Raw genomic sequence first — 144,179 nt, 5'->3', positions numbered from 1 at the left:
GGTATTGTAGCATGTGGTCATTGGAAAATGTTATATTCTCATTGAAACAATTTGAAAACTTAATGTAACAATTGTATTGATGCTTATGAAGGCATGTATGCCTTAGCATGGTCCTATGTAATTAATTTCATATTGGGAAATCTCTAATAAGTTGACCTAATTAATTATTCATAAAGGGTATAAAAGAAAGATGTTTTCTTTTTTTGGGTTGTATGTGTGGAATGCACAGAAAGTATATGTAGCAAGCCTTGATGCTAGATTATCATAGCAGAGATGATGTTGGATGATCAAGTGGACTTCAAGGAACTATTTTGACAAGTTGTAGATCAGTTAGTTCATTATTATTGGATATGTTATCTTGAAACAATTGTCTTTCACTTTTATTGTACATTTAGACAGTGGGTCTAGCCTGTAACGGGGTTAGAACCTTCTAGCAAGGGGTCAAGGTCTCCTAACAAAGATTTGTCCACTAACAGAGATAGTTGTACTAAATGAATTATATTTGACTCCTAACAGGGTCATATCATTTCACAAGAAACTTATATATTAGTACACTATCTTATGGGTATCACCCCCACCGGAGTTTTCCCTCTGATTGAGTGTTTTCCTAGTCAACAAAAGCATTGCGTTATGCTTTATGGTTGCTTATTGTTCTGTATCATTGTTCTAATTATTGATGATCAATTTTCTAAGTTTAGATTTAATTATATTTGTTCACAACTGATTCACACAATTTGAAGCAAAATTCACTAGGGTAAAAAAACCCTATTTTAGCACGACATTTGGACTAAATTATTTCATAGTACTTTTTCACTATTATTTTTCGGAGTGAATTTTGGGTTTTTTTTTTGGCTAATTTTTAAGAAATATTCTTTTAGCATTTATTCAATAAGAATGATTTCCCTTTTTTTTTGGTAATAGTCTCTTGCCTTATCAATTTTTTTCATAATATAAATTATTTTACATTTTATCCTCATTCAAATGTAGACACCAAAGGAAAAAAGAACTGAGAATAAAACCCCTAATATAAGTAAGGGCGTAGCATCATAAAAATCATAAAATATGTTTGTCCATTAAAATGTCACCTTTTCTTTAATATTTAGTCACTATAGTTCCTTCATTAAAATAAATAGAATCAAATTTTGATAAAGTTAAATTAAATATATTAAATATTTAATTTAACTTTATTGAAATAAATGAGGGGTGAAAATTTATTCAAGTAAAAAAAATACACCAAAAAATCAGATAAAGGGCATCAAACTGCCCTATCAAGATCGACCAAATGATCTAATTGATGGGATAAGCCCATAGGAAGTTGGGACTTATCAACAACATTCCAATTATGCATATGTTTAGGAGCCCACTTCGCCAAACAATCGGCAACACTATTCCATTCCCTACGAATATGAATTAAAGTAAGAGACTCCAAAGAAGTACACAAATTATGAATTTGGTCAGCAATCAAAGCTAACTTCCAATTGACAACCTCATAACGTTATTGATTAAAAAGACATATCACCACTTGTGAATTGGATTCACAAATAAGCCATCTCCAGCCAAGGTCACAAGCACTCTTCACAACATACAAAATAGCAATGGCCTCCATCAGGTTGTTAGTGTGATGACCTTTATAAATTAAAAAGGGCATATGCACTGAGTTGTGGTGCCAAAAAGATGACAAGTTTTTTTTTTTTTTTCTAATTTTCAATAGTGCGTATGGGCTATTCTAATGTCCAAAAAGTTATATGATGGGTTGCAAACCCGCGGCCCATCATTTTCATTTTGTTTTTTGGCTCTCCAACAGCGCGTATGTGGGTTTGACAGTAAAAATTCACCACCATTTGCCAAAATGCGTCCTCACCGACGAAATCCAAGACAACAAGCACACTCACGACGACGAGGTAAGTGATATAAAATTAACTTTGCATTGTTTAATATGTTTTCCATATTGTTTTATTGGTTTTTGATATTCTTTTGTAGGGTTTTTACAAATTTCATTTAGATTTGTTTATTTAGTTGGATTTCAATTGATTTTTTATCAGGAAATGTCCATAATCAACCAGAAAATCCACAAAACTCTCAAGAACCTCAAGAATCAAAACCCTCCTCAAGAAAAACAACAAATTCCAAAACCTGAACCAATTGCAAGACCTCCGCCAGGCACACAAGAAAATATAAGAAATGAAATGCAGAGAAGCAAAACTGAATTAGAAAGACTCATTGCTCGGTTGAAAGAATTCGGACAAACCAATCCAATGAGGGCTCAATTGGCATCATCCCTCGAATCCATTAACACTCAGATAGCCTCAGTTAGTGATCAGTTAGATATTTGGCAGGCTAAGAGGGATGAACAAAAAAGATTTTATGCAAATAAATTGTCATATGAAGATGTTAAAAAAAATATATATCAAAAGGTAGTATATGTGCATTATTTAGAAAACCCAGTGAGCCAAATACTGTTAGAGAGGGTACTAAACGATTCTCCATCCATTGGTGCATACACGATGCTATTAGAAATAATTTTTGGGATAGATGGTGAATGGTTTTTGATGCCCCTCCTTGCAACAATCACGAGGTCCCCATGTATTTTTTGAAGAAATTATATTGTGAGTTTGTCCTTGAGGAGATCCCTAATTATTTTGATATGTTAGACTCCCAGGGTAGAGGTGGGGGGTCATCATTTGAGAGGCCAGGAGCACGTCGTGACCCTAATGTAGTTAGGGCACCTGTGGTCCATCCACAGCACGAGCATGTGATTATTCCTTTAGTTGTGAGGGAACATGTAGAGGCCAGCACTCTAGGGACCATTAATGCCTTGACACAGACCCTCATCCATTCCATGAGCCCATTAGTTAAGGAGGAGCCTTCTATGCGCCGTGGTCACATGTGCACTTCATGCGGATCTCTATGCACATTTGGCACTCATGCCGAAGATGGTGCGGATGATGGGCTTGTCACCGATGAGTTCCTGAAAGAGACATTTGGCATTGACACACAGGTAAATTACTAATTTGATCACATTTCATATGTATAGTGAATGATTAATTAATTAGCATTTATTAACATTGTTTAAAATTTAGGGTCAAAGTGTTGCTGGGCCTAGCAACGATCCTCCAGGCTCATTTTTTGTCCCTTCGACGAGTCCTGAGGTATGTATCAATTTAATCATTTTAATTAATACATATATTTATTACGTAATCATATTAAGGATTGACAAAAAAATTATGCATGTGCATCAGTTCTCCACAGGACCCTCAACCTTTACCACAGACACAGAGCAGAGACATCATATGAGCTTCACATAGGTATAGTTGTTTCATGTTAATTTAATTCATTTGATTATATTTATTCCATGTTTCATGTTAGATCTAATGTGTATTGTATGACATGCAGCTCATGATGTCGGACACACCTCCTCATCTGTGACAATCTGTTGATAGTGGAGTGGCCGCAGCTGTGGCTAGCTCACAGCCACTGACGGAGGTATGAAAGAATTTTCTTCATTTTAGTTGTTGTTTATAATAGTTAATCTCAAAATTTCTAATGTTATTTATAAGTGATTATATTTATTGAATTGTTGTAGGGTCTTGTCACACCTAATCATCCACGAGCATTTGAGGTGGACTTGCAGAGTGACTGTTTGTTGGCGGTAAGAAAATAATTGATTTTGTGTGTACATATATTTGATTTCAACGTATAATAAATATTGATTCATATCTACTTTCTTTGTATCAGTTGGACCTAGAGAAGAGCCTCAACAAGAGGTCAAGTGAGCGTGTCAAGAGAGCCCCGTCATCTCCACTGTCTCCCTCCACACGATGGCAGAGGATGTCGAGAGACTTGTTTCCTTGCCCTCGTGGAAAGGAAAAGATGTAGTTGAGATATTCGATACATATATATAGAGAGAGAGAGACTTGTTTCCTTCCCCATGTATATATATAGGCATCAGAGAGACATATTCGACATACATTTGATGTACATATGACATTCTATATTTGATGTATGACATTATTGGTTAATATATGATATGTTTGTTCATATATGACATTATTGGTTATCATAATATATTATGTGTTTGTTAATGTATATGACATTATTGGTTATCATTTTATATTATATGTTTGTTCATGTATGACGTTAAATTAGATATGTTCGTGTGTGACATTAAATTAGATATGTGCATGTATGAAATTAAATTCAATTGCTAGAGAGTTGCCATTAGTCTACCAACTAGGAGATGTTATTTTTTGCTTTATTAGTATTTCTTAAAAATTGCAAACAAGCTGTTTCTGGTGAATAGTTGTAAACAATTGTGATCATCGACTTCATGTACTCATGGCTTTGGCTGTGAACACTCGTAACTTTGGCTATAAGCATCCATGGCTTTGGCTATGTGCACTAGTGGCTTTGGCTGTGAGCATTTATGGCTTTGGTTGTAGGCACAATATAGCCTTGGTTGTAGGTTGTCTTTCTTGCTGCATGTCAAAGTTACCTTCAAGAATATCATTAGTCTAAGATTATTACAATTAAAATACTATGACATAATACCTTGGAAATAATAGTCTTTAATCCATTACTTTATTTGTTAAAACATCATGTAGTATCTACTATAGTGCTTCTACTCAAATATGTTTTCAAAAATACTTAGTATGGCAAAGAAATGTCTATGGAAAGCTTGTCAAATAGGATATTGAAGAACTAAATGTGGACAGTCATTAGTACCCATCAATAAGAACGCGGACATCTTTCTCAAGCAAGCCATATGACATTAGCTTAATTTATAAATTTCCTTTGCAAATAACTAGAAGATGCTATGAATCTTAATATAGAGTTAATCACGAACTCATTATTCCATCCAAGAAGCATATATCACCCTAAGCCAATTAACTGACAGGATAAAAATTAATTCAATTTCAACAAAATTTTGAGTATAACAAGCATCTTAGGGATTCTTACAAGAATTAACACGATGTTCATAAGAGCATTACAAGTTCTCATAATGCTATTTCACATATTGTAATCATATTCAATTTTGAATGGCCATTTGTGTTACAAGCATAAATTTTCTTTAAGGTCTTTTAATTCTAGACATGAATTTTATTCTCAAGCTTTTCTATGACAACCCACTCAATGCATATATTGTTGTTCCACATTATGCTGATTTGGCTTTCATTGGTTGATTTGGGTCTAGACATGATGTTATTCACTACCTTTTTTATATATTATTTTTTTGTAGTGAGGTTCTAGCCTGAATGAATGTATTAATCATCGAAGTTGTGAACCTTGGTCGAGATCCTTACAAATATATTTTCAAATCGGACCTCAAATAGTTTTCTCAGTCACCCCCTGTACACAGATACTGAAATTGTAGTTAATTACAAAATTAATACTGAATTAACACAAGTTTAATTGAGAAGTATTATGTACCTCAATAGGCTAGATTATTATTGACCGGGAAGCTTTATCTTAGAGCAGTTGGTTTCCTAAATCTTTAGCGCAATGACACTCTTATGAAATGTGGAATTAGGTATGCTAGCTAAGGAACGTTCTTTAAAAGGCAGAGGAAACTCAAGACTCACATGTTTCCAATTAATATAAATGTTTAAATCACTTCTCTAATTTTTTCTATTTATGATCTTCTTAAAACTTAACTTTCTAAATGCATTGATGGGGAAATAAAGATCTTCTAGGAACTAAAGGCTAATCATGTTTAATACTTACAATTCTTTGTTTTTATCTAATAATTTAAAAAAGATTGTACAAGTGTTTTCAAAGAGCAACACTTGTCACTAACATCATAAGAAGGAATATCCAAGGAGAATTACCACTGATCCCCCACCACCAAATTCAAGAGAAAACAAAAATTCACTACTAAAGAGATAGTAACAATGATCATCCCTAGTCTCTTCCTTATCACAAAATGATTACCATCAAAATTTGCATTTCCAATTGTGTCATGTGTGTTGAAGCGATAGTAACATTTTCACTCTCTTACCTAATGTCTCCCATTTCTGAAACTCCTGGGAAAGGGCAAGGCCATCTTCTCAGTACTTCAAAATACAACGAGTTTAATTTTTTCCCATATTTATAATCGTTGACTTAAAGTATAGTCAAAGTATTGACAGCCCATAGGAACTCAACCTTTGAACATCCCATCTGTAAATGACCTCATAAAGAAAGTTCAATAAACCCGCATGAAATAGTGAAACAAAAGTTGCATACTTGTGAAGATGATCAGATTGCAAGTGATCAATATGTCTCAAATCTATATTCAGTTCTTTTACTATGCATATAAATGGTTTGTTATATAAAAGACTTATATCCACGAGATAAATAATCATTTTCTTACTATGCTATCCTTATCCTTGGCTGATCTCTGGTAGACCATTTCTTAACCATCCTCCTTCGATCTATAGGTCACTTTATTAATCTGGGTCATCTTGTCTCTACTCGAATTAATAAGAATTGGCAATCTCAGGGATTGCCAAAAGAGGAATGGGTCCAAGTGGAAGATAGGATTTAGAAGTGAGTTTAATTAAAACATAATAAATAGTGTATTAAAAAAAGGAGAATGGTATGTTCTTCGCAATCTACTCCCTTATACATTCTATCAATGTTTCACATTGAACCTGATAGAGAACATCACAACACATAACTAGCAACATAGAACATACCTCCTAGCCACCTCAAGAACATAAAATTTCAAAAACTAAGAGCACAACAAAAAAAAAAAAATACGAACAAAACCCACATTTGATGGAATCACAGAAAATCTGGTGGCTAGATAGTTACAAGCTGATTCAAACTAATCCTTCATCACCATTAAGATTGAAAATAACATACCCAATTGAAAACCAATTTACATATACAAAGTGACTAACATTACTCACAAAGAGGGAGTAGAAGCTACACACTACCTTGCGTCCAAGGTGCACTAAAGAACCTAACCAAACTCTTGGAGATCATATAATCCTAAGTTTACATAATCTGGTAGTAACACATTTCATTAACTTATGAAACATTTACCAAGTTCCATGACTTTCTTTCCAAAAATGACATGCTAGATACGCTTTCCAACAATATAATTAAGATACGCATCACCCAAGATGGCATTGTAGAATGAAAATGGAGTGGGATCTCCAAAAAGTGAGAGAGGTTATTGTAGGTCTCTGTAATACAGTCCTGTAGGAACTAGAATCTCATCCATATCTCGCACGAGCTCCGAGATATGCCCCGTCAAAGATTGCAGCCCTGTGGCATTTAGTGACCCTTAGGGACATTCCGGTTGAGCGTGCCTGAGAAGGTTCGAGCACTGAAGGGGACAAGATGAGGTTGGAGATAGGGTTTACCTGGCCACTCGGAGCTAATGGAGCAGACAGTTTGATCCCACAACGAAAGATGAGAGAGATTTGGCAGTTGGCAACTTTGTACTGGCCAATAGTGCAAGTTTCAGCATCACTCGAGATGGCGTTGTAGAATGAAAAAGAAATGTGATCTCCAAAAAGCGAGAGAGGTTATTGTAGGTCTCTGCAACAGGGTCTTGTAGGAACTAGATTCTCATCCATATCTCGTACGAGCTCCGAGATATGCCCCGTCAAAGATTGCAGCCCTGTGGCACTTAGTGACCCTTAGGGACATTCCGGTTGAGCATGCCTGAGAATGTTCAAGCACTGAAGGGGACAAGACAAGGTTGGGGATAGGTTTTACCCGGCCACCCAGAGCTAATGGAGTAGACAGTTTGATCCCACGATGAAAGATGAGAGAGATTTGGCAGTTGGCAACTTTGTACTGGCCAACACTGCAAGTTTCAGCATCACCCGAGATGGCATTGTAGAATGAAAATGGAATGTGATCTCCAAAAAGCAAGAAAGGTTATTGTAGGTCTCTGCAACAAGGTCCTATAGGAACTAGAATCTCATCCATATCTTGCACGAGCTCCGAGATATGCCCCGTCAAAGATTGCAGCCCTATGGCATTTAGTGACCCTTAGGGACATTCTGATTCAGCGTGCCTGAGAACGTTTGAGCATTGAAGGGGACAAGACAAGGTTGGGGATAGGGTTTACCTGGCCACTCAGAGCTAACGGAGCAGACATTTTGATCCCATGATGAAAGATGAGAGAGATTTGGCAGTTGGCAACTTTGTACTAGCCAACACTGCAAGTTTCAACATCACCCGAGATGGCATTGTAGAATGAAAACGGAATGCGATCTCCAAAAAGTGAGAGAGGTTATTGTAGGTCTCTGCAACACGGTCTTGTAGGAACTAGAATCTCATCCATATCTCGCACGAGCTCTGAGATATGCCCCGTCAAAGATTGCAGCCTTGTGGGATTTAGTGACCCTTAGGGACATTCCAGTTCAGCGTGCCTGAGAACGTTTGAGCACTGAAGGGGACAAGATGAGGTTGGGGATAGGGTTTACCCAACCATCCGGAGCTAATGGAGTAGACAGTTTGATCCCACGATGAAAGATGAGAGAGATTTGGCAGTTGGCAACTTTGTACTGGCCAACACTGTAAGTTTCAACATCACCCGAGATGTCGTTGTAGAATGAAAATGAAATGTGATCTCCAAAAAGTGAGAGAGGTTATTGTAGGTCTCTGTAACACAATCCTGTAGAAATTGGAATCTCATCCATATCTCGCACGAGCTCCGAGATATGCCCCGTCAAAGATTGTAGCCCTGTGGCATTTAGTGACCCTTAGGGACATTCCAGTTCAGCGTGCCTAAGAACGTTCGAGCATTGAAGAGGACAAGAAGAGGTTGGGGATAGGGTTTACCCGGCCACCCGGAGCTAATGGAGTAGACAGTTTGATCCCACAACGAAAGATGAGAGAGATTTAGCAATTGGCAACTTTATACTGGCCAACATTGCAAGTTTCAGCATCACCCGAGATGGTGTTGTAGAATGAAAACGGAATGCGATCTCCAAAAAGCAAGAGAGGTTATTGTAGATCTCTGTAACACGATCTTGTAGGAACTAGAATCTCATCCATATCTCGCATGAGCTCCGAGATATGCCCCGTCAAAGATTGCAACCCTATGGCATTTAGTGACCCTTAGGGACATTCTGGTTCAGCATGCCTAAGAACGTTCGAGCACTGAAGGGGACAAGACGAGGTTGGAGATAGGGTTTACTCGGCCACCCGGAGCTAATGGAGCAGATAGTTTGATCCCATGACGAAAGATGAGAGAGATTTGGCAGTTGGCAACTTTGTACTGGCCAACACTGCAAGTTTAAGCATCACCCTAGATGGCGTTGTAGAATGAAAATGAAATGCGATCTCCAAAAAGCGAGAGAGGTTATTGTAGGTCTCTGTAACACGGTCTTGTAGGAACTAGAATCTCATCCATATCTTGCATAGAGCTCCGAGATATGCCCTGTCAAAGATTGCAGCCCTGTGGCATTTAGTGACCCTTAGGGACATTTCGGTTTAGCGTGCCTTGTTAGTCGACTGGATGGTTCCGGCGATGTTTCGATAGCCAACGGTCTGGCAGTGTTTCTGTAGTCGACGGTCCGGCGGTATTGTGTATTCTGTAGCCGATGGTCCGGCGATGTTCCTGTAGCCGACGGTCTGGCGGTGTTTTTGTAGCCGACGGTCTAGCGGTAAATAGTTTGTAACGGATAGAATAATATTGGCCGACGGACTCCTTCAGGAAGGTTCGGCAGTAGTATTTATATCCCGTCCGGGATCATTGTAAATCATCATTGACTTACTATTGCGAATATTATGCTACTATTCTGCTGTTATTTTCTGTATACGTTCATTGACTTTACCTGTACGGTAACCATTTGGCGTCATTGCCTTATGAATCTGGAAGGTGGGAGGAATAAAGATTAATGCCAAATCAGCTTAACAAGGATCGAAATAAGGCGAAGGGAAAAGATGGAATCCGTATTGCGCAAGAGAATTTAATTTTAGCACAGCAAGCCGAACGTCGACGAAGATTTTAGAGGATCGCTGACGAAAATTGAAGTGCGGAAGAATTGTTGGAGGAGACTCGTCAGCGGGTGGAATTGGTGGAAGAAGCACGGGAGGAGTTCTTGAATTTGTGTTCCCCGAGGGAAGAAAATTCAGACGGGAGAGCATCAACTCGCACGGCTCGCAGTGCCGACGAAGCAGCACAAGCATGGAGTAACCTCTTCGTCCAGGATAGACTTCCGCGGGAAACAATTTCGGAGGATCCTTCGTCTTCACCAAGGTTTGCAGCTGTCGACACCTCCGGTGTGGGAGACCAGTCTGTCGCTATGGGAGTTCAGACTGACGGTTTGGGAGTGCCGACTGTCGGTGTGGGCGTGCCGATTGCTGCTGTGGGAGTGCCAACTACCGGTGTGGGAGTGCCGACCTCCAGAATTATGGTGGGACCCAAAGAAAAATTACCAAAATTTGAAGGCGATGGTACAACCGACCCCCTCCGACATTGTAAGACATATGAGACGATTTGGCGGGCAAATGGAATCACAGATGCCGACGAATGGGCCAGGAAATTTCCGGCAACCCTACGGGGTGTCGCGATTGATTGGTTTTCGGATATGGATCCACAGAAGCTGGATACATGGGATAACATTAAAAAGGAGTTTTTGGTGGAATTTAAACTCTTGCGGGATGATAATGAAATTGTGGCAGAAATTTTCAATACCAAGCAAGGGAAGCACGAAACTGTCCGCGTCTATGCCAGGAGATTAAAAGACTTAGTAAACAAAATGGAAAGCAAGCCAGCGGACGGATTGCAGAAAAGATGGTTTGTGGACAGCCTACGCTCGAAGTTGCGGAGGAAAATGAAAATTGTGCCACCGTCATCATATGTGGACGCGTATAACAAAGCACTGGACCTTGAGAGTGCACAGAAGACAAAGAAGAAGAAAACCAGCTCCTCTGACTCTGATGATGATGAATCCACTCGGGATGATAGCAGCGATGACGAAGGTAGTAACAAAAAGGTTCGTGCCTTACAGAAGGATATGGTTCGAATGATGAAGGAGTTTAAAAATATGCAGAAGGAGCCAAAAAGTAGTGAACTGTGGTGCACAGAATGTAAGACCGACGGTCATACTAAGGGATCATGTCTGACGAACCAATTCTGTGACATCTGTCAGATCATGGGCCATTTGACAAAGGACTGTCCCTTTAACATGAAAACAAGAGGATCTTCACAGGTGCTTCTCACACAGGAGGCTTCCCCGTCAGGAGGTAATGGAAACACCAACACAGGCGCTACATCTGGAGGATACAGAAATAATCGCCGTGGACAGAATAACAACAACAATCACAACACCAATACGAGCAGAAGCTGAATTCAGTATGATGCAAACGGACGACCAATTATTTAGTGCCGAGCATGTAACTTATGGGGGCATTTTGCATGAGAATGTCCAACAGCAAATACACCTCACCTATTGTGCCGATGGTGCGGACCCGGCGACCACGATGACTCAAAATGCCCAAAATCCGGAGTGAACTTAATCACGGTTGGAACCAATGAAGAAGAAGTTATGGCCATTACGCGGCAACAAGCAAAAGCATATCCGGAACCCACCGAAGAAAAAAAGAAGTTTGCGGCAACACGGGCAGAGGTTGGTAAAGTATCTCAAGCAGTAACACCTCCGACCACAGCCGCCACCTCAGCAAGGAATTTCGCTGAACAAAACATAATACGCCAAATTTTGCAAACAGAGGTGCAAGTAAAGGTAAGTGATTTGCTTCTTACCATGCCCCAACTTCGATCTGCTTTTGCAAATATGATAGGGGAAGCAAGCCTTGAGAAGGAGAAGCCACCAGGAGAACCAAGTCGACGGAAAGAAAAGGACCTGATTACGGGAGGAGAAGACCAGATGTTGTTGGCACTAACATCAGGACGGCACCCTGCAGTTGTCGAAATGGGGATACTTGGACATGTTCTCACGGACACCATAGTGGACGGAGGGTCCGGCGTGAATGTATTGCCAGAGGAAACTTGGAGGAAACTTGGATAGCCAACATTATGGCCTCCAAGTTTTCAGCTCCTAACCGCTGATCAACATGGTATTAAACCTCTGGGTATTCTCATGGCGCAGCCGGTAACCATTGGCACTCAGCCATTTCTAATGGATTTCGTAGTAATTCCATTGAAAAAGAAAGGTTATGATGCCATCCTAGGCCGTAGTTGGCTTATAGAAGCAAGAGCCCGACACGACTGGAAGAAGAACACTATATCCCTTGAAAGTAAAGGTCGTTGATTCGTCATCGATTTGCATACCCAAATGGTAGGGGAAGAGGCCTTGTCATCCGATTCGGAGGGTGAGGAGGATGGAGGGAGACGACGGATGGAACCCGATCAAGAAGGCGTTCTCCAATTGGACGGGGGAATAACGGATGATGACTTGGATTCTGTCAACGGTTTATACCACTGGCAACTGGAGGACTATGAGTTATTTCCGAGTTGTAATGTTCTATCAATTGAGAACGAATATCCGAAGGAGTTTACTGAAGTTAACGAGGGGGAATCACCAGTGCATATTACCCTCGCTCATGCATTCGGTGAAGGAGAGCCGATCAAGTATAATGAAGCTACGCTACAAACGATGAATCTAGGGGATGGGCCAGAACCAAAGAACATCCTAGTGGGAGATAATTGGGATCCAGTACTCAAAGCCGCGGCATTTAAGATATTTCTGGACTACAAGGATGTGTTTGCATGGACATACAAGGACCTCAAAGGAGTACCGCCGGAATTATGTGTGCACCACATTCCGCTGATGGATGGAGCTGTCCCTGTACGGAAGTGACCCTACAGGATGAATAAGAACTATGCCACACGCGTTACGGAGGAAATCAACCGGATGCTGGACGCTGGCATTATCTTCAAAGTACAGACCAGCGAATGGGTGTCACCAATCGTCATTTCCTTAAAAAAAGATACTATTCAGATTCGGATATGCGTTGATTTCAGATGCCTGAATGCAGTAACAATCAAAGATCCTTTTCCAATTCCATTCATAGATAGCATTCTGGAGGAGGTCGCGGGACATGAAATATACTCGTTCATGGACGGGTTTTTCGGATATAATCAGATTTCTATAGCAGAGGAAGATAAGTTGAAGACGATGTTTGTTGTTGAAGATGGCGTCTATGCGTACAATCGGATTCCTTTTGGGTTGTGTAATGCACCGGCCACATTCCAATGGATTGTGCTGCATATCTTCGATAAGATATCTGTGGGAAATTTCAAGGCCTTCTTGGATGATTGGTCAATATTCAGCGCAGAAGACAGACACCTGGGAGCACTTGGTGAATGTATGGAGAGATGTCGCAGAGCCCGGCTAGCATTGAACCCCAAGAAGTGCCGATTCATGGTTCCACATGGAAGACTGCTCGGACACATTGTCTGTAAGGAAGATAAGATAAGATAAGATAAAAATTTAACGTCCACGAGGCCAAAAATAGCCTATGGGACAGCAAGACAACTCAAGCAGACTTAAGTAGCGCTATTCGCCTCTTGTGTAGACTAATGATGAGCCCCCCCAATTGCTCAATGTACTCTTCGTTGAACAGGTTATGCCAAGAACTGTCACATATAGCATCCGCAAACTTATCTCTGCTATCCTTGTAGGCCTCACATTCTAGAATAAAGTGCTATTCAGTTTCCACTTTCCCAGAATTGCAAAATCTGCAAATTCTCTCTTCCCAAGCCTCCTTTGGCCTCTTCCAACGCCCGGTCTCACAACGAAGTTGGTGAGAGTTGGTTCTCAGCTGAGCAATAAGAATTTTAGCTCTCCAAGAAATGTTGGCTCCTATGTACACTTTTTCGAGTTGATCACAAGTGGGGTTGAACTCATTTATATAATATAGTTTCTTCCTCCCAATCTCGCTTCCCCAATTTCTCTTGTAGAATTTCTCCATAACAAAGACCTTTATTTCTTTATTACTTGTGGGGCACATATTGAAATGAATAATCCATTTACTCATCCACTTGATGTTTTGTTGCATCCATGTCCTTTTTCTCTTACATAGTGTGTCACTAAAGACAACTTTCGGCCATCTATCCTCTTCCATTTTTTCGATTCTTTTTAGATAGCTTAAAAGGCGAACCATAGCAAGTGCCTCAATAGGCGCAGCCCCCATTTCACTTAGCATGATGTCATATGGAACAGTGCTTTTAATTTTAAACTTGCTTGTAATCAAGCGCTTTTGGATTCCTTCGATTTGTTTCCATTGTGCTATAGTAGTGCTGCTGGCCCATAATTCACACCCATAAAGAACAACTGGCAGCACAAGAACACCAAACAAGGTTTGAATAGTTTTCCAATCCCACAACTCCGCTTCACGGCACCTATTCTGAAGAGCGTAGAAAGCCTTCCATCCACCTAATGTCCTTTTATACCTGCAGCTAGACCAGCTTAGTTTTTTGTTGAAATCGATGCCAAGGTATTTATATTCCGCAACTTCTTCGAGAACACTTCCATTGTAATAAAATTCATGTTGATGCTATTTTTTATTATTAGAGAAAATCATAACCTTGGTTTTTCTGATATTGACTTGCATCCCCACCATTCTACCAAAGCGCTCAAGAGAAGATAGATGGTCTTGCAAACCACAAGCAGATTTGGCAATTAAAATGAGGTCGTCCGCATATAGGAGTAGCTTTATAACAAATTCCCCTAGCTGAATGCCTTCACGCTCTTGCGTGTTTAACCACTCTTCCAGTTTGTCAATATATAAACCAAATAAAGTAGGGGATAAAGGGCAGCCCTGTTTGACCCCGATATCGCTCCTAAAACATTCTGAAATGCCATCTGAAGTTCTGATTTTGACTTTCACCTCTTCGTACATTCTATGAGCAGCAGCTCTGAGATGCCTAGGAATCCCCAATTCTTCCATCCTCAACCAAAGCTTGTCTCTCGGAACGGTATCAAAAGCCTTTTTGAAGTCAACAAAGCAACAAAAAACCTCTTCTTTTTTCTCCCACTCTTTTTCAATAATGTGTCTCAGAGTGACACAGTGATCCACTGTCGAGTGCTTTGGCCTAAAACCAGCTTGCCCTTTAGCACGTTTATGATTTTCTTCTGCCCATTTGCTGATCCTAGTTTCTATCATACTGCCAAAAAGTTTAGCAAAGAGGGGATTGATCATTATAGTCCTGTAGTTGGAGGGATTGTTAACATCACCACTCTTAAAAAGTGGTATTGCAAGGCTGATTGTCCAATCTTTCGGAAACCCTTCCTGGCAGATTTTGTTGAAGATTCCAGTGATGTGCGGTGCAAGAGTTTTCATACCCCACTTCAAATATTCAGCTTGAAGCGCAACAAGGTCTTTTGCTTTGCCTCCACCCAACTTCTTAATCCCTGTCTCTATCTCTTGCACAGTAAAAATATTTGTGGTATCATTGACCAAAGGTGGCTGTCCCACTCCACCCTCTTGTTCATAAAGTTTCTTAGCATAATCAAACCATTGGGTGGCAGTAATATTATTTTCAGTTTGCTTCCTCCTTGGTTGGAGTTCTTTCCAAAAACGTTTGGGGTTATTTTTGCCCAAGAAAATTAGCTCCTCTCTCCTTGTGGACATAAAATCGATTTTTTTCTTCTTTAGGATCTGTTTGTAGGTCTTAATGTCAAGGTTAGTTTTATTTGACTCCCTTAGATTTCTCCTAGCCCTCTTGCATTCCTTATCAAACCATGCATTGGCTGGAAAACAATTAGTTTCAGATTTTCTATTTTTTGCTCTCTTGCATTTTGAAAGAGCCTTGTGAATCAGATTTGATAAATCATGACTATTAACACCATGCTTATACATAGGGTGTCCCATACAAAGTTCCTCAAGAGCAGCCCTGAAAGTGTTACTATTTTCTGAAGTTAACAAAATTCTGCCCTGAGAAGGTGGGTGTTGAGGGCCTTGGATTTTTGCCCCAATCCGTCTATCCTTTGCCCAATACAAATTTACGTACAGTGGTCTATGATCTGATTTGAGATCCCAAATGTGCTCTCCAATTTCAACTTCTTCAATATTGTTATACAAATGCTGCGAACAAATTACATAGTCTACCACACTTGCCCCATTGTATGTGTTGCAAGTGAAATTGCCCGACTTAGCCCATCTAGCCAAACCATTACAGATTATTAGATCAAATGTGCCACACAAAGTGATCAATTCTTTTCCAAAATGATTGCAGCCTTTAGCATCTTCGGATATTCTATCCCATGGATGATTTCTCTCTTTTGTGAGCCAAATAGGGTTACCATTTACTTCAGAGTTGAAAATACTTGCTTGCCAATTTGCTGTCCTAGCATTGAAATCTCCAACGAGAAGGACATCCCCACGTTGTGAAAAAATAGCAACATCTTTCTTTAACGTAGCATAAGGGTCATTGTGATCTAAACCACACTTTTTATTAATTTTAGATACTTGTGGAGCAAAGTAACAAGCTGCAATCCTGAGAAGAGTGTTATTTTCCACGATTTTGAGCCATATAAATTGTTTATTAGAATCAGTCTTTTCCAGCTGAATGACACGACCTTCTTTTTCTTTTACTAGAACCATTATACCTCCATAACCTTTACCATTTCCCGCTGCCTCATTCCACACTGCCATCTTCCAGTAGCCTTCAAACAATGGGGTCTTACATCCCTCATGCTCATGTGTCTCTATGAGACAAATAATGTCTTTGCCTTCCGCAATAGGCCCTAACCCAGGCCCACGTCTCCACGGATAACCTCTGCAATTCCAACAAACTAAACTTAAGGACGCCTGGGTTAAGCTTGATTGCTATTTATTTTGATGCGAAAGACTCAAAGTTGAGTTATTATCACTAGCTGTGATTATGGATCTTGTTGTATCGCTGCCTGTTAAGGTGTTTGTTGTTGCACCTTTGTTGCCTTCTTGCTGCCCTTCATTGTAGCGGTGGCCAAAATGAGCAATAACTGCTTTTCCCTTGAACATCCAAGCTCTTTTGCCTTCATTTCTAGCTGTTCTGATTTTTTCCATTTCCATCCTTCTTTCTACTTGCTGTCTCATAGTTAAATCCTCCTCTAAAACGAAGCGAGAACCCCACAAAAGCTATTTTTTGTTAAGTAGATTTTGTTTGTCGCTAATGCTGAGCATGACTACCTTGATTGGCCTATTTCTCTCAGCGTGTGGTTTGCCAACCCTCCAAGCTTGGCAGATTTGTCCTTGCCACAACAGCACATCTTGTAGGAAATCCCTCGTTAGGTCAAGGGTATGTTCGCCTTCCCCATAGTCTTTTATCCCCTTGATAATTATATTGGATGCCCTAAGCTGCCTTTCCTTGACCTCTTTGTCTTGCGTGTTCACACGAATCTTTGCCTCTTCTCTTGCCATATCAGGGTGTTTGCTATTTTTGTCCCAAGTTTTGGTGACTTCTGCAAAACTCCTTCTCTTCTCTTCACCATCTGCCTTTCTTGGAAAACTAGTGTGAAGAATCATTTTCTCCTTATTATGAGATGACTCGGTATTTGCTGTGACCTTGTTTGTTTCTAATGTCACATTCAGGTTTTTCCATTCATCCTTCATATTCTGCCATTCAAGCTTCCCGGCTAAAAGTGTTTCTTGCAACGTTGAGATTTGAGCTTTTAAAGTGTTGTTATCATCTGCAAGAGTTTTATTTGTTGCAATTAGCACCTGTATATTGCGGTAACTTTCTTGCTCCTTAGCCTCTAGGAGCTCCAACCTCCTCTTGGCCCTCAAAAGTTCTTGCACATAAAGATCTGGGCACCAAGCGAGAGGTGTGGAGGTAGGGCTGTAACTGACAGACTCATCGAAGTTATTACTACCATACAGATGACTGTCACCACTTAAGTGTGGAGGAGGGCACATTTTGACTTGTTTATGCAATCTCTGCCCGTGTTTTTGCTTGTCCTGTGACCCTTTCATACGAGCAAGTCTACGTTTTAAAATGCCCTTGAACTGTTTAACATTGACCCAGATATATTTTCCTGTCTTTCCAAGTGATGCCATTTTGACTTGCCCTAAATGGTTAGTTTCAAAGTGTACCATAATTTTTTGACCGTTTTTTACCAATGAGATGGTTTGTTTTTCCATGGTTTGCATATCCACCGTTTGTTTTCTCATTTGTGTATCCTCAATTTGTTTTTCCATTGATCAAAAGAAAGAAGGGCGAAACAAAAGCTAACAAGAGCAAATATGTAAAACAAAACCAAAAAGTGCACCTTGAAACCCCTGGCTTAAGGCCTGCCACTATCTTGCTGTGGGCTGGGCCCAGTCTTCGTTTTACCCTTGGAAACGGGCCTACCTAGGATCTGAACCCTGTCTGGTATTGTGTCTGCTGCCCTGGCCCACTATTTCAGAAATGCGAAGAGGGACTACCGTAACAGAAATTCATTGGTGTCACTACAAATTCACACATTCTGCTCAGCCCACTTCAATTTGTCTGCCTCTGACACATTTGTCTATCTGCGCCTGTGTTGTCTGTCTGTCTGTGAACCCTTTTACTCTGCAAGCTTTTCACTTTGGATCCCTATACTTCTACTGTATCCTAGTTATTTCATTTTCCACCCGCGCGATCAAAGCCTTTCCTACCGTTTCACTAGGTAGGATGAAGGCCAGGCATATCGTTTCTCCTTCTGTACTCAAATCGTGAGCCCGTGAGCCCGCACCTGCCCTTCTACTCAAACATGGATTAAAGACGGATCCCGACAAAGTGAGATTCTTTCTAGAAATGCAGCCATCCACTAATGTCACGGAGGTAAAATCTTTTCTCGGACACATTGGGTATTACCAGAGATTTATTAAAAACTTTGCCAAGGTATCCCAGCCGTTAGATAAGCTCACATGCAAGAAAGAGGCATTTAGATGGGAGAAAGAGCAGGATGAGGCATTTGAAGGGCTAAAGGTACGACTGGCTACGGCACCCATCCTGGCATATCCGGATTGGAATAAAGAATTTCATATTCATGTGGATGCCTCTAATTATGCGATCGGCGCAACCCTGGCACAGACTGGTAATCACGGATTGGATCATCCAATATACTTTGCCAGCCGATTGTTATCAAAGGCCGAGCAAAACTACAGCACAACTGAAAGAGAAGCTTTGGGAATGGTTTATGCCGTACAAAAATTCTGCCATTATTTGCTTGCTACACCGTTTGTGTTTTATGTTGATCACCAGGCCCTGTTGTACCTGATTAACAAACCCATCATCCAAGGGAGGATCAGCTGATGGTTGCTACTGTTGCAAGAATTTACTTTCAAAATCAGTGTTCGGCCAGGAAAGAAACACGTCAGTGCCGACCACCTGTCACGGATCAAAACGGGGGAATCAGCGGATGGTGTGAATGACGACTTTCCTGACGCACAGCTGTTTCAGATTGGGATACTGCCGGAATGGTACAAGAATATTGGTGAATACCTATCAACAGGACAATTTCCCACGGGGATGTCACTAAACGATAGACGCAAATTGATAATCAGGAGTCGTACATTCCAATTAATCAATGGGTTGCTCTACAAAATGGGGCCGGATCACATTCTTCGACGATGTGTGCTGGAAGAAGAGATACCGCAGGTGTTAAAAGAAGCCCATGAAGGCCCCGCAGGAGGCCACATGGGGCCTGACACCACTGCACGAAAGATATTGCTTGCAGGACTTTGGTGGCCAATGGTGTACAATGATGCACGGGAATGGGTCGTCGGATGTGACACTTGCCAACGGACTGGGAAACCGCTGAAGAAAGATTTCATGCCACTTCAACCTTCTCATGCGCAGGAACTTTTTGAACGATGGGGACTAGATTTCGTTGGACCATTGAGGGTGAGCACGATTCGACGGTGTCGCTACATCATTGTTGCAACGGAGTACCTGACCAAGTGGGTGGAGGCCCGTGCGTTATCGGATAACTCGGCCGTCAGTACCGCAAAGTTTATTTATGAACAAATCATCACAAGGTATGGAATTCCATTACAATTAAGTGATAGGGGAGGTCATTTCGTCAATCATGTTATTCGACTGCTCACTACTCAGTTCAAGATTTATCATTCGCTGTCAAGTCCGTACTATCCAAGAGCAAACGGGCAGGCAGAAGCCACCAATAAAATTCTAGTATCCATCATCTACAAATCCTGCACAGTGGAAGGAGCGGATTGGGAAGAGAACTTACCTGCTGCTCTCTGGGCGTACCGCACGGCATACAAAGTGACGACCGGGTACACACCATTCCAGTTAATGTTTGGACAAGAAGCAGTGGTCCCCGCAGAATTCATGATTCCAAGTCTTCGAATAGCGTTGGAAAACAAACTGGATGATGACGAAAGTCTACAAGAGCGATTGACTAATTTGAATAAACTGGAGGAGAAACGGTTGTTGGCACAATGGGCAATAGAAGTAGCACAGAATAGACGCAAACTTTGGCATGACAAGCATCTGAGACATAACAAATTCTAGACAGGACAATTAGTACTGAAGTATGATGGCCGTAACAAAATCAAGCCGGGAAAATTCAAAGTGCGATGGATTGGACCATATCAAATCCGAGAAATTGGCAACACGGGGACAATGAAATTAGCAACCTTGGACGGACAAGAGATAACTCAGCCAGTTAACGGATCTAAGTTGAAACCATATCGTGTAAGGAAGTACTTCCCGGCGGTGAATCCTTCCGTGTCATCAGTACAGCATTCCCTGGCGATGACGTCACTCAGAGGTACTGTTGTTGAGTAATGTATTCTTTTATAATAAAATTTTAAAAAAAAAAAAAAAAAATTGAAAAAAATATATATATATATATTTGAAAAAAAAATTTAAAAAAATAAAAAAAAAATAATAATAAAAATAAAAAAAAATTTTAAAAAAAAATTTGAAAAAAAAAAAAAAAAAAATTTTTTGCGGCCTGACAGCCCCGCGGACTTAAAACCCCGCAGATCCGCAGACGGAAAACTTCCACGGCAGTAGCAAGGTAAAGTTAAAACAGCTTTCGCACAGATTTGGTTTGGTGCTTATTTAGCTAAGCCTGACAAATTCGGTGGAGATTAATTCAGTTTATGATAACATCAGTTGCGATTTATCTTCTCTCAGACAGTTTGGGTGGGCATGTTGAAGAATTTGGTGAAGAATTTGACCAGCATAAGGCCATGGTTGGGAAATTTGGTCGACATTAATTGGGATAACATCCAATTTTGTCAGTCCATGAGATTGAGTTGCGGTTTACAACTTAGCATAGGAGATCCGGGAAGACGGTGATGGTTTGCAGGAATTATAGCATTACCAGTAAGTAATAACTTCAAAATTTCTGTGACAGATATTGAGGCCTCAGCCAACGGAAAAATTTCAACGCCACGGATAGACAAGAAGATCGCCGCGGGAGAAAACTTCCACCTTCGCCGTCAGACAGAGTAATTCCGCAGGAAATTTAAGAAGCTGGCAATAGGAAGAATAAATCATTTTTTTTGGCATGGAGTCAGCGGGCAAGCGGAAGCCGTGGAAGAGTCAGTTGGCCAATATGGAGAAGACTTCAAGAGTTTTGGCATCAGGAATTCGAGTTGCAGGCCCCTTCGGTTCCAGCAGCAAGAAACAAAAGACCAAGGAAGAACTCACTTATCTCACCATCCAGTTTGAGAGTCTTAGCGGAAGCGAATGCCAGAAGTGGTGGCAGGAAACTCCAAAGGCAGACCAAATTAAACAGATTTTGATGCGGGCACAAGTACATTGGGCTATTCAGCTTTCCATCTTTTCCATTCGGATGTTTGAATCAGTATTGCGCACCATGATAGAAACATACAGTGTCCAGAGCAGAACAAGTACATTCTTGTATAAAAGGCAGCGGATGACGGTGTCCTTTAAACCAAGAGATTTCACCAGGGTCTTCGGCATTCCTGGCCTCGGCGGGAAGAAAGTGGAAATAAAGAATCATAAACTGTCGCAGGAACGGAAGGAGCATTGGATAGCCCTAGTATGCAGGGACCTTACACCTATGGAGAAGGAGGCAGTAGTTCAGGGGACAAAGTGCAGAGGGCTTCGCAGGGACTTTATTCGAGAGGGCCATTGGCGTTGTATCATGGACGTCATCAAGAGCAGGTTGACTGGTGCCACTCGAGCTTCAGATATCGCACTGCCACAGATTGTGTTTATGAATGGTATCATGCAGGGAGTGGTCTATGATTGGGCCTTAGTGCTTGCCGACAAAATGGAAGAATTCATGGCACTTCAGCATCGAACATTTTTTATGCCGCACCATGCCATCGGGTTGTTTTTAGAGGCAGCAGCTAATCAGATCCCTATGGATGGCTTTGAGGCTCCTCCACGAGGCAAGCTGGCAGACGGGGAGCCTCCCATATTCTTCTGGCAACACCTGGATACAGGAGGGTCAGCTGCTGGACACAGGAAAGTACTCCGCGAATTAGCCCTTTCCGGAGAAACAGATAGCGGGAGGGAGGGCACTTCAATAAGTGACTGGGCTGAATCTGGGGAAGAAGAGGCGAGCACATCGGCTGAAGTTGACGGAGAGACAGTAGGAGGTGGGCCTACATTCTTTACCCCGCCTCAGTTGTCAACCTCAGCACACTTGACTACCTCTGCTACGGTCATTCCGGCCTTTGGTCAGCGCCATGCCCCAGTTCTTATGACTCCTCCAGCGGAGGCAGATGTCCCACGGACAGTGGCTGAGGTGGTTCCGCACACAGTACCGGATACCGTCCCACAGATAGTTGCCGAGCCACTGCCGACGGCTGTAGCAGAAGTAGTTTCAGCTGCACCAACGAATGTCACGGTCGCAGAGCCATCACTACCACAGTCTGAGCCGCAGGTTCGGTTGGAGGTCATTGATTGTGACGCAGTGGTCACCATTTCATCATCCTTTTTAGCAGAGGCCGAGTCAGCCCAGCCAGTACAGAAGATGAATATTGAGCCTGCGCGGGTCAAACAACCGGAGGTGATGGATAGAGCTAGTGAGTTTCTGAGGCAGCAGTTCCGACTCACTCCGACGAAGCGGGGTCCCTCCATTCAGTCTCTTGGGCGTTTCGAAACATGGCCGGCAGAACCCCAGCCTCAGCCTCCGGAGGAGGGAATGCCACATGCCGTGGTTGCGCCAACAACACAGACGGCAGCACCGGATGTGGGCATAGCTCCCACTGGCGAGGGGGGACACAGTGATGCTGAATGGTCATTAGAGGCTTTCGCCAAGGAGGACTATGGGTCAGATGAAGACAGGTGTCGGGTTACCTCAGGACTATAAAGTCTGCATTAAAGAAGGGCCACGATGTGGCAATTCAGGCCCTGACTCGGCAGAGGGAATGGCACTTGATCAGAGCATATATCCGTGGGATTTGTCCTCGGCGATTCGAGACTTGCTTTATAGATAGGGGCTGGCCGGCAACAGAGACAGAGGAGATGCTGACAGATTGGGCCATGGAGCCGGAATTGGGACCCATTGACACTCCTATGATGAAACTAGCACATGAGATTGTGGGACTGTACAAAGATGTTTACTACGGTCGTCAGCGTGCGGAGGCGAACAGAGTCGCAGCAGAGCAGTCATTGGCAGCTGAAACTGAGGCTAGACAGAAACTAGCCACCGACTTGACCGCCCAGCAGGCAGCATGGGCCACAGAGCGGACAGCACTACTAGTAGATTTGGCAGTCGCGGTGCAGGAGAAGGACTTGGCTAAGCAAAGTATGGACGCAGCGGTTCGAGATAAGGATGCGGCTGAGTATGAGATGCAGTTAGCTAGGACGCAGGCCATGGACGCGGCACTTCTTCTAAAAGAGGTCGTCGAAGTGAACTCTTAGATCCAGACAGATCTCAGTATCAGGACAGAACAGGTGTATGAGTTACGTCGCCAGCAACCCACTTCTGGGACGCCCCCTTTTCTCTAGTCCTGTTTGTAGTATGTAAGTTGTCTCCTAATTTTGTCAGTCGTCAGGAGACGACTTTTCTTTTTGGGGGGATGGTGTTAGCCGACTGGATGGTTCCGGCGATGTTTCGGTAGCCGACGGTCCGACGGTGTTTCTGTAGCCGACGGTCCGGCGGTATTGTGTATTCTGTAGCCAACAGTCCGGCGATGTTCCTGTAGCCGACGGTCCGGCGGTGTTTTTGTAGCCGACGGTCTGGCGGTAAATAGTTTGTAACGGATAGAATAATTGTGGCCGATGGACTCCTTCGGGAAGGTTCGGCAGTAGTATTTATATCCCGTCCGGGATCATTGTAAATCATCATTGACTTACTATTGCGAATATTATGCTACTATTCTGCTGTTATTTTCTGTATGCGTTCATTGACTTTACCTATACGGTAAACATGCCTGAGAACGTTCGAGCACTAAAGGAGACAAGACAAGGTTTGGGATAGGGTTTACCCGACCACCCGGAGCTAATGGAGCAGACAGTTTGATCCCACGACAAAAGATGAGAGAGATTTGGTAGTTGGCAACTTTGTACTGGCCAACACTGCAAGTTTCAGCATCACCCGAGATGGCATTGTAGAATGAAAACGGAATGCGATCTCCAAAAAGCGAGAGAGGTTATTGTAGGTCTCTGTAACATGGTCCTGTAGGAACTGGAATCTCATCCATATCTCTGATGTCAATAGCTAAAAATGATAATACATGAGACTCAAATGCAGTTATGAAGAATACACATTTTCTTTTGTCTCCATATCAAATAAAATATTTTGGTACCTCTGTGAATGTAGTATGACATCCTTCATTTTATAGTGTTGATCCCAAAGCTACAACACTTATTATTTATTACACATGTATGTAAATCTGTTAAGCATCAAATTCAACACCTTTGTCTGCAAAATAATGTACTATATGTTAGAGTAATAAATTCATTTCCTTAGTAATTAAATTATATTGATATAATTACTAAGTTACTTATTATATTGATATAGTTTACTTATAATTCCTTTTGATTTACAACTAATTGAAATGATTTTCCCAATTTTCCATCTAGTCACTAGAAAATTGGATTTGTTATCTCTTTCTCTTAAAGAACCGGATCTACTAGTTCCTTTGGTCTAGAAGCCTTCCATTGAGATTGGGGTTTTGAAAGGTTCAAGGGTTGAAGAACTTTTTATAGAATATCTTGAAGAAGGAGAGGTCATGTATAATGGTTTTGAGGAAGGCTAGAGTTCCATCCAGATGGTGTTGCAAAATGGCCAAGCAGAGGAGAAGGTAGAAGAATAAATGCATAGAAGGAGGGTCATGGGGGCAAAATGGCCAAGCTTTTTATACCATTATACAAATTACAAATTATAAGACTATGCCTTTCATGATAGTCGCATTTTCATATTGGCAAATGAAGAGTGACTTTTGGAACAAACATAATAAATACTTCCAAATACAAATGAAGCCAATGTATTGTATTATAAGCTCGAATGGTAAAGACCAAGCCCAAACATTTATTAAGGTGTAGCATTTATAATTGTCAAGTTCATGTGAAGAAGTCATCGTTCATATTCTCATTGTTGTGTAATTTGATGATAAGAAGAATACAATGATATAGAGGTTGATAGTGACTTAAAACTTTACAAAATGCAACCAATGAGAATTTTACATTGAGGGGGGAGTAATAATCAATGTTTCATTCTCATTGTTTGACAAACTCTTATATAAAAAGGGAGTAGACAGATGATATGGTTTAGTCTTCTTCTGAAAATTTTAGTCATATTGGTTCAGAAGGATTCATGATACAACTACTATACTTAGCATGACCAATTGATGCTAAAAACCTTAGTATTGATGCTACAAACCTTAGTATTGACATAATTTAACCTCTACAATTCCAGGCATAAGATGATTAGCATACAATGGTACTTGAACAAAGAACACTAATAAATATTGAGGATGTGAATTGATAATACCATTTCGCAAATGATTTTGGCATCTCACCCTTTATCACTTGTGCGTCAACTTTATTAGCCCTCTTCTTTGGTGACCTACAAATGAAGAATTAGCACAGTAACAAATCTAAGATAAGATTAAAAAAATGGGTCATATTAAAGAATCTAATATAAATTCAAATAATGTATCTATATTCTAAATAAATCAAAACTAAATCTCATCACTTACACATCATAACAATACGGTCCACCTTAGTCATGTGATAGTCTTGGGGAAGAGGTTGTAACATTGTATTTGGATCCAATTGATCACTTTTTCTCTCTCTCCCAATTCAATCTAATGAGCCAACTGGATCTGCTCGACATTTTAATGTCTCAAGTATTGCCTCATGGTCTGACTCGCGAACTTTTCAAAGAATCTTATTATGTAGTTTTCCACCATATTTTATCAAGTGGACATTTGATGCTACAACAAGGTTTGAATAATGAAGAATCTTCCTCTCTATTTGCCAATCCTCGAATAACCACAAGTTAAGATTCTTCATACGATATCGTCTAAGCCATGTGCCTGTTACAACCACCGCACCGACATGGTACTCTAAACCTTCACCATCTATAACCGAGTGATCCAATTCTTGTTTGGCTTCAACACAACGACACAAATAATAATCTGTCCCTTCTTCATTGTCTTCAGGTGCAATAACAGCAAAAACATGGCCTGCAGTGACAAATGTACAAAATGCGGTCATTAATTCAAAAAATACTTGGGTAAAAGTTATAAAGTTACATATTGAAATTACAAAGATATATAAATATATATATATATATTACCAGGTTGCACTAAATCTGACAAGTGGTCAAAGTCAATAGATGAATCCATCTCTACTATTTCCAGTGCTTGTGGGGGACAATAGATGTCAATTGGGTCCAAAACCCGTATATCCCATTTGTCCACCCATTCAGTTGACTCACAGTCATCCCAATTTTCCTTTGCACATGATGGACAATAGCATGCCATTTTTCGTGTGTGCATACTCCATGAACCTGCATCAGAGCTTCTAAAAGAGTGTAACTCACTAGATCCTATTAGTGTGCAACAATCTTGATATGGTGCAATGTTAGTATTATCTATCAACCAAAAAATCTACGAACTGTAGACTCACCTTCCTTACATGGACCCATTGTAGCGTTACACCATTGGACAATGGATTTTGCATCTATCAATATTGCTCCATTTTTGTACTTTAGTTCTTCACGAGCCAAGGCTCTTTTAATGCATGCGCCTGCACCATCGTGCTCTCCTTTACCATGACTAGCCTCTGTGAAATTTCACATATATTGAATTCTACACAACTTGTGCATCCTAGAACATCCGTGCATTCTTGAATTGAGATGCACAATTGTCTGACCAAATAATGTGTTGACGATATGATATGCCCCTGTTAGCCAAATCTCCATAAAATAGTTGAAAACAACCATGTACAAACTCCGTAAAATGTGATCAATCATCGCTAATGTAAAAATGGTACTCCCTCAAAATCTTCCTGTCATCCTCTATACTTGTAGGTGAATGCATGAATGTTATGTGAACAAATATAGAAACCTGTTGAGATGTATAATACTTTGCTTGCACCTCATTTTTTGGTTGTAGTGTGTAGTTCTCTGCAAAATCTACAACTGAAACAATGGTATCCAATGGAAACGTATCCTTGCACAACTTGAATTGCAAATCCAACCATCGAGCTCTATGGGTATGCCTTGCATACTCGTACATAATCTTTTCACTAAAAATCTGCATGAATTCATACACTGGAATCTTTTCAATAACTAGATCACATCTTTTACCATGTTTCTCATCTTTTAGAGCATATGTCACTGTCTTGAATTTTCCGTAATCTACTATTTCATTTTCAATTGCATGTGTACTATCCATATGTTGACAAGTTGATAAAAGTTGCAAAGAACCACAAAATAAGCACGTACCATCCAAGCATGATGTCTTGTGAAATTTTTGGTCGTCCCCTATTTCACATAAAATGTTGGATATGAATTCCCTTGAAGATCTTGGTGGCTCTTTTATGTCACAATCCTGCAAAACAAACTGAGAATGCAAAACTACACATATGTGCCTAAAAACATCAAAATGGTTAGAAAATTCAATATGTATCCTACAACAACAAGTTGTGCATGTGTGATTTATTTTCACATAAAAAGGTTTACCCATCTCAAAAAATCTTTGACTTATTCGAATTTGAGGATACATACCAATAAATTTTGCAAAAAATTGTGTTTGAGTTGAGTCCAAAAAATGTTTCACATGTGGCTCGTGATTTCGGCTACCAATCCTCCTTCTTACAACATCTCTTTGATTAGAAGAAACACGTGTGTTATTTTTCCAAAAATCTTCGATCAATGATTTCAAGGCTTCACTAATTTCTTTATCCTTTCGCAATAGTCTACCGCTAAATGTCCATAACTCATTTTTCGTTGGATCTTCTAATCTCTCACGCCTTAGCATGGCTCTCCTTAAGGTACCTCTACCAATTTTTAATGTTTTGCTTTTCTTTCTCATGAGTCGAGCTTTCTTCATTTGGCTACTTACTATTGTCGATGTGAGTACTCGTCTTGTGATATTACTATCTTTGGTGCGTGATTTAGAACCCACTTTGTCATAAGCACTCATTAGATTCTTTACAATATTTCTTTCATTTGAATCATCCATTGTTCTTAGCCCAAGAATTTTCATGATAGGCCTAAATTTCAAATTCCTCATCATTTCAACAAATAATTGGCATTGACCTGTAATATTTAATTCTTCAAAAAATAATCTCCACATATGATTAACTTTTCTTTGACAAGTACGCTTGCTAATCTTGTCAGGCATTGATTTCAAAATGTTAGTATCAATATCAATCAAATATTTTGATTTTCTAAAATGAATTCTAGAAGTTGTTCTAATCTCTTCAATTCTCTCAACATTTTGAACATCAATATAAGGTTGAGTGTATTGTGTACCTTGAACTGAAAATGATGTGCCTTGGCAATAAGATGTAAAAGATGGAATATCACCTACTTGATGTGTTGATGTTGTGCTTTCAACATGACATGATGGAGTGTGTATATTGTCGAATCTATAAATCAGTGTCTCTTCAACATGAGAGGATGATATGACTTCAACATTGAAAGATGGTGTAGTGGATGATATGACTCCAACATTTGAAGATGGTGTAGCAGACGATATGACTCCAACATTGGAGGATGGTGTAGCTTCACAATTCAATTGTCTTCTTGAGCATAAGAATCTCATTCGTTCTCTTTGTCTTTCTAATTCTTCCTCCTTGTTTCTTTGTACTGGTGGTTCTTGATCCTCTTCGAAAGTTAATTCTTCATCATTGCTTTGCAATTTTTTTTGTTCACGTAGGCATTTCATTTTATCTCTTTTAATTGTCAAATCTCTCTCCCTATCTGCATTTGTTTGAATCTTTGGTTTCTTCCTTGGCATGATGATGATTTCTACATATCAAATTATTCAAACATCCAAATTACTTAAAATGTGTAAATTACAAATTATTCAATTACATATAAAAATTATAATTATTTGAATGAATACACAATATATATCAAACAACTTGTCAAATTTCTAACCATTTCGAAATAACATTTCATTCAAACATACAATTTTTAATGAATTCACTATATATTACATAACATATCAAATTATAATCAAATTTGTATCTATATATCGATAAAAAATATTTAAAATAGATTGCACTAACCTTTTCTATTAAAAGAATATTCAAAAATTCTTCAAATCATGTATCCAATGATTGAATTTGGTGTTTTCTAGCTTCCAAAAGTGTTGAAATAGTGTTTGCTAGATGTTGAAACCCGTGTTTTCTGTCGAAATAACAGAGAGCATAACAGACCAAAAGTTAAAAATGGATGAAATGGGCCCCAAGGTTGGTTTTTGACCATTTTTTGGTGATTTGAGAGTGCGTACGCACTATCTCAAAACACATCACTCCCCATCCTCCCTACTCTCTATCCTCCCTACTCTCTCCCCCATCCCATCCCTCTCTCTTCCTACTCTCTCCCATCCTTTACTCTCTCTCACCCTCCCTCTCCCACCACCTACTCTCTCTACCTCTCTCACCCCCTCTCCTCTCCCATCCCCGACTCTTTAGATCTCTCACACACACTCTTATCCCCCCTATCTCTCTCCCTCTCCCTCTCCTACCACCTAATTTCTCTCCCCCATCCCCTACTCTCTCTCTTCTCTCCCATCCCCTACTTTGTCTCTCTTACACACATTCCCATTCCCCCTCTCTCTCCCTCTCCTGCCGCCTACTTTCTCTCCCCCATCGTCGTACTCTCTCGACCACCCCCTACTCTCTCTCACCCTCACACTACTACTACCTACTATCTCTCTCAAGTTCTCTCTCTCTCCCTCTCTACTCTCTCTCCCCCATCTTGTACAAGCTCTCTCTGCCTCTCCCACTCTCTCTCCCATCACCTACTTTCTCTCCCCCATCCCCTGCTCTCTCTCTCTCGTCTCCCATCCCCTACTCTCTCACATTCTCACACTCTCCCCCATCCCCTACTCTCTCTCTCTTCTCTCCCATCCCCTACTCTCTCACACTCTCACTCTCTCCCATCCCCTACTCTATCTCTCTTACTCATACACCCCCATCCCCCCCTCTCTCTTTCCCTCTCCCACAGCCTACTTTCTCTCCCCCATTATCGTACTCTCTCTCTCTGCCACCCCCTACTCTCACACTCTGTCCCCTCCCCTGCTCTGTCTCTCTTACACACACACTTTCATCCCCCCCTCTCTCTTTTCCTCTCCCACTGCCTACTTTCTCTCCCTCGTCATCGTACTCTCTCTCTGCCACCCCCTACTTTCTCAAAACACATTACTCCCCATCCTCCCTATGCTCTATCCTCCCTACTCTCTCTCCCATCCCCTCCCTCTCTCTCTTCCTACTCTCTCCCATCCTTTACTCTCTCTCGCTCTCCCTCTCCCACCACCTACTCTCTCTACCTCTCTCACCCCCTCTCCTCTCCCATCCTTGGCTCTTTAGGTCTCTCACACACACTCTTATCCCCCCTATCTCTCTCCCTCTCCTACCACCTAATTTCTCTCCCCCATCCCCTACTCTCTCTCTTCTCTTCCATCCCCTAATTTGTCACTCTTACACAAATTCTCATTCCCCCTCTCTCTCCCTCTCCCACTGCCTACTTTCTCTCCCCATCGTTGTACTCTCTCTACCACCCCCTACTCTCTCTTACACTCACACTACTACTACCTACTATCTCTCTCTCTCTCTCTCTCTCTCTCTCTCTCTCTCTCTCTCTCTCTCTCTCTCTCTCCCATCTTGTACAAGCTCTGTCTGCCTCTCCCACTCTCTCTCCCACTGCCTACTTTCTCTCCCCCATCCCTTGCTCTCTCTATCGTCTCTCATCCCCTACTCTCTCACACTCTCACACTTTCCCCCATCCCCTACTCTCTCTCTCTCCTCTCCCATCCCCTACTCTCTCACACTCTCACTCTCTCCCATCCCCTACTCTATCTCTCTTACACATACACCCCCATCCCCCCTCTCTCTTTCCCTCTCCCACCACCTAATTTCTCTCCCCCATCGTCATACTCTCTCTCATCCACCCCCTACTCTAGCACTCTCACACTCTCTCCCATCCCCTACTGTATCTCTCTTACACACACACACTCCCATCTCCCCTCTCTCTTTTCCTCTCCCATCGCCTACTTTCTCTCCCCCATCGTCGTACTCTCTCTCTGGCACCCCCTACTTTCACACTTTCACACTCTCTCCCATCCCCTACTCTCTCACTTTCATAGATACACAAACTCTTATCCCCCCACTCTTCTTCTTCTCTCCCATCCCCTACTCTCTACATCTGTCACACACACTCCCATCCCCCCTATTTCTCTCCCTCTCCCTCTCCCTCTCCCACTCCCTCTCCTACTGCCTATTGTCTATCTCTCTCAAGTTCTCTTTCTTCCTCTCTACTCTCTCTCTCTCTCTCTCTCTCTCTCTCTCTCTCTCTCTCTCATCCCTTACTCTCACTCTCTCTCCCATCCCCTACTACTTTCTCTCAAACTCTCACACTCTCTCCCATCCTTTACTCTATCTCTCTTATAAATAAATATGCATTCCCATTCCCCCCCTCTCTCTCTCTCTCTCTCGCAGTCCTTGTCCCACTGCCTACTCTCTCCCATCCCCTACTCTATCTCTCTTAAATGCTTCCATTCCACCTCTCTCTCCCTCCCACTCCCTCTCCCACTGCCTACTCTCTCTCTCTCTCTCTCTCTCTCTCTCTCTCTCTCTCTCTCCCATCCCTCTACCATTACCTACTCTCTCTATCTCTCTCTCCCCTCTCTCATTCTTGACTCTCTCTTTGACACACACACACCCATCCCCCCTCTCTCCTCTTCCATCGCCTACTTTTTCTCTCACTTGCTCTCCCTCTCCCACTCCCTCTCCCACTACCTACTCTCTCTCTCACTCTCACTCTTACTCTCTCCCTCTCCACTCTCTCTCTCTCTCTTCCACCCTCTAGTCTCTCTTAAATTTTCACACTCTCTCCTATCCCCTACTCTCTCTCTCTCTCTCTCTCTCTCTCACACACACACACACACACACACACACACACACACATTTCTATTCCCCCCTGTCTCCCCCTCTCCCACTCCCTCTCCCATCGCCTACTCTCTCTTCCATCCCCTACTCTCTCTTGAGCTACTTTGTCTTCCCCCTCTCCCATTCCATACTCTCTCTCTTTCACACACATGCACTCCCATCCTCCTCTCTCTCAAGTTCTTCCTCTCCCACTCTGTCTCCGATCACCTACTCTCTCTCTCCTCCATCCCCTACTCTTAATCTCTCTCTCCCAACCTGTACTCTCTCTCACGCTTCCTCTCTCTCCCATCCCCTACTTTAAATCTCTTTCCCCCATCCCGCACTCTCTCTTTTCCACCTATACTCTCTCTCACACTTCCTCTCTTTGCCACCCCTACTCTCTCGCTCTCATCCTATACTCTCTTTGCCACCCCTACTCTTTCTCACTTTCTCTCTCCCATCCTGTACTCTCTCCCCTCTCCTATCCCCTACTTTCTGTCTATCTCTTTCATGCACACACATAGCCATTCCCCTATCCTTCCCCACCTAGTTCTCTTTTGCAACTTACATCTTAATAGTGCATACGCACTATAGTGCTTGCGCCCTATAGCGTGCACGCGTTATTTAGAATTGAGGTTTAAATAGCGCGTACATGCTATAGCACGTGCACGCTATAGGGTGCACACGCTATTTAAACCTTAATCAAACCCAAGCCTAAGGCTTGGTTTTGCCTTGGAGATCCAACCCAAAGGTTTGGATTTGATGAACAGGCCTGAGACGTGTTTTCCAGCAAACATACAAAAAATGATTGTTTTTTCTTCTATGCTCCCCTTCAAGATTTCTCGTGGTTGAATATCGATAAGATTAGGTTACATAGCATTATAGGTCTCTGTGTTAGCTATCTAACCATATAATTTATTTTTAATTTGAACTATTTCAAGCCTTTCATATATAATTTCTTTTGAATGTATGTTCATTTTTTGTCAAAAACCACCACATACTAATTGGGCTATAGATTTTAGCTCGTTCATCGAATTTTGTAACAACTTAGTTTTTTAGAAACTAGACTCCATTCTACACACTTTGAAAAAAAAAAGTTTATATTTTAGATTAGTTTTCAATTATTTCTAGGGGGAGCACACAGATATTTCACGTTTTTGGGATGTGTCTAGTTAAAAAATTTGTTAAAAAAAAAATAGACATTATAAAATTACTCAAAAAATCTGGGATAAACTACATAGTGTTAAGTAACTTTTGACCAGAGCGATTAAAAAATTTCAAAAAAAAAGTTAAAATTTTAGGGGGGCCACACTTTGTACTGTGCTATGTTTTTTTGGAATAAACAGTACCACTTTTTGTGGTCCCCTTTTTTGATGACCTAAAACTAAACCATTTTGAAAAAAAATTAGTAGTTTAGAAACTAGATTCAAAAGACTACGACTTTTTTTTTGTCATATCTAAAAATTTTGAGCGTAACTATCTTCAGATTCTTGTTGAAGTTCAAATTTTGTAGATTTCAGGAAAAAGGTGTCCACTTATACCCCCCTTTTGGCACCACAACTTTGTGCACTTACCCAAAACACAAACTAAACATCCCCCTTACTATCTCTGCCAACTCCACCAATGCCAACAAGGCCTAAATTTCCTTTGGAGGATCCATCTATGTTGATTTTGCAAGCACCCTGCAGAGGTGCACTCCACTTCCCCACCTTATTAATCTTTCACAAGGTATGTCTACACATCTTACTCAACAAATTCCATGTGAGGGAGGGATATTTAGGTGATTATTGAAAATATCCTCCCCTGGCTCCATGGCCTCAGTAATGTTACATTTTGCAAAAACAATTTCCCCCAAAGAATGGAGAATTTCCCACCATAAGTGAGGAACCTCCAAAGATCATCCATAAAAATACGACGGTTACTCTCTAACAAGGTATGCCAAATAATAAAGGAGGGCCCAAGATTCCAGGCAACTTGAAGGAAAGAAATCTTGATAAACATTCAATCCCAGCTTCACTAACATTATTTAAAATAGAAATTAACTCTTGTGTTCATCACTTACAAAAAATAGTAACTATACAAAAAAGTGTCGAAAAGGGATGTTATGCTCCTTATACCCATCTAAACAAAGAAACTACTTTTCTTGACACATGCACGATTCCCTAAACCCACTCATTAACCCATGTGAATCTCATGAATAAACTAATAGTCTCTTTGTGCTAGGCTAGCTTAGGAAGGGGATATTACCCTAAACGCCTATGATTTCCTATTTAGCTTATAAGCTCATACTTTTCTAGAACAATCATAAAGAAAGTAACAAAATAGTTTCCCCCTTCAATAGTGGTTACCTCCATAGGACTGGAAACATCTAAGCATGTAAGCTTCAAAGATGTTCTCTAGTCATGACCAATCTTCAAGAAGTTGACCCATATATTCGTGCCAAAAATGAATGCTCACAAGAACTCCAAATCAGTGAATTTCAACCCTCAAAGTCTATCCCTTTTAAGCATAGCTTCAAGTCCCCTCTTTCTCATATGACCAAGCATTTTATTCCAAAGCTTTATCTCGATTTTCACAATCACCATTGTAGCTTCCATTTCAATGTGACTCTAGCACATGGACTACCTAATGTGTTACCCTTTGCAATCATCAAGGTGCCCTTGGTTCCAAGCATATGAAGACAACTTTATGTTACACCCTTGAGTGTAATGTGGCCTAAAGATATCAAATTGATATTTACTTTAAGAACATAACTATCATCCTTGATGTTTTATAAAAGCCTCCCAACGTGGACTAGCTTGGAAAGAGGCCTCAAAACCCAACACCCATGAATCTCTTGTAGGTAATACTAGGACACTATCTATGTCATATGCAATATTGGCTTCATTGTCCTTCACCTTTTCATGAGCATTTTTGTATGACTAGCCATTCTTTTTAGTGGGGCTTACTTTGCCACAAAACAAACATTTTCCATTTTTGCCTAATCACTTCAATCTTATAGATGTGGGTCTCCTCCCATTATTATTTATCTCTATCTTGAGGCCTTCCCCTATGGACAACAACCAAGGCATCGGATGAAGGTTCTCAATTATTTCTTCTCATATTTTCACTAAGAAGAGTACCTACATCATTAAATTTTAATGTACTCTTAGTAGCCATCGAAGTTCTAATTGTGATCACCACTCATTCCCAATTGTTTAATAAAGAGCACAATAGCATAATGGTTTTAATTTCATCATCCAAATTTATACCCACAGAATTCAATTGGGTGACTAAAGTATCAAAATTTATTTCAATGATTTCACACAACCCCTCCTTTCATATTTTGATTGTATAGTTTATTCATGATAACAACCTTATTCAATGTTGAAACCATTGCATACATGGTTGAAAGTTTTCTCCACAACTTCTTTGTTGTCTTCTCAGCTGAGACATTAAAGAGAACATTATTGAACAATGAATGAAAATTTGTAACCCTTGCCTTCATGCCTAGTTTCTCTTCATCTCCATCATTAAATTAGGTTTATTAGCTTTCCCTAGTTCTAGTGTTAGTGAAAGATTTTTCTTAGCAATTATTTCACCTAGACTCAATCTTTCATCCATATTTCTACTTTGTCAATTATTCTAAACATTCCTCGCCAATTTCCAACAAGCTTTACCACCAAACTGTAATACTAATTGTAAATTATGAAGTGCAAATAAACAAATGAGCAAAATCACTAATAGAAAAACAAACAATCAGAGAAAAATAACATTGAATTTATAGTGGATCACAATAAAGGCTAAATCCACTTTGGAGCGAGGAAAAGTCTCTTATTAATCTTTGTTTTTACAAGACAATATTAGTTTATGTTGTTGTCCTACATTTTGTCACCACAAAATGCAAGTAACAATACGAAACTTTTTCAACTTAGTTTCACATTTCTCTGAGTTTAGTTCATTATTAAATTGTTTAGTATTGATCAACCAATCAAATCCAATAATTATAATGAATCCATTTAATGAAGGCTTTCATCAAGTCTTTTTCATTTTTTTGTTTGTCAAGCCTATGTTTGACTTTTTAAGCTTTCAAAGTCTTTTTTTCTCATTTGTGTGTGTGTGTGTGTGTGTGTGTGTGTTTAGTCCTTTGGTTTTGTTCAAGTCATTGATTTTAATTTTCCCTTCTATTTGACCTATCTTAGGACTTAATTGGAGTTGACAATCAAAAGATATGACCAATTAATTGCCCAAGAAGTGGACCTTTTAGATGCAACTGCACAAATTTAAAATATCATGTTATATTTTTAAGTTGACATTCACTTTTTGAAAAATATAATATAAATTCATTTTATGTTATGTTTTAAGTTATTTTATCCTTTTAATTTTCACTTAAAGAAACTTAAGTTCACTTTATATTATATTTTAAAGTTGAGTTATCTTTTGATTTTTTTAGTTAAGTGACTATATTAACTATATGGTTTGATTTAATTTGTGAGTTTTAAATCAAATGCTCTAGAAAATATTACTTTTTAAATATTACAATATCATAATTAATTATATATATATAATTCAAAAATTAAATTGGCATGTGTTTGATTTATCACTTAAGTTGTGCAAACATGTCTACATGCATTTTTTCATAAAAAAATGTCATTACATGTAAAAGGTGAGATTTTGAATGAAAATGCATGTAAGTGAATTAAAAAAATATGCAAATGTATATTGCTAAAATATGCAATCAAACCATAAAGCTTAGCTATGCATATTGAAAAAATATGTAATAGCACCCAAAAGGTGTGTTTCGCTTTAAAAACATGCATATGCATCTTGGAAACTCGTTTTTGATCAAAAATGCATATTATTAAAGTATGTCAATGCACCCGAAAGGTGTGTTTGGGCTTGGAAAAACTTTAAGACATGTTTTTAAAAAATGTATATACACCTCTAAAGTGTGTTTTGCTTATAACATATGCATTTGCATCCCAAAAGCCTGTTTTTGAAGATTCAAAGACAAAAAAAAATTGATGTTTTTCTTTTTCAAAAACACATTTTTTCTTTAAAAATGCTTAGATCTGCCCATATAATAGCTTGAAATCCATCAAAGGGGTGTTTTTTATTTTTAATGCATATATATGCATTTGAAATTCGTGATTTGCATATTCAAGACAAAATTGACTCATATTTTTACATTTTTTAACCACATTTTATTTTTTAAATGTCCAGATTTGGGACAGTTTTGATCACTTGTTAACTTATAGTTGTTTTGAGGTTTTGATTCATATATATGCTATTGAAGAACTTATTTTTGCCTTTAGATGTTTAAAAAGTTTAATTTCATATCTTTTATAAATCACGTTTTTGCTAAAAACGCCCAGAAATTTGAGTTTTTTATCCACTTCTATGCATTTTGAAGTCACTTTTTTGCATTGGGATTCATGTATATGCATTTGGGGAAGTCATTTTTTGCATTCACAGGTCAAAAACTATCAATTTGCATGCATTTTTTAACCACGTTTTTGCAAAAACGACCCAGATTTTTGCATGAAAAGTGAACATAATGTTGGTGAATAGCGCACCAGATGATTATAAAAGTGAATAAGCGGTAAATTGACAAGTTTTGGAAAGAAACACATCTAGCTTATGCAATTGCACAAATATAACAGTGCAGGCAGTAAATGGAAGTGAATAATTCTGTAGCATACCAGAGAACAAGAGGTAACATTGTGAATGCTGTTTTCTTGCTGCGCCGCAATATTATTTTAAAGATTCTTAATAGAAGTTAAATCCAGTTAAATAATATTAAATGATAACTGCTTCAATAGATATGAAACATGCCACAGGCATATTTGAACTTAATGTTGCATAATAACTCCGGGCTCTCTTTGCATAGGGTTAAAACAAACTAGTCAATGAGTTGCTGCTTGTAGCTCAATATTTTCTTAAGATAAATTACATGTAGACAACTTTTTTGAGAAAATGATATAGACAATGTCACCAACAAACCAAGAATAACTCTGCAACAACTATAGACTGTAGGCAGACCCTTTAGCAACAAAATCTGTTATTTCTTTGATTTGCCTCACGGTCATTACGCGACCATGTTACTTCATTACATTTACAGCTTTACTGGGAAAAGAAAAACAGTTGCACCCTTGAGGTAAACACATATATCTCAGTGATCTTGTGCTGATATAAAAGGAGAAAAATTTCTGTTCAAATTTATTATATGCCTAAAAAAAATGTTCGTAATTTCAAATTCTCCCTTCAACAATTTGTGAACCATTACCCTCGGAAGGTGGTAATGAAAAATAACCTAACAAGCGCTAAGCATAATACAGCTATGGTATGGTGATTAAATGACGAAGAAGAAAGAAAATAACAATAATCAAGTCCACGAGTGACCAATGTTGGTCAATAGGATACAAATGTACATTCAGAGCTATTGAAGTATATGGTTCAAAGAACCCTAGATTCTGAAAGGAAATAAAAGTGGAGAGTGACACAACTGCATCAGAGGACATGGAAAAATTGTACATTCGATCATAGTTTAGCCCTTTTTGACAAAGTCTTTATCATGCCTTTGGCGATTCTCACAAACCAAAATAGGTTCATCAATGCCAATAATGGAGGTGCCACAAATAGAAAGTAGAATCCAGCAGGGAAGATAAGCTTGACCTGTTAGAAGAGACAATTAGAGAATAATTTAGGGAAAGGAGAAATTAATATAATGCGTACAAAAGGCATAATATTGAATCGGCAGATTGCCATATACCTCATCATAATGCAGGTACATATGTATGAAAAAGTAAACAAACAAAAAAATTCTAGCAACCTGCAATCACATAAGCCAGATTAGAGAAGTATCAATGTTCAAGCCAATAAGGTCCTCTGAGTAATATGTCCATCACCATTGAAACAAACTGGCAATCAAAGGAATCCATGAATCAAAAACTAAACAAGAAGTTTATAAAAGAAGAATTCACCAGCCAACCAAAGAACATTGCAACTCCATTTATCACATAGACCTTCGAGTTTTTCAATCCTGCAGTGTCCAGATACCTTGAAGAAAAACATGCAGATTGCACAGATTAAGTTTTCCCCCAGGACCACTACTTTCTCAGAAATTCATGCTTATAAACAATTCTAAGATACCATCTCAGATTTATGCTCGGTGTGGTGCTTTCTGACAAAAGAACCAGATAGATATAGATTTGCCCATGCCCACTGAATAAGGAGAGCACAATTGCAGTCATAGATAGTAAATGATGCATAACCTGAATAAAAATTCATTTGGAAGGTCAAGCAAAAAGTTGAGCCACTAAAATTTCCAATAATGTTCAGGTTGTATAGGTGGTCATATACTTGCATATTCTATGCCACCCAAAGATGAATAAAACCAAATTATAATACCTAGATCAGAGAGAAAATACCCAGTTGATACTTACATATTCTATGCCACCCAAAGATGGATAAAACCAAATTATCATTCCTAGATCAGAGAGAAAGTACCCCGTTGATACCTGTCCATAAAAATAGGATCATTTCTATGCAGAAAAATAAAATCCTCTCAGAGAATGAGACCTCAAACTGAGAAATAATGGCTACTTTTAAACAGTAACATAAGGGTCTGCTTAAGAAAATGCTGGTTCCCAAAGGCATACAATGTTTACCAACTGAAAGAAATAAAAATACATCAAATAGAGGTATTATCAAAATATTTATGACAAATGCTAACACAATTTAACAGAAAATACATGATGCAAAAGAAAGCATTATTGATTAGCTTTAATTGTCACAGCAGACTTGTTGCATTTTATAATGAAACTCACTATTGAAGTGATTATATTTCTCTTAATCATTTTATGCAGATTTTTAAAATTAGGAGATTTAAGGTTCTCCTTTCATTGGTAGTAAACAAAGAAATAATTTCTTCAAAATTAACATTAATCAACACATTAAACCATTAATAGGATAGTCCTGCAATAAAAGGGATCAATTGTAAGAGAAATGATGATAATCAAAATGCAATCTATGTGCGTCCACTCCTCTTTCCCTTGAAATATAAGAAATTAAATTTTTCTAAAGTTTCCAAATGCAAGCTCAATCCATAGGGTGCTGACATATCATTTTTTGCAGTCTAGGTGCTTGTTATGAAGTTCTCTCTCTTTCTCCAAGTTGTGAAATGAACAAAAAAGCTGAAGCAGCAACCATGGTTAGTGCACTTAATCTAGCTCTATCTATGCATTCTTTTGAATGTTTCCATCGAAATGAATCCCAAATTGTTTGCTAGTAAGAGTTTTTCTTCTTTGATTACAAACACTCAATTTTTGGTAAACTTTTGTGTATTTTCTTTGTTTTTATATGTTGTAAATAGTTTTTAGTCTTGTTTTTGCCTTAGGTGAATAGCTCTTGGAATTCCACTCCTTTCGAGCTAACTTGGGTCAAAATCGGAGTTGTCTAGCTCAAGTTATAAAGGTTTAAGTGGGGTTTTCCTTCATTAAGGGCAAAGGGCGATGTTTTGAGGAAGAACACATTACTTACATGCGTTTCATTCAAAAAATCCCATTTTTCACTTTCAGCATGGACTTAGAGTTATTGTGCATCATTTTCGTATGCAAACACTATCTAAATGTGCGTCCAAGTATTGGCAACCCTTTGGCACATGTTTTCACTCAAAAAAGTCATGTTTTGAACTCAAATATAAGGCATTTTTGGGCATTTCTACAATATGGCGATTTTGGGAGTGAAAGCACGATATTAAGCACATGTTTTTGGGTCAAAAACAGCCCGTCTAGGGCACGTTTTCTGCCAAAAATGGCTCATTTGTGAGTGTTTTATGCATTCAAATCCTTCCAGAGAGCTTCTTACGCAGTATGTATTATTATTTTCAGCTTGTTTCTCATCATTTTCAAGCTAAGAATGATGCCCTAAACACTGTTTTTTATTGCATTTGCATATGGCTTTGATTTAGTCAAAGGTTGTTGCATTTTTTGTACATTTTATCTCTCTAACTATCTACACTTGTCCAAATTCAAACCTTGACTACTCATGAGGATTGAACTTCGAAATTTATACAAGTCTTGCTCTCTTTAACAAATGTAAATCCAAAATCTCTTAGATTTATTTTCAGATTTCTCAAAGATTTGAAAGAGACTTATTCTTTTGTTCTTGGTTAATAGAGGTAAGTTTTCCTTGTAATTTTCTTAAGGCAAATTATATAGTTTTGCTTTTGCTAAGTGCTGTTGTAAATATTTTCATTTTTATTTTTAGATTTGTATTAGTTTTGTATAATATGCCACTCCTTCTATTCTTCTGTCTACTCTAAGTTGTATATGCAATGTTTCATTTACTTGCATATCTAGTCAGGGTAAACTCCCGTTCTAAGGAAAAGGTAAACTCTTCATTTCCCCTCATATGAATGCAAATATAAATCCCACCATCATGCATTTCATGAACCTCCATATGGCTGCCCTATGGTTGTAAGTATTTCCCACATGCTTGCCGGATAAAATGTCATGAGTTGCATTTACAAAAGCGTGTTTTGCATAGTTACACCACCCTGGGGGACGGGGGGGACGGCGAAACAGGGGGACAAGTTTCCGGGACGGGGGGACAGAGGGGCCTTAATTTGGGGACGGCAGGGGGACGGTGGGGGGACGGCGGCAGGGGACAAGAGGGGTGTATATATCTATGCATATGGTATTTAAAAATGTTAGTTATGAAAATATGTATTGCAATATAGGATGTAAAGATGTAAAAGAGTGAAGACTTGAAACATTGCATTGAATTGGAACATCGAACATTAAACATAAATAGTCGAATTTGCAAATAGTGAATAGCAGGATGTCCCCCATCCTCGGTGGAGGTGGTGGAATCTAGTGGCACCGCTGGGGACGGGGAGACGGAGTCCCCAAGTCTCCGGTGCGTTGAAGTCTCCGAGACGTCGGGCAAAAAGGGGGGGGACGCGTCCCCGTGTTACTATGGTGTTTTGCCTCTCATTTGTTACTCATGTGTCCCTCATTTTTATAACTTAAAGCTCACTGCCCGCACATGTTATGCCCTTAGAAAACCCGTTTTTGGTATTTCTAGGTCTACAAGGCGACTTTTTCTTCTTTTTGTCGCGGAGGGTAGCAGAGGTTGTAGTTGGAAAAAAATGCATATTCTGGTTACCTGTCAATGTATTAATTGTCTGTATGAAGTTTGTTATCACTCTCAGGTAGTTGTCATGTTGGTTGGTTAATGGTTGTGTCCCTCTCGGCAACTATCGGGTCCTTCAAATATGTTGTGTACCACCAAGGGAGGATCGATACGCCTGATGACTTTTAATCCTTCTGGTCTTCTTCTATGTACTAAATTAATGAGCTAATAAAGATATATTTTACTTCTATACCTGATACCTGTCAAGTACCAAACATAGCAGTAAACAACCATGCATTCTTGACTCTGATTCTCCCAAAACGGTCAATGCTATATGTGTGAATTGTCTCTTCTTGGTTGTGAGTGACGATTTGTTTCTTTCTGTGGTTGTTGTTTCAGGCATTTTTGTGTGCTTCAACGAGGTTGCCTAGTGTGACTGTTTCTGAACTATGACAAGCTTCTAAAATTTGTGAATCATTTGCCCATGGATTTGTGTAAGGAGGTTATGAGCTCCAACATTCTAGTTGCTGATCTGCTTGAGCTCTTTTAACATCTTCATCGCTGGATCGAGAACCTAAGTCTTATGCTTTCTACTTTTATATTGTAATGCAAAATGCTCTGTCAAATGTGAGATGGTCACACCAATGCCGAAGGAACAGTAGAGTTTTTAATATTGAAGGTAAAGGTTGCAGAATAGGAAACCGAATTATTTATCTAACATCAAACTGGTGTTAAAACAGATGAGCATTTTCAAGAGGCAGACCCATCGAAACCCAACCCCCCTCCTGCATTCAAGTTTGTGCCCTGCAAACAGTAGTGGTCTTGGTGCCCGCCACCTTTGCAAACTAGCACAGTCGTAGTTGCCCAAGGAAGGCAACTATAGCATTATGGGATCCACAGGCAGAGGTGACCCTCGCAGAAATGATGCCTACAGTGAGCAAGTGAGTTATATATGTGACACACTGAAGAGGAAGAATTTGTGGCAATCAGATGTTGGCATAGCATCGCAAGGCTTTGAATCTGAATGTAGTTTTCTACATCAGATGGTGCAGCTCTATTTTCTGTATGGGTGAGTTAGGTAAGCCATTTTGTTGTGGTTTGGCTGTGTTATGAGAGCCTTTCCACTTCAATTCCATTTATCCTTTTTTGTCTGAAAATGTAATTATTCTGTTTGTAGCAAACTATTTCTGTTTCACCTTTGATAATTATTCTGTTTAATCTTTAAAAAATTATTTTGTTTGAACCCTCAGTAATTAGCCTTTAAGAAGGCTAATTAGCAATTTAGCACTCTGTTTTCAGCAGACCATAGACAAAATTCTTAAAATCTGCTTCAGATGATTGGAAGGAATTGAATTTAACAATGCTTAGTCTTTTTGTTTATCTGTTACTTGGCTGAATCAAGAATAAACATCTGGTGGTCCCATCTGAAGGCTCACAATTAATCCACTCATAGGCCCTGCAGCTGTTTTAATATATGTTTTAGCAGATTTCTAGTTTGACAGCACATGAAGAGCAATTCCACTGAAAATTTTGAATGGAAGAAAAAGTAGAATGAGGCATTGCTAAATATGCTTGTGATATGACATCCCTCATCCTCGCATCATAATTAGACCAAGAAATCTTGAAAATTGTAATGTCCCATTCTGAGATCGCATTATATTTTTCCCTAAATTCATAATTCCAAAAAAGGAAAAATATACAGTTAGAGATATAATCCTCTCTCAAAAACAAGATAAGATAGATCTGTTTTGAAAACCTACAACCAGATTAGATCTAAATTACAGGTTCGAGTTTGGTTCCAAGTTCGAAGTTAAAGAACTAGTTCGCAAGTTCCTCAAAATTTTGGAAAGGGGTTTGGGTTCATTAGTACAAAAACATGTAAAAATTATATATATATATATATATATATAAATTACAAGTTCGAGTTTGGTTCCAAGTTCGAAGTTAAAGAACTAGTTCGCAAGTTCCTCAAAATTTTGGAAAGGGGTTTGGGTTCATTAGTACAAGAACATGTAAAAAATTTATATATATATGTGAAGCATGAGTTAAAAGTTAGAATGTAGCTTAGTAGCATAAACACATTTAAACAACCAAAACAGCATAAACTTGTAATCATAGTGATCACACCATCATATAGTTCAAGTAACAAGTTCAACATCAAAGATTCAAAACATTAAAAATAAATCATTTCAAGTATCATTTTTTCACGTTCATTGTTCAGCTAATGGAATAAAGTCTATTAATATTCTAAATTCTTCAATCTTCATCTTCTTCTTCTCCGACATTAGTTGACTCAGCAATAGAGCCAAGGCCAATGGGATCAACAGTAGTAGCAACAATGGTATTGGCATCAAATTCTTCAAAATCATCTAGTGTAAGCCGAGCAGTGGAAGCATCCAAATCCGTAACCTCTACACCTATACCCCCCTTCTTTGTCTCCCCTTTTAGGGTTGTGGATGCCAAGAACTCATTAAATTTTGCAAATAAAACACTTCATTGCTGTCCATGGTGCCCAGAAATGACGTGGTTTGAATGTGGTTCGAACTAGGTTCAACGATTAACAGCATGAACTGCCCGGGTTCGAACTTGGTTCAACAATTAACAGCATGGACTGCCCAGGTTCGAACTTGTTTCAAACCAGTTCGAAGCAGCAGGGAAAATATCACCCCCTACCTGGACCAGACATCAAATCGGACCTAAACTTCGAACCAGTTCAAACTTCTGTCGGTCCACAGGGTGCAGGGACAAACCATGGTAACTTAGGATTAAATAATAGTCTAGATGAAATATATCCAAGTCTGGGGTCAGGAAATACACATAAGAATCTACACAATGAATATTAATGATTACATGGGAGCTCAGCCATAATGAGGTTTGTCTTGGAAGACATGATGAGGTGTCCTAGGTATCCTCTACCCTAGGCCCAACAGCAAGACCTTATCATCTGTAGCCTTACGTGGTCCTTAACTGATGGTCCATAATATCATGTCCCCTAATCATGACATCCCTAATTTTGTGTAGTCTCTGAAAGAGACAAAATTGCATTACTAAGTTTATGGATTGCTCAAGTATGGAAGAATAATAAAATAAAATGAAAGGTAACATTAGTATAAATCAAAAGTTCAAAACTCTCTATATGAAGTAACACAGTGATATTATATGATCAGTTAAGTTCAACTAAATAATCAACATTATATCAATATGTAATCACTAGTCTTTTACAAAATGGCACCATAATTTCTATGGACAAGGACTATCAATAAACAGCAATCAACATTGAGACAAGACAAAGGATTAATGATTGTCCATATTGATTGACAGGGACTGTCAGTAAATAAAGAAATGCTACACATCCTTAATAGTTTAAGAGGTCATGGTAAGGGTAATATGAAGGTCACTTGCTGATAACACTGTCATCTTATGGGTGAACGGAGGGAGGGAGGGAGGGAGGAAGGGAGGGAGCGAGGGAGAGAGAGAGAGAGAGAGAGAGAGAGAGAGAGAGCATTGCAGTGGGGGTCTGTGTTTCAGCATGAAAAGAATATCACCTATGTATAATAGTAGTTAGTCAACATGCGATAATTGGATAATAATTACTAGACACCAATTATAAAGACAGTACTCAGTGTAATGTACGATTAACTTAAAGAATGCGAGGATTTCATAAGATTGACAATTTGAATAGAATAGCGATTCATTAAGGAAAGGCGTGATTAAGAGAAAGATGCATCTCTTCACCTAGGGATGCAACCATCCTAGATATATAATGAAGTACCAAGCCATTTCCTCGAGGGCATTAAAGAAGAGGGATTATAAAATGTTACTATAAGGAAGTGACAAGAAAAGAAATGAATCTTTATATGGATGGCAAACGTGGCATGATATATATATATATGGATGCAACCATCCTAGATATATAATGAAGATCTAAACCATTCCCCCGAGGGCATCAAAGAAGAGGGATTATAAAATGTTACTATTCATAAGGAAGCGACAAGAAAAGAAATGAATCTTTATATGGATGGCAAATTTGGCATGATATATAGATATATATAAAATTCCCCTTATTCTTAAAATCATTCAAATATAAATATATAACTGTTATATTAATATCAGTAATAATTAAGGAGAGAATAAGATGTGAATTCAGAAAGAAAACATATCATTTGTACTCATCCAAGGGAATACATATTATATTATATGGCTGACAAGTTGATACTGAATTACAGAATATTATATTCAAATTCTACTAGGGATAGGGAATTACTCCCCTTTATTCTTAAAATCACTCAAATATAAATATATATAGTGTTATATTTATATCAGTAATAATAGGAGAGAATAAAATGTGAATTCAGAAAGAATACATATCATTTGTACTCATCAAAGGGAATCCATATTACATTATATGGCTGAATTACAAAATCTTATATTTGAAATCTAATAGGGATAGGGAATATATATATATATGATAATAATAATAATGAAAATATAATACATCAAAGATTAATATGACCTAGCCTTAGACCTTTTCTAATGACTTGGAAGGATAGGTTGGTTAGTGTAGTGAGAGGTAAAATAATTCCATCCCAAGTTAGGCGACCCTCAAGTAGTGGTATTGACAAGTGTTCATGAAACTCTCAGGCCAAGTAGTGGTATTGATGGCCGTTTAGGAAAAACCCTTGGGCCTAAATTGTGAAGGTGGTTTTAGGCGCCCTATGACAGTAAATCCCCATCATCTATTAGGGTTGGGAAAGAAGGATGGATGAGGTCTAAATAAAATGATCGTCGATTGTATTATGAAAAATTAATTATCTCTAGCTTGATAATTCAGTTAAGGCATAATATGCTAAATAGGCAATCCTTAGCAAGGGACATTACACTAACAATCATCACAAGGTGGCCTTATGGTCCTTAACCACCTTTATGTGGCACAATACCTCATGGAAATCTTTCACTATTCTCCCTCATTGCACTCCCTTCTAGGGTTGTGTTGAGGGACATGATGAGGTGTCCCAAGGATCTTCTACCGTAGGCCCAACTGCGGGACTTTATCCTCTATGGCCTCATGTGGTCCTTAATTGATGGTCTTTAACCATCATCATGGGGTTGCATACCTAGTGATAGCTCTCTCAAAATTTTCAGGTAAACCTCACCTTTTTCAAAATTTACATTTAAATTCAAGTATTCATTATTTGCCAATAATTTGCATTATCAACATAAATACATAAGCATGACTGCTTCATATGACAACAACCAAAGTAGATATGATTGCCTCTATCATGGACATATTCCTTCTGCTATCAATACCCTCGAATGCTTAATTTTTTATTTATACCCTTCCCTTTGTAAGAATTTGCCTTAGGGCAAAATCGCCCAAGATCAAGGAACTCAAACACAAGCACAAGAATAGACCAAAAGAGTATGATCAAAATAACATCAACTGAATTGATGATATGTCATGTACATACACACTACGAGTGCCTGAATATAAAGGCCTCCTGAATGCTTCAAGAATGTCTATGAGTCAGCACACTGATAAGTCTTACAACCAAGCACATGTCCATCAAAAGTGGATTATCCTCCATTAAACACAAGAGTAAGTGCAATGATGAGAGGATAAGCCTACAAAGGTGTAGCATGTAAAATTATGTTGTAGACACCATGTGCTAAAATAAGAGTGCGAATAATTGTGTTATCTACATGACAAGTCAGTTAATTATGCAAACTCCAATGTTGTAGACACCATGTGCTGAATTAGAGTTGCTTACTCCAGTGTTGTCAACAAGACAACTCATAAGAGTACGCAAACTCCTAAGTGTTAAACTAATAAATAATAAAACAATGCATTGACCTAAGTAAACTTAAGTGTAATAAGTGAATACTTATTTACACCAACGCCCCCCCTTAAGTGCAACTTAGGGGAATGCATTTAAGCTCACAAAAGCTAGGATGAAAATGCAAGATGGGTCCCGACTACTAGGCCATGTTAGGTACCCGTTTACACAATGCAATGCAATCTCTCATAAAGCAAAGAAAGAGGGAAAACCTCATGGGAAAAACCCTCCCCAAAAAAGAGAGATGAGAAAAAAACAAGATGCATGGATGGATGGAGTAATCAAGACCTCCCATTATGACATACATCAAGTATATACAAAAGAGAAATATAATAAGGACAAAACCCCATAAGAGGAAAAAGTCCCCCCAATAAAAGAGAAGAAGGAGACAAGGTAGCCCCCCCCCCCCCCTAAATGTAGAGTGTTGATCAGTGATAGCTGCTCCAATGTAAAAGTTGATCCATGATTACTGAATAATGTTCCTCCCCTTTGGAAGAAACAATGGCAAGGGTGCAGGTGAGATGCTTTCCCTATGTGTAGAAAGAATCCCGAAGATGAATGGTGTCTCTGAAACCTACTCAACTGTCCCTGTATCGATGTTGATGGTCGCCCCTTCCAATGCTGCTAAAAAGAACAATGTCGGATCTAGAAAGGATGTATGTAGAACATGTCCCAAAGAATCGTCTCCTCAAATGATAAAGAGACCTCCTACGACTGTTGTACATAAGGATTCACAATCATATCAACCTGGAAAGATTGATCAAGTAGAGAATGGACAGAGGGTCAAAGTGAGCCCTCGCAACAACTGAAAAAGGATCTTCTTCATCAAAGAGAAGATGTATATCATCAATGATGTCTCCCAAATTTGCTATGTATGACTCCACAAACAAACCTAAAATATCTGCTATGTAGTCATCCACTGATGTTGGAACTGGAAGACTAGATATACCCTATTGTGTTGAAGTACACGAAACTATCACTCTAGCAATGGATGAAATATTTGCCTCAACAAAGAGAAGGCGAATATCATTGATGATGTCTCCCACATCTTCAATGTGAGACTCCATGAACAGCCTTGCAATGTCTGGAAGGAAGTCGTCCCATGAAGCTGAAGTAGGAAGACATGGTGTTTATTACTGCACTAAATCAAAAGCATCTGTGGCTAGAACTAGATCAGTAGTAGCAACAGAAGCATCAGGAGGTATGATCTCATCTGGAGAGGATGCAGCTACAGCTCGAGGTAAACATCTTTTGTGAATGGAGGAATGTGTGGATCTCCATGCATCTCCCAAAGATAGATCCAAATATCATAAAAATCAGTTGACTTCATGTCATCAAGTGAATCCATAACCTCCATATCCATATGTAGAAAGAGTGCACGAAAAATGATTGAAACAGTGTCACCATTGTATAAAAGTCCTTTGACATATGGCAATGCACTATGCTCACTAAGATAAGTGAGAACCAATTCACTACATTGCTTATAGTTTTGTGATGTCAAGGTAATTAAATCTTCCTCATCCATGATGTACTAATCAATGTACCCCCTAAAATGCCAAAAAAAAAAATCAACCCCACGCCCCCCCCCCCCCCCCCCAATGTATGATTTGGACACTTTATAGGTAGTGCATGTACAATAGGCCATTTGTCAAAATGTACAAAGTGGACTTCTGATTTTGCTAGTTACAATTGCCGTTTGAGACTCAAATCTGTCACTAAGCATTGTAGCTCAGATGTACAACAATTTTGAAAAGTAAACAAAGCAATACAATGCGAAAAAGGCCCTAAGTTTGAAAGTGATATTTTCGTCCACAGAACCCTATTATCTGATTGTAGATAAAGAATTAAGCATTTTCAAAAAAAACAGAACCTGAAAAAGTATCTAGATGAGCCCGTACGGAGCGTTTCTACTTGTGTACAAATCCATGCACCAAAATCAAAAAATAACAGCACCGCTAAAAAGTTCGGGAAATTCTACTCAAAATCAAAAAAAATCGCACCTGATTTGGAGTTCGGATGACTGAGTTATGGCCTCCCGAATTCGAACTGTCAAATCAAAACTGCATCTGGAGAGGGGTCTAGGCAAAAAACACTGAGTTAAATTTGACGGTCAAATGGCCATCACAACAATGTTATTTTGCTTGGAAATGATGGTCAAATGACTGTCAAATTTAGCATCGTAAAATGCTGATGTCAACAAAAATAATCCCCCTTGCTAACGTGGTTGGCTGACTGGATGTACTGCTAGTACCGACCATATGAAGATGCTTGCATGGGTTGCCACGTAGCAAACACGTGTCACCAGTTGCCTTATAAGGGTAGGCCATGTGGAGGTCTGAACTGGCTAATGTAGATGGTGACAGGCTGCTAAGGTCACCGTGCCGCATGGAGTGGGTCTGTGCACTGACTAGGCAAGACATGGCACTACTGTGGATTTATGTGCAGCGGCACCGGAATATTTGTGCGGAATGTTGGAATGTCCTATGGTCGGGGCCAGAAAACCTATTCACGAAAAATGCAGCGGTCGTCGAGTTATTAGCGGGCCGCCATTGTCACTAAGTTGCTGGCTAGAATCAAAAAAAAGTTCAATGAGCGCCAGAGTGGTGAAAATCGTCGTCGGAACTGTGGGATTCGCCGCCATATGGGGTTAGTTCGCCGACGTAGGATGTTTAGTCCCACATCGTTTGTGGGTGCGTCTACGTCGGTGTATAAAAGAGATGCCGCCAGCTCATAAAACAAATCAAGTCCGCCATGTTGTAGGAGCTTGGCGGCAATTTTGTGAGGGTCGATCGCTGGTTTCGCCGGAAGTATAAGAGATGTCGGCCGATGAAAGGAATATTCCTAAATTCGCAATGAATATTCCCTGCGGGGTGTGGGGGCCAAGGTTTCACCGCCCAATTCCTGCAAAAAAAATTTCTTTGCAAGCAGAATAGGCCAGCAAATAATCTCGAAAATTTGCATACAAAAATTTCGAAAAAGCTTACGAATTTGCAAAGAAAAAATAAATCCAAATCTGAAGAATAAATTGCAGATCTAAAAAATGATCGTACCATACTTGCAAATAAGGCCTTCAGATGTCGATTTGCAAAAAAAATTTCTTCAAATTCGACTATGGCCTACGGTAGGCAAATTTATAGTCAAATTTCACCAAATCGACGTTTTGAACGCAATGGCGAAGTTTGTTTTGGCTCTAAACGCTCCCAATGACTACGATACTCTGGATCTAGATCGAGGTGTCCTCTGAGAGGTGAAGCAAGAAAATGGTCTCGAACGGCTATGTGAAGAGAAATTCCCTCGGCTTTGATACCATGTAAGAATTTGCCTTAGGGGAAAACCACCCAAGATCAAGGAACTCAAGCACAAGCACAAGAATAGACCAAAAGAGTATGATCAGAATAACAATATAAACTAAATTGATGATATGTCATGTACGTACACACTAGGAGTTCCTGAATATAAAGGCCTCTTGAATGCTTGTGGAATGTCTAGGAGTCAGCACACTGATAAGTCTTACAACCAAGCACATGTCCACCTGAAGTGGATTATCCTCCATTAACCACAAGAGTAAGTGTGATGATGAAAGGATAAGCCTACAAAGGTCTAGCATGTAAAATTATGTTGTAGACACCATGTGCTGAGTTAAAGTTGCTTACTCCAGTGTAGTCAACAAGACAACTAACTCATAAGACTTAAGAGTACGCAAACTCCTAAGTGTCAAACTAATAAATAATAAAATAATGCATTGACCTAAGTAAGCTTAAGTGAAGTGTAATACGTGAATACTTATTTACACCAACACCCTTGTGGTAGAAGAGTCATGTCTTTCCAATGAATGGACACTAGTGATAAATGACATCTCTTAATATCTGAATTGCACCCTTTGAGGATCGGATCCCATCTTTAGCCAAGCACTACCTTACCAAGTATAGTTGCTATTCTTACAATGTATCTTAACCTGTGCTATTTACAATAAATCCTTTCTGATTTCCGCCATGGCTATTAATAAAAATCGTTTTCTCTAATATAAAGATGATTGCTGCTTCTTGCCTCAATCACTGTTTCTGATTTTAGTTTATCTCTGTTATCTGCTCTTACATTTAGTACTGAATATGTAATCAATCAACCTCTAATTGAAAATTCAACATTATTGTCACCACAGTCATCAATGGCCGTATACAGGTTAAAGGACATTTTACTAATGTAACCAGATCAAGATTTTCCTACCAGTTTCTCATCAGCACAATATCAAGTTGCATAGCAAACACTCGCCTATTCTATCAAAATTTCAGCAGCTCATATAGTGAAATTGCAAAAATTCACAGATGGCAGACAGAGGGTCTTTCCATGTACTCATTAATGAGCTTATAAATTGAAAAACATTTCCAACCATTGATGTCAGCATATTATCTGGAATTCTGTTATGGAGAGTTCAACGATAAACCTTATTGAAAACAGAACTTATACATGGACTGGAAATATCTAAGACTAATAATATTCATTTAAATGAAGTGCACGTAGAAAATCATTAATCAATACTTCAATTGTGTGCCAGCTTGGAGAGATGAACCAGGTGAAAATCGGGTATATAATAGTGAACCAGCTTTCTTCTTAACTCTAACTATGACTAGGTCCAGGTAAAGACCAGTCATGAAACAAAGAAAACATTAAGACAGACACTATGCAAGGCTACCACAAAAGGAACAAGAATCATAATATCCACCATCAAATAAGCTGTTGAGATATGATATAGATAGGAATAAGGACCCTAAAAGGCCACATCACCTCCTTTTTCCACGTCTCTCCTACTGCATGCGTAAACTAGCATCAAAGAAGTTCAGTTTCTTGTGGAGGGTTAGTCAAGCACATTTAGCAACTACTGACAACTTTTTTGCTTGGAAGAATTAAAAGAACTCCCAAGACCAATATCATTTCACATGGTTGATACAAGGACTAGGTTACATTGGTACTACTACTCACCCTTGTTTTTGCAAAACTTGTGCTCTTGTGCTCTCAAGCTCTTATAACACTTTGTTGGCAACTAACTTGATATGTCTCGTAGAAAAGCTTCATAGGTTGGCCAATTAGGGTTGCATCATGTACAATGGTCGTAATGTTGGCATGTCATCTTGTGCATCCCCTAGCTTTTGTATGCATTAATCTCATTTACCCTAATGCTATTTTGACCTTCATCACTAACAACTGAGTAGCTTAAAGCATGTGCCTAAATTTGCTAACACCGCACTCAGCATCTTGGCCAATACCTATAATCATTACCATCCATCATCATCTGCTTTATACTTCAATCTTCAGCCACAATCCTACCACTTCCACTTGCATCATCTTTGTGTCATACTCCCATTGCCAATGCATGGTAACTACCCTTCCTATGTACAACTTCTCCTAAACCATTGTGCACATCTTATCTCTCGCAACTCATTGACATTTATCCACTCTTTGTTGGTGGCTCCCACTAGTGTCTCAATGGCATAAATGATGTGTGCCACATTCCTATTGGCCCAGATATGTATTGGGGACTACTCAGCCCTAGTCGATGATACATGTGGACCACTTGAAGGGATCCATGTGGCTTGTCTTGACATCATCTATTGGGCCCTTCATATCCTATTTGTGGTGTATTTTTCTCCATGATGGCCAATGTAGACTTAAGATGGTGCAATGACATACGGGCCTGAACCATCTCACACCCATGTGGCTTGGTGAGCATGGTCGTTCACGCTCAGTTATCTATCCAAAGGCTTTTCAACAACTTCCCTATTCTCCAACCAATGGAGGCCCTATAACATATTTGCATAGGTCAGCAGATTAACTAACCTTGGCAGAAAATTCAATCAAGGAACAACTGGTTAACCGCTCATCTATGAATTATTCAAGCTTTGTAGACTCCATTATTTGATGGCTTTCTGCTCGCAGTGAAGGGGAATTTGGCTCAATGTGGCCGTATATATGTCCTTTGCAATTAATGCAAAATCTCACTTACCCATGATCCTTGATTGATGGCACAATCTATGAGCATTTTTGTGGACTGTGAAATTGAGAAGTCATGCTCTTAGCTCCAACTTCAGGGCTTTCTGCTGCACTGATGGAAAATTCGTATGTAGATGATATCTAGGCTCTCCTTTGATGACATGGATAAATGCTTCCTCACCATTAATATATGCTTCAAGAAGACAATTTTTCATTCAAGAATTATTTATCCCTTGGTTGTTGTTTATGCATGTAGCAGCTCAATGCTTCTTGGGGAAATCCATTAGGCTCACGTTTATGTTCATTTGGGAACCATTTCTTTGGTCTGGGTGAACTTGAATGCTAATAGTAGATCATATGGGGATTTTTTCACTGTCATAGTCACGCTTTCCATTTCAGCCCTATCTTGAGCCTTGTTGCTGGTGTGGACATGTTTTATAGGTTTGCATTTATGGCTCTTTTCTCCTCGAGTCAACCTACTAATATCAATGAGCTTTGGATACCCATTGGTGGAGCCTTAAGGCATGAACTAAAGCTGATTGAATGAATACAATTTGTACCCTTGCTCATATGGATTCACTTGAATATTGATTTAAGAATCTTATGCCTTGTTTCTAATACTTGCTGATCCTAACTGAATTTTCTTACTGCAAGTGCAGTCTTCTCTCTGCCACAATTAGTTGAATAGGACAGGTATTTCACTGAAGCTAATCAAAGTGGAAGTACATGGATTTGACTGAAGATCAACATGTATCTCACCTCGAGAGCTGAATTAAGAGGAATTGATATAGATACACATACGAAGGATGCATTCAGGGTTGAACTTTGAGGAAACAGGCTAAACCTGTGGCATGAAGGTCATGTAGAGATTCAATGAATGCTAGCGGCACCAGGATACTTCTTTGTATGAGCTGTAGGGAGTTATACTCTATACAACTAGCTGCATGATCAGATGTCTCTCTAGATTTCATCTACAGCAGTTAGTTCCTGAAGAGATCCTTATGATCTAATAGGTCCCCACGCAACAAACATATTGCAAGCATGTATTCAAAGATAAGCAGCCCTGCTCAAAGTTCTTTTGCCTCACAGCAAATCAAATCGACGTGTACATGCGGCACAGTCCCAAACAGACTGACTTCAAGCCACTCTACCAAAATGTCCACTGGCACAAGAGGTCGTGGCACTCATCTCATCCTTGGAGGGAGTGGCCCCACACAATATATGTCAAGAATATTCTGAAACAATTCGCAGAACTTCTACAAAAGACATTTCATCAAGTGTCAAAGAAATATGTTCACTGAAAAGTGAATCATGATAAAATCACGACAACTTTCTAAGATGATGGTGATTTGGTCATAGTTGGCATCCATGACACTTATAACCAATAGAAAGAACACAATTGGCACCCATGTCGAAGATGTAACAAAGTAATCATCCCGAAATATCAGGCATGGCAACGGTTGTAATAGAAGAATGATAAACATCAGAACCAGTCTGTAAGGCAAGGGGATTGGATTACAAAACACAAAACATGCATTGTAATAGAAACTTTCTCTGTTACCCCAAGTTCCTGAGATATATCTGACACCTCAAACTGAGTATGTATGTATGTATGTATATGATATATCTGACACTTCAAATATACTTGTGAATTGTATCACATTGCAACATTCATCATAACAACAAAATAACATTTATAAATCTAAAATCAATGATTATCGATCAAATTCATTGAATCATCATAGGATATAGCATCAAACAAATCAAATAGAATCATCATAGAATAAGAACATAGCATCAAACCAATCAAATCAAATCATCATAGAATAAGAAACATAGGATCAAATGAATCAGAAGAGAGTTCGAATTTCAATTTAACATTCCTAGAAATTTCCCTCACTCAACTAATGGAGATTTTGTCAAACAGTTTTTAAATGTACAAGAAGAGATGTTTCCTCTTGCAATTTTAGAAGTTATTTTGTATATACAAATTTCACATATGATAGCATATACTGTCAATTCAAGTTTAATGATAATGATATATAGGAAAGTAAATTGACAATCCCATTAATATCCATGATACGAGCTGATTCACATAATAGAACTCAACTGAGTATTTTCTTTACATTCGTCACATTCCAATAATAGCAGAGAATTTTCAGAAATCTGTTTTACATTAAAATCTGCAGACCTAGAAGCAACCAACAGAAATATTTACTGACCTTAGAGCATAGTAATAACACATTTACTCATGTTAAGGCTTGCCTTGAGGTGTGGAACCTATACATTAAGTTAAAAAATTGCAAATTTATTTTAAAATCATAAATGTCATGAAATAAAGCTACAGCTGCAAGAAATGGCCGTCCATCCACAGAACAGACCTTGGCTATCCCCAGCCATCCAGGGGATGTTCAATGATTTCTGAAATAGTCGTTGACCATTTCTGAGTTTCCAAAACAGTTTCCGAAAATTTTGTTTCATAAGTGACAGCTTGGAAACATTTTCAGCCATCCCCCTTCCCTGAAACCATTTCTGTTTCCTTCTCCGAATCAAGCACATTTAAGGTGGAAACACATTTCCGAGTTACATGGGAAACTTTTGATCATTTTGGGATTTTTGGAAATATAAAACTTCAGAGAAGGGACGTTATAGTAGATTAAATTTTGTTCCTAGCTAAATGCCATGGCTTATCAGCTTAAGATGTATGTTACAGCATTTGTATTTTTTGGCTTATTTTCCAGCCTTGGCATGTTTGTTCTTAATGAAATACATAGAAAGCTCATGCAGCCTTTCGCCTTTTGGTAATCAGGGTGTCTTGCACTGATTGTTTTTATAGCTGGTTCAGTAAACTTATTTTGATGATTGTATCTTCTATTTGATCTGAGAAATGAGGGGTCATGTAGCCTTTCTCTTCCCAATGCCTCTAAAAAAGATGTTTGTAGTGATGGAGCCCTATTTTTTGCAAAAATTAAGGCCTCCATTTGTGAAATAATGTTTGATACTTGATGAAATATTGTCATTGATGTCAAAGATAAAAACTGTAAGTATGAACATTCTAGAGTGGAAATATTACTCAAGTTTACAGAGATATGCTAATCATACAAATTAACACAATTGAGATACATCTAAAGTAAAACATAGAATGTACCATTAATACTACAATACTAGTAGGAAAGGAAATGGTTTATTTATTAACACCAAAAACAACATGTGTACACTGATAATAATCCAAGTGCTTATAGAAGGTCGGTTGGTTTCCAACCACCGACGCATTCCCTCACCTCCTAACTACCCAACCCAACTAGCTTTCAAAAGTACTAAACATAATAGTCACTTTATTCTGACTACATCTATCCCACCTCAAAAAAGAAGTCATCTTCCAAACGATTGCTAAACAACAAAACAACAAAAAGAACTTTGACTTCAAGAAGAAGAAGGATGGGAGGACATCCCTGTGCTCGGAGCTCCCCATAGCCATTGCAGATCCCTTTAGCTGTCTTTTGCTTTGCCCAAACACCCTGCAGTACCCTTAAAGTGTCTATCTTCTTGGCTTCCGACTCAGCGATTTTGCTTTCCAATTCAGCTTTATCTGTTTTCCAGGTTTCCTACATTGCCACTTTCTCAGCTTTCCATTGATATTGAAGATTCTACCTTTTCAACCCCCATGCTTTAACCAGGCTTTTTTTTTTGTGTCATTTTCCCTTTGCTTTTTGTCATCTTCCTTATCTCCTTCTTTGCTTGCAGTACCCCAGGTTTCTTCTTTTTTGGAATCAATAATGTTTCCTCTGCTTGGGTTTCCTATGCTTAATTTCACCATCGTGTGTTGGTGAGTCAATTCCAAAATTTCTTTAACTGTTTGTATATGCCACCTATACCAACGGTTCCTGTGATGTGACTGCTTGTAACAAAGTTCCACATGTGGCAACGTGGTACGGACCAAGTATGTATCTAGAAAGCCACCGTATGGCCCTGAGCTTCCTCCTGTCTTGGAACTAATAAGTACAGTTGTTCTTCTTTTCAATGCCTCCTATATGGACTTTTTCTTCTATAGTATGTGTACAGATGCTTCTCCTTCTTGTATTGACCTTTCCTCCTTTGCCTCTCATACGGAAGTCATACGTACTTGCTTTTGTGTCCCTCGTACAGATGTCGTACTTCCTTCCTTCTCTACCTCTTGTGCGGACGTCGTACTTACTCCCTTCTGTGCCACTCGTACGGATGCTTCATGTACTACTACCTTTCGTATTGTTGCTTGTCGTACTGCTGCCTTTCGTATTATTGCCTGTCATACTACTACTTGTTGTACTGCTACCTGTCGCATGGATGCCCCCTTTGCTTGCACTCTCTTCTTTTGTCGTACTTCACTATTCGTTCGTACTGTTGGGCCTTCTGTTTGGAAATGTCTTCATACGGCCACATCTTCCTCCGTCCTGATGTATGGCTGTTACTCCTACTGCTATGTTAAGTATGGTGATAATTTGTGGCTTAGTCTCTTTATATGGACTAGGTTTAACTTTTTTTCCTTCATCATTTTTTGCTTTTCTTACTTGTTTCTTTTTTCCTTTTGTACCTGTAAAGTAGCTATTTGTGTGTTTATTCCTTTCTTCATATGTTTTTAACTTAGACCTATTCACTAGGTCTCTGATAGGTTTATTATCTAGAGTAGATAACCTTATTGCCCCATTCTCTTTATACTCCATGCACCCCTCTGGGTAGCTTTCTTCCGATTGAAATTCTTATATTTGCAACATATTACATTCTGCGTGGCAAACTTTGTAGTCTCCCATTTGCTAGTGGAATAATCAATTAAGGGAACTCGTGTCGTCGTCTGAGCACTCCTTCCTCATCGGATTCCATCCCTTCATAGTTTTCTCCTTCGGAGTCTAATGCCAAGTCCTGACTTACTGACTGGTTGCTGAGATCTATGATGTACTTTCTTGCTTCAGACTCAATAGACAAAGTGTTCCGTTTCCAATTATGGTTAGCTTTCGTTGCGACCAACCATCCTCTGCCTAATAAAGCATCGTACCCTTTCTTCTCTAAAGTGATAACCACAAAATCCAAAACAAATTGTTGTGTACCAACTATGACTTTTTGTCCCATCAAGGTTCCTATACTCTCAATTCTATGTTGGTCGGCTCCCACTAGTTGAAATGTCGATGGCCAAAGTATAGGTTTCCCTATTTCCTTTTATGCTTCTTCTGATAAAACATTTATGTTGGTACCTCCATCAACAATGGTATTTGAAAGCTTACACCCTAATATCTCCATCTCTACTACCATTGGTGTTCTCCCCATTCCTATAGTGAATAAGGTATTGTCTTCTACCCGTACTTCTCCTTCCTTCTCTTTCTTTGAGGTTATCCCTTTCGGGCTTGCCCCCTGTGTTAGTGCTACCTGCAGTTGGGGTAATGTTTCCAATAAATCGCCTATTTTCACTGAAATAGTAATTTCGAATACTTGTCGCACAATATTTGTTACACCCCTACTTGAAGTAGGCTTTTCTGGCTTTGTCTTTCCTTCCTCTCTTATGCTATCTTGAATGTCTTTCTTTGTTTCCTAAAATCTCTCGGTCTCCGTAGTAGCATCTGGATAGGTTAATTTTCTGGCTTGCATCCTAGTCACTACAAATATCTCACCTTCTAGATCTTCAATGTCTGGCATATCTACCCCCTTTTGCCTCGAGCAATTTGCATCCTCATGATTGCCTGGCCCACACAATTTGCAAAGCATCCCTCCATTTTGTCCTCCTTCACTTTGACAATCTCATGCAAAATGTCCCCATTCATTATGTCTCCCACATTGAATCAGAGGCCTCCCCTTGGAATCATAATGGAGTGGCCGTCGAGGTGTGTTATTATTGCTATAGTTGTCGCTATTATTGTTACTTCCTCGCCTATTATTTTTGTATCCTCCTAGTGAGGCTTTTATATTTGTGTTCTTCGACGAAGTGGAGGGGGGTGTAGGTTGCCCCCCTTGGGTCAGCAATACTTGAGCGCTCCTTGTTTTTAAATTGTAAGGGCAATCTTTAATTGCGTGCCCCAGTACCTCACAAATCTCACAAAATGTTTTCTTCGGGCATGCTCCTTTTGTATGGCCTTCTTTTTCACTCCCTGCCACTTCCTTCATCAATCACCTCGGGTCTTTTCTCAGGGCTTGAATGGTTTTGGATTCTTCTTCGCTCTCCTCTGAGCTTTCACTCGCGCTTCCATGCCTTCTTGCCTGGGAAGTTTTACTCTCGCTTTCTATGTCCATGACACGAGTACATGAGGTCGATGGTGGGACTATCTTCATCTTTTTCCTGAGGGACGGTGTTAATCCTTCGATGAACCATCGTTTCTTTAGTCCATCTGTCGGCTTGTTGTCAAGTTTCCCTATTAGCTCTTTTAGCCTTCTACTATAAGTTTTAACGGATTCATTCTTCGCTTGTCTTCTGTTATCCATCTCCGTCACTATTTCATCATCATCCCTCAAGAGTCTAAATTCTTCCTCAAAGGCTGTGGATATTACTCCATGTGTTTTTCTTTGCTGCCTCCAGAGCTGTATACCAGTCAATGGCTATACCCCTTAGTCTGGCAAAGAAAGCTTTTAGCCACTCAATTGGGTCATTTTCTCCATTGGCTTGCCATATTGTTATGCATGTTTTACAGTGGCAAGTGGGGTCCAAAAGCCATCCCTTGTGAACCTCGGCAAATTTTGTTTGTCTATTGTCATTATGTGGGTCTTTTTCCCTCCTGGTGGAACATTTCTTCCTGATGGCACTCTTCCTCCCGATGGAACTCTTCCTCCTCCCGATGGAACACTTCCTCTCAATGGAACTCTGCCTCCCAATGGAACACTCCCTCCCGATGGAACACTTCCTCCCAAGGGAATTCTTCCTCCCAATGGAACACTTCCTCCTGATGGAACTCCTCGTGGTGGAACACCTCCTCCCAATTGGAAGTTCGCTCTCGAGGAGGAACTATTAAAAGTATCCTCTTCTTCTTGACTTTTCTCCTGTTGGAGATCTCTCCCTGTAGGTGTCCCCAGATTTATGTATCCCAACTTCCTTGCCGGTGTCTCTGAGATGACCAAATTTGTTATACCTTCGATTGTATGCTCAATCAACCCTTCTTGGATTCTCGTGGATTCCCCTTGTCCTCCCCTCAAGTTACGACATCTCTCCTCCTGCTGTTGGAGACATAGTATCCTCAAGGCGACTTCTTCCTGAATTTCTTCTCCTTGCACCCGCTTGGGATATATGTTTGGAATCAGGGGCATGAATCAATTTTATTGTCTTTTCTCTTTTACTCGTAACAAATTGCATGCTAACAAGTGAGGAGTCTCTCCCAAGAGATCATACACCACTGGTTGTACTGAAAGTTCGTCACATACCATACCTTCAAGGACTGTTCTCTCACGGGCTTCCCTTCGTACATACTAATCAACCGCAACTTCCCAAGTCATCACCAGATGACATGTCAACTGATCTTCCCTAGTTATTTCCTCCTCTTGCTATCACCATTTGTTACTTGGATGAGTGATACAAAGGTCTTTCCCATTACTCCATCCTGCCGAACTCCAAGTTCGGACTTAGGTAACGATGCCAAAAATGTAGAGTGGAAATATTACTCAAGTTTGCAGAGATATGCTAATCATACAAAATAACACAATTGAAATACATATAAAATAAAACATGGAATGTACCATTAATACTACAATACCAGTAGGTGAGGAAATGGTTTCTTTATAAACACCAAAAACAACATGCATACATTGACAATATTCCAAATACTTATAGAAGGGTCAGTTGGTTGGAAACCATCCGACACATTCCCTCACCTCCTAACCACACAGCCCAACTAGCTTCAACAAGTACCAAACATAATAGTTACTTTATTCCGACTACAAACATCATATAATATTGTGATTGATGGCAAATTAATATTAGGGACATCATATACATTTCTTGGCACTTCAGCTTTGCAAATAAGTATGAACGCACACATCATAATTAAGTTTGAAGGAGAGATTAATCTACTAGAGATCGCAATATGATAGATATTTACAATGATCATCACGTGTAACTAAGAGAAGCATACTTTCAGCATATATAGAATAGCAGATATTTAATATGATTATAAAAGTCCATTTAAAGAAAACAGCATATCCAACTGAGATGACTAAGCAGCAATTCAAAGACACTTAAGAGATGGTTAAGTAAAGTGATTGTGTGAAGATGACAACTAGAAGTCAAATGCAATGTTTGAACAAGCCAGTGGCAAGTATACAGGAAACAAAAAGAGTATACAACAAATAAGACAAGGCAGCAGTATTTAGTGAAGTTTGATGGAGGATATTATATTATGTTTGAAAATTCAATATCATCATTCGTATTTTCACAAGGAAGATGTCCTGCAGCAGTTTGGATAATATTAAACATTCAAACACATCCAAAACAGTGATGTCTAAAAGATGGAGACCATATACGAACAGCAAGTGCATATTATAATACTGTGTATGCAGCGATTATAATATATTGAGAAAGGTCACACATACAAGACCCGATGAGTGTGCAGAATCGAATATAAGGTCTTGAGTATAAGGCACTGAGTGAAAGCGGAAAAACCTTTGAGACCAACAAGAACTACTTAGAAAGACAGAGCCCAATAAAGGAGCTAATGGTTTCGAAGACTATTCAGTCCATGCCGTCGGTTTTGAAAGATCTTGTTGGGGATCATGAAATTTTGAATACAGACTTGTAAGCAGCAAGACGGATAAGAATGGTCTTATATGGCAACAACTTTTAGTAAATCACTTCCTGCATAGGAATCACGTAGGTATATATTTGTGGCAAATAACATAGGCATAAAGAAAGGATTATGATTGCAGCTTCAGACAATCCATCATCAAATGGAACAACCTTAGTTTAAAAGGCAGCGATAATGTGTAGTGACTATAATAGGAAGTGGTCAACTATTAAAGGAAGCAAGAATTTATCAGCTTTGATGAAAAATAAGTTCATATCAAGCAATAGGTAGATATAGTCATTGATAAAACAACAAAAAATAGACCAAGCATGAGAGTCTATGCGGCAGCACCTACATATGTTAATTCCAGTAGTGTTTGGTATGCGAATCAACAAGCAAAATATAGAAGCGATAAAATGGTGGAAGAAACAAATTTGGTGACCATATATATGTGCAACCTCGTAGACGGCAGTAATGGAATAAATGAACAAACTAAGTCAAGTACGTTGAGCTTCAAACAAGTTTCTCGAGCACAACTCCAAATTCGCTCACCGTAGAGACTAGTTTACTGACTACCAGCCTTATTCAAATTGTTAGTTTTGGTGGCGGAGAAGAGTACATGGTTGTTGGTAAAGGCAACATTCAAATTCAGTCTATTGGGAGGAATCATATATTCCTTGATGTGTACCATGTTCCAGGGATGGAACTAAATCTACTCTCAGTCAGTCAATTACTGCGACATTCTCCACACTTGGATGTCACCTTCAATTCACATCAATACACCTTCACTAATCGAACGACTAAGTCTATTGTTACAGTGGGTCTTGAGGATCATGGTCTTTTCAAACTTACTGATTCTGGTGATTCTCGGAACTTAGCTATGGTTTCTCGGCAGTCTTCTATTAGCACACTTTGGCATCAGCGATATGGGCACTCAAATGTGCATTATCTCACACAACTTGCTCGGGATGAGCTTGTTCTTGGATTGCCAAAGATTCAAACTGGGAAGCAACATCGCACACCTTTCACCAGTGGCAACTCATAGCGAGCTTCTCAGGTACTTCATCTTGCACATGCCGATATCTACGGCCCTATGGCCACTCCTATTCTTGGGTCCAGCTTCTTGGATACATATGGCATCAAACACCAATTAACCACACCCCACATGCCACAACAAACAGTGTAGCTGAACATTGAAATAGGAAAATCACTGAAATGGCTCGATCCATGCTCGAACACAAACATGTTCCGAAGAAGTTTTGGGCAGAAGCAGTTAACACTGCAGTTTATATGTTGAACCGGTCTCCCACAATGGCAGTCAAAGTTAAAACTCTGGAAGAGGCTTGGTCAAGTCGCAAGCCCAAAATCAGTCATCTGAAGGTTTTTGGCTCCCTTGCTTTTGTTTGGATCCCTAATGTATCACACACCAAGTCGGATGCCAAGAGTCAAAAACTCATGCTTATTGGATACAGCAATCTTCACAAAGCCTACTACCTAATTGATGTTGAGACATCTCATCTCATCTACAGTCATGATGTAGTCTTTGATGAGCAGCAAGGACCATTCATGCTTGTTTCTCTTCTTCCTAATCTAGCAAACCAGCTTCTGAAGGCTCATGATTTGGGAGTTCGGCTTCCACTAGGTCCACCTGATGGAAGGGCTCCTGCAGCTCCAATTATACCAGTGATCCTTGTACACACACCTCCGGCTTCTCTTGCAAGATCACCTCGCTTTGTAGATGCTTCACCTGAGTTTGATCCAGATTCTTTTGATGAGGAACATGATCATCATGCATCTCCTGAAACTAATGTTGGTCATTCTCTTATCAAGCCTAAGACACTTGCTGATCTTCGTGATGATGAGCTCATTTATGGGAGAACCGCTTGGAAAAAGAGCAAAACCAGAGCCTATTAACTTTGCTCTCATGACCAACATTCACAGTGTGTTTGAACCTCAAACATACTCTGAGGCTAAAGGAATTCTAGAGTGGGAACAGGCCATGACATCTAAACTCTAGAGCCTAATGAAGAACACCTGGGTCCTTTCTGATCTTCCACCAGGGAAGAAACCCATTGGCTGCAAATGGGTCTACAAAATCAAATACAAATTGGATGGTACTTTGTATAAGTACAAAGCTCATTTAGTGGCGAAGGGCTTTTCTCAACGTCGAGGCATTGATTATGAAGAGACCTTTGCTCCTACTACAAAGATGAGCACCATCAGACTAGTCCTAGCCATAACAGCACAATTTGGCTGAAAGGTCCATTAGATGGACGTCAAGAGTGCTTTCCTGAATGGTGATCCCCATAAAGAGGTCTACATGACACAGCCTCCTAGTTTCAAGGTTGCCGGTAAAGACCATCAAATTTTCAAATTGGTAAAAGCCCTTTATGGCTTGAAGCAGGCCCGTCAGGCATGGTACATAAAAATTGATAAGTACCTCAATGATCGAGGCTTCAAGAGGAGTTCTTCAGACTCAAATCTGTACATCAAGACCATTGACAGTGACATCATCCTTCTGCTTATTTATGTGGATGATTTGATCATCACTGGCAGCTCAACATCTTTGATTGAGGGAATCAAACAAAACTTATGCCATTCTTTTGATATCACTGACCTTAGGCTCATGCATCATTGCTTAGGTGTTGAAGTTTGGCAACAGTCTTCTGAGATAATCATCTCAGTCCAAATATGCTAGGGCCCTGTTAGACAAATTTTCTATGCAGGATTGCAAGCCTACATCTACACCTATGCAGAGAAAGGTCTCAAGTTATCCGCAAAGTCCAATTCTCCTTCCATTGATGATACTACATACAACCAACTAGTAGGTAGCCACATCTACCTCTCTGTTGTCTGATATTAGCCTCGCAGTCAGCTATATTTCACACTTTATGACAGCTCCTAAGGCTGATCATTGGATGGCAGCAAAGCGTGTGCCTCGTTATGTGAAGGACACTTCAGATTATGGACTTTTGTACTCTCAAAGTTCTAATCCTAAACTCAGTGAGTTCACAAATTTAGATTGGGCAGGCTCTATAGATGATAAAAAGTCAACGTCTGAGTATGTGTTCAGTTTGGGATCCGGTGCAATGACACGGACCAATAAGAAGCAGCAGGTAATTTCTCTCTCCTCTACAGAAGCTGAATACAAAGGGACTATTAAGGCAAGATCTGAAGTTGTTTGGCTTCGTCGGATGCTTGGGAATATGCAAATGTCACCAACAGGACCGACCACTCTATTTGTTGATAACAAAGGTGTTATCAAGTTAGCATGAAATCCAATCTTCCATGAACGAACCAAGCATGTGGATGTTCACTATCATTACCTAGACAACTGGTTAAAAACGGGACTATAGATTTGCAGTATATTCCTACCACAGATCAGACTGCAGACATTTTCACCAAACCTCTTGGTCCTGATAAGTTTGTCAAATTCAAAAGACAGCTTAGTGTTCTAGATAGATTAACCATTAGGGGAGCAGAAGCAAGGGATCATTCAATTGACGGACTTACTTCTCCACGGTTTCGAGGAGAGATTTGCGATCATGTGCTAAGGGAGGGGAATCGAATTCCAAAGATGGAAAGGTGGCTGAACCAACCACTTGATCCGATCCGTAGCCCTGTAGGGGCGGGTATTATGATAATAGATAGTCATCTATTATTAGTTAGTGGTAATCTATTGTAAATATCTAGTTTGCTTTAGTTTGCTTTTGCTTTTTTAGCTTTCTCTATTAGAATAGAATGTTTTTATTAGTTACAATCATTTCCTAAGGAAACATTGTTTTATTCTTTTGTATATAATGAATGACCTTTCGGTCTCTATTAATAACAAGCAAGTATTTTACCAATTACTTCCATAATACGTATATCAAAGGACATAATCCTTATGTGATATAAATAAGGCTTATTTTATTTTTGCAAAGGGGATGAATGAAGTAAGCAGACATGGGCAGTGAATAAAAAAGAAGCCAGCAGATAAAGAGAAAAAAGAGTAGATGTTTATGCAGTTTTTGGTAAACTGGATGTTTTAACTGAAGCACAAACCTATTGTACTTCAAAATTAATGTAAGAGCCCTGTTTTTTCTTGTTCATCTTGAAAGTTAAAGTTCAAATATTTTTATTCCAATATATCCCGTGATTATTGATTTTAAAATTAATTGCTACTAACGGGGAAGAAGTTGATTTTGATACAAGTCTTTGATTGTCAGAATTTGCATATGAAATATTGTCTATGTAAATTTTGACTAATTGGTTTTCCCAAGGAAATTAAATTCAATTAGACTGTTGTGTTGCCAATTGAAGCTTGGGTCTATTAAGTAGTGGATGGTATAGCACTGTCATCTGAGGGTTGTATATAAGGATCTAGAAAAAGTTTGACTCTGTTTACCCAAGGCTGGATAAGGGACTGGTCTGCAATTTATTTTGTGAAAGTGGGTTGATGTTTGAAGACTTGAAGTTCAATATTTTGCCATATCCATAACTCGTAAACATTATTTCTTTCATTCAAAAAATATTCATTTCACAACTAAATATCTCAAAGTATTCATATAAATTTTGACCAAGATTAAGGATTTTGTCAACTTAAGAACTCACAAATTTTAAATTCTCTATAGAAAAGCTTTGAACCAAGTGATCAAGGTTTAAGGTGAAGGTTTACCTGCCTAGGTTTAGCGAAGCCTAAAGTGCATGGGAAGTGAATCAAGACATTTTTCCCGTTCATTGGTCAAAACGCAAAGCTCTTGGATTTCCAATCTGTGGTTTCCAAGGGCAGTTATTCTCTTTGTTGATCCTTGTTACAACTATTTTACTCTGGAAGAGAGAAGCATGCTTGAATGTCTCTTGTTTGATTTCCATTCAGAGATAATCTTCCTATATTGTGTCTCTTTTTGCAGAGAAATGTACATCCCTGAAGAGGCTTGTGCCTTTATTTGGACCCCTGTTGATATTTCCCATGATTGGGATTAGATATCACATTTTATGTCTTGGTGACTTCATAGGTTTTGTTCCCTTGGTTGACAATGAAGGGTCAATAGTAAACCTACCATATAGAAGCTTGAGCCTCTAACCTAGAGGGTTCAAAGTACTATATATCTTGTCTAGTAAATTCCTAAAAGCATCATAAAACTTTGTTTTGGGAAACACCTCCCTTAGCTAAGTTGGTTTGTAAAGGGTTCTTTTCTCTTTCCTTCAAAACAAAGTACTATATATCTTGTTTAGTAAATTCCTAAAAGCATCATAAAACTTTGTTTTGGCAAACACCTCCCTTAGCTAAGTTGGTTTGTAAAGGGTTCTTTTCTCTTTCCTTCAAAACAACAAATATAAAGAGTTGGCTTCTAAAATCAAGGTGGTTGTTTCACAGAGTGCAATTTGTCCACTCCTATGAAACTTCCCATTTACCCTTATTTAAGTTTGAGCCTCTTAGGGATCAACATTATTTTATGACACTCTTGGTGAGACAAAGTTGAACATTGTCACCAAAGTCTGTGCACCCTTTGGTTCTCAAATACTTAAAAGAAGCTATCAAGTGCACCTAGTAAACTATATGTTTGACTCTATTCAAAATCAAGCATGAAATTGGATTATCATGTTTCACATGTTTGGGCTCCCTGTCAACTTTTTCAAGGGTTCGGTTCTCCTAATCTACGAGAGATGTTGTGAGATTTTCAACATAAGATGAATACGATTGAAGCAAAAGAACCAATCCATAGCCCCTTTTCCTTTCGACCTGTTCTTGTACCATGCCCTAAAGAAAATTTGTTCGCATAGGTAGCAGCTTCTAATGGGGCCAAAGATATTCATGTCTATAGTCCAGCAAAGAGATCTAGAATTTCAGATGAAATCAGAGCCATTTCATGTGACTACTGTTCTAAAGAACATCAATCAAAAGAACAAGGATGGACGAGACACCCCCCCGAAGTTGAGGTAGGAAGATGCATAACACAATGACATGTTGTTTTGGGATGAGCTTGAGTTCTTTTTGCTCGTCACTTGGGAGGGACTCTCTAAGTATCTAAGCAAAGTGCATTGTGCAAATGAGGGTCATAGATCTAGAGACATTCAACAACAATCAACAAACCAAAGAAGTTGACCCTGTGGTAAACAAACCCATATGTAGAAATGGATGTCATATCAAGTATTTATCAGAGTACATCTCATCAATCAGTTCCAATCATGCTTACATCAAAGTATGAGGGAGATTCATTTGATATTAGTTCATCGACACATGTGTCATCAAAAAGGAAACTCAGCATGTAAATGTATGCTGTCTTCTCTTATGGGTTATATGTCAAAAGAAGCAACCCAATTTCTCCTCAACATCACCAAAAAAATAAAAACTTGTGTTCAAAATTAAAATAGTTAGATCGTAAGGTAAGTTATTTCAAAATCCTTGTTAATGATTTGCTTTCATTTCATTTCTCTTTCAATTAGCATAGGTAGGTAGGTTTTTCATTTGCAAGAAATGCTACAACATTTATTCCACCTATGGAATACCCCCATGTATAATTAAATTCCCTAAGTGCATTGTGCACATGTATTCTGAAATCCCGTGAGGCTAACAAACATAGGTGGCTACTACTAAATATGTCATCATAAACAAACATGTGTGACGAAAATTAAAACGAGCCTATGTTAACCATGTTTGTGTTTCATTAAAGAACAGACATGCTAGAGCTCAAAGTAAGGTACATTTTATAAGTGCATGACCTCAAAATAAAGTGTTCCTCTAATTTACCATGGATTGTTGTATTCAATAGTGGATTCATTCATTGTGGTACAAGACTTTGTGATTTTCATTTCACTTATTTCAAGTCTTATGCAAACTAAAAGGAATGTGAACTTAAAAGAAAGATTAGACAAGGAAAGATAATTAAAATGCACAAGAAACATACATGACCTATATATTTGTACTCATTCAATAAAGTATCTCTTCACAAATATGGATATGTATATGTATATATATATGTTTGTCTTCTTTCTTTCCTTTCACGAGAGAAAAATTACAAAAAGGGAAAACTTGTTTTATGTCTTGTATCACAAAGTTGGATGTTATGCATTTTCATGACTAGGATTGTTTGCAAGAGACTCATCCCTTCTTTTTTCCATGCTCTCTTCCCCCTCATCTGAAGTAGAGACCTTCTCCTCTTGTAACCCATCACTATGTAGAAGTATCCCATCCTTGTTTGAAAATTACTCTCATCCTAAACTTGTCCAACAACCCTTGTCCAAATCCTTCATTAGGCTAGCAAGCTTCTTCGGAAAATTTATGCCATGTCTTGCATAGCACTAATGAACTGCAAGTGATCTATTGTAAAAGTTACAAACAAAGGGCACCCAAGGCACCTTCATACCTTTTTCAAAGCTAGCCCTTTGGCTTGTTGCCCAAGGCAACCCCACTCCATGGTAAGCAGTACTCAGGGCATCTTCTAGACACTTACAATACTCATTTTCAAACAACCCATGAGTGAGTTAATCGATGACTCCTCACCTAAATCTACTCACAACCCCACCAACCTAGACGATATATGCATATTCACATGATAATGGTCCACACTATATAGGAAACCCTCACCTCAGATTCATTTCACAGTAGCAAGAGCTAGAACACTATTTGTAACAATCAAATGTTATAACCTACTAACAGTCAGTCAATCTGAAAAACTTTGGGCCCTACTAGTAATCAACCTATCTAGTGTATCCATGACACTCTTAACCTATACTACTCAAATTCTACACCTAAAGAATGGCAGAGAAATACTATAATTGGAATGCTACATTATGATGGCAATGCCTCGATTTATAGCGATTGAGACCATTTCACATGCAAGAACTCTTACTTTATTTTGGCAAGTTGTCATTTCAAAGTGCCCTTGGCATGCTAGGATCGCTTCCCAAGGTTATCATTCTCTTGGTAGTTGTTCAGCATATGCATTTCAAAGGTTTAGTACTCCTTGGAATCTACAGGAAATTAAATGCAGTTGTTTCTTAGCTTAAAATATACGATTATTTGTTATATTGTTGTACTAGCTCAAATTTTCAAGGTAATTGAAGTTATTATGTGTCATATCATACAGATGGGGCGTCATTAATTAAGTTTTTATCACATTCTCATAATAATTACCTCAATGGGATAGAGATAGTTGATTTTCAAATTCTTACTGAATGAAAAATTTAGGGTATTTCCTACTATCAGTTTGATCCCAACCTTGAAAAAGACATCATTGTCTATATTTCTAAACATTAAAAGTAAAAGAAAGTATAATACGCAATAATAACAAGATTTAGGTTACACGAGCTAGTTGGAAGTAGAGCTATATTTTGTGGAAACAAATAATATCCTTGTTGGGGCTATGGATGCCTATCTGGCAATAAGGTTCTATTCGATTACCCTCGGAAAGCAACCCCAAATACATAGCTTGGTATGAGGAAGAGCTTCAACACGAACCATCTTAGAAAGGGCGGGATTGAGACAAATGTGCATACAAGAATAAATGGATGATTTTACTTTCATATATGACGATTCTATCACAATTTCTTGATTTCGAGTTGGTAGATCAACAGTCATCAACTTTAATCTTCTATTTTAAAATATGAAGAATATGCAATTTTCTTCCTTCTCAATCAAGAGTGCTTCCCTTTTGCTATTTTTCTCTTGGTATGCAAAAAAGTTCACCTTGATTATCTACCAAGATTATTTAACCTTGTTTGATTGTTCACTATATGTATTATTAGTTGACTAAGAATAAATATAACCTATCAATAAACTTAATAAAATGGTCGGTCACCATAAGACTAATGGGACAAGACACAATCAATCAAGTGAGGTATACGCAGTTATAAATACAAAATCGATCGAAGAAAAGGGGATCATCGAATATTATAAATTTAAACATATTTAAAAGGAGATATAGCACTGCCAACAATGTGGAGTAAGGAAGTGAAGTAAATATATAAATTGGCGGTGAAATAAGATTACCCACGAACGGACTAAAGAAGACTTTAAAATGATTAAAAATGCGGACAGCCCCATTATTGGCTAGACCCAATAATTAAAGAATGAAATCATCATAGGTGGCACATAAGTTAGCTCAAACTTTGACTTAATACCACCACCGTAGAAGGGAGTATTTGGAAGGAAGGGGTTATATATTTACCTTGCAAAATGTAGTCCAAGAGGATACATCGAATGTATATTTTATTTTAAAGGAACAATACACATTGGACAGATCACAACGTAAAGGCAGTCCCACATGGATCCCTTGATGGGCAAGGAGCAAATAAACTGAAACATGATTTGAGGATGACCCATAAATTGGGTTGACCTCCCAATGCTTGGAAAACGAAAAAGGCAAATGGGCCCTCAAGGACACAATGACAAAGCAAATAAGGGCTGCTTCAACATTCAGAACGAAAAAGAAGAGCAGGAAAAGTAGCTATTCATTGGTAGAAACTACAGAAGGGGATTGGAATATCCAAGTCACTAAAGTCCGCATACTACCAAGTCAAAGGCGTTCAAACACATTGAAGGTAAAAATATTTATTAGTTTCTAAGAAAGGTATGAACGTTATTTGTAAATAACTGATTAAAGGGGATACTATATTTAAGGTATGAATATTTCATTAAGGCATGAATATTTTTGAAAGCATATGTATAAATATAATGTACTAGTAAAATGATTAATTGCTAAGATCAAGAGAGTTCCTTTGGGAAGAGAGTGATCTTAATATGGCTATAAGGCCAGAATACTCCATAGATAGAGCACTTCAAAAAAGATGGAGAAGTAGCCGAGGACCTAAGGATCCTCAAGAGAGCTATCGATCCCGATATGGAGATGTCTCCAAAATAGGGATAGGATAGAGGGTAGAATAGGGAAATGTAATTTATGATTGTATAAATACTAACATCAGTTTTGTAGGTATTCTTTTCCTTATTAGTGGGACATTATAGAAATCGTGACAACTTTGCAAAATAGTGGCAATTTGGTCATAGTTGGAACTTACTGCGAGGGTTCACACCATCACCCCATTGCAAATGGAGACCCCCTCATTTCGCTTAGTAATGGGGTAATCATCATAGGTAGTCCTATTTAAGTGACAATTCTCAAGTTTTTGAATCTAAGAGATGAGTTTAAAACTTTAAAGAACTTTGGATTGCTAAGGAATCGCCAATCATGAATATGTGCGAGAGATGGGCTAAGCTAGTCAAGTAAGTGGAAATGATGTCAAGAGATTTGTAATTTTAATGTCCCTTTTTTACCTCACCATGGTTGGGGATTTGGTGTAACCCATCATTGGCCCTTGGTGTTCAGGATTTCTCTTTGTTTGTATGAAATTGGTACACTTACATAGTAAGTCATTTATCCAACATACGCAGTCATGACCTTTGGCACCTTTGTTATGATCAAATATTCAAGGATTTACTAATTATAGACAATCAGGGTTTAATAGAGATGAACCCTTAGTTTTTTTAACAAGGCATCCTGGTTAGTAGTGAATGCAATGGGCTGCCTCTTTGTAAAGTTGGAATTGATCTGTGATGATTAATGATGGAGCTAAAATGTTATAATTATTATTAAACTTAATAGTTAATTATGCAACGCATATCACTAATTAAAATTAAGAGGCAACTTTAATTAAGTTATAATATAAAGTCACTTTAGTTATTCCAGCCTGTTCGAGAAGCTACTTCACGAGGAATTAAAAGTAAAGAATATTTTATCCCACATTGCTAAAAGTACAAGCGAATACCAACTAAAAAGCTATATAATAAAAGTGTTAGAATAATATTTATTTATTCAGTGGTAGAAATGCATTTAATGCATACTCCAGAACTTTCTAATTACCTCATGAAGCTTCCTTCTTTGAGTAATAAGTAAATTTTAAAATATATAGAAATCTCTAGAATGCTTCCTTTCTTGAAGCTTCTCAAGAAGTCTCTAGAAATATGTATAAGCTCTATAAATAGAGCATTCCTCTCAGCTGTAAATGTATGAAGAAAAATTGTAGTGCTTTAATAATAAAGTGTGCATATTTGATATGCTGTTTTGCTGCTACGTTTTATTTAGTTCATCATAGTATCAAAGCCGTTTTAGTTCTTTTGGCTGTGTATATATGGTGCTTTTGGTATGAATGTTTATACTTGCAGGTGTAAAATTTGGAAGTGAATGGCACCAACATTTCTTGTGACAAAGGAAGTATATTGCATCAAGAGAAAAGGGTTTTTCTTCAACAAATTGGTGAGAGTTTTCCAATTTCGAGACTGGTGTTCAAGTTTTTTAAATATCTTCCTTTCTCATCAAAAAAAGAGAGAATTTAACCATGGAATCACTTGGTGTTACTCTACCCACAATTAAATTAAATAGGAAAAATTATTATGATTGGGTTATCTCATGTTGAAATCGCTCTAACTCTTCAAAATTGTTATGATATTGTAATTGGTAGTGAACAAAGGCCTACAAATCCAGGAAAGGATCAAGATAATTGGGATAAAAGGGACAAGAAGGCGGCAACACTAATCAAGCTTACACTTTCAGAAAAGGTTTTTTTGGAAGTTCATAATGAGAGAAGTGGAGTCAAAGTATGGAAGATTTTGAAGGATCTATATCAAAATTCAGGTGATATATGGATTTTATCTCTCATTACTGAGCTATATAATATGAAATTATCAAGCTCACAAGAGATAGTCCCACATTTAAGTAAGTTAAAGAAAAAGAAGAATGAGCTTGCTTCTCTTGGAAAAAATATAGATGATAGAGATTTTGTGCAAATTATATTACACAGTCTTCCGGGATTTTATCAATCATTTATAAGGGATTTAGATACTGCAAATAAATTAAAAAGTATTAAATCTGAAGAATTGTGTGTTAAGTTAGTTCAAGAAGAGAAAAAACAAGTTAAAGAAAAAGAATCATTTGATGGTGAATCTCAAGCATTTGTAATGAAAGGAAAGCAATATTATAAGAAGTCACAAGATAATCAATAGAAAGAAATTGGAAGTATGAAAATAAGAGTGTTTCATCTATAGATCATAACAGAAGTAAATGGAAATGTCATTATTGTGGTAAAATGGATCATAAGGCAAATGAATGTTTCAAGAAGAAGAGAGATACAGAAAAAAGGATAAATAATTCTCCAAAATTTGGTGATTCTAAAAAAAATGCATTTTTGTGTTGCACCTAAAGAAAACAATACTTTCAAAGATGATTGGGTTATTGATTCTGGTGCTACACAACACATGTCCCGTAATGAGGAACAATTTGAATCAATAAGTGAAAATACTAAAGAGAAAATATATTTGGGAGATAATAGTGCTTTAGAAGTTAAAGGGACTGGTAATGTCAAAGTTGATAATGGTTTGTTCAAAAATGTGAAATTAGTTCCTGAATTAAAAACAAATCTACTTTCAGTATCTCAAATTGCAAGTCAAGGAAAATAGAATTCTACAATGATAAGTGCTTAATCAAGGATGTTGATAATTATAGAGTTATTGCAATTGGTAAAATGGAGAATGGATTATATAAGTTTCAAGAATTTACTTCTAAATGTGGAGATAAACATATGTGTGCTATTGCCCAATATGATGATATGAGTAGGTTATGGCATGAGTATTTGGGGCATGTCAATTTTCAAAGTCTCAAGCTTATGGAGAGATTACAAATGGTGCATGGGCTTTCAAAGATATCATTAAGTCATAAGGTATGTGAAGGATATGCAATGGGAAAACAACATGTGAAAAGTTTCCCTCAAGGTAAATCATGGAGAGCAAAACCTCCTCTACACCTAGTTAATAGTGATGTAATGGGTCCTTTTAAAACACCTTCAATTGGAGGATCAGGGTATGCTTTCACCTTTATAGATGATTATAGTAGAAGAATTTGGGTGTATTTTCTACAAAAGAAGATGAAATGTTTCAAAGGTTTAAGGAGTTTAAAGCTTTGACTGAAAAACAAAGTGAAAAGTGTTTAAAGATAATAAGAACTGATAGATAGACTAAATACATGAGTAAGGCTTTTTAAGATTTTTGTAAAGAACATGGCATAAAGAAGGAATCAACAATCTCTTATTCACCCCAACAAAATGAGGTTTCTGAAAGGAAAAATAGAACTATAATAGAAATGGCTAGGTGTATGCTTCATTCTAGAAATCTAGAAGCTAAATTTTGGGCTGAAGTAGTTCATACTACTGTATATACCTTGAATAGAACACCTACTAAGGCGGTTTTGAACATAACACCAGAAGAGGCATGGAGTGGAAGAAAGCCTACAGTATCTCATTTTAGAATTTTTGGTTGCAATGCATATGCTCACATTCCTGATGAAAGAAAGAGCAAACTTGAAAGGAAGAGTGAGAAGTGCATAACGGTTAGATATAGTGAGGAATCAAAAGGATATAGGTTATACAATCCCAAAACAAATGAAATCTATATGAAAAGAAATGTATGGTTTGATGAAGATGTTAAGAATGATAACTCTCCAACATTATCTTTCTTTCCAATTTTGATTGATGAAGAAAATTCTACTTTTACCAATGGTCAAAGTCAAGGTGTGCAAACTACTACATGGGAAGAGACTCAAGTTGAAGAATCAAGTGAAAGTGATAATGAAAATCCAAGAAAATTTAGAAGCATCCAAGAAATTTATCAAGAAGGTCCTAGAAATATATTTGCTAACTATGCTCTTATGACCAAGGTGATGCAGGTTGACACTCCAAGCACGTATGAAGAAGCAAAAGGAAAAGATGAATGGGAAGCGGCTATGCAAAAAGAATACAATTTTGATAAAGAACGAAACATGGGAACTAACAACACTTCCAAAAGGCAAAAATGTGGTTGGTTGCAAGTGGACCTATAGAACCAAGTTCGCATCAAATGGAGCTATTGAAAAATACAAAGCAAGGTTAGTAGCTAAAGGTTTCTCACAAGAAGGTATAGACTATACTGAAACCTTTGCTCCAATAGCTAAGATGACTTCCATTCGTACAATAGTTGCTTTAGCTGCAAAGTTTGGTTGGAAAAATTTTCAAATGGATGTAAAAAGTGCATTTTTGCATGGTGATTTAAAGGAAGAAATTTATATGCAACAACCACCAGGATTTATTAAATATGGTGAAGAACATTTGTTATGTAGATTAAGAAAATCACTATATGGTCTTAAGCAAGTACCAACGGCATGGTACTCAAAAATAAATAAATACTTTCTGGATGTTGGATTTAAAAGAAGTAAAGTTGATCCAGATGTGTATATAAAATATAGTGATGATAAAGTTGTTATCATTGTATCGTATGTGGATGACTTGATTATTACAGGAGATCACTCACATGATATTGAGATAACTAAAGATCAACTCAAACAAGTTTTTGAAATAACTGATTTAGGACTAATGTACTACTTTTTCGGCATGCAAATATGGCAAGAAGGAATGATCGTGCTTTCTCAAACTAAGTATGCTCTTGATGTACTTAAAAAATTCAATATGAGTGATTGTAAACCATCTAAAACACCATGTGAAGTAGGATTAAAGTTGAGTGCTAACTCTACTCAAAGGAAGGTGGATGGAAAATTGTATAGGCAGCTTGCTGGAAATCTTTTGTATCTTACCATAACTAGACCAGACATTGCACATGCGGTTGGTATTGTATCCAGGTACATGGCAGATCCACACATTGAACATTGGAAAGCAGCCAAAAGAATACTAAGATACATTAAGGGCACTTACCAGCTTGGCATCGAATACAAATATGGAGGAGAGCCAGATTCTAATCATGCAGGTGACATTGATGATAGAAAATCAACTTCAAGATACATCTTCCATCTTGGATCGGGACCAATCTCATGGAGCAGCAAGAAGCAATCAACAGTGTCACTTTCATCTACAGAAGCTGAATATATTGGTTCATCAAAGGCATCTCAAGAAGCATTGTGGCTTAGGAGGTTACTTGAAGAATTGCATCATCCACAAGACTTTTCAACAACAATATTTTGTGGTATCAAGCTAACAAAAAATCCAATATATCATGCAAGGTCCACGCATATAGAAGTGCATCATCATTTTGTTCAAGATTTAATTGGAAGTCAAGAGATAGAGCTACAATTTTGTGGAACAGAAGATCAAGTTGCTAATGTATTTACATAAGCATTATCCATAGCCAAATTTACAAAATTTAGAGATCTATTGCAACTCAAAAATGTTTCTACTCTCTCCAAATAAACATTATGGGGGGGTGTTAGAATAATGTTTATTTATTCAGTGGTAGAAATGTATTTAATGCATACTCCAGAACTTTCTGCTTACCTCATGAAGCTTCCTTCGTTGAGTAATAAGTAAATTTAAAATATATAGAAATCTCTAGAATGCCTCGTTTTCTTGAAGCTTCTCAAGAAGTCTCTAGAAATATGTATAAGCTCTATAAATAGAGCATTCCTCTCAGCTGTAAATGTATAAAGAAAAATTATAGTGCTTTAATAAAAGTGTGCATATTTGATATGTTGTTTTGCTGCTCTGTTTTATTTAGTTCATCAAAAGGTCATCCTTTTATTTGAGACAGGTTATGCGAATTGTATAATGAAATTATTTCTCCATTGTTGCTGAAAATCACTGACTGGAATTTATAAGGTCAGAAACCCTTGGAATAGAGAGACTGGATGACAACCTGATCTTCTGATGAGAGGTGAATTCATAGCAGAGTTTACCACTGAAACTTCAGGTATTGTTTGAAATGATATAAGGAAGGCTATAATGCAGATTGAAGTCAAGAGGAAAGGACTAGTTCAGAATTCATTGGTTTAGGTGCACTCCAACAGCAGTTAGAAATAATGGCATTGTGGCATGACGAAATCATTTGGTGCCAAGCAGTATGAGGCTAACCCATGTGAGTGTAGTATCAAACATGTTGAGAATCTAAATTAGTTTGCAGCAATTTGGACGTGGTGAAAATAATACAAAAAAAAGTGGCCATATCCAGGTGCAAACAATACCATTGACTGGTGTAAACAGTGATACAAACCTTCTCTATGTTTGCCATTAAGCTGCAGATATCATATTAAGGAAGTAAGTCAGGAATGAGCTACAGTCATCACCATTACACTTTCCGATCTGTGCGAGTCTATCCTTACTGTATGGGCTAAAATTCCTAAATATATGACAGCGAGTTGAAATCCAATAAGAAGTGTATCAAGTGTTTGTCATAATGTCCATGCAGAATCTTCTGTAATACCACAAGACATCATAAGGATAGATATAAGTTTTGAACTGTGTTTTCCTTGTTGCTAGAAGTCTTTATGCAAAGAGTTTGATGTTATGCATCTGCAATATATTTGGTGAGTTTAGAATGACTCGTTCATATAATCGTTTGATAACTGCTCAAAGGTTTCATTGGATGTATATTGTTTGACCAAATGTCTGAACACAATGACTGATGATTTGTGATGAAATTTCAGTTTTTTCTTTGCTGGAAAAGGTAATCCGATAAGTGTTCAACATAATGCCTCTGAGGATTCAATGTTTAATTCTGAAAATAATGATCAGTCAAGTGTTTGATTAAATGCATCAACAGTACTCGTCTTTGGAATCAGAATTAGTGAATTGATGAATATCTCAGTTTGAGACCACTATTAAGCGTTAGTTGGAAAGTCAATGCTATGGTTGCAAGGTTTATGATGCAAATTTTGGGTTGGAGCTCATAGGAATTCTAACAGTAATGAAATGAATCAGAATCCTTGAAAAATCCTTGTTCCGGTATCAAATTTATCTTGGGAAGTCAAGAGAAGCCATGAAAAAGAACATTGATGGAAGTGTATTGATTACTGGAATTTGACTAAATCTAATAAATTTCAGGGTCAAATTGATGAAAAAGAACTAATTTGCCAGTTCGGAATCCAATACGAATGTGGGTTTGAGATTTGGGTTTGAAACTCATCCAAAAAATAATTGGATTTGGTTTGGATTCAATTTGGGTTCGCCCGTACAAGATTTTACAATAAGTTCATACACAAATGGAGGCAAGAAGTTTTTCTTTTCATTCAAAAAATGCACAAATGACATAAAACAACCCTTTTGGTCTTTCTAGTGGCCACTTTTAGGGTTGGAGAGTTCAATAGACCTAAGTTGGCAAAAAAACTTTGCCCGAAAGTCAATGAAAAAGACATTTTCAGTCAAATTCACCCCAAATTCGTTTTGGGTTCCTCTGTCCAAATCAAAAGTCTTCCAAAGTTGTCCAAAATTCTTACAAGGTCCTTCTGAGAGAATTTTGAGCGAATTTACCAAACTCTGGCAGAATTTGAACCAAATCCAACTTTGCAGCGAACCAGACCTCAAATTCCACCTCCCAGGAGCCAATCTGGTAGCTTAGAAAAAGAATGCCAATGTTAGTGTGTTGACCACTCTAAAACATCCAAACAATATTTATATTAACTTTCACTTAAATGTTTTATTTTATAAGAAATACTCTGCCCTCCAATCAACGAGTTGACAATTCAAAACCTTTGACCCTTGGAGTGAGCCCAAGCGCAGATCAGAATCCGACCTCTCTTGGGGATCAAATGCCCAAGTCCAGCCTATTGTGGGGCTCCACAATTCATGTCATGCAGTGAAGTATTGAATTGCAAGCCAAAGTGTCCAGATAACGATGAAGTTTGAACAGAGAATCAATGACTTATGCAAGTTTTGCCTCTTATTGGAGCTGAAGCACGTGTCAGAATCCAACCTCAATTGGTGCCCACAAGCCCAAGAACAAGTCAGAATCTGACCTGCTCTGGGGCTCTATGATCATGACTTGCATTGAAACCATGTTCACTTGTGACCAATGACTGCACTTTGCCACTAGAGAAGTTGATGAGAGTTGATCCATGAAAGTGCAAGTTGCTGAACAAGACAGAGGCTCAGTGTGAAAATCAAGAGGATTGATCCATGAAAGTGCAAATCACTGAACAGTGAAAATAGAAATTGAGGACACACGTATCAACTTGCTGGTGACAAAGAGATTATGGAACTAAGTCAATTTGCAAATGAAGTAGGGGTTGAAGTGAAGAAGAAAGCAGATCAAAAACATCCAAATTTAGCCCAACACTCAGCAATTCTTTTGGAGGTCATTTGGGCTAGCCAAAGAGGTGGTCAGAACCTGACCTCTCTTGGGGCTCCAAAGCCCAACCAACCCCTCTTTTCTGCCCTTTGGTGCTGTATGAAACTAATCATTCCCCCATTCACTCAAGCATGAAAACTAAAATCAGAATACATGGGTGAAGTTTGCACTTGCAAGGTGAAGTATTAAATGTTGACAGTGAAGATTTGGAGGACAGAAGGCAAGTGAAGAGATATCAAAGATGAGATTTTGAGTTTGTTCAAAACTTGAAATGAAGAAGGTCATATCAAATTGTTGGCAAAGGTTTGATAGAGGCATGATTGTGAAATCTGACTGGTCAAGAAAATTTGAAACAGCACTTAGAACCTCACTTGCTCCATGTCCAGTTAATTCCCAAACTCGCCCAGTATAGAGAGTAAAATAAAAACATGATCACTTAATGCAGATCTGATTTGAGGAGCGAAATAATGATTAAGGATGCAAACTGGGTGTTTAATTGTTGTCTAAGGATTGATCCCAATAAAACCAAGCATCTTGCTGGTATATGCAAGGAAAATCAATATATCAAGCTTTAGAAACCGAGAATTCTACTAGCATACCGAAATTCATAACTTGGCAATTCTAAACATTATGTCAAGTTAACATCATGTGAATTTCAATTATTAGATTATATTGATGTTGTTTATACTTGTCATTTTTAACACAAGATTTATGTCATGTTTTGACATTTCAAGAATACATTGTAATATATCCCAATAAAACCAAGCATCTTGCTGGTATATGTAAGGAAAATCAATATATCAAGCTTTAGAAAACCCAGAATTCTACTAGCATACCGAAATTCATAACTTGACCATTCTAAACTTTATGTCAAGTTAACATTATGTGAATCTAAATTATTAAATTATATTGATGTTGTTTATACTTGTCATTTTTAACACAAGGTTTATATCATGTTTTGACATTTCAAGAATACATTATAATATATCCCAATAAAACCAAGGATTCATCCCAAGAATAAAACCAAGGATCTTGCTGGTATATGCAAGGAAAATCAATATATCAAGCTTTAGAAAACCCAGAATTCTACTAGCATACCGAAATTCATAACTTGGCAATTCTAAACTTTATGTCAAGTTAACATCATGTGTTTATACTTGTAATGTTTAACACAAGGTTTATGTCATGTTTTGACATTTCAAGAATACATTATAATATATCCCACTAAAACCAATGATTGATCCCAATAAAACCAAGCATCTTGCTGGTATATGCAAGGAAAATCAATATATCAAGCTTTAGAAAACCCAAAATTCTACTAGCATACGAAATTCATAATTTGGCAATTCTAAACTTTATGTCAAGTGAACATCATATGAAATTCAATTATTAGATTATATTGATATTGTTTATACTTGTCATTTTTAACACAAGGTTTATGTCATGTTTTGACATTTCAAGAATACATTATAATATTTACATATTATATTATTATTTTAATATGTGCGATTCATCCCCACCCTGTCATCTGACAGTTTCATATGCCCGTCATCTATGTCTATGTAGATAGTTGTAGGTGGTTGGTATTAAGATAATATCTTATACTTTCTATAATAGTCAACTACTTGTCTGTAGTCCGTCTATCAGTCTAGATAGGAATGTTTCCTATCCCGTCTCTTTTTTCTTCAGTCCAAATAGGAATGTTTCCTATCCTGTCTCTAGTTTAGTTTCTAATTCCGTCTTCAGTCTAACGTCCTTGTAATTCTTTATAAGGAACACATTTGTTCCTCTGTTAATCAATGAATCATCCGGAAATCCGTTAATCTGCCAGCTCTTCTTGAATCTTGTAACATGGTATCAGAGCTATTACTTAGATTTTTTCGAAAAAATTTATAATTTCTTCGTGAAATTATTTGTTTAAATTTTTTCAAAATTATTTCTGTTGAATTTCTCTAAAACCCACTTAGGGTTTTCGGCTTAGAGAAATTCCCGAACTCGGGTCTGCCTATGTTTGTTCAGCACACTCTAGCCCCATTCGTCCATGCACATCGATCTTTGAAGAAAAATCTGCCATTTTTTATCAAGAAATCTGAAGTTTTTTCAAGCTTTTTTCAGCTAGGGCCTTTTTTTTTTAAACCCTAATTTTTGGGGTCGAAAAAATATTTTGTTTGCAGATTCTTGGTGGGTTTTTCAAGAGCTCAACTGGGTTGTCCTTTTTTCTAGGTGCCTCGATTTTTGAGCCAACGGATCCAAAAAACGACAGCAGATTCCTTCTATTCCTTCTGGGTTTTTCGAGCTCTCTTCTGGGTCATTCTCTGATTCTTCTGGGTCTTTCGTATTTTTGCCTCGAACGTGCCTTCACAGATTTTCACAATTTTTCATTGAAAAACGTGCCATGGCATCTCTGAGAAATATTCTGCTCGAACATAATTCCAAATTCAATGGTTGCAATTATGGAACCTGGAAGCAGCGCATCATCGCAATCTTCGAATATCGCAACACTGCTCAACTTGCTCTGGGTGTTACGCAGCGTCCGACTTCTCCGGGTCCTGATCAAGGCGAAGCTGGATTTTTCGCCTTCTGAATTTGTTTATGTTTTTTCTGAGTTTGTTGATTTTCTCCTCAAAAATCATTTCAAGTTGTCTATAATACGCAAGGTTGCGTGAGATTATGGGTTTGTTGATTTTCTCCTCAAAAATCATTTCAAGTTGTCTGTAATACGCAAGGTTGCGTGAGATTCTAGGTTTGTTGATTTTCTCCTCAAAAATCATTTCATGTTGTCTGTAATACACAAGGTTGCGTGAGATTCTGGGTTTTACCGTTTTTTCCACAAAAACGAAGTTTTGTAATCTATTTTGAGTCATAGCACTCTTCTAGCAAAGCTTCTTGGTTTCAGCATTCTGTAGATCCAGGGAGGGTCTCAATTATCACAGAATGTTCCGACATCTGTACGTTGACCATTAAGGGAGGGTACTAAGATAATATCTTATACTTTCTATAATAGTCAACTACTTGTCTGTAGTTCATCTTTCAGTCTAGATAGGAATGTTTCCTATCCCGTCTCTTTTTTCTTCAATCCAAACGGGAATGTTTCCTATCCTGTCTCTAGTTTTGTTTCTAATTCCGTCTTCAGTCTACGTTGTTTCTTTTAGAAACAACATCCTTGTAATTCTTTATAAGGAACACATTTGTTCCTCTATTAATCAATGAATCATTCGGAAATCCGTTAATCTGCCAACTCTTCTTGAATCTTGTAACAGTTGGGTGGTGATGTTTCAGTGTCCACTGAACAAATGTAATTTTTTATGAGATACTGTTTCAGGGGGTGTTTCTGGAATGAATCTCTGCCTCATTTTGTGTACATGGATGTAGTGATGTTACTGGGTGCTTGAATGTGGAAGTAAACTGCTGCAAGGGTAGAAATTTTGGGAGATAGCTGATCCAATGAAATATTGTAAATTCTGCTTTATGCTTTTAATACTGATTAAATAATATTTCACTGATCAAAAAATATAGATATTATTTTAATATATTATTATGGTAGAAGTAGATTATATTATATTATTAAATTAAATTTTATTATTATCCTTTGTTTAAGAAAATTCTATTATTATTATTTGTATTTCAGAATGGGAACCACAATTAGGGTTTTAAATGGGGGACATGACATCCTCACTCTCTAGCCTTGTTTTCTGGTCTGCACCCCACATATTCTTTCTTTTAATTTTAAGTTTGCAATCCTTCTCTTTACTTTTCCTCATCCTGGTGACGGATTGCTGAATTCAATCTGTAACATAGATACAAAAAAGTTAAAACATACACAGTTTTTTTTCAAAAAGTTTTCTTGTAACAATGTCTGATGTGTTATGCTCCCTGCATTCATTTTACGTGCAAATGCATATTTCTGTTTGTATACAGTCCCAGGAATATATCATTCTTCCTGTACATTATGACTTTGTTTCTTCATTGGAATGGTTACTGGTTTGATTGGTTGAAAAATCAATCTCTTCATTTAAGTATAGCCCATGTTAACATATTTGATGTAGCAGTTTTTAGGTTTTACACACTTGTAGGATTCACCATTACACTTTTGTCCATATCTTAAGTGAGCTCAAGTAGAAATACTTTTGAAGGACCATGCTACTGTAGTCCCCAAGATGCACATATATATAACTTAAAGGATCCATAGGTGGTGATGCAATCTTGTTTATATATCTAGTTGCATGTGCATCCTTTACTCAAAATACTAAATGTAAGGCAAGCAGGTCTGTTCATGGCTTCTTAGTCAAGTCTTGGCTTTAACTCTTAAGGATTAGACCAACTCTATGTGTTGACCTAGCTTGTCGAAAAAAAATTTGTCTCTATACTAGCATCGTCTTGCAATTTCCTACATGAGCGGTGAGTGTTTCCTCTGGAGAATGAGAAGTGTGGTTATAGGAGCAAGAACTTAGTCAACCAACCCCTTTAGTGTAGGCACCATTCAATGTGGGACAATTAGATCTCCAAAAAACATTATTATGCATATATATTTCACCTTAAGATTTTAGTTCCCAAAGCCTAACAAATGTACAATACCTCCACTCCGTATCCTAATTACATTTTTTTCCTAACCCACATTTTTTTGTTTCTCAGTTTTCCCAGCCTTGGAACCTCAAACTTATCCTCCTTTTTATTTATACCATCTATGACATACTGTACCTGCACTACTTACATTCTATTTTAACCAACCACCTTAAAATATAGGGCACAGTCCCCTTTCATATGAATCATACTTTACATTTTACTTTTAGTTTATCAAATCTTATTTCTAGATTTGTTTTGACCTCTTTTGTAGGATTTAGCCACATTCATAGTGGCACTGGGTATAATCCTAATTTTCCACCAATCAGGCCCCTAAACTACCTATCCTCTGTTGTTGACCTTGCATTCAGCACCGTATTTAATGTCTTCAGCAAGGCTTCCTCACCAATATTGTAATGTCATTTTGTAGACTTCTTTCTGCCCCCGATTCACATCAAGAAACACAAAGGCATGAGGCAACATCTGTTTTTTTGTGTTCCCCAATCCCTTTGTCATTTTCCAGCAGAAGTAAATTACACAATGAATTTTCCTTTTTCTATCTTTTTTCTCTCATAAAATTTAATAACAGTTAGTTCGCCTTGTGAGGTGGAGACTGACAAGAAGCTAAAACAGTTTGGGCAAACAACCCTTACCAAAAGCTACATCATAATGTGGGCAAGACTGGCAGCAAGAATATGAGGACTTAAGAGATACCAATACATATATATCTTGACTACAATCATAAATTTCTATGTTAAAATTTTTAAATTCAGAAATTGCAAAAACTCAGCAGGCCCAATTTTGACTCAGACACAACAAACCAGCAAAAACTCAAACAAATAAAAAAGAACTCAAATTCATTAACTCAACAAAACTGAGTAGTACTCGCCAGACTCAAGCCACTTTCCAAGGCTCAGTAAAACTCATCGAAAACACAGGTAGGTGTGGTAATGGGAAATTTACTTGGCTGTAAAATATAACTTGTTAGTTGAGTACTCAGCAAGAGCATTTCAGTTTAACAAACCAATGAAAGACATGCATATCCAAAAGACTCGCTAATACAAACTATAAAGAGACAAAACAGAATAGATTGTGTATTAGAATTCCATACAAAAGCTCCACCGTATTCCAATGAACCAATATCTAGTCGAACCATTAAAAAATTGATAGCCCCTCGGATCCATAATTCCAGAGCAGTGAGATGTAATCATAGGAATAAGTCGTTACCCCAAGAATGAATGTTGAGAACAAAGTTTTTCGTAGAGTAACCGGCCCATCTTGAACATTGTTGCAGAAAATATCAGAAAAGAACAAGAGGTATAGAGAAACAACTGAAACAAGAATTGCATGAGCCGTAGAAATGACCCTGCATAAATCCAAATTTGACTATTATTTTTTTTTTCCCTAGAAAACTATCAAAAAAGTTTAAGGTGTCATCAGCAGAAAGATAACTACAACATATTTTTACCGGTTGCTCCATTCAACTTGCTCGGTTCTTGAAAGCTTGTAATATCCTTTAAAATACCATGGAGTGATCATCTTTGATGCATTATAGAACTGCACAAACAACATACAACACAAAGAAATCTATAAATCTACAACAAATAAAAATATCAAGAGTGGACTCCAAAAATAAGCATTATAAACTTCCTTTCAGCCTTCATCGAGTTGATTCATTCATATTATACTGTCATTTATATGTATGGTAGATCATATCTAAATTTGAGGAAAGCATGGATGGATGTCCTTATAAACAGAAGATTAATTTAACATACGTAAATAAATAGAATATAATAACTGTCATCAACTCTTCATTATTACAAATAATTATAAGTCAGAAGTCTACAAATGCCTGTTGTAAATACTTAAAATTAGTATACAGGAACTCAATGGAATCTATTTGTAGCAATATAATTATCACATGAAGTACAATTTCTAGAGCCAAAAGCATAATTTAAAGCTTACTAAGGAACTTTAGATTTGCATCCTGACATGCTGCCATTTAAGATTTGGACATATGTTTAACCAAGAGCTATGTAATGCACAGACTGCCTTTTATGGTGTATGAGACTTCCAACTTGTCATAATATAATACCATTGATATTTGTGCTCACTAATAATCTATCTGATTCTATGATTAAATAAATTCATATCAGACTATGATCACTCTTAGAAAAAGTTCCTACACATAAACATTAAACTGGGATCTAATGTGGCATATCCTTGTGTGCGAGGACAAGTGCAAACAGATGTTTCTTATATTGAAAACTGTGTATAGATCCTAACAACATGCAACAAAATATTGATTACATGGATAATAAAGACTCCTGTCTCCTCTCTCCGCTTCACATGATCACGAGCTTGTAGAATTTCAGCAGTTGGCTAAAGCAACTCAGCATTTGGATTCAACACAATATTGGATCAGCAGATGCCTTCAACGCTCCTATACAACTTTTAACAGTTTCATCTGCTGGAAATCACACCCTGAAAGATCTCAAACCCTCAGCTCTCAGTGCTCCTTCCTCAGTTCTACAGGATTGCACTTCATTTAGGATTTCAGACACTCCTTTTCACAACCTTGGGGTGACCCTTGTCTCAAAGTCTTTTTTAACTGTCACATCACAGATTTCCTCAGCAATCTCTGTGGGGAATAGCATACCCTCTTATCCTCAGTCAGAGTCATACATATAATTTAGGTTCTTCCTTGAGAATAGATATCTCTATGCCTCCTGCAGAAGCAATCCAAAAAACAAAATTTTGAGGATTGTCCCAAATCTATGGTCCTCTGTTTGGAAGAGAGATTTCTTTCTAATGCAGGTTCAGCAATCAGGAACCCCTGTCATGCAGTTCAATGATGAAAAAATAATACTGAAAGGGCACATCTGGCTCATACATTCATATACCAGTTTCACAATTTCAGGCCAAGCTTGGTCAGGCAAAATGAATTGATATCCAAAATTTGGAAACCATTACTAGAGCACAAAAATTTCATATTTCTGCATGTGAAAACTTTCTTCCTTGTTATTTATGGGTCAAGACTGACAGGGGATTTGCTACTGCAACAGGGATAATGATCTCAAGAAAAAGAAATTTTATACCTAGAACTATGCTACTCTGAGTTCAATGCTCACACTGAAATTCTCTCCATAATTCCAGTTTGCGTCCAGTTCCCTAAACTCCCTTTGTAATTTTGGTGCACATCTCACCTCTCCATTGGAAACTTCATTGGGAAAATCATGCAACCCCAGGAAAAACTGAGGTTCACTCTCAATTTACATTTCCTCATATCCTTGTGGAAGTAAGTATTTCCAAGTGATCGCCACCAGAAATTATCTGCAGATTGATGCAAAAAAAACTGGAATTCAATTACGAAAGAATGCATTCATGTGTAGATCTTGTTACGTATATGCCAGCTGGCAAATGATTGTTAACAAACTGTCACAGTAGCAAATACAATTAATCTTTTGAAGCCGGTCACCTAGTGGAGGAGGGCAGATGATCCAAGTCATCAACATAGTTATTCAAAAAAACTTGCAGATCTTAAAATCATTTTTCCTTTGGAGCTTTAAATTCATTTCTGAGATCCCTGACATGCCCCATCAGATTTGGTTTAACAGCCCTTGTATACAATTCAGTCTTGTAAATTTAGACGGTAAGACTTAACAAAACAGCTGACTGGCATAGATGCAACAATGTTGATAAAATCCACAACTTAACTGATTTCCACAATCCATGAAAATAATTGTATTTGCTCCTTCTGGATTCAATTGTTTATAAGTTTCTGCCTCAATATTAGATCATACTCTGTGATCCATCATCAGGATGAAGGAGAGGATTAAGGAGAAAAAAATCCTGCAGATGGATCATGGAATGTGATCAGAAATGTTGATGCAAAAAATTATATACGATCAAGGCAAGAGTCTACAACACAGCAGTAACTTGTGAACCTCTTATCCGAGAGGTCTTGTGTTCGACTCTACCCGAGCTTAACACATAATAATAATTAATCTCAACAAATAATAATAGTTAATCTAGGCTTCGGCCCATTAATAATCATTAGCAATTTATTATGAGTGGCTGACTACACCAAAAGAAAATAATTATCCAAAGTTTAAGAGCAAGAAAATCATTTGTGTTATGGTTGTACCCATACTCGGGTCAAAAACAAAAGCTATGTATATAAGCAGCAATCTGAGTAAAGAAGCAAAGACTTGAGAGAAATAACAATCTTAGCCAAAGAAAGCAACCCTTAATAATTAACAATTGTGATCCACTAAAGCAATTAATTAAGAAAAACCATACCTTTTATAAAGAATGGGTCTCTTAATAGGAAAGGTGACTCTCCATCCTCTTCTAAGGGTATAAAGAAAGCCAAACCACAACAATGCGGAGGGGAAGAAGTACAAGATAAGAATCGTAAGCGGTCAAACATTCATACATTCAGCAAATTGTCTTATTCATAGGACTTCACAATTTTGTGAATATAAGAAAGAAGCAATCAATAAACATCAAGAAAAGAGCATCAAAGACAAGGATAAGCATTTGATCTAGTGACATTTGCTGACCCAAAATACACACACACACACACAGATAACAGCAGCTACATATTTATCAAATATGGTGGTATGCAGTAGAATGCATAGCAATAGGATTTGTCTAGTTTGTTATTGAACTTTCATTTGATAGGAAATAATGAAGTAGCAATGTGTACACAATTAATGGTGTTGAAGAGTCCTTTAAAGCTTGTTCCCATTATGGGCATATGAGGAGCTCCTAAGCTGGATGGATAGGCTAAATGCGCCTTGTATGATCTCCCATGTGCTTTACAATGAAGATAGTTTTTGTAAAAGCATTAAGGGAATTCCACGTGCACATCATGTGGAAAGCATATAAGGGATAAAAATTGAATCCGTTTGAGTAGTAGTAACCCTGAGTGGGGTAATGTTGTTGTAATCACCTAAAAATGGTCATCTAGACTATTAGCCCCCTTCTTAGTATTTTGGCTAATTTAATTAATCATTTACCTAGACCAAATTGCTAATAATCAATTAATTTGATTACAACCTATAGTTTGACCATGCTATCCTAAGTTCATTATTTGATTAAAAGAACATGTCCCCTTTTAATTAAATAAAAGACCCCATTCTTCTAACCCACTTAAAGTGCACACATAAAGTCCTTTTTTCTATTTTACAAATTAAAAGAAAAGGTTTTGTGACTTTTGTCTTATATGGGAAGTCAACTTATATTCTATTGGTTGACTTGTGTGTGCACATGGATCACTCCTCTTTTTGAACACCACAGTTGATCATCCATCATCTTGACCTTGATCTTTACCGTTCATACGACTTTAAAAGGGAAAGTGCTTTCCCTCTCAAAGGGGCCATCCACACTCTTGAGTATTGTTATGCTACAGGTTTACCATTCAAATTCTTGAGAGCTTTTTGTGGAGAACTTCTATTTTTTGTCTATATTCTCTCATCCATGGCATTTTAACATAGTTGCATGATAGTCTAGTTTCTTTTACTATAATCTAGTTCACATAGCATAATAGTTGGATTGTAACACTCTCATCATTGCTTAGAATAGCTGCATTTTGCATATTCATGTAGTTTAATCTTCATACTTGCATCGCATCCTTGAGGAACTCTTTGTGGACATTTGCATTCTTGCATCTCATCTTTGGAACCTCCTATTGCATAGTTTACGAGCAAGAAGAGTATCTCTAAGGCTCAGCTGAGAGCCTTCTTATTCTTGAAACACACTCTCTTGCACTCCATGGATAGGGGGCTCTAAGCCAGCATCCAAGCATTCTGAACTCATGGAATCACTTGGGTAGAAGGGTTTAGGGTGTGACACATTTCTAGTGTACAGTTGTGACCTTTACACACTATCACCTTGTTACAAATGAGGACCCCTCTTTTGCATTTAGTTGTTAGGTAGGTTAGATTTTGGCACTAGATTTGGCAGTTTGGTGCTTTAAAAGACTGAGGGCTGGTAAAGAATTTGAATCTCCAAGTTCTGATTTTAAGGGATTTCAAGTTATAACAGGTTGAACATAAAATCCTAAGTGTATTTGAATTTTGGCTAGTCAGTCAGTCCAAATTCCATATAATGGCATATTCTGTACAAAATCCAGGGTGTGACACGTTTCTAGTGTACAGTTGTGACCTTTACATACTATCACCCCGTTACAAATGAGGACCCCTCTTTTGCATTTAGTTGTTAGGTAGGTTAGATTTTGGCACTAGATTTGGCAGTTTGGTGCTTTAAAAGACTGAGGGCTGGTAAAGAAATTGAATCTCCAAGTTCTGATTTTAAGGGATTTCAAGTTATAACAGATTGAACATAAAATCCTAAGTGTATTTAAATTTTGGCTAGTCAGTCAGTCCAAATTCCATATAATGGCATATTCTGTACAAAATCCAGACATATAAGGAATTTTCCCACTTATTTTTATCAAAATCCGGACTTGTAATGAATTTCCCCACTTATTTTGATCAAAGTCAAAACTAATAATGAATTTCCACACTTATTTTGACCAAAAACCAGACATATAATGAATTTCCACACTTATTTTGATCATAAACCAGACTCATAATGAATTTGTCCACTTATTTTGATCCAAATCCGGGCAGCATAAGATTTCCCACTTTAATTGGCCTTTCCCTATAAAAATTGTTCCAGAAATTCTATGGATATACACCACTTTGGATGACATTTGCTTGAAATTTTTCAAAAGTGTTGCAATTATCCAAAAGGGCTGATTTTCCCCCAACTGGAATCCAGAGATAAAAGATGAAAATGAAGAGTCCAGACATGAGGCAAATTTCCCTTTTGATTTGTACATGGGAGAACAAAGTTGGATTGTCCAAACCCAAGTCGTTTTTACTTGGGAGGAAATGGGAAAGTGGAAATTTTTTTTTTACTGTGGAAATTATCCACACATGGGTTGTTTTTCCTTTGGGAGGAAATGGGAAAGTGAAAAAATTTTCAGGTGTACAAAGTATCCACACGTGTTGTTTTTCCCTTGGAGGAAATAGGAAATTGAAAAAATTTCTATGTGGAAATTATCCACACATGGGTCATTTTTCCCTCAGGTGTTAATATGGAATTGAAAACTTCGAAATTGTGGAAATTTTCCACACATGGGTCATTTTTCCCTCAAGCGGTTATGAACGATGATTATCCAAACATGAGTTGAATTTGCCCTTCAAGAGCAAATAAGTTGATTTTTTTTCAAAGTGTGAAAATAAGTGCTGTCCCTACATGGATTGATTTCCCTACTTGGGATATGGAAGCAATATATGGATGTCACCCTTGTGATCCATGGACGGCATGTTTGAAATAATGATGTGGGCTTAGTCATTTTCTAAGGGATCCCCCATAGAGGCCCTTTCTATTAATTGATAAATTGTGGTGGAAAATTAATTGGATAGGGGTGGAAGTTTCCAAAAGGTGACACTATTTTATCCCATATTGCTTGTGGGAGGTAGAAAACAAGCCAAATCACCCTTAAATGAAGCTAGCAGTTGTAGTACAAGGCCATGAAAATCTACAAAGTAAAGCAAGAAAGGCTGGAGTGAAGTTCAATATACCAAAGGAAGGATGAAAATTGAAGGAGAAGGGGGATTTTACCATTGGAGAAGGCCTGAAGCTGCAAGTAGCTGAAAACTGAAGTCATACAGTGAGAAAGACACCATTAATAGATACAAATCTAAATCTGAAGACTCCCATACTTGAGCGATTATGGCAATTAGTATGATTATCAATGGCCACTAAACCCTTTAGCAAATGATGCAGGCCGTGAAGGGGGCTCATATCTGAGTTTTTGAAGATCATTTTAAGGACAAAGGGGTGTGTATTTGCAGGTCAAATCTGAAGATAATCCAAAAAGGAGCGATTGCTGAAAAATTTGTATAAATTTACAGATCTGTTTATGACTGTTTGCTGATTGTTTCCAAGGTCAACCCACATATTTTGTAGCTATTCGAGGGGTGAAACAGAGGCATTTGCAGGTCCAAATCTGACATTTTTCTCAGGCGGCCGTTTTAAAAAAAAAAAAAACAAATAAAACTATCTAAGAGCCAAAGCAGTCCACACTTCTCTGCTGAGTCTTCCTTGGCCAAATACCAACCATTTGCAACCAATTTCAGTCATTGGGAGGACAAGATGAGTTAATTATGAATGAATGTCTGAGGACAACTTGAAATCATTTATTTATCAAAATTTGGGCTTGCCTTTTGATTGCAATATGATCCTAACTACATTGCAGACTTTTGGGTATTGTTACAGCATCGTTTGAGGTCATTCGGAGGTCTGAAGATACAATTTGCAGACCTGGGGTCTGTAGACTTCTACAACAGTGGTGATTTTTATTAAATTTCCCATAAATTCAGACTTTACCAATCCAAAAATTTAATATTGTTGAGTCTTTGATAAGACCTTAGGCTTCCAAAGCACCACTTTTTGCCACTAAAATTTGTTGGGTGGATATTTTGCAACCGACAGTTTTGTAAAAATCCAATCGCAAAATAGGATGACCAGCCACAGCGTGTGAGACAGACCTCTCCTACCTTAAAGGTAAGGCTCCCCCTTCTCACCGTTCCTTGGATCAACTCAAGGTAAGCAAGAAGTCAAGAGATTTTGTAAAAAATGGGTGTTACCAATTCTTTCTTCTTAACTTTCAAGAAAGAATCCACTTACTCGTGGAGCAAGTAATGGGCAAGGTGAAATCTCTAACTACACTTATATCTAAAGCTGAAATTGGAGATACCAATAAACCAACACTAACTCAAAGGCTAATTGAAAGTGTACCGGTTTGGCTCAAAGTTTGATCGTACTTTTAGATGAAAAAAACTTTACTAATAGGGCACAAAGACTTCCAAAATTAAAAATATCTTAACTATTTTGCGAATTAAGAAAGAAATATAAGCTACAAACAAAGCTTCTAGCTATATATTTCACAATTGCTCCTAGTAAAAGCTCCGGCTGCAATTGCTTCTTAACTCATTTATATTCAATTATCAAGAACACATGAATCAAAGATAACGTATGCAAATTACAAACAAAGCTTCTAATTCACACAAGTAACAATCTTACTCAAACAAAGTTAAGTCTAAGTTGCTCCTTTGTATTTACTTTTCTCTCAAATAGTGTTACACAAACAAAGTTCTACTAGCACAATTTCTCCAAAGCTCTCTTGCATACAATATACGATAATGGATGATTTTACAATGAGGGGGGCACTCCTTTATATAGGCGAGTTGAGAAAAAGATGGAAGAAAAAGTGGGAGCAACTCAACCAACTTTGACCTAGTCTAACTAGAAGAGAAATTATTGGGTTACATGCAACTCGCATTACATTTTTTCATGCAATGCATCCTCTTAGACCTACAAACAAAAATAGAAACAAAAATAACAATCTTAAATAATGCTTTTTCAGTGCCTTGAGCTTGATAATGATATCACGAACTGTAGGAAGATCAGCAATCTCCATTGTCTTTGCTATGGCATCAATCCTCACTACATCTACATATGCTGATTGTACAACTTTGGAATTTGTTGCCAGAGAATCTAACAAGTGCTTTGTCGAGGATTTATACAGGACAAATTTGTTCATCATGTGAGAACCAAAATCTTCAGAATCCAAATCAGCATTGATCCTGATTGTATATTTTGAACTTGCCCTCTCAACTGCAATGAGATTACCACGTTCATCAAGAAATCGACATCCCATTTGTTCCAAATCACAAGTGACACCTATTTCTACTACTTAACAATCCCCAAGGGGTGCCTGTAACTTTGTAATCAGCATCCTCAACGTTTCTTCTTTGTAGCCAATAAGTCCTTGAAATTTGAAGAACATTTCACATGACGGAAGAATGTCACATGAGATCAAGGCATCTAGATCAAATTTTGCAATCTCATCCCAGTCGTTGAGAATCTCCTTCAAATCCTCTGCTTCTCGAGTCAAAGAAGAAATCAAGCTTTGCTCCATTTCATTCATCTCTTTAACACGCCTAAGAATTGCAAATGTTTCTGTGATGGCTCGAACTCCTTCAGAGATGATTTCTCCTATCCAAGACTTGGCGGTTTCAATCAGCTTTCTTTCCTTGGATGTTTGAGACATAATAATAGCACTTCGAGAAGATTGTTGCCGAATGACTTGATTTAGGCGAGAAACCTCCTATTTGAGTTGATTTTTGTTCTCCCATAATTCATGATTTCTTTTTAATACATTAGCTAATGCATCTTGAGCATCTTGTAAACAACTCCAACGTGACTATTTCCCAATTTCAACCTTAGTGAACTTGTGATCAAAACGAGTAAGTTCTTCAACAAGTTTGTCCACCAGTGGCTTAAGAACTACTACAAATTTGGTTTTATCCAAATCAACCAAAATCCTTGAAACAATCTTATCTTTCAAATATTTGGATTTGATTTTCTTGACGCGGAGATTATCCAAAGGTACAACCACTTTTCTTCTCTTTGTTGTGATCCTGCTCAGCCATGTGGGCAAGCTGAAACTTTCATCTATGGAAATAGACACAATGGAGACCAATGGTATTGATCCTAATTGTATCTCCATCATGACTGAACAAGATTCAGTCTACACCGTTGAATTCATAAGAGCATGATGAGAGGATTCCGTCATGAAAAGCTCAAAACCCGTCAAAGATGTATCAAGTTGGAAAACTTGACCATTTGTAAGAGTTGGAAAATCCTCAAACATGCTTTCCAAATGCTCATATTGTTCATTTGCCAGGATGAGAAAAGCAGCAAAAGAAATAGGAAGAGTCATTGTATTGACTTCCAAAACTAGAATAAAAGGTGTGAAAACAATGGAGAATGAATCCACACCATCTACTTCATCCAGCAAGGGTGCTTCATGCATGGATGATGCATGAGTTTGTGCAAGCCTTGGGGGAGATATGATCATAACTTCTCCTTCATCTTCCTCGTTTTCTTCGTCTGATTCTGTCTCCAATTCCTCCTCTGATTCTGCATTTGATTCTTGAACTAGTTCAGAGATCTAGGATGACTTATATCCCTTTTTGCCCTTTAACTTGAATTTGAGGGAACTCTTCACATCAAAAGAGGAAGCACCATCGTTTCTTGTAATTTCTAGCTATGACTTCCTTCCAGGAGGGCCAAAGCTTCCACAATCCAAACCCAACTTAGGATTAACTCTTTTTAAGCCTTTAATTTTCAACCACTTGTCGGTGTTTGCCAAAACTGTTGAGTGGATATTTTGCAACCAACAATTTTGGGTAAAAATCCAGTCGCAAAATAGAATGATCAGCCACAGCGTGTGAGACAGTCTCTCCTACCTTAAAGGGAAAGCTCCCCCTTTTCACTATTCCTTGGATCAACTCAAGATAAACAAGAAGTTGAGAGATTTTGTAAAAGGTGTTACCAATATTCTTTCCTCTTAGCTTTCAGGAAAGAATCCACTTACCCACGGAGCGAGTAATGGGCAAGATGAAACCTCAAACTACACTTCTATCTTAATGTTGTAAAGGTGATACCAATAATCCAACACTAACACAAAGGCTAGCTGAAAGCGTACCAATTTGGCTCTAAGTCTTGTTTTAACCTATTATATTAAAATAACCTCCACCATTGGGGCACAAAGACTTCCAGAAGTAGGGAATTCTAACTATTTTTCGTGAATTTGAGATGGCAATACAAGCTACAGACAAAGCTCCTAGTCTATGTATTGCCACAACCGCTCCCAGTCAAAGCTTTGGCTCCAATTGCTTCTTAAATCACCATGCTCTATTATTGAACACACAATAATAACATGAATCAAAGACAATAGGCACAAATTACAATCAAAGCTTCTAATTTGCTCTATCACAATTGCTTCTTTTATTCACTTTTCTTCCAAATTTGTACTACACAATCAAAGTTATGCTTGCACAAATGTGGCAAAACTTTTTTGCATACAACAAAAGATTATTTTTACAATGAGGGGGCACTCCTTTATATAGGCAAAGGAGTTGAGAAAAAGATGGAGGAAAAAGTGAGAGCAACTCAACCAACTTTGACTCAGTCTAACTAATGAAAAAAATTATTGGGTTACATGCAACTCGCTTTACATGTAATTACACATGTAAGTCATATTACATGTAATTACACATTTTCATGTAATACATTCTCTTCAATTACAAACATAAAAGAAGAAGAAGAAAGACAGAAGAGAATTGAAGCAATCCTAGGGATTGTCCTGAAAGGCCTTGTACTTGGCGATGCTATACCGAATGATCACAAGATCGGGAGTTCCTGTATTTTGTGTCATTGCATTCACCTTGATAACCATGGTCTTGCGTCTTTAGATAATCTCTAACTCTCTTTGATGAATTGACTGTTATCATTTAAAATCTTAATGTGATCAAGCTTTTCTCGTTCAAGTTGTTGTAAATTCTCCTTTTGTAGATCAATACAAACTCGAGTCTCTGGCACTTTGAAAACCTTCTTGACGATGTCCGGATGTAAACTTGGAATAACTTTCCATCAGCACCTTTAACTCTCTTTTTTTTTTTGAAAGAAAGTGCTTGGCACATTCCCACACGAACTAGGGTTCTCAAACAACCATCAGGAAAATGGAGACCAAATGAATTACCATTTTTTGAAGCATGTTTTCTTTACTGGATGTCTTCATTCTTTATAGAAACTTTGGCATATCTTGACTTGCTGCAACATGAAAGTTTCAATGGGATTGAATCTTTGAGAACTTTTGGGATTTGAGTTACAATGACGAATCCATGAGGGATGAGTGATCGAAGTATGGATGTGATGACTGTAAATGAACCGGAAAGCATATGTATTTGGATGGAAAGGACGAAAGTCAGATTTCGAAGAATGGATATGCTTTGAAACATGAAAGTGGAACACATGGGAATGCATGTAAATGAAAACTCTTGACTTTTTAAAAGTGACTTGGGCTTTCAAGATGTCACTACATGGAAAATGGATTACATGTAATGAGGAATGGAAAGTGAGATGACGTGCGAATGCAGATGGAGAATGAGCTTACATGTAAGTACGGATGACGGATGAGATTAAATGCGTAGTAACAAGGAAAGTGGAATAACATGTATTTGCTCATGGAGGTGTAAGTGTATATGGAAAGATGGAAATGCAATGTGCCTTGAGGCGAAGTGAGCTTTTATAGACGTCTTTAAGGAAAGGTAAAGTCAAAATACATGGGAAAACATGCACATGACATTTTTGACTTTTCAAAAAATGACTTTTAAGTTAAAAACGGGTTTTTGAGATGCTATTACACATAAGACTTCATGTAATCATGTCATGTGAATGACTGCGGAAAGTGAGATGAGTGAAAATGGAGGTGGAAAATGAGATTACATGCACGTGTGGATGATGAATGGGATGAAACACATGCAATCGCATTTGACGGAAGACATGCTAAGTGTTGTGATATGGAAGATGGAAATGGAATGTGATGATGCTTTCACATGAAATGAAACAAGAACAAGTTTTTGGGAAAGAACTTGTAACTTCTCCAGAGTGGAGAAAAGCGGAAAGCAAGCATGCAAAACACAAAAAGTTCAAAAGAAAAATGTACCTTTGGCAAATGACTCAAACATGTCAACAAGCAAAGCATTTCAATATGCAATTTCAAATTTGGAGTTAGGGGAAAAACCAAAAACATGAAAATGAACAATTTCATCATTTTTGAAGGAATAATGCACTTTCCATGGTATCAATTTCAACAAGTGGCAATCATCAAGCAAAAATGTGCATAAAATCAGCAAGATAAGCACAAATTAAATAGCAAGAAAGAAAATGTCCACTTACACGAGGATTAAGTGCCAAAAATGATGGAGGGAGAAGCTCCGAAGTTAAAAATTTCTTCAAAAAATTTGGACCCTTTCAAACTTTGCCAAAAGAATCCGTAGAGGGCAGCAAAAGAGGCATTTTCAAAGGTAAATGCCAAAAACATGCCCTAAAATGGCTCACAATCCAAAGGTCTTTGGTATGCATGTGCTCATGGGACATTTTGATAAAAAACGTGATTCTTCAAGGTGAGCAATCAAAATGTTTTGTCTTTAAAAAGCCAAAACGTGTATCACAATGTAATATAAACACCCAAAAAATGACAAATCGATTCCTCTTTGGGCCAAAACGTGAGACAAAAATAGAGTTTATTGAAGATTTTCCCAAAAACGAGCCCTTGGAAGGAGTTGAAAATCATGCTTTTTAGCAAGAGAAATACATTTTCATTGTTTGAAATCCCATTGATAGGCAAAAACGACCCTATTGGAGAAGATTTCATAAAAAACCATGAAGGAAATCAACCACAATCTTCAAAAACAGGTTGTTGAGTGTTCAGGGCATGTTTTCTCCAAAAACGTGTTTCTCAAGAGCAAGAATCACAAACTTAGTGCAAAATACCTTTTGGTGTCCATAGCATGTTTTAAAATCTCTCCATAGCGCAAAACGCACCTTTTAGGAGTGATTGCATATTTTAAAATATGCTCCAAGATGCAAAAACGCACCTTTTGGTGGTCATTGCACATTTTTAAATATGTTTTTCACTTGAAAACTCACCTTTTCATGGTCATTGCACATTTTAAGTGAAAACTCACATTTGGGTGCAATAGCATATTTAATTTATAAAACTCACCTTTTTGATGTCATTGCACATTTCAAGTGAGTTTATATGCAATGGCATCAAAAAGGTCTACTTTTGATGACTTTTACATGCAAAGACATGAAAAAGGTCCACTTTTGATGGATTTATACTTGTTGAATTTTATATGCAATGGCATGTAAAAGGTCCACTTTTGATGGATTTTACATGTAATGACATATAAAATGTCCACTTTTGATGACTTTAAGTGATTTAATAAGCACATGTCAATTTAAATTCATCAAAATATTACTTAAGTGGGACATAAATTATATTTACATACCATATTAATAATATAGCATGTAAATATCATTTAAAAAGTAACATTTACTAGAGAGCATTTGATTTAAATGCTAAAAATTAAATTGAACTATATAGCTAATATAGTCAAGTGAAAAATCAAAAAGTAAGCTCAACTTAAAAATATAACATAAAGTGCACTATAGTTACTTCAAGTGAAAGTTAAAACGATAAAGTAACTTAAAAACATAACATAAAGTGAATTTAAGTTATATTTTTCAAAAAGTGAATGTCAAATTAAAAATATAACATAATATTTTTAATCCATGTTGTTGCATCAAAAAGGTCCACTTTTTGGGCACTAAAACAGCTATACCTCTCGACTGACAACTCCAATTATGCTCTAGGTTAGACCAAATCGAAAGGGAAACCAAAAGCCATGACTTGAGCAAAACCATAAGACTAAAAACCAACAAACACATACTCAAAAACAAAGAAAATGATCATGAAGGCCTCAAAAATCAAGCATAGGCTCAACAAACAGAAAAACGAAAAAGACTTGACAAAAGCCTTAGGTAAAAGAATTTGATATGCAAATTGGAGTTGATTGATCGATCAACATTAAGCAATTGAATATCAAATTCAACTTAGAGAGACGTGAAACTAGTTTGAAAAAGTTTCGTACAATTACCAGCATTTTGTGGTGACAAAATGCAGGACAACAAAACTCATTCAAAAATTGCAGGTCGCACGTATGTCTTCAGAGTTGGCATGCATACCGAATGTGATTTTAATGCTTAATGATGCCATGACTTTGACTCCAATCCACATGGGAATTCACGGAATTGATATGGGTGACTTTCACAAGTTATTGGGACTAAACATTTATCTTCAAACTCTTTCATGTTATCCTCAGAAGTTAGGTTGTGGTGAAAATTCAATTTTCTCATTTTGGCTACGAGTTGATCAACTTCTAGTGTCTTAGGATTCTTATTGCTCCTGTTAGTCATTACTTTCTTTGGATTAGATCGATAAGTTCAAAGTATGGAATTCATTAATTGATATAAGGATTTCAAGTCTGAAATTTTCTTTAAAATCCTTAATTCCTTACTAATTTTAACCTTTGAACAAGAAAATGGCTGAGCATAAAGTGATTGCAGCCAGGACCGTATTGATTAGGAGGCTATCCAAGGGCTTCTATCTTCAATCTGCAATGGCATCCAAACGCAAAAAAGCTTGCAGAGACTAACATGGAGCATACTGACATGAAGAAACTAACGAGGAGAATGTGTGGGTATAGGGATCGTCTGCCTTCCAGGATTGAATCTAATACAATGAAGAGTGGACTTCACCAAGCAGCAGGATTTTCTTCAGCCATCCAGTGCAATGAACTCATGATCCAGTGTGCAAAAAATTATGATCCAGACGCCAGAAAAATCAAGGCTACGGGGAAAGTGTTTGCATTCTTAAAAGAGGAGTCATAAGGGAAACATTTGGAATTCCATATCATACCAAAATATAGATCAGGCCCAAGAGTAAGCTAAAGTATTATATGAGGGGAAACCGGATGCTTGAATGGACAATATTAACACAATGAGCCAAGGAAGCATTATTCCAAGTTACCAAAGAAGCTTGTAAGTGAGGATTTCAAGGAGGATTTCAAGGATGAGTACAATGACTTAATTGTTATGTTGAACAGAGCTATGGGGACACCTCAAGGGGCCTTCTTTGAAACCTAGATGTTCTACTTCATAGACGAGATAGCCACAAGAGAGATGATGATGAATTGGGCAAGAATAATAAGTGACAACATAAATGCACAGTTGAGAAACTTAAGGTAAAGAAAGCAGTTCTATATGAGTTCCTAGGTAATCGATCTACTAGCAAGAAATTTAATCTAGGCCTCATGTGTAAAGGTCAATTTACAGTCTGATTGCTATCCTAAGTTGTAGCTACACAAGAAGGCAATTTATAGGAGAATAAATAATATCTTCACTTAGGTGTTACCTGGAGACGCATCTTTGATATATTTTCAGACATCCCCATCTAGAAACATCTTAGAGACTTGGGGACACCTAGGGGACTTTGACTTTGACTTCTAGTACAAATTAGACTTTGACTCTCAAAGTAACTCAAACTTGGCATATAAATTCTGTTGATTCTTATATTTTAAGGTTCTATTATGTATAAGCACATGCTTTATCCATGTTTTCATATAGATATTTTAAATTTCTCTATATATTTTAATTTTCCCTATTGTTATATAGCCGTCCCAATTTGCATCCCCCCGCATCCCCAAAATCAGAAAATAAAGTTGTCGTCCTGGAAACCTGTCATATTGTCCCTTGTCCCCGTCCCAGAAACACGAGGGAACATAGCAGTTTACTATGAGCATCACATGCACTATTTGGGAAAAAATACGCAGAGGGTTATCCAAGGATGTCATTGCATTGATCGAGCATTATGGAAATCTATATATTGTGTTCCCCACTGTCACCTATATCAGGATCCATGGATTTTCTTGAAAACCATACAAACTTCCTAAGCATCCTACAACTAAAATGGTTTTGTTGGAGGTGGTTAGACAACTTTCAAAGTTTGATCTTATGTAGAAGGAGAAGCACAGACAAAGAATGCCTTCCTCAATCACCTTAGGGAAGATGCTTGAGTCTTGCCCTTAATTTTAGGCAGCGGGGGCAATCAATGCAGAGATACAGTTCTACCATATCGGAACATACAAAGCAAGGAAAGATTTTGATTCATTCCAAAGGATCCAAACCTACAAAGGCATGAAATATAAACACAGGATAGACATTGAAGATTATTGGTAAAATCTAATGGATGAAAAGCTTGTGAGGATGAAAATGAGGTCTAAGATGACAATAGATTTCATGAGAAGATGTAAAGTTTTCCCTATTCTTGACCAGGTTAAGGATGATGGGAACATAGTTCATCCTACTTATGAGTATGAGAAGGGGAAGTCGATTAAGTTGCTTGGGGGTAAGTCCTAATGAGAGTGGTAATAGATAGATCAAGGGCACGGATTGATAAAGAGATTGAAGAAACAAGGTGTTACCTTCAGCCATGCAAAGATGCTAAGTCAGGGCTCTTCTTTCAAGGGCAATGAAGGAACTATTACCATTTCAAGATATCGCATTCAAAATGCAAGACAAGCATCAAAGGAAGTGGGTAATGTGGCAAGAACATCACAAGCACTAAGTGATGAAACTATCAGTAGGGAACCTAAGAACCAAAGGCACAAGTACGCAACACCTACTCCTATTCTTAGTTCTTCGTTGACTAGTGAGATAGAGGCACAAATTTTGGATAATGATTCAATGTAGAGTGGAGATACAAAGATTCTACCTTAGGACAATTAGGAAGAAGCTTCATCCACGCACTCAGTACAACAAGGTATAGAGGCATTGCCATCCTCCCCTACATTGCAGTTGGTAGTCGACTTGGCAATGACATAAGGTAGCCTAACCCTAGCATCAAGAGGTAGAAGATCATTTCGGCGTTGAAGGTATTTGATGAAAATGAACAGACGAATGATGATATGGATTTATTTGAGATTCCTAAGTGGCTACAAAAAAGCGTCAAGAAAAGGAGAAGATTAAAAGTTCTCCCTATAGATGGCATTGATACATTTTTTAGCAAGATTGGAAGAGAAAAGGGACCTTACCCAACTAGGAAGGTTCACAGGATTACCAAAGATGAGTCAAGATCTTGAATGGAGCATTCGGTTATGCCCATTGGTAACAAGAATAAGGACAAGATTTGTCCTAGATATTAGCATTTATCCTCATTTGGTATAGGGCCAACAACTGAGGAATAGGAATCTTAGAAATGGAGAGACACTATGGCTACTATTGAGGAAAGGGTGAAAAAGTCGACAAAGGAAAAGGATGAGGTGGAAATGGAGAACTTGATGATGAAGGAGATCATAAACAAATATGTGAATTCATCAGGACATAAGAGTACAACACTTGTTCCATATGCTCCTCTTCATTTTTCATTGTCTATATTGTACTTGTTGCATGGGCAAAGGACATCAAAGAACAAGCAAAGACATTTCTTACTAAGATAGTTCAAGCACCTGAAAGGACCACAATACTTATAAAATAAAATGCTAGGATTGGATGAGGTATGGAAGGAATTTCAGCCCATTAACATAAGGTCATTCATCGTCTCAAGGCATTATGGACTATTCTCAAATCAATCCTAACTCAAGAGAGTTATTAATAAGGGAGTGTATTTGATTTTTTGTCATTGATATCTCTAATCGGTTACCAAGAGGACTACATATGAGCATGTGCAAACATAGTGTGAGGACATTGAGGGTCCTATCTTGGTGATAGGTTCGAGGGTCTTTGTTGTAATCAAAGAGTTGTTTGATCTTGACAATGATGCTTCTTGTGAGTTGGATTTCGTTGTGTAGAAGGCAAGGATGGAATCAGTTTATTTCAGAAACATAGACTCTCTTGAGAAGAGTCACTTGGATGGATTCCTCTCACTTGTGCTTCTTATTAATGATCTACAGTGGCACACTTCAAATTTGGATAGCACATTAACACCCGCATGGAGAAGTTAGAGGTTATGGAGATACAACATGCAAATCTTCCTAGTATTGACATCTTAAGTTCATTGATTTGCATGATCACTAGGAGGCTTCCTTGCTTCTTATTGGTCCTCAAGCCTTTGAATTTTCTCATTGACTCATTTTGTGGTGCTTCATTTCTATTAGCTACTTTTGGTTACCCTAATCAGGGTTTGTAATGATGTAATCTAGGCCCTTGATTCTAAATCAATCTTGGTTGTTCATTGTAATTGGAGATCCTATATAAACCCCCACCCCTCTCATTCATAAAAGAGATTGTTTTAGAATTGTTGCTAATATAATGCCAAATTTGTTGTACTTCTCATTGTTGTCACTTTCATGGTGGATTGTTGTGATCAAGTTTGCATTACTGCACGGTGATCTACACCCCTCACTTAGATTAGATTTCATTGCAAGTTGTTAGACTAGAATTTTCTTTAAGTAGTTTAGTTTATGTGAATAAAAGGAATTGTGGACGTTCAATTGATTGACTTAAACAAATCCAGGCCACTAGCCTCTTGCAGATTGTAAGTGTACCTTGTGTGGTTACTAATGAATGAAATCACTTCAATTGATATTGAATATTTGACTTCCATTCATTTCATGAGATTAAAGGAGAGATATTGATTTGAAAACCATTTGTGTCCACCATAGAAGCTTGCACTAGGTGGGTGGAGTAATTGGCAAGATTGCACCTTGTAAAGTCTAAGTTCATCAATACTTCCTTGTATTCATAAGTAGAAATAGAAGAAGCAGCAAGAGTTAAAAGTGTAACGGTTGAGTTGAAGATCAAAAGTGTATTATCATTGCACATTGTAAATCCAAATCTTTAGAATCAAGTTGACAAGTGTTAGTGAACAACGCAAGACCCCTTAGCGATCCAGCAAATCACATCATTTCAATTGAGCAAGTGTCCACTATTGAAAGAACCTTGAAGTCATTTCATGATCTTGCATTGCAAGCTTAGCATGAGAAACAACCTTATATCAAGAGAGGTTTGAGAGTTGATGTTTCATATAGAAACATTGGATATTTGATTCAGCACGTTGTAGCAGACTAAAACTCACATCAACATGTAGAAAGGCTGAATAGTGGGTGTCATTAACTTGCTTGTAGGCTTGATGGAAAGGAAAAAGCTTGAGGCGACTTATATGTTTTTCCAAGGTATTTCATCAATGAAATTAGTCATATCATATGATCGTATAAATGTTTCCATACCTAGTAAAAATATATGTTTTATGGATAATGTTTCAATGATTACCTAACCTAATTGCAAGGTCTCAACCAGGATCTATCTTATTCTACAATTGGTAAATGATATCATTAACTCTATTCCATTTCTTGTTTTACTTGGAACTATAACTTGAGGGCAAAACTAGGAAATTGGAAAAGAGGACATTACAACCCTACTTCACCAATCAGTTCTTCATCATCAGGAAAATGAATGAGTTTCTCCAAGAATAGTGGAATCTCCTACTTTGAAGGACTAACTAGTGGTTTATATGGATGTTATTAAAGAGTTGAGATGATAGTCCATATATTTGGATAGTAGTTAAAAAAAGGCCCTCTTCCACAAAGAAGAATAAGTTAAAAAGTAATATGACAGCATTCTCATGAAAAGAGGGGTTACTTGTGCTGCTATTCCAGTAGTTGGATCTTTCCTCCTGTCAAGTTGGACTCGTAAGTTCAGAGGTGGTTTAAGATATTTAACTCTCACTGATTGAAAGCAATTGTACCGCTGGCTATGCATTTCTTTTTTGATACTTAATAGAAAGGGTGAGGAAACAATGCACTTGATTTATCCAATCAAAAAGAAGATTTATTAATTGGCTTGTATTGCACAAAAATAACACTACCCACATGAATTTTTAAATTACAAGATCTTGTATGTGGAATGTGATCAAGCTATCCTAGTGAATTTAGACACATATAATAATAGTAGTGCATCAATCTATGTGCTGCAACAAAAGAGATGCACCAACCTATACTAAAATTTCAAGACTAAAACCATTGTGTTGTATTCCTTCACAACCTAAGGCTCGGAGCTCAAATATTATTACCCTGTTTACTTATTGTACTTCTTAAACAAAAGTTGTTGAAACAAAAACATTTTCAGCATATGGATATCAATTAATCACATTTCCCATGGATTATATACAAAAGGGTTAAAATACATAAATGTTGCCAACTGTTGAAGTTTAGCATCAGTCAAAGTAAATACAGAGCATCTGAATCTGGTCCATTACAGTATGCTGTAAACAAACTTATATATATATATATATATATTTTAACGTACACATGATTATATGCATATGTATATATATATAGATATGCATATATATAAGAGTTACATGTTTATGATTCAGATCGGGCTTCTCTTATTACTGTCACCAATTCATATTGGGTGCATTGATATTGATATTGAAACCTCTGTTATCACCGATCAAGTATTGCGCTCCATCTTATTATTACCATCGATATATATCATGCGGTGTATCAAATGGTATTATCGGGCATGGTCGGGCATGATTAGTTATCGTGGATTATAATTGGTTGACTTAATAACCGATGGTCATGTCCACGTAAGGTCATGACCCTACGTGTACTTTGGCCACGTAGAGTAATGCCCCTACAGAGACATGACTCCTCATACATTATAAATATAAACTATTCGGTGGACAAGGCAATATCAATAATAGACATACTTGCAGTCCCAGAATCGGCAGACTTATATATTACAGATTATCAAATACTTTCTCATCAGCACTTGGCATTCAAGATAAAGATTATTGTAGCATTGAAGACAAATCAAAGTTGCAGACCTGCTGCACACAAATAGGAAGAAGGAGAAGTAAGTATAAGTCTGATATAGAAGTCCAATATTATTTCTATCAGAGATCCTAAGCATTAACATGGTATCAGAGCCATCTTGATAAGAAATTTTATTATTCAGAATTAATATAAAATTTCAGACTTAGCCATTTTAGAATTTCATTCTCAAAATTAAAATGGTCAACCATGTAAGGTTAGAGGATAGATTGGAGGGGTCATCAAATTTTTCTTCATGGAAAATTCGAGTCATGATAGTTCTAAGAGAAATGGAATTAGAAGATTATGTAGAATCAAACAAAGATATTTCTGAGAATGACCCAAACAAAACATGATGGAAAAGGCACAATAATAAGGCCATGAGAATTATCATAGACTCCATTCAAGATCATATTCTCCCTTCTATTTCCAATCTTTCTACAACATTTGAGATGTTCTCCACTATTAAGAACACCTTTGAAATCAATAATACTAGCAGATTTCTGACATTAGAGCAAGATCCTATATACATCAAGATGAATAATGGAGAAACTGTTATGTCCTATTTCCTAAGAATCTCAGAATTAAAAGATCAACTTGCAACCATTGGAAATGAAGTAGATGACAAAGAACTTAGCATTATAGCCCTAAAAGGACTACCACTGTCTTGGGAGACATTTATTCGTGGACTAAGTTCTCAATCAGATCTTCCTAAGTTTGAACTACTCAAAAACGAATGCACTCAAGAAGAGTCAAGACTAATTACAAGAGGAATCATTTCAAATCAAGAGGGAGAATTTCAAGCTCTTCAAGCCAATACCAATAATAAAGGGAAAAGAAAGGGAATTCATCAAGACAAGGAGGAATTTACCAAAACTTACTGGAAAAGAGATTGGTCCAAAGTACAATGCTTCAAATGTGACAAGTTCGGTCACACTCATAGCTTTTGTCCAAAACAGGAGAAAATTCAAGCAGCCCTAGCAAAAGTTAAGTATGAAAAGGATGAAAATCTTACATATAAAGTGGAACGAGAATCCCATAGTGAGGAATCAAAGGGAGAGATACATTTCCAAAGTTCGAATACATAAAGTGACATATGCAATGTTGTACTCAGGTAAATCAGTTATCTATAAATTCAGTTTTGAATCAGAGGATATAGTATATCAAGATTGATGAGCAAACAATGGATATTCTTACTAAACCTCTTGCCAATGTTAAATTGGAATATTTCAGAGGTAAACTTAATATGATCAAATTGTAATTTTTGAATATTGAACTTAAGTTTTAATTTATATGTGTGTTTATGCTTCTAAGTTGAATAGTTGCATCAGATATGTAATGAAAGATGACGATCTTTCGGAGACAAGTATATTCAAAAGGTAATCTTTGTGAGCTAACGATCTTACAAATGATAGACATGTTATTATGACAATTTGTTCCGGACATGTCGGAAGTCATGAATAACAAATGCATTATGATTACTCTAGATATTGTTTCGGACAACTAGAGATCAAAATATATGCTATGATAGTTCATAGCGTGGTGATTTAAATTATTTGACGAGTCTCTATTTTTTAGAGTGATAGTGTCAAAAAATGTGTTATGTGCAGATATTTTGTTGTCTGATTTCTTTATTACTTCTCCCTTGCTAAAGAGGGAGTGTTGAAGTTTAGCATCAGTCAAAGTAATACAGAGCATCTAAATCTGGTTCATTATAGTACATTGTAAACAAACTGATACACACACACACAAACACACACACACACACACACACACACACACACACACACACATGATTATATGCATATGTTTATATATATAGATATGTGTATATATAAGAGTTATATGTTTATGATTCAGATCGGGCTTCTCTTATTACTGTCATCGATTCATATCGGGTGCATTGATATTGATATTGAAACATCTGTTATCACCAATCAAGTATCAAGCTCCATCTTATTATTACCATATATATATATATATATATATATATATTATCAAATGGTATTATCGGGCATGGTCGGGCATGATTAGTTATCGTGGATTGTAATCAGTTGACTTAGTAACCAATGGTCATGTCCACGTAGGGTCATGACCCTACGTGTTCTTTGGCCATGTAGAGTCATGCCCCTACATTATTCCTTTGGCCACATAGAGTCATGTCCTTTGGCCACATAGAGTCATGCCCCTACATGATTCCTCATACATTATAAATATAAACTATTTGGTGGACAAGGCAATATCAATTATAGTCATACTTGCAGTCTCAGAATCGGCAGACTTATATATTACAGATTATCAAATACTTTCTCATCAGCACTTGGCATTCAAGATAAAGATTATTGTAGCATTGAAGACAAATCAAAGTTGCAGACCTGTTCCACACAAATAGGAAGAAGAAGAAGTACAAATATGATATAAAAGTCTGATATTATTTCTCTCAAAGATCCTATGCATTAACACAAACTATAGTTTTCAGGCAAATATGTGACAATCTCTCAAAAAAATGATAATAGATATGTGATTAGTCTTTAAATGCAAAACAAGATCCTTTGACATATTTATTGTGTTTGTGTTATCACAATGTATAACAATAGGCTCAGTAAAGGATAAACCAATGTCTTACAGCATTTGTTTCATCCAAATCAATTGAGTACAATTATTTGCAACATCTACATGCTCTGTTTCTGCAGTAGACTGAGATGTATAAATCAATGTCTCTTGCCCAATCTGCACAAATATAAGCATACGAGTTAAAATCATTAGATCTACCATACCATAGACCATATTCCATTGTTTGTTTCAAGTATCTGAATATTTTCTTCACAAGTACTAAATGAGATTCCTTAGGTTTTTCTTTAAGTCTAGCCACAATACCACCTACATTTGCTATATCAAGTCTAGTGTGAGTTAGATATTGTAATCCTCCAATTATGGGTTTGTACCTTGTCTGAAGAGTGTCTGGTGAAGCATTAATAGAAGTAAACTTACATCTAGTCACCATAGGAGTCCCAACTGGTTTACAATTTTCCATTTCAAACTTAACAACAAATCTATAAGATATTTTGTTTGAGATATGAACATAATATCCTCATTTTGGGTTATTTGCAAACTAAGAAAATATTTCATGTCTCCTATCATAGACATTTCAAATCCACATTTCATTTCATCAAAAAAATTATTGTTCATTTCATCATTTCCACCAAAATAAATGTCATCAACAAATACTTCAATGATCAAAAGACCTTCAAGATTAATTCTTATGTATAAATTATTGCCTGCACTACCTTTCTTAAAACCCAAACATAATAAGTACTTGTCCAACCTCACATAGTAATGATTTCTTCAATTTGCACACCATATCTTCCTAATTTGCCAAAGGAAATCCACCAGGTTGCTCAATGTATACTTTCTCTTCCAATTCTCCATTCAAGAAAGTAGATTTCGCATCCATCTAATACATTTTGAAATTCTTGTTAGTTGCATATGCCAAAAACAATCTTACTCTTCTATTCTAGCCACAAGAGCAAAAGTTTCCTCAAAATCAATACCTTTTTGTTGAGAACAACCTTTACAAACTAATGTTGTCTTGTTTCTCACAACTTCACCTTGTTCATTCATCTTGTTTTGAAATACCCATTTAATTCCTATACATTTTTGTCTTTAGGCCTAAGAACCAATTCCATGTGTTATTCTTTTCAATATGTTCTAACTCTTCTTTCATTGCTTTAACCCATGATTCATATTTAAATGTTTCATTTGTAATTTGTACTCTTAGGTTCAACTTGTGAAAACAAGCATAACTCATTCCTTATTACACCACAACTTGCATTTCCAATAATTTGATCACTTGAATGATCTAAAGGTACATACCTTGGTGTTCTTTGATCTTCCCTTGGTTCTTCAATCTGTACTTATATCTCCATTATTAGTCTCAAAGAATTACTCTTACTCAGTATGTTGATTTTGACTTTGACAAGTGCTAGCCTGATTTGCTTTTTCATCTAAATCATAATCAAATGTTCTTTCTTGTACTTGAGATCCTTCATCAATCTTCAGATTTGCACCCTCAACTATCTTCTTTGATCTTAGATTATAACATTTGTAACCTTTGCTCTTAGTGGAATAGCCAAGAAATATCTCGTCATCACTTCTAGGATCAAACTTTTCTATCCCATCATCTCTTCTACTATAGCATTTGCTTCCATAAATTCTGAAGTACTAATTGTAGGTATATGACAAAACCAAAGCTCCTAATAAGTTTTACCTATTTGATGTCTTATCTGAACTCTAGTCAAGGTATTCACTGCTTCTTGCCAATATACATGCGACACCTTTCCCTCGAGCATCATGGTTCTTTCCATATCAAGGCTAGTTCTATTCCTTCATTTTGCTACACCATTTCCAGATATTTTACTAAAAACCCTTGATATAAACTTGCAGATTTAAATCTAAACAGTAAACCAATTCAATTATAGATTCCAGAACTTACACCGATTTCTAACTGGTAGATTTACATACAAGAAAAATCAGAAAAGCTTGTTTATTCCTCCAATATTCAGAAAGTACATATATAGAACAAGAATTAACACAACAATCCACCAAAGTATGTTACTGTATTATATATCAGCAATACAATAACGTGCAAGAATTCAAGTAATCCAATCTTATAAACAGAAATGACAGTCAGATTGGCAATGGAGATAAAACCTATAAGAAGGCTAGGTTTGTGTCCAACCTTCAAATGCTTCTTCAAGGATTTGCACCCTAGAAGAAATAGCCAGCAACTGTTTCCAGCTCCCAGATTAATATTTGTTTTAAATATTATAATCTTCATGTCCTCCCATGTGGAGCTTGTTGTACTTTTATCACTTTTCCCAATGTAATTCACGCTCTTTTAAGCAATGTGGGATAAAGCACCTTTTTGTCCTTTAGTCACTTAAGTGAACATAGTACCTTTTCAAAATAAAGTGATAAATTAAATGAACTTTAAAATTCAATTAGCCAATAAACCATATAATCGTCAAGCATTAAAATAACTGACCAAACAAACTCAGATAAGCACGTGCAATAGCTCGTTGGAAAGCTATCAGCGAGACACTTCCAAAACGACATTGAGATATCAAGAATACTAAGCTCTGTTTACTTACTAAAAATAGTAAGCATCCGAACGACCTGCCAAAACTGCTCTGATGGGTCTAAAACTAGAAATCTCTAGGTCAAATCTCAAACGGAACCCTGTAAAGAACCTTCTCGCCCCCGAAACCTAGGCAAAGTGAACTAGCAACACTGAATTATAATGCCCTAGAAAAAGGGGACATTACAAAGCCTCCCTTCTCAAAGATTGCTTGGCCTCAAGCAATCCGCTCATACCTGCAAAAATCAAATGCCTGAATCCCATACTTGCCTCGAGAATGAGGTTCTACTCCTCAGTCGATGTACCCCGGCATGCATCTTCCCAAACTTAGAATGGTGAAACAGTACAACAGGAATCAATGTGCCAAATAACTAAATGTCAGGATCCCCAAGTCTCACCATAAAGGGACACCAACTGCCATGTGTTGCTACCCTATGTGCCAATACCCTTAGTCAGGATGAAAGCCTCACTCCATGAGTGACCCTGTGAATCTCTACTGTCAAGTGAAGATGGGAGCCCAACAATATACCCATATCCACCCCAAGAAGATGGCAACCAAACTCTCCATCTAGCTCCCCGATAAAAGGCAATACCTTGGGATGCTCCACCTAGATCCCAAGTGAGGACTCATGCGCTGTCTGAGATACCACTGACCAGTTCCTGTAATATCTGTACCATGTATCACTGTACCACTCCTGTAATATATGTTCCGATGTCAATGATAGATCTGGCCAATCCGACTCCACCGCCATATCACTCTGGTGAAAAAGGAGTAATCCTAATCTTTGGAACTCTAATATGTTAGAAAGCTGAAATACCCAAATCATAATCATGTGACTATGTAGCAACACAGCATAATTCGCAAGATGTAAGATACTATTAACACTTGGATTCCTGACTACCCAATCAACATGATACTGGGTAAACGAAAGAGTGGTTGGTGAATCACCAACATCATGAGCGCTAACACTGTCTTTAATACACTGCTAAATAAAAAATTGTAGACACCTCATGTGGAACATAGGGTAATGTGTGATCTCCCCATTCACCTGCAAATAACTTGTTGACCATGGAAGGCCAAATAGAATCAGCGAATATATTACCAACAAGAAAAATCACCAATCAACAAGTAGACCGTGGCCATCTCGTAAGAGCTAGGTGCTAAATCTATGGGTAAGTTGAAAAATTTCTCAGCGCATGCGAAGGATAAATCTGCACTTCCTACCCCACCATAAGTACTCTCGCTTATGTCTAAGTCTTCGTAAGAGGTTCACCATTAATTGAAATCTCTAAATTATCCTCACTTGTTGTATCACTAATTATGTGCTCATGTGAAGATGTACAGCTGCTGTCATAAAAATCAGAATCTTCAGACTCATCAACTTGCTGATCCATAGAATTTTTCTCACTATAGAAAGTCTCAAACAAGGAACACGTGATTGAATCACATTGTTTGCCTTCACATCTACCCACTTTACAAATTCCTTTAATGATTTGCGTGATTTCTTGTGCCCTTGAACCCCGGTTATTTTCTTCATAAGTGGCTGCCTCACTCGTTTGATTTTCAGCTTTGTGGATGGAATAATGTGTTAAGCTCAATTGAAGGCATAGCTCCTGTACCACACTCTCCTTGTCCCTTCCAAATTTTATTGCTAGATCTCTATCCATTAATAGTTGCAAGTACTCATATTTTATCATTTTTAAAGTTTCAAAAATAGTATGTAAAAGAGGACTTGTGACCCCACATACATTCCCATGCCTCTTTTCTATCACAATCTTCTGCATGAGATCCTCAATCAAATTGAAAAATCATCCATCCTCATCAACACTTAGACAATCTTGTCCTCTTTCACCAAAAGCATATCCAATAAGTCAAGGAGTGATAATGGTTTTTGACCATCCCCTTCAAACACAAGTGGGTTGTTCTCCATAGAATTTTCTGATTTTTCATCACCTAAGGGAACAACATTTTCAGATATATCCTCTAACTCAACGTGTGCTAGATTGCGGTCCATTTACTTCTCCTCAATTTTTGATATAATTTCCAGCCTAGTATCATCATAAAATTTATCCAAGTTAACTTTCATGTCACCAAATAAGATGCTAGTGTTTTCCATGTCTAAATAAGATAGGGAGTTGCCAACGTTGGCGGTTTAGTCAACTCTTCTACCTAGGCCATCAATATGCTCATCAGAAGGACTATTGTAAACAGCTCCATAAGATACTTTTGTCTCCCAATTACCTATTAGTATATGTGTGCCATTATTAGTATTTTTGCATATTATCATGCAAAGGTTGCTCTTCCTTTTCAGTACTACCATCAAGTTGATTAATGTCTTCCTTATGCAAATTTTTGTAATTGTCCTCTGCAAGGAGATCTCGAGCCAAATCATAGTATTTGTTTTTTATCATATCTGTCTTGTTTTGCAGCTCTAGCTGAAAGTTCACATATTCCATGAAGGGTAATTCTTTCTGAATCTGTGGAGGGAATTTTTTGTACTCATCATATATGCTCATTATTTCAGTCCTCAACATTTTATCATTCAGCTGGTGTGCTAATAGACAACGAAATATGGATACTGTTGCTATATCACTTCATGATTGCGATCAGATGTATATGGAATCAATATCATTTAGCCAGCTTAGACACTTTAGGGAACGTGCTCAACAGATTGATTTGATGCAAATTTAGTTCTCAATATTGGTCTAGTGATTTTTTTCCCTTACTTTACTAGTTGATCAACAATGCCATGGAATCCACCGAAATTGAAAATCCCACACCCGATGATGTTCCTGACAAAGTGAATAGTAGTATTTCTGCCAATCAAACTTCCTAAACTATCAAGCAATGGACCTCAACTATTCCCAGGGCTTACAGTAGCATTTGTTCGAATTACATCTTGTATCGGCGGTTGGCTGCAACTGAACTAATCTCCCTCCGAAGTCCACTGATGACACTATAATATTCTTATGCAACTGTATTCATTCTGATACTGCTGTAATGGACTCATACAGTTAGCAAGAATACAAATATGATGTTTCAGACTATGTTTAACAACCTGGCATTTTGACAAACGGTTCTCAAGCAAGAAGCTAATGTACTGAGATAATGCTTAGTGCAATGTTATTGAATTTGAACTATAAACCGAACACATGATAACAACCAACATTATAAACCGTATATTCACGTTCAGCAACTATTACAAATTTCTGAGATAATTTCAATATCAGTTTGCAGATTCCAACGACAATTACACAGCAAAGAGGAAGAAAACTATTTCTACTTAAGAGTTCTCTTGTTCAACTGTTGTCACTAATTACAGGATGAGGCATCAAACAGTCAAAGCAATCTGTTCAAACTTGCACTCCTTAGCATTTGTCTTTGTTGTACCAGATTGCATGCAAAACATGAGTATTTATATTTATTCCTGTCACTTTCCTCAAAATGGAGATTTGTCAAGCCCACTTTGTTAAAATCATTTTATTTATATGCAGCGACTATGGTAACTGACTCTTTCTTATTTCAAGTGATCTTCCATACGTGGATAAACCTACTTCAAATCTTTACCCACAGCTGAAGGATGTTGCAAAGCTACATTGGTATTTTGACGTTCATTCTCCTCTTCATCAATTGAAAATATCAATTGATGGTTTTTGCAATTGCGAAACTTAAAGAAAAAGCCAATGATTGTTGTATGCTAGCTTGGAATCACGTGTCCTGTCGTCAGACAACTGTTCCCTGTATGCAGTGTATGTAGGAAATCAAAGCCGATGGAGGAGACACTGCCTAACCATACTCCGATTATGTAAAACCATTGACTTCACATGTTTCAACAAGCCAGTTATGGAGATATTAAGCCACAAATGGCTTCCAGCCCGTCCCAGGTAATAGCAGATGTCCACGTACCAATACCACCCGACCTGTAGCTGTTTCGTAACCCGTTGGGAAAACCTTCTCATGCCGCAGTAAGGGCTCTTATGCTGCTGAGACTGTCTTAACTCCAACGTTAAGAAACAAATCGTGTATTTCCCCTTCCAAACTTAACGTCAAGCTGATGAAGACCCCATCGGATAACTCGGTGCTATCTCACGTTTTCATCTCCTCTGACCCAATCACTAGAACGTCACGTTCTGAATAGTAATACCCAACTATACTCAAACCATTGATTGGAGTGTATCAGATGATTTGTACCCTGTCGTATCCCTTAGACCAAGTCTCGTTACGCTCCCTGGCTACCATGGGTGAAGAAACCGAGTCTCCAAATGTGGCCACAACTCAACCAAACCACTCGTTCTTGTTGCGAAATCAGTGCCCTTCCACGACTAGTGACAGTGTATTGTATGACCCGCCCGTGACGTCAATCGCACCTACACTCCTGTGTCGTCAAGGTAAGAACTGAGTGTAGAATGCCGCTGTTTTGGGAAACTCTGCCGATGGACTGTGACTAGGACTCCTTTGCTAGTAAATTTGAGCTTCCCTGTATTATCCCCTTGGTTGCTACGTTCAGTCCAATTCTTTCATTCAATGGAAACTACTCTATCTCTGAACTATGAGATTGTTGACTGAGACTATAAGTTATTAACTTGCACATGTCACTCTTCTTGTCGCCTCATCGGCTCTTTGCATCTGTTTTAAAACTTTCACATCTTCTTAAAATTCTGACTTCATAAAATACTTGTTTTAATTCCTTCTGCGATTTAATTGCTGATATAATCTCACAGGCTAGCAGGATGCATGGCTCTGATACCACTGTAATATCCCTTTCCAGGTATTTTACTAAAAACCCTTGATATAAACTTGTAGATTTAAATCCGAACAATAAACCAATATTCAATAATAAATTCCAGAACTTAAATAGATTTCTAACCATCAGATTTACATACAAGAAAAACCCAAAAAAGCTTATTTATTCCTCCAATATTCAGAAAGTACATATATAGACCAGGAATTAACAAAACAATCCACCAAAATACATTACTGTATTATATAACAGCAATACAATAACGTGCAACAATTCAAGTAATCCAATCTTATAAACAAAAATGGCAGTCAGATTGGCAATGAAGATAAAACCTGTAAGAAGGCTAGGTTTGCATCCAACCTTCAAATGCTTCTTCAAGGGTTTGCATCCTAGAAGAAATAGCCAGTAGCTGTTTCCAGCTCCCAGATTAATATTTGTTTTAAATATTATAATCTTCATGTCCTCCCATGTGGAGCCTGTTGTACCTTTATCACTTTTCCCAATGCGATGCACGCTCTTTTAAGCAATGTGGGATAAAGCACCTTTTTGTCCTTTAGTCACTTAAGTGAACATAATACCTTTTTAAAATAAAGTGACAAGTTAAATGAACTTTAAAACTCACTCAGCTAGTAAACCATATAATCATGAAGCATTGAAATAACTGACCAAACGAACTCGGATAAGCACGTGCAATAGCTCGTTGGAAAGCTCTCGGCAAGATGCTTCCAAACCAACATTAATATATCAAGAATACTGAGCTATGTTTACTTACTAAAAATAGTAAGCATCCGGACAACCTACCAAAACTGCTCTGATGGGTCTAAAACTGGAAATGTCTAGGGCAAATCTTGAACAGAACCCCATAAAGAACCTTCTCGCCCCAAAAACCTAGGCAAAGTGAGCCGGAAACACTGAATTATAATGCCCCAGAAAAAGGGAACATTACATTGTTGTGGTGTCCTAAGGGCTGAAGTTTGTTTAAAAATACCATGCTGCATTAAATTTATCAGAGATGTCAAATCTCCTCCTTTGTCTAACCTTGAGCATTTCATCTTCAATCCAGATTCACTTTTTACCATAGCTTTATAAATCTTGAACTTATCAATAACTCCAAAGCTTCTCTTTGAAAACCAACCCACATCATCCTAGAATAATCGTCAACAACAAGAATGCAGTACCTCTCACCATAATATGTTCTTGTCTTTGTTGGACCATATAGATTTGTATGCACCAATTCCTACTTTCCAACTATAAATTATGCTTCTGATAGGGCACTAATCAAGGCTTCTCTTGCAATCGTATTACATTGGAATTCTTTCTTTTCATCATTTGTACATGAAGGTAAATAATTATTTGATTTTATAGCAGTCTTGTTCTTTTGTAATCGTCCAAAAATCAATTCCCATGCAAATCAAGTGATTGCTCATCTTGTTCTTCTCGCCATCATAGTTGTCTCCATCAAAGTTTAGACTTTCCTTCCTATATGCCATCCTGGATCTCCTCATGCTATTAAGGTTCCTTCTCAAAGAGGACCTGATGCTCTAATATCAATTGTTAAAAAAGAAAGTCCACACCTCAAAACTAGGGGGGGTTGAATCAATTATGGATAATGATGAAGGAATTCAAACTTATAAAATTGATCACCAATTAACAAGATAGTAATGCACAACAAGAAAGCCAACACCAAAACACAATGATTCTTGTTCTCAAGAAAAATCCTTAAGGGAAAAACCTTGGTGGGGATGATACCCACTAGATCTTTGCACTAATATTAAAATATCATGTTAAAGAATCTAACCCTATTAGGATTCAATACAATCCATTTAGTACATTTGTCCTTCTTGTTAAAGGACTTGAACCCTTGTTAAAAGATTTCCAACCTTGTTAGGACTTGATGAAAACAAAAGGCTCAATGCTCGAGTGTAGTGCCAAAGGATAAAGGTTAAATCCACCTTCTATAAGAATCGTTGTCTTAGAGATGAAAGTTAAAGCCACCTTCTAAATCTACGAATCCAATAAGCTTGAACTGACCAAACAGCTACAAAATTGCCTTTACAGTTCCTTTGAAGTCCAATAGGAATGATAAATTCCACTCATACTGCTTCTCAAAGCATTTGACAATCATTTGGCTCTCCTCTGATCTTCCAGCATCCAGGCTCGCTTATATAATCATTCCATACATCAACACACTATAAATGAAGGAAATTACTTTCCTTTATACCAATTACAAATAAGTAATTAGGTCGGCTTGTTAGGACTTCCCCAATGCACAATTGAATGAATACAACCACTAAGGCATTTACACCTTCTTAAATAATTATACAATCATTACATAAATTAATCCACACACTAGGACTCATAATTTATGCTTGCCAATAAAGATCAACATGCTACATCTAGTTGGTTGTAAGTACAGTGACCATTCCACCATTAATCAAATTATCCACAAATCTGAACATACGTACACAACAGAGTCTTCTATATCTTCTATGCCCACAAACCTTAGGTCATGCTTGCAACCAAGTTATACCCAAACTTTTGCAACTGCCTCTACCATGCTTCCTTGTCCACTGGTTTGCAAGTAGTCTTTACTAAATCAGCTGAACCTCAACCAATCCAACACATTAATGTTGTGACCATGGACATAAGGCCTACACTATGTGCAACATAAATCCATGCTCGGGTACTATAGAATTGCGGAACATTGTCTATATTATACTTATCAATAGCCTACAACACACAGAATCTGAGTCTATCTGCAACCACAAACATATATTGAAATCAATGACAAAACCTATCATCAATACATGTCTTCCATCCTAATAATCTCCAACATTGCTAACAATCTCCTCCAATCTCAACACAACTTCCTCATGATATACATAAAAAATGAATCATTGACTATTTTGAAATGAGTCCTCTCCTCTAAATGCGGCTATGGATAACAACCATACACTTTAATTTGGTCACCTCTATTTCCCACCTCACCTATGTAATACAATACAGTATACCTATAAGCCCCTGCTAGCATAAAGACTAGATATGGAGTCATGGAGAAAGATCTAGTGCACTCAAATCCTCTAAGCTTCTTATCAATATTGTCACTGATTATCCTAGCCCAATTAATCATCTTCACTCCAATAGTGATTTCTCCTATAAAATAGAACATCCATCACTTGAATGGAGATACCTAAGAATTTCTCATAAATTTATTGAAAAGGAAGATGATATCTTCATACTTCTCCTTAAAAAATCTTATTGTGCAACTTGCTATGATGAGCTCTAGGCTTCTATAACCACTATTTATTGATGATTTTTAACAGGATTCAATATTTGCTTGAAAAGTCTTGATGGCTTCATCACTGGTTTTGTAAACAAACGAATGGAATTTGGGTATACCAAATGCTTCACTAAAAGCTACTTCTCCAAGATATGTTAGGACTTTTCCATCAAGCAATACGATCTGTCTTTGCATGATATTATGATACATGGCACATTCTACGATCAATTTATTCCACTACACTTCTGATGGAAATCTGGTTGCTTGAATAAGACCAATTTTCATCATTCTTTGTGATACTGTTGTAGGAACAATTACATCAAGCCCGTACATTCTTTTCTTTAAATCCTCAAAATCCACATCAGCAAGGTTGGTGTCTCCAACTACCACTTTGATGAAATCTTGGAATCAAAAGGCATTCCTTTATTCTAGAACTTCATTTGGATTTTCCTTGCAATTCCTCCTTGAGCTGCCATCTATCACCCATAAAAAAATTTAAGTTAGAAAGGATTTTTTTCTAGGTTGAATGAATGAATGAAAGATTAATAATGTCTGCTAGGACCAAGCAGCCTATGGGACCACCTAGTAACAACCAACGCCCAGAATCTTAGTTCTTTTGAAACTTCTACCGTAGATCTATTCTTCGACATTGAATGTTGACCACTAAGTTTCTTGACCTGTCAAGCTGTGTTTCCTTAAAAAGAGTAGCTAGGTTGCCTATTTCTAAAATATCTCCATAGCTAGAGCAGATGTCGCTATAGGCATGGCAGTCCATGATCAAATGTTGCCCTGTCTCCACCACTCCCATGCTATAGAATAGCAGACCCTCTCTCTTCCCATTCTTCTTTTAAAATCATCCATCTCCCGCTTTCACACCTCAACTACTGTGAGCTCGTTCTAAGCTACGTTATGATCATTTTGGCTTTCCAGCTGATATTTGCTCCTATGTATGCCTTCTCTTCAAGATCCCTCATTGGGTTAAATTCTTTAATATAATATTCTTTTTTGCGCCCATTTTGATTTGTCCAAAGGAGGCTCCTGAATTTTTCTTTTGTAAACTTTTTTATTCCATCAATGTTATCTGGGCAATCCTATATACTAATATTCCATTTTTCCATCCACTTGATATTTTGTTTCATCCATGTGTTTTTTCTTGTATCCAATTTTTCCTCTATGATCAATTTGGGTTAGCGATGCACTTCCATACCTTGAGTTTTCTTTAAGTAGCATACTAACTAGACCATAGCTGAAGCCTCTATAGGAAGCATACCTGTTTCCGACAATAGGATCCCATAGGGAACCATAAACTTAATTTTGAGATTGTTGGTGATTAAATGTTTTTGGATTCTTTCCACCTGTCTCCATTTCTGATCTGACAAGTTGATGCCCCAAATCTTGCACCCCTAAAGAGTCACCGGATTGACCAACCACTCGAAGAGCATCTTTTTGGTTTTCCAGTCCCATAGTTTTGCATTCCTACATCTTCTAAGCGAGTATATGCTTTCCATCCTCCCTAAATTCTTTTTGTTCCACATGTTTCCCAGTTGAGCTTGTTGTGGAAGTCGATGCCAAGATATTTGTATTCCTCCATTATCTCTGAAGGACTGCCCTCAAAAAGGAAAGTGTTTTGTTGTTTCTTGGTCCGTTTCAAAGAGAAAACCATCACTTTTGTTTTGGTAGTGTTCATCTGCATCCCGACCGAATGACAAAAGACATCCAGTGCCCTCAAGTGCTCCCTCGGCCCATCAGCCGTTTTAGCAATCAGAATGAGATCATCAGCATATAGGAGAAGTTTTATCACATAGTTAGCTAGTTGAACCCCATCATTGTTGTTCTTATCTTGGTATTCTTCTAACTTGTCGATATATAACCCAAATAAGGTAGGAGAGAGGGGGGGCAGACTTGTTTAACTCCTATATCGCTGCCAAAGCTCTCTGACATCCCCTCCATGGTTCTGATTTTAGCCATTACCTGCTCATATAGTTTGTGTGTTCCATCTCTAAGTTCAATCCGGATTTTATGCTCTTCCATTCTCAACCAAAGCTTGTCTCGTGGTATTGTGTTGAAGGACTTTATAAAGTCAACGAAGCAGCAAAATGCCTCCACACCTTGTGTTCCATATTTTCAACCAAGAATCTTAGTGTTGCACCATGGTTGATTATGAAATGTTTAGCTCTGAAACCTGCCTGCCCCTTAGCTCTTTTATGCTTTGATTCTGCCCATTTGCTGATTTTGTGTTCCACCATGCTGCCAAAGAGCTTCCCAAAGAGGGAATTGATCATTATGGTACGATAGTTTGATGGATTATTTATATCTCCATTTTTATGAAGAGGGATCACAATGCTGGTTGTCCAGTTTTTGGGGAAACCCTCTTCGCTGATTTCATTGAAGATGTGACATATATGAGGTGCTAAAATGCCGCTGCCCCACTTTAGATGCTCGGCTTGCAGCCCACCTATATCTTGTGCCTTACCCCCTCCCAATCTCTTTATGCCTTGTAAAATGTCTTCAATTGTGAAAAGTTCTTGTGTGGTCTTGATTGCAAGAGGTTTATGTTTGTCATTCTCAAGCTCATAAAGTTGTTTTTCATATTCAAGCCATTGAAATCCAATAATATTGTTATCACTTTGCCTTCTTTTTTGCTGCAGCTCTTTCCAGAACTTCTTGGGATTTTGTTTACCAAGGGCAATCGGCTCCATCCTTCTCTTCTCATATAGGAGTCTTTTTTCTTTCTCAGCAGTTATTCGTACTCCTTTTTACTTTCTTTGTCTGTTTTCCTTCTCATATTTCCCTTTGCTGCCTTGCAATCTTCATCAAACCAAGGATGGGCTGGAAATGAGTTTTTAGCTTCTTACTTGGGTTTGTTCTCTTGCATTTCTCTAAGGCTTTGCTGATTAAGGGCACTAAGGTGTCCTTGCTTACTATTTGTTGTTCTGTTTGATCTCCATTACTTTTTGGACTCTCAATCAGCCTTGTAAGAGCCTCCTGAAAAAAATTCTGATTTTCTTGGTTCATTATGATTCTGCCTTGTGGGGATCCCTTTTGTTTGCTCTGGATTTCTTTTCCCTATTGTTCCTTCTCATGATATACCATTTTTAAGAAAATTGGGTTGTGCTCTGACTTTAGTTCTACAGGACACTCTCTTATCTCTATCTCCTTTACTATGTGGTCTTGAGAGCATATAATATAATCGACAACATTTTGTCCATTGTAGGTATTGCTCACAATATATCCAGATTTTGGCCACATCATCATGTCGTTACATATGACCACATTATGTAAACTGCATAAACTCAATAGTTTTGTCCTGTAGTGATTGATATTGCCTTCGCTGTCCCCAGATGTTCTTCTCCAATTCTGATTGTTCTCTTCTTCTAACCATAACGGGTCTCTTATTTCCTTGTAGCTGCTCCTTAAATTGAGGGCTTGGTTATTCGCTGTCCTAGCATTGAAATCACCAAGTAGAAGAACTCCCCCCATCGTGTTGAAAGCAGAGATATCGTTTTTCAGCGATGAGAAAGGGTCCTCCTGATCTAAGTTTTTCTTCTTATAAGTTTTTGATCCTTTTGGTGCAAAGTAACAAGCAGCAACCCTTATTGTAGCCTGATTTTCACAAATTTTCAACCACATATATTGTTTGTTTGGATCTTTCTTCTCTAAACTTATGAATCTGCTCCATGAGTCCTTAATTAGAATAGTAATTCCCCCATGTCCTTTGCCACTCTTGGATCTTTCATTCCAAACTGAAAATTTTTTGTAGCCTTCAAATTCTAAGACTTTACATCCATCGTGCTCGTGAGTCTCCATGAGTAAGATAATGTCTTTGCGTCTAGCTATGGGCCCTAAACCAGGTCCTCTTCTCCAAGGGTAACCTCTACAATTCCAACTAACTATATTCAAGTGCTCCCGGGGGGTCCCAAGTTCCTATTTCTTATTCTCCATTTTTTCACTGATTTGGGCCTTACCATGTTGTAAGCATGCCCACTTTTTGTTCTCCCTTGCTGCCTTTACTTTTTCCCATTCTTTCCTTCTCTCTTCTTCCTAGCCAATATTGAGGTCTTCATCAATATAAATACGTGTCTTTGAGGAACCGTTTGTTCATTAATATCATGTTCTTATCTTTTGTACTTTCAAGCTAACCCTCACATGTCTGTACACGTTATCTTTCCGCCCTTTACCAATTCTTTGTGCATGTTGAACTACTCCATACCATTCTAGGTGGTCTCTGAGAAAGTCTCTTATCAAATCTTTTGTGTTCTTTTCTCCATAATCTTTTATTCCATTAATGATGATGTTCGCTGCCCTATCATTTCTGTCTTTCTCCTCTCGTAACTGTCTTTCTGTGGTCTCTGAGAAAGTCTCTTATCAAATCTTTTGTGTTCTTTTCTCCATAATCTTTTATTCCATTAATGATGATGTTCGCTGCCCTATCATTTCTGTCTTTCTCCTCTCGTAACTGCCTTCTCACATGCTTCTCTATGAACTCTGTTGGTGTGTTTGTTGGTCCTTTCACTATCTGGGTCCACGATTTGATTTCTTCTATTTGCTCTCTCAATTGTGTTGGTTCCCAAAACCACAAATTGGAAATCCAAGAGCTTGCCACTTATCCAATAGGACTTCTCAATCAGTTCTGGCCAACGAATAGGAATACTTCTCGATTCCCTTGCACTTTAGGCTCCGCTACACCTGGGCGGGTAAACCTTCTCCTCGAACTTGATCACTTGGTTCAGAGCTTTTCTAAAGTGAATTTAAGCTTTAGAGTTCTTCGGCTAGCAAGGTCCTAGAACTTGATCAAAATAGGATTGAATGTTGAATGTTGGAATTGTATAATATTTGTAAATGATGAATTTGATGCTTGTAGAAGGAATATATAGATTTTCTAACTTCAATAATGGAAAGATCAGTGCCTTTGCTCATCTGGTCAATAGAGTCAACTTCAGTGAATTTTCACGTACAACTTTATAATGTTTTACACACTTTACTGCCAACAATTAAATAATCAAGATGCAACAAATCAAATATATAAGCAATCTTAAATTAGTCAAGATTGAACTTTAAATTGTATATAGAATTCCAAAAAATAATTAGAAAGGACAATTTGTCTGCAGTTTAAATCTCCACGCTTTTAAAAATAAACAACACATTTTATTTTATTATTAAAATAAAATAATAGAATTTATATTACAAAATCATATTAAACTCCTTATCCCTCCATACAACTAAAATATAAAATAATTTCTCCTGAATATGAATGTTTTTCCGGATATCTCTTCTTCTCGGTAGATGAATCTTTATTTATATCTTTTTATTCTACCCAAGAGTCGTGTCTCTTTATAAAAGTTACATCCTTTCTTAAATAATTATTAATCTATAGTTTAATAATTTTCTTTCTATTCACATTGAACCCATAGATTAGATAAACTTTTATGGGCCTTCATCTTCATTTAACAAGATTAAAAAATCATAGAATGGCTTGCATCTGGAATTATGAAACTTGAAGCATAGACTATGAAATTATATCGAACTAAAATACTTGCAATTTCATTGTCGAAGATATCCTTCTAAGAACGTGTTTATTACTAAGTGATTAGTTCACATTTGAACTAAAATGTATTCAGAAATTCATATTTTTATTCTTCCTTCAATTTCTTTCTCAAATCGTTACCATAGAAAAGTCTTTAGGAACTCTGCAATTACAGGTTGCTCCAACCAACTACAAACTAGAGCATCATGAACTACATCACTTGGACGTCGTTGCTATGTACGTTGTCATTGAAGATTGCTCGGAAGTTAGTTTGAGAGGGGGTTGGCTTAGATAAGTAACTCCAACACACATTTGCTTTGTTCACATGAGACTACAGTTCCCAGAGATGCAACAGTGCAGATTCCTCACCACAAAGCCAAGAGTATTTTCCTAATGTGAGGACATTGATACAGGTCACTACAAGCATGATATACCACATCCGACTCATGTACTCTACATAAATTCTATGCTTATCATTGCTGAGTCTATATTACATCATTTTCCATTGTCGTTAATTCCTTCATTGGCTGGACCAATTGTCCTTCCTTATCTATGCCAAATATATACTTTGCCACTGTTTTACACCATTATTTTAAATCCTTTATAGCATCTTCAGGACAATCAAATAATAAAATCAATTCGCAAATCCTGCAAATTCTTATATGTAAAATAGAATAACAAAAATAATCATAGGGTGAAAAGATTAAGGGTAGTAGCATGAATGGAGACCCTAAAATTTTTAGGGCACCATCAAGTTGGTCACCTTTTAACTCCATGTTTGCCATTGCAGATTGTATCTCTTTAATTTGTGGGTCCTCTTGTTCTTCCTCGCTTACCCTGGATTCTCTTGATACTTTCATTACCTCTCCAATGCCTTCTTTAATAAGATCAGCTCATATTCCCCTTTTTCCATATTGAATTGTAGTTTTTGAACCTATTCTGCAAGCGCTTTCTTCTCATTTGTTAGCTTCAAATTGCTGCCAACAACTTCCTTCATCCTACTATCTTCTACCTGGGTTCTTGATTCTAAAGCATGAAGTCTTTCTTTCATGAAGTTTAGTTCACTAACAAACAGCTCCGAGTGCCATGTTAATGGTGTCGAAAATGGGCTACATGTGCTTGTGGGCCCTTTTTCACCAACCTCTACCTTATCTACTACCTGGACTTCTTCCTCACATGTTTTGGAAACCGGTGCGAGGCTGGTCTCACTGTTCACTACTCCTTTAGGTTGTCTCTGCTCATGTTGTTGACCCATTTCTAGACCTTTCAAAAAGGTTCTAGGGAGGATGTAAGCCACTTTTCCTCTTTTCTCTTGTTTGTATTGTTAAATCTTTCTGTGTCTTAAGATTCTTTAGTACTACTTTGCACTATCGTATACACATTTCTCCATCTGATCTGGTTTATCAGTCTTATCATCTTGGGTGTTGCCTAGTTTGCAAATTATCTAGGTATTTCCATCTAAGGTTTGACTTTGATAGCCAGTGTTCCAAACCACGATTTGAGGGGTTGTTGAGGGTTGTCCCAAGAAGTTAGAAGGAAACAAACAATCTTTTTGTGTTAGCACTCCAAACATATGATTTTGTTCTAGTTTCACTCCTTGGTGCCCTAACTTAGTCTGTGAGTCTGTCTTTGTGTTGTTGCTTCCCTCTATCTCCAGATTTGTTCCATCTGTTATTGCTTTTGTCACTGACCCTGCTACCTTTGTATGGCAGTCACCGTTTGTTGCTATCATTGTTACCAGCCCTGAAATTTCAGTATTAAGTTTGCTTACCTCCTTCTGAATATTGGTGTCCAATATTATCGTTGTCTCTAACCCTATCATCTTCGTTGTCTGAATAGTTGTGCTCAAGGTTGTTGTGATGTTGCCTTGATTTCTTAACTATGAGGAATTCTTTTCCCCCATGTCATCTAGTTCTCTCCCAATTATGTTGTCGTTTTGTTTATAATGGCTTACTTTGTTTTATAGTAAGAATGATTTGTTTTTGGGGGATCATACAGCCTTTGAAGTTTTTGAGAGAAACAAGTTAAAACAAAGTATAAAAGATTCAGAGTATGGAAGCGGTTTAGAACCTGTTGGACCCCTCAAGTTCACATTTTTCGCACCTGCATCCTTCATGCCTGCTTGCTGACATGTTTAAGTCTAATACCAAAGGTATGTGTTTCTTTTGTGTTTGTTTTCGTTGTTTGTTTGCTTCTTTTTTCACTTTTCTTCATTTGGAAGAAGTTGCAAGTTCTTTCCCAAGAACTTGAGCACATCTCACTTCACTCCACCTTCCATCATCGCATGCAAGTGCCTCATTTCATTCCATATTCGTCATTACATGCCAAGGCACATTGCATCCATTCCTTTCATATGCAATTACACTTTAAGAACAATTACATGTAATTCCTCTTTTCACATCATGACACATTGCATCTCTTTCTCTACATGTCATTACATGCAATCTCACCCTCCATCTGCATTTGCATGCAATCTCACTTTTTGTTCCCAATCACATGTCACAGATACATGTAATTCACTTTTCATGCACTGACATCTTCAGAACCCATTTTTGACTAAAAGTCACTTTTTAAAAGTCAAAAAAAAAAATTGCATGCATTCCCATGCATTCAACTTTTGTGCCTTAAAGCATATCCATAAAAGCTCACTTTTACCTCATGTTTCCATCTTCTCAAGTCATTTTTCAGCCTATAAATATGCATGTTATCTCCTTTCAAGATCTTTGAAATGTCTAATCCATACTCCAAACCTTTGTTGCTGATCAAGAATCAACTTTTCTATGGAAGCGATATCCTCTGATGATGTGTTCACATTTTGGAATTTTCACGTTGCAGCACAAGCACAAGAAATGCCCTCATCCACAAAATCAAAAGGAAAAATGAAATATCAATATGATAAAGAGTTGGCTCATACAACTCCATCTCAGGTCAAGTTAATTCTTGATAGTGTGTCAGATACAGAGATCGGGCATGTGGATATGATAGATTTCTTACGGAGGATAGAAGCTCCTGCTAATCATGAGATGAAACACATCAAAAGGAGTAATATTCATTTGGTGTCTACATTCCCTATGGCTGCCCTGAAACCAGAAATTGTTCTAGGATGTACAGAGCATTTCAGTCCAAAGTCTAAAACAATCAAGAATGCAAATGGTAATGTCATTATTAGCCTTGATCCTGAGGTTATTGAACAAATTTTCAAAATACCACAAAGTGTAGAATGTGTGGATTTGACAAAGGAAGCATCTTGGGAAATATGGAATGAAAACAAGGGAAATTATCATAAATATGTTAATTTATATTGGTTGGATTCCAAGAGAAGCAGTTTCTCAAGATGGCCTAAAACCATTCATAGATTCAGTTTCAAGCCAGAATACAAAGACTTGATTACCCTTCTCAACAGAATATGCGGTCTCAAGGATTCCAGTGATTTTGAACCATGGATGTACAAGTTCATTTTTCAAATCATTAGTAATAAGGAACATATCTTTTGGGGAGAGCTTATTAGCACTGCGCTTTGTGAGCACCGTTCTACATGAATTCTTATCTTGTCTATATTGTTGTTGCTATGGGATCTTTCTAAAGACTTTCAACCAAAGGAGATCGTCTTCAAGTTCCAATTTGGGAGTATTATGATCAGATTACTTTGACAAATAGTATCACTATAGGAGAGTTCAAGATGCATTCTTTGGACATTTCCAGTGCTTGTTTGATGAGCAATTGTCTGTCAAAAGAGTGTCTAATGAGGCCTGGGATGAGGTTAATCAATATGGTTGCATCTTTATTCAGTTTCCAACCTTTACCTATTTGAGAGTTGGATACTTCAAAGGAGAACCATATACCTTACCTAAGTATGCTACCGACAAAATCATTCTAAAGGGAATTGGCTAGACAACTCATGGAGGTCCAATATGATCAACATATTATGCATAGACAAGGTTTTGGTATTACCTCTGCCAAACCCTTGGCGATCAGTCATTACACGATCATTTCCGTACACAAAGAAAAGGCCATGGAAGCAGAACTTCAGTTGATTACATTGAAGAAGTTCAAAGTCAGATATGATTTTGATTACAGAGAGATGAATTCAAAAATTAAGAGAGCATTTACTCATGTTCATGGTATAGAAGACATTTGGATTGATATGCGGACAGAATTGGATATTATGAAAATGGACTACTGCAGGATAACATCGCAACAAATTATTGATCTTCATATGCTTGAGATTCTTTCTGATTTTCAAATTGAAGATGATGGTAATATTCTTGATCCAGAATATCATCAGGTTGGTTTTGATAAACGATGCCCTTTCCTCATTCAATTGCAGCAAAAAGAAGGTACTTCTATCCTTGATTGATTTCAGTCCATTTTGGCAAACAGCAATAAATTGTTGAAAATCAAAGGTCTCAAAAGAGTAAATCCTAAGTTAGGGGTGGATTATGGAAGTTTTGGTCCGCCTGGAAGGAAGTCACAATTAGAAATTGAAGGCAAAGATGTTGCATCTTCCTCTGATGTAAAGAAATCTCACAAATTCAAATTGAAAGGTGGAAAGGAATTTAAATTATCTCAGACACCTGAACAAGCTCAAGAGTCAGAAGGAGAATCAAATGGACTTGATAAAGAAGACGAGGAGGAAGGAGAAATCATGATCATATCTCCTCCATGGCCTAGACAAACTAAGGGACCATCAATGCAGGAAGCACCTTTTTTGGGTGTAATAGATGTTGATGTGGATTCATTCTCCACTATCTTCACACCTTCTATCCTTACTTCAAAAGTAAATACATCGGCACTTCCCATATCTTCAGTAGCTCCTCCCATTTTAACAGTTGAACAATGAGAACGTTTAGGGAATGTGTTTGAGGATTTTTCATCCCTCACAAAAGGTCAAGTTTCTCAACTTGATACATCCTTGACTGGTCTTGAGTTGTTCATGACAAAATCTTCTTATCATGCACCCATGAATTCAGCTGTACAAACTAAGTCATGCTCAATCACAATAGAGATACGATTAGGATCAATGACAATGGTCTCTACTATACCTATTTCTGCAGATGAAAATTTCAGTTTGCCTACATGATTGAGCAAGATTACGATAAAGAGAAGAAAAGTTGTGGTACCCCCAGATGACCTTCCTATTAAGAAAACTAATTCTAAATCTTTAAAAGATAAGATTGTTTCTAGGGTCATAGTTGATTCTGAAAAGACTAAGTTTGCAGAAGTTGTTGAGCCATTGGTGGACAAGCCAGTTGAAGAACTCAACCATTCTGATTACAAGTTCAACAAAGTGGGAATTGGAAAACAATCATGACAGGGTTTACAAGATGCACAAGACGCACTTGCCAATGTGTCAAAGAGCAATCATTAATTATGGGAGAAGAAAAATCAGCTGAAACAGGAGGTTGTTCGTTTAAATGAGGTCATTCAACAGCAATCCTCACAACATGCAATTGTTGTATCCCAGACACCTAAAGAGAAAAGGATAGTAGAAGCTACAAAGTCTTGGATGGGAGAAACCATTTCTGAAGGAGTACAGGCCATTGCACATACGGCCAATGTCCTTGGACGTATCAAAAGTGTGGAAAAAATGGTACATGATTTGACAGCATCTTTGACTCAAGAGGCTAACACTTTGAAAGAAATTATGAATGACTAGGATGAGATCACCAAATTTGATCTCGACGCCATGATCACGTGTGACGTTCTTCCGTCTTGTGAAATGTTTTGCAGATGTCATGGACTCGTGAGTTATAAAGAAGAGACACTGAGAAAGTTGGTAACAAAGTTGCAGGTAAACTTAGAACACTGCCAGGCAATAGAAACTGGAATCATGAGTGACTTGGAACAAATGGGATGTCAAATTCATGATGAACATGGCAACTTGATTGCAGTTGAAGGGATGACTTCAGAATATACAATTAGGATCAATGCTGATTTAGATTCTAAAGATTTTGGTTCCCATACAATGAACAGGTTTGCTTTGCACAAATCCTTAGCAAAGCATTTACAGGATTCTCTATCGGCAAATTCCAAGATTGTGAAATCAACATAATACAATGCAGTAAGGATAGAAGCCATTTCAAAGACAATGGAGATTTCAAATCTTCCTACAGTGCATGATGTCATCATCAAATTCAAGGCGCTAAAGAACAATCTTTAAGATTGTTATTTTGTTTTCATGTTTGTAGATTGAAGAGGATGTATTGCATGAAATTGTGTAATTAAATGTAATATGATTTGCATGTGTAGTGACATGTAATCCAATAATTTCTCTTGTTATTTAGATGGGGTCAAAGTTGGTTGAGTTGCTCCCACTTTTTCCTCCTCAACTCCTTTGCCTATATAAAGGAGTGCTCTCTCATTGTAAAATCATCTTTTATTTTTGCATGCAAGAGAGCTCTGAAGAAATTGTGCAAGCATAACTTTGATTGTGTAGCATCATTTTGAAAGAAAAGTGAATATGAAGAATCAATTGAAATTAAACTTTGATTGAGTGCGATTGTTATTTGCGCAAGTTAGAAGCTTTGACTGTGATTTGCTTTTGTTATCTTTGATTCATGTGTTTTTTCATTCTTGATAATTAAGTATAAAAAGAATTAGGAAGCAATCGGAGTTGAAGCTTTGACTGGGAGTGGTTGTAGAGATATATAGACTAGAAACTTTGACTGTAGCTTATATCTCTTTCTTGATTCACAAAATAGTTAGAATCCTTTACTTCTAGAAGTCTTTGTGCCCCAATAGTAAAGATTATTCTTATATAATAGATTAAGACCGGACTTAGAGCCAAATCAATACACTTTCAGCTAGTCATTGAGTTAGTGTTATTTTATTGATATAACCGTTTACAACTCAAGTTAGAACTGTAGTTCAAGGTTTCCTCTTGCCCATTACTCGCTCCACGGGTAAGTGGATTCTTTCCTGAAAGCTAAGATTAAATAATATTGGTCATACCCTTTTAAATCTTTCAACTTCTTGCTTATCTTGAGTTGATCGAAGGAACAGTGAGAAGGGGGAGCCTTCCCTTTAAAGTAAGAGAGACTCTGTCTCACATGTTGTGCCTGGTCATCCTATTTTGTGACTGAATTTCATCCAAAACTGTCGGTTGCAAAATATACACCCAACAAAACCTTGATTTATCCTATATGCACCTTACTAGGTATTTGTACTTTTGCTTGTTTTCCCTTTAGCATGGGAATTGTGTTGGTGAATTTGTAATGTCCCCTTTTTCAAATTGGATCAAATCAAAGAACTTGGAGCATATTTTTATTCTGTAATAAAGGAGGGATTTAACCTGGAGCATAAATTATCAAGCTGTCCAAAAAGGTAGTTTAAGTTTTAACTTTAAACAAAGGATGATATATTATTAGAAAAAGTGGCCAAAATAAATAATAGAACACGGACAAAAATACAAATAAAAATTATAAGCTGAAAAAAATGATGATTATTCAATGAAAAGAAGTATGAATTACCTAACATGAAATAAATTACAAGTTAGGAAAATATAATATTCATTTAAAGTAATTTTAATTGCTGTTAGGATCGGATGGAAAAAGGATGGAAAAAGGATTGAAAAAGCAATTGCTGGAAAAAAAGATTCAATCTATTCACCATTAATTTCTACAAACCCTCATTATGTAGAGCATTGAACCTTGGTGCAGGCTTTACCCAAGGATGAAAACCCTTTCAATTTATTCAAAAATTGAAAAATGGAAAGCTTTTAGTTCTCACTGCTGGCTTTATACAGTGGTTAGATTTGTGCTAACTCAGGAATTTAAGTAGAGTTTCAGAACTCCAAAAAATATATATAGTAATATATTTTATGCAAGAATTATCAATGTGAAAATAACCCAGAAATTCAAATTATTATTATTATAATTGTTGTAACAAATAAATGATATTTGTTGTACCATCATAGGAGCCAAACACCTCAAATAAAAGACAGCGAACATGATTTAAAAGGTTTCTAAATTGGTTATCAACCACCAACAGAGATAAAAGATATGGGAGCTCCATACCTTAACACACCTCCCAAGACTGAATAAGACTCACATGAATAGGAATCACAACTCCTCGCAAGGTAGCCCAAACGAATGCAAGCCTCAGAAAAGAGGAAGCACAACATACAAGGTGGTGCTGAGAAGTTTAGTGGGTTCATGGATACCCAAAATGCCAATTGCAACTTTATAAGGTATGAATCGGTATTATCAAAAGGTTGCAGCTAATTGGAGCCAACATTGGCATGTTTGCAGCACCTTTCACAAATTATTCAAACTGTTAAACAGGTTGCAACATTATGGAAGTGTCAAATTCAGCAATTCAACTGATGCCAGAATCCTGTGTTATTTGAACTTCATTGAAAATTGTTTAAGTAATCTTCAGATCATTCTTCCAAATTATTCTGTCAATTAGGGTATCAAATGCCAATTGTCTGAAGATTTCAAGATACTATCATGCCATTTATGGACAATGCAAAAGAAAACTTGAAAATACCATGGTGACAAGATCCCAGAATTCTCTATACATAAATTGTTTTCTAGATGTTCTAGAATAAAATCCCACCCTTTCACCTTATTTGATTCCAACAGGAACGTTTTGTAAAGACTAGACAAATTCACATGTAACTTTCATAGAGACATTAATTTGATACATTTACAATGCATTAAAGAAGGGTTAGACAGAATTTCTTGTAAAATGTATACGCAGACCTTTATAAATAAATGCAGTACAGTTGAATAGCTGAAGTATGCATAAGAAGCCTAAAACAAAATATACATTATTAAATATGCCATTCATTGGTATATAGAATAGTCTTCATATTCACACCATCCAACTCACTGGTACACACAACCATTCAGTTGAATATAAGCATACATTCAGTGCAAGGGGACATACAATTCTGCACATAAGAATGCCTCCAATCACAGAAGTGAACAAAAGAAACAGCTGCGCCATTGAATAATCTCTAAGAACAACTTTGTTTGGTACTGATTACTCTCTGTCCCCCATTAATGCAACTCCAGCATGGAACATAAGGACCTGCACGTTACAATCGTATTTCAAACTATTTCACAAGAAACCAAACAATCATACAAACAGATATGCATGTCCAGATATGCATAAAGTTATTTTTGGAACACTGGTATCTAGCCAAAGAACAGTTCAATTTGTTCTGGATGTTTTTTGCTGCATTAAATGCAAATAAAATAGTGGCACATTCTATTTTTGGCAAAAATGTGAAATCTAAAGAGTATGAAATGTAAATTTCATATTCTGTTTCAAGGTTGACATGCTAAAAGCAACAGCCAGAATATGTATACAGAGATTCGAAGCACTTCTGAATATACCATGACTTCACTGTATAATTTAATGTGTTTGTGGTAGTGACAAAAGGAATTTAAAAATGGACATAAAAAAGGTTCTTAACAAGAGACAGTGGAGGAAGATTCATAGAAAATATAACTATCAAATCAATTGAATTAGAAATTTCATAAAATGCAATATGACTGATCTTTTATCTCACTGTGCCTCTAAAAGTTTGGTTTCCAAAAGTCTTAGCTGTTCGAAATGAATGGTTTAACATGATAAGTCTTTTAAGAACATGTTTCTAAACGGTGAAGACAAAAGATGGTCTACTTCATATGATCAAAGTGATTGATTTTCCCATGCAAATTTTATGCCCTGGAATACAGAAACCTTAGATGGGACTTCATAGTGGCAACTTGGCAAGTTATAAATGAAATGTCCCCTTGTTGATATAGAGTTTATTAAAAAATTATAATAAATTAAAATATAAAAGAATAATAAGAAAAACTAATATAATTAAAATTTGCTTAAGTTTAATAGTGTTTAACAGTTGATGGCACTCTTTTTAGAGTAGGATTTGTGTGGTTTTGACCAAGTTTTGTTCATGAAGTCTTGGTCCTTTTGAAATGTAAGGATAGTTGATAGTATGAAAATGAAATTACAGGGGAGAATTGCAGATAAGTGGAATGGTGATTTGGTATATGCCAGATATTCGGATGATGTAATAGCTTAGTTTATAATTTATACAAAAATCAAAAACAAAAATGAGAAAGCTAAAATGGGTTCTAGAAACTGCATATGAGGATGATAAAAGGAGATTTGAGGAAGTCAATTAATATACTTGGCTTATTTTATTTCTTTATAAGAAGCTTGAGAGCTTTCGCTTTCATTTACAGAAAATGTAGGGATGGAAACCCTCGGAGTTTCTCAGTGGTTTGGATGGAAACCTTAACCCATCTGTGGTGTGGAATCATCCAGAATTCACCGTTGTTCTTCATTATCAGATTGTTGAAGGTTTAAACTGGAGATCGCTGGAGGGTTTGACAGCTTGGACAGATAGGGTTTGGAGGTAGATATCATGTTTTGGAAGGGTTTTATGTGATCCTTGGCATCTGCCATCATTCAGTTCTGTGTTTTAGGCCTGGCCAAATTTATATTAGACTTCAGTTCGGAAGGTTTTAGATTTGTTTGAAAAAGGGCTTGACAGAATTTCATTGCTAAAGTTGTTCAAAGGGTTTAAGCACTTACCTTAAAGATATAGTACTTACTACTAACCTTTGGAGGTCATTTAAGGATCTAATTCAGACATTTGGGACAGCCTCATCCTTGTTTCAGGTCTGCCATAAAAAAAAAAATTAATCAGGGATACCTTGTTGATTGGCAATCTATGCATCATAGATCCATAACATTGAAGGCAACAATTGGGGATGTCGTATTGAAATTTGTTGAATTCAATAAGAAAAACATGATGTTCGGAACTATAATAGACTTTCGAATATAATTCCAGTCCATATATTTGTCATTATTTCTTATGTTAAAAGTTTCTAGAATTGCTTCATATCATGGCAAAAACATCTAAGCATTGAAAACTCAATAAAAACAACCAAAGCACTCAAAAGCAAACTCGGGAGATTCATACCAGCAATCAGAAAAAACAGGAACATAATATGAGTGGGAATGGGATATTACAGATAGATTGACAGACACTGATCATAAAATGCAAGTAGATGTGGAGCAGTGGTAAATCCTTCTGAAATCAATATGTCTGTTGTTCCAATATTTGGAGTTTAGCACATTGTATTTATTCACGAGTTCAATGATTGATATTTATAATATGGAAGATGCCAGCAAGATCATGGAATTCAGTCTTGCAACTGCAACTTCCTTAAAAAGAGGTTAACTGATAATAAACTAAAATTGATTTAACATTTGGTCTTGACACAATTCAATGGTTGTAATGTCCCCTCAACAGGCCTGGTCCTATTTCCTCAGTTTTCGTAGACTAATTAGTAGTGGTTAGAGGACTCCAATAATTTTGCAGAGCTCAGTTTTGATTTTTTATTGGCTTCTGTCTGTGGTTTTGAGATCAATGAGTGATTTGAATTGCAATGATGCTGATATATGATTTTTAAGCCTCTTGGACTATTCTATACACTTCTAGAAGAGCATGTCTTTTTTAGTAAATCTTTGAGTTGGCACCAATCGTCATCCCACTGCCTCAATTTCATATTCACGTGCTCAAATTAAGTTTCCAATGCCTTGGCAGTGGTTTCCGCAATTCAAACAAGAGTAATAAGTAATGACACTAAAGTTCTAATTTTAATGTTATTTAATATATTATATTAATAAGTGTTATATACTTTAAAAAGTCATGTGATGTACCTCTAAAGTGGACATCTAGGTAAAGGGGGCAAACACATGAGATATTTTAACATTTCATAAGTATTTTTGGTTGGAAATGTATTGGATTATAACTTATTTTCCTTCCAAAGCTATAGAAGGAGGTTTTGAGCTCTTGTATTTATTACACAAACATGTAGACATAAAAGGATGCTGCCAGATTGAACTTGTGAGTTTATCCAAGATCGATAAAACCTTCTTCTGGATACTGATTTCCGATCTGAAAGACAATCCTTAACTGGTTGGAGTGATTCCGCACAAGGGTTGGCATTGTTTACAAGTGTTGCATATTTGGGGTTCAAAAAAAAAAAATGAAAAATTTCTAAGTATTTTGATTTCAGAAATTTTGGGGATGCTTTAGTGATTGATTCAGAGATTTTGTTGTGATACAAAGGTGTTTACAGGGTTTCCATTGCAGGCTGTACGGCTGTGAAGTCCTTGTAGGAGACCTAGCTGGGCTATACTATCCTAGTCTGCTTCAAAAATGAGTTGAAGGGTTGGAGGCTTCAAAACTTGTGCTAAGTGACTTTAATAGTAGGGTCACTTCATTGCATGGCTTTTTGAAATTAAGTCACTGGTCATTTGGTCTTCCCATGAAGGTAGTAACATATGAAATGATTTACTGAAACTACGCATTACAATTGCATGGATCAAGCACCTTAAGTTTGGAAGTTTTTTTTGGCCTAGATGGGAACGGACTAAGTAATTTCCGCCCTTTCAGAATGGCACTCATTGAACAGGGTTTGGTGAGGAGTTGGCAATTCTTCTAGCTATACCATTCCTGTTTGAGCAGTCAGATCTGAGCTAGGAAAGACAGAAACCAAATAATCGACCTGTGGCTTCTTGTACCTTGACATTTGACAGTGATTGGTGGAGATGGAAGCATAGTGAGCCTACCACTACAACTGAAAGATAAATTTATGTGTGAAGGTAAAATCTGATGTTTAATGGCTGCCTGAGAGTTTAAGCGATGATCAGCGGACCTGCACAGCTCCCTCTCTCAGTTTTCAGGCCTGCACTAAACAGTCTGGCACCATATTTAAGGTATTTTTCAAATGGTTATATCATAGGTGTGTCTGATTAATGTAGTGGCACTCTAAGAATAACCACCCTTCAGGATATTGTAATAGTGCATGTGTGCATGCTAATAAACTATATCGAACCTTATAACTGCAGTATATCACTGTTTGATACATGTAATGCTGTGAACTTTATTGGCAAAAAAATAATTAAACAATAAGGGTGATTACTAGAAGGGCATATGATGGGTTATGACTAATAGATATAAAAGGTATACAAGGAAATCTGGAAGGAGGAGGATAATCATTTAATACATTTTATATCTAGTTATTACTCTTTGTACAGCATGGACTGTGGTTCAGCAATATGAGGACGAAAACCCCCTAGTTTCCGTTGCTGAGTTAGAGAATGGAAACCCCTGATGCAAACAGATCTGGAGATAGTTCATTGTTCAAAGACATTTTAGTTGAAGATAGACAACTGCAGATTTGGGATAATTAAACTGCAGATACAAAGGATTAGACCCTGATCTTCTGAAATTAATTCTAAATATTATATCTGAATTGAAACTATTTACAAAGTGTTAAAAACTGCAGTTTTCTGAAGTTGATATCATATTTATGATTTATTGTGCTACTACTAATGTGAAACAGATTTTATTATTTAAAACAATGAAAGTTTAAAGGGGGAATTACATATGACTACTCAATGCAGATTACTGTCATCCTTTGGATCTAATCATTCTTTGAGGAGGTTTTGCTGCTCTGTTGAACTATGCAGTTACTGTCTCATTATTACAGAACATGGAGTTGATGCAATATTTGCAGCTAATCGTATTACTGCTTCTATAAGGGAAAGAGCTCGTACACATCCACTCCGATTAGCAGATTTGATATCATATTTATGATTTATTGTGCTACTACTAATGTGAAACAGATTTTATTATTTAACACAATGAAAGTTTACAGGGGGAATTACATATAACTACTCAATGCAGATTACTGTCATCCTTTGGATCTAATCATTCTTTGAGGAGGTTTTGCTGCTCCGTTGAAATATGCAGTTACTGTCTCATTATTACAGAACATGGAGTTGATGCATTATTTGCAGCTATCGTATTACTGCTTCTATAAGGGAAAGAGCTCATATACATCCACTCTGATTAGCAGATTTGGTTGGAAATCGCACATCTAAAAGAGACCTCACCAATAAATATGTAGAAGCCTGTCCAATGCCCGTAATAAAGTGTTACCTCTTATTGAAGATATTCAAATTTCGAGGGTCAAGGAGTCCTCTAGAGCCCTTAAAAGCAATGTAATATGATATTTTTGTAGAGACAAACAAAAATAATTGTAAGTGCTGGGAAATTGCAATCATAACAAAGTAATGGCGTAATTTGCCAAACTGTTAAGAGTAATTGTTTTGATCAGAAACCACAAGAAATAACCATTATTGGATTATAAGATGGATGCACAAGTAATCGTAACACCTCAAAAGATATTTGTAGAATGGTATTCCTATGTGTTATTACATTTGCTTGTATTGTGCTTGCTGTGTTTGGAGGAGACCTTAGAAGTAATAATCTTCTAAAAATTGCAATAGTCGCAATTTATCTTTTTCACTCCCCACACTGAGTTTTCCCAGAAAATGGCATTAAAATCGCAGGTAAATCAATATAAAATCAGTTAAATTATAATTTTCCACAGTTATTGGAAATTATCTAGGTTTTTTCAATTTATGCAGCAATTCTTTTCTTATAGTTTGAATTCACCAAATTTTTCTCAATTTAATCCCAATAAAATAATCATCTTTTGGTTCGCTGAGTGATTTTCAAGAGTACTTTTTGCCGCCATGCTTGGAAATCTAAACAGGGTGGCACCAGTGTTTCAAAAGTCCTTTGGAAAGCTATATCAATGTCTGAAGCAAGCAGCTAAAATGCCACAAAATTTTGGGACTTAGAATTAAATGTAGCATTTCCATGAGCCCAAGCATAAATATAGGTTCACTATCAATTAAACTGCAAAATATACTAGTATAGATATCTTAAATAAATCTATCTAAAGAAATGCCGATAGATATCCACTACAAAATAATTATAATTTAATGTACTACATCTAAAATTATTTATATTTCCTTTATCTCCATTTATTTAGTTTTTTGCTAACTTGAACTTTTTATTTTAATTTCTAAAAAAATGGATGATTTATATCTCCAAATACTATAATTTAAACAAATATTTTATGTGGTATTTATTAAATTATTTTCAAAAATATATTCTATTTATAATAATATTTAAACTTTTGAAATGTAGATGGTTGTCAAGTTTAACCTAGAAGAATAAAAGCTAACAATAACATGCTCACACCATCCCAGTCCACCCATTCTGCCATTGTAGAATGCCTATCGGCATTAAAAAGCAACTTGGAACGAAAATAGTTGTATCATACTTTCAATGAAGGTCTCTGTATTGCTCTTTCGGGAGAAATAGGTCAATGAATCCTACACCACATTTGCCATCAGCCTCGTCTGTGGCGTATCAATATAACCATATTTGGATCCCATGCAGCAGGTTCTCACACAGCCAAAATTAGATATTCCAATAGGCAGGTGCTAATTCAGAAGGTAACAGATAAAACTAATCCTTGATACCAATAGTGATCATGGAATATTGAAAATCTCGCACCGTGAAGCTTCAAGCGAGGAATAATAGCTCATAACAATTGCAAACATGTGGTTGAGTACTTCCATTTATTGAGCCTTCTACACTGCAAGCTACAGTAGCCAAGTTTCACCTCATCTCCCACCATCTTGCCCTTCAAACAAGACAGCATCGCGTGTTTGCACATATTATTCAATTTGCAAGCATGAATATGTCCCAATGCAGAGCCATTGTGATGTCTCAACAAAAAAAAGCCTTCAGAGCTAAGAGTCAATTGTCTTTTGCAAATTCCACTATTTCGAAGCAGAATAACTTGCTATGTTACTATAACAAAAGCTAGTATTAGACATGATGAATATTTAAAACATGAAGGGCAATAACCATAAAACTCCTCTGTTATTTTCTCTAAACCAACTGGAATTTGAATCTAAGACAACCAAAGCAATCTCGGGCATTCTAACACTGCGCTACCAGCTCTCTTTACAATGACTGCAACTCTTTCATAAGCTCCATATTTGCAACTCACTTCTCCATCATAAAGGATGTTGATATCTGCGGAAAGTTGGCAGAGTAGTTCTTCACCAAGTGCATAGCGCATACTGCTTTTTCAGGTTAACCGGACTGCATTGGAGCCCACTCTACCTATTGAGATTTCTACTCGACCTATCTATTACTTTTTATGGTTACTATTTGACAACGGTAAAGTTTTAGGTATTCCCGTTTTGTTCACGGACTTACGATCTGTTTTCTGGACTCCAGATTCAACCAAATGAAACAAAGATAGACAAGGATATGACTTTCATTTAAGCTTGTACAAGATGATTTTATTGTGTTTCCAAAGTACATGTATCGCTCAGATTCTTTTAAAATAATTGCTTATTTCGCTGTTTTTCAGTCCACGGTCCAAATTTCATGTATTTATGGTCAATTCTTTCCAAAGCCAAGAGAGGATTTGTGTTGGATAGAAAATGGAATAAATAATCCGTACCTAAAAATGCAGCCGGAGACTCAATTCTGCAACTCCCCCCGTCCCGATCATCTCAACACTGCTCAGATGGAGCTCACGCCTGCTTTCCTCCTCACAATTACCACCTATTAAACTTGTCAACATACCTTTCCAAAGTATTTTCTTTCCGCCCGCCACGCAAAGAATAAGGAAGCAGATTTTCTTACGCGTAGTTAAATTTGGGGTATATAATTATTCAAGCATATGGTAGTTATTATTATTATTATTATTCATTTGTCGTTATTTGCACCTTGTACAAAGTTTCAATCACAATTAAAGCTGAAAATTTATTGTCTGAGTGCATTTTCTTTTATGTTTTAATGTATACATTGATTAGAATATATATATATATATAAAAGGTTCATATAACTCTACGTGAGGGGTTAAATTTGTGGAGTGCATTTCCTTTTATGTTTTAATGTATACATTGATTAGAATATATATATATATATAAGGTTCATATAATTCTACGTGAGGGATTATATTTAACTTGTGATTAAAAAGTACATTGGTAATAATAAAAATATTTTTAAATTAATTTAATTGATGATATTATACATAATTAGATTTTAGTATTATTGTTTTATAAACTTTTTTTTTTTAAGAAATTTTGTGATTGGTTTGTTTTGATGGAAAAGCATATAAATTTAAATTAATTTAAACATATAAGAACATAAGTTATTGAAAGTGGGAGGAAAGTCACATAAGGTGAGCCCTAATCATATAGGCAAGGCCCATAATCTTAATAGATATCAAAAGACAGATTCACATGGGCCTTGCCTAAAAGAATAAGATAACAATAAAAAGGGTCCAGTCCCGAAAAGAGAAATCCTCAAGCAACCAAGGTAGTAGCCAAAGGAGGCCGGGGGTCTACTTCATCCTTCCTCTCCCAACCTAACCTTAAGTCAATTCAAGGTCTGGCAAACACTACAACAATTAGGGTCAAATTGCTACGATAATTTGCAACGACGATGTAATTTGTTTAGATTTTCTTTTTTTTTTGCAATTGTCCCAAATGTCGTCGCAATACTGACATAGCCGTCATAATTGAGATGCACGTGCGAGTATTAAAAAAAAAT

The 144,179-nt window shown here is 37.3% G+C and overlaps 1 protein-coding gene across 2 annotated transcripts; it reads right to left on the bottom strand.

Moving 5' to 3' along the window:
• Nucleotides 1-38,593: 38,593 nt before the first annotated feature.
• On the bottom strand, nucleotides 38,594-143,188 carry LOC149542906 (uncharacterized). Of its 2 annotated transcripts, XM_089797820.1 has the most exons (9): nucleotides 143,083-143,188; nucleotides 135,605-135,748; nucleotides 87,188-87,276; nucleotides 86,947-87,085; nucleotides 39,847-39,921; nucleotides 39,554-39,675; nucleotides 39,385-39,460; nucleotides 39,174-39,233; nucleotides 38,594-39,076 (listed from the first exon to the last, which is right to left on the bottom strand). In XM_089797820.1, the coding sequence occupies exons 2-9, from the start codon at nucleotides 135,662-135,664 to the stop codon at nucleotides 38,942-38,944; spliced, it is 756 nt and encodes a 251-aa protein (XP_089653946.1). In that variant the 5' UTR covers nucleotides 135,665-135,748; nucleotides 143,083-143,188; the 3' UTR covers nucleotides 38,594-38,941. The 2 variants fall into 2 exon arrangements, with proteins under 2 accessions (XP_089653946.1, XP_089653947.1); XM_089797821.1 differs by lacking the exons at nucleotides 135,605-135,748; nucleotides 143,083-143,188 and adding an exon at nucleotides 88,030-89,571.
• Nucleotides 143,189-144,179: the final 991 nt, after the last annotated feature.

The sequence above is a fragment of the Cupressus sempervirens genome, chromosome 8, assembly GCF_028749045.1.
Source record: "Cupressus sempervirens isolate cs-2001-9-10 chromosome 8, ASM2874904v1, whole genome shotgun sequence".
In the NCBI taxonomy this organism is placed as follows: domain Eukaryota; kingdom Viridiplantae; phylum Streptophyta; class Pinopsida; order Cupressales; family Cupressaceae; genus Cupressus; species Cupressus sempervirens.
Note: the sequence above shows the minus strand (reverse complement) of the source record. Positions and strands in the feature narration are given on the sequence as shown.

What these genes read in the sequence shown, in the direction of transcription:
- LOC149542906 (XM_089797820.1), bottom strand. Translation starts at nt 135,664, where the DNA reads ATGGCGCAGCTGTTTCTTTTGTTCACTTCTGTGATTGGAGGCATTCTT. An exon ending in GCATTCTTATGTGCAGAATT is followed by an intron (nt 87,277 to 135,604) that starts GTATGTCCCCTT and finishes TTGTTTGTGCAG; the next exon opens with TTCTATAATGCATCAAAGAT. An exon ending in CAATGTTCTTTGGTTGGCTG is followed by an intron (nt 39,234 to 39,384) that starts GTGAATTCTTCT and finishes ATGTGATTGCAG; the next exon opens with GTTGCTAGAATTTTTTTGTT.